General features: G+C 39.7%; 2 protein-coding genes across 6 annotated transcripts; both read left to right on the forward strand.

Annotated features, from left to right (window-relative positions):
• Window positions 1–27,439: 27,439 nt before the first annotated feature.
• On the forward strand, window positions 27,440–89,946 carry PROM1 (prominin 1). Of its 5 annotated transcripts, XM_059845127.1 has the most exons (28): window positions 27,461–27,580; window positions 28,696–28,827; window positions 34,160–34,573; window positions 50,645–50,703; window positions 53,598–53,624; window positions 55,139–55,344; window positions 61,847–61,967; window positions 64,661–64,724; window positions 67,031–67,120; window positions 68,447–68,664; window positions 69,074–69,148; window positions 70,331–70,394; window positions 72,137–72,296; window positions 74,270–74,422; window positions 75,249–75,372; window positions 75,794–75,897; window positions 76,334–76,418; window positions 77,438–77,584; window positions 77,853–77,924; window positions 80,215–80,307; window positions 81,372–81,425; window positions 82,826–82,906; window positions 82,995–83,063; window positions 83,597–83,689; window positions 84,861–84,976; window positions 86,063–86,131; window positions 88,218–88,258; window positions 88,485–89,946. In XM_059845127.1, the coding sequence occupies exons 3-27, from the start codon at window positions 34,354–34,356 to the stop codon at window positions 88,234–88,236; spliced, it is 2,583 nt and encodes an 860-aa protein (XP_059701110.1). In that variant the 5' UTR covers window positions 27,461–27,580; window positions 28,696–28,827; window positions 34,160–34,353; the 3' UTR covers window positions 88,237–88,258; window positions 88,485–89,946. The 5 variants fall into 5 exon arrangements, with proteins under 5 accessions (XP_059701109.1, XP_059701112.1, XP_059701111.1 ...); XM_059845126.1 differs by lacking the exon at window positions 28,696–28,827 and having other exon boundaries at window positions 27,440–27,580; XM_059845129.1 differs by lacking the exons at window positions 28,696–28,827; window positions 86,063–86,131 and having other exon boundaries at window positions 27,440–27,580.
• A 1,482-nt stretch (window positions 89,947–91,428) lies between these two features.
• Window positions 91,429–94,167, forward strand: FGFBP2 (fibroblast growth factor binding protein 2). Its single transcript, XM_059845132.1, has 2 exons — window positions 91,429–92,977; window positions 93,806–94,167. Exon 1 carries the CDS (start codon window positions 92,374–92,376, stop codon window positions 92,962–92,964), a length of 591 nt encoding a protein of 196 aa, XP_059701115.1. The 5' UTR covers window positions 91,429–92,373; the 3' UTR covers window positions 92,965–92,977; window positions 93,806–94,167.
• The last annotated feature ends 14,716 nt before the right edge of the window (window positions 94,168–108,883 follow it).

Here is a 108,883-nt window from a genome sequence, read left to right on the forward strand (position 1 = left end):
GTGAATAAATTAAGTTCTTCAATTGATAAATCCCTCCAAAAATAAAATCTAGGCAAGCAGTCATATTTCAGCTAAAGTCACAGTTGCCAAATTAATTCCAAAAGCACACATTGAGTACAGTGTGTATTCATAATTAGTATTATTCATTATGGGAGCATTAAGAAACAACTGGTTTTGACAGGATTATTTAATTAATCTTTTGAAGCCTTTCAGATGTTCATCGGCCAAGCAGAATTTCCCTTCCAGCATAGTAGTTTTACAATCATAACCATGCTGTTAATTTACTCTCCTCTTAATTTTAAGTGAGTTTGTGGAAACTTTTCAACTTTGTCTTAATTTTTTGTGGTGTAAAATTTTGTGTAGTCTACTAATTTATTTGTTCCAAAGTCTGTTTCTGTGACTCAGCATAATTGATGAGGTCACTGTTGTTTAAGCCAGCGTTTGCCCAGTGGTGGCTGCTGTGCCAGTTCAGCTGTTGGGCTGGAGATGTGAATCTTCTTGGTGGTGGTGAGCAAGGATGGATGCAACTTAATTATAGCACAAATGTAATCAGACTCTGTGAAGCTCCTGAAACATTTTGTCTTATAAACTGGGCTCCTCGATTGTGAGTAAACTAGGTGTTGTTCACCTCAGTCTTGGGGAGTCATAGCTTCAGAATGCTCTTCACAAATGTTAAACAAAATTTGCTTTTAAAACTTCTTCAGAATAAGTGCTCTTTCTTAGAAATTTGGACTGGCTTAATTTTGCTGACTGCAGGGAAGCAAATAGCTTTGTGTAAATACTGAGCAGCTGTCAGGGTGAGCTGCAGTTGGGACCACCTTTATCTCAAATTGTATATAATTACATAAAATGTTTAGACTGTGAAGGCTGTCAGAAAACAATGTGTAATTTCTGTAAGTCTTTTTCATAGTAACTTTTATCAACCATACCTACCAAGCCTGAGTCTAGTTAGGCTTTTTTTAGGACTTCAGTATACCCTGATTTAGTAAAACAATGCCAGCAGAGTTGTAAAAGATCATAAATATTTAACACCAAAGAATATTTATTAGTAAGCTCACAGTTCTAATAACAAAAAAACCCAAAATTGCCATAGGTTTTAAAAAAATTCTGAATTTTGACCAAAACACTTTTCATATTTGTGCTGAAATAAACTCAGATTTTCAAATGTGCCTGTGTTGTAACTCTGCTGCCCACCTGTGCCTCACAGCTGCAGCTTTAGGCTGTGTAGGCTGTCACTGCTTCCATTCATCACCACTGCCTAGGAGAGTGATGCTATCAAGCGGAGCTGAGGTTCATTCTCAGTTGGAAGCAGTTCTGTCTGACAGATGAACTGCAAGGAAGTATTGAGCACCGAGGGGAGAGGGAGACAGAGGAGTCAGTTTTTGTGAGTACGAAGATGTGGATTGCAGCATCTCCCTTGGGTTCTAGTTTTTTTAGGCTGACCTGAGCAGTTCTATTACAAGCTTTGCTAGATAAATCCTGTACTCTATAGGCAAACACGTTGCATGCGTTGTATGTTGGGTTTGCTGCTTCCATATTTTTATATCAGAAATTACTAATCTTGGAGTGGTGGTATGAGAGCTGTGTTACAAGTATATTTTTAATAGAGCAATTTTTGGTGTTCAAGGAAGTCTCAGGTTTTATGTTGGTTGTTCTTTCCATCCATGCTCAGCTTGTTGGACAAGAGCAATATTTATTGACAGTTTTATTTTTTATTGACAGTTTTCTGTATCAGCAGTATGTTCCTGTGATGCCCAGTCCTGACAGGTGCTTAGATCACAGAGTCACTGGGTTGGAAGAGACCTTAAACATCATCTCATTCCAACACCCCTGCCATGGGCAGGGACACCTTTCTCTAGACCAGGTTGCTCAGAGCCCGGTCCAGCCTGGCCTTGAACACTTCTGGGGACGGGGCATCCATAGCTTCTCTGGACAACCTGTGCCAGTGTCCCACCAGTCTCACAGTAAAGAATTTCTTCCCAATGTCTAATCTAAACCTTGTTTGAAGCCATTTCCCTTGGTCCTGTCACGACATACCCTTGTAAAAGTTTCTCCATCTTGTAGGCTCCCCGTCTGTTGTCCAAGAAAATACATTATCAAGGTAGCTCAGGAATCACTTGTTTGATATTGATAGTTTAAAATAAGTGAAATTGCAGATTCTTAGGAAGTGACGCATTTGATATACTCAGAGGTGTGAAAGGAAACTTAAAATCCAGCTCTGGACAGCATATTCTTAGGACTGATACGCCAAATTAACACAGGAAGGTGTGTGAGATGATGCTACCAAGTACAATCCTGGTACAGCTCTGAATGTCAGACCAAAATTTTCCTGCAGGTTTGATTTGAGCTTGGCACTCCTGTTAAAGGCAGCAATACAGCCACCAGCCACCTTTCTGTAGCCAAAGCAGCAGGAGCTGCTTGCTTTGTTCCCGGGCTCACTGCTGCACTCACTTGTTTTAGCCATTTTTTTTATCTTGTTAACCAAGCCTGTTACAGTAGCCTTCACAGTATCAGAAGCTGGCTAGAGCTTCTGATTCTAGCTCAGGTGTCCAATGCAGTGTCCAATCCTGATATTCCTTTCTCAATCTCAAATGACAATCTTCTTAAACAGTAAATATGTACACTGCAAATGCTGTTATTTCCTTCCCATGATCTGTTTTAAGTCTTCCTTACTGAAATTTAACCTTCCCTACTTTTTGTCCATCTGTGGCATGGAAAATAGATTTTGCCTCCCCCTCTCTTTTCTTCTTACATCCTTGGCAGCTGAGAGTGCTTTGTGTTTCCCTTCAGGCTCCTGCTGAACCCCCACAATGAGTTCAGCTTCTGTTGTCCCATGCTCATTCTGAGCACAGAGCTCCAGCTGATACCTTCCATCCCAGCTGAGCTGAACCTGAGGATTACATCAGCCAGTTTTTAGCTGCCATATCCTGGTATGGAAATTCCCTCTTAAAAACAGGATGCCACTTCTGACCCCGGAGAGTTTCAATGTGCTGCAGGAACTAGAGGCTTCCAATGGAGCTGCCTGATTATTCCCAAGCCTGCACTCGTGCTGTAGTATACTGCTGCCAAAATGTAAAATCCTGTATTAGAGCTGCTTCAGTTCAATTTTTTTACCATCTGTTTCTGTGGTTAGTCAAGTTTGTTTTGAACTCCTGTCAGGTAGTGTATCCACAGCCTCCACTTCACCTTTCTCTGGCACCTGCCCAATATTACTGATTAAAAACACTGAGCGGCAATGGAGCATGAAGAGACCCCTGCAAAATCCTACTGCTGTGTGAGGATGAAATGGTGATAAATATTCCCCAAGCCGGATTTCCCAAGAAGCTTTATCAGCTGCTCCAAGCAATTTTAATCTCTACTATGTTTCCTTACTTTGGAAAGATCACATGAACGAGTATCAAGCCTCATAAAAGTCAACATATGTGATTATCTGCTGCTTCTCACCTTATGGTGTGCTGTGTTGTGTAAGGGAAATGCACTGGTTTGAAATGATCTGACAAATTTATGCTGGCTTTCATTCATCATCACATTACTCTTCAAATGCTGAAAAGAACAAACTCAAATCTGATTATGTGCCCAGAAAAACTGTGGAAGACTGCAGTTGGTTTGATCTATCATTTCCTTTTTCCCTTTTCCAAAGATTGCTCTTTTAAATCACAAGAAATCTGCTACCAACTTTGTTAGCCACTTTTCAGAGTTTTCTGTTTTAGTGCCAAGGATAAGACCTAAGCTGAGTGAAAAATCTCACATCCCTCCATACTGATGTGTCAAGATCCCTATAAATTCCCATGAGATTGCTGGTGGTATATTTGGTAGGGAGAATGGTGGGTTTGTACTGCTGTGTTTTGTCTTAGTGTGAATAAAGTAAGAAGCTCTCATGGTGTACAAAGCCCTACTAATGTGCCTTTGATTACCTCTAAGGGTAAAGGAGAAAAGTGCTAAGCTGTCACCAGAACTGATGTTTACCAAAGGCCTTTCAGCAGGAGTAGAGAAGGTATGAGATAAATCTCTGAAGCATTTTGTGATGTCCTAAGTGCCCAGTGATGAGAAACAAGAAAGCAAAGTCAAAGTCAGCTACCATGACCCTCAAACACAGGGTAAGGGCTGTGGCTCTCCCTCTGTCCTGGTGCTTTGCTGTCTCAGGGAGATGGAGCGGTGTGCAGCTCAGGCAGTACCCACAAGCATATGAAATGTTCAGTGGAGGCATATTCCTACCTGTCTTTGCCTTGGATTTACAGCAATACCTGATTTTTTCTGGTCCTTTGGCTTTAGCTGGGATTGAACAGTTAATTACTGCTTACCAATGGGCTCCTGTTATTCTTTTCCTCCCAAATCTGACTGAAAGCCTCCCCATCCTGGAAAGTCAACAGACAAAGAAGCTTTCCTTGTCAGAGGGTTCTCATCTTCCTCAACAGCTCATGCAATGCCATCCTTTGGCTGAGGGTGACAAAGCCACCTTGGAAACATCACCTGTGTGCTTCCCTCCAGGAAGCTTTTGGCTTCACCTGACAGAAGGTTTAGGATTCACAAGTCTAGAGCAGCATCCCTACTGTTTTCTCTCCTGCTCTCTCCAAGTACCTTAGTTGATTGGGCAGGGTCCCTTCTTGTATCACTTGGCTATCTTTGTGCTGCTTGGGTGCAGAGAACACATCTCCTGGGCAGGAGCCCTTCCACCACACCCATCTGAACATTTCACTAGCCCCTGCTGTTTTTTCATTGCAGTGATGACTGTAATTTGGTTTTTTGGCAAGACATTTGTTCTTTTCTACAACAAAGAATGAATTCTTACTTGCTGGCAGGATACTGGAGCAGCATAACAAACCATCTTTTTTGTGGTGCTACCTGCCAGCAGTGGAAGCAGAGGAAGCCTGTGATACATTAATTTCACTTCTCCTTACCCTAGCAGGTGGAGTGAGCAACAAATCACTTTCTTCCAAATTACATTTTTAGTGGAGAACTGTTATAATAACTCTTCTTGCTCACCCCTATTCCTAGACTACAGTAGCTTTAAGTTCTTTCCTCTAGACTCTCCCCAATTTGTCTGCATTAGTCCCAAAACTGGAGGCCATCCTCCTGCCAAGGCTTCACAGAAACTTTCTGTTGGAACAAAACCAACAGTGTGATTCTTCCTTTCCATGTTATGCTCCTATTGAAGTACCTTATATTTGATAAAGCAAATTTATCATAAAGTTGTCTCTGTCAGCATAAAGTTTGGATGTTTCTTGCGCAGCAGCGTGGCCAAATTGCACCGAGTCTGGGCTGGACTTTAAAGAGATTTAGATATGAATTATTTTTATTTAAGCACCTGAATACCTTACTGAAACTGATCTCTTGCATATTCTGTTGAGACTGGCACTTCTTATTATTAAGGTGTATTAGCCATAAATATGGATTAATGGTTTGGCTTTGGGACCCTGACACCTTGATTACAGATAATCAAATGTCACTTTATTCCAAGACCTGAAGCAGGCAGCTGAGATGCAATATCAGCTCCACTTACAATGCCACTATCTTGACATGAACTCCTTGATGGAGGGCTGTGAAAGGGAGATGAAAGCTGCAAGCTTTGCCCAATTTCCTTTGCACTTCAACAATCTTTACATTTACACTTCCTGCGAGGTGTCAAAGATCTGGGTGTTATATTTTTGGATGAGAATTGAAATAAAACATTTCAGGCATGAAGTTAAGTCCTTGAACCTGAAATCTCAGTGAAATATCAGCAGACCACAAAGAATCAGAGACATACTTCACCCTGACAGGTTTTCTGTGCAAATAATGTATTTTTATACAGTGCTAATTTAGTGTAAAGACCCCAATCTTGTGAATAAAATAAAATAAAAAGATAAAATCTAACAAAAAAACCTAACAAATTCCACAAAAAGAAAAAAAAATTATAACAAAAAAGCAAACAAAATTCCATAAACAGCAAAAGCCAAAACAAATAAAAAGCTCCACAAAACCCATCTCACACTATTGCTATCAGGCAAATGGTACCAATTTCTAGGGCATTGCAATTTACAAAAATCTTCCAAATTATGTGGGGCAGCTCCTCAATTGTAGCTGACTTTTCCTAATTAAAACAAATTCAATTAGTAATTTCTGGGTTGTAAGTTGCAAGCACCACTATAGCTTTCCCTTCAACGCAGTAACATTTAAACATCCCTTTAATCTGAAGTAATTAGTTAGGAAATACACTACAGATCATCCTGGGACACTCCTCTAGCAAACAACTGGCACTGCTTAAAAGTTTGTGTCTGCTTGAAAGTGATGCACTTATGAAAAGCTACACCTCAAAGTCTATAAAAGCTTTCACCTAAGCCACAGTGCTTTCTGCTTTTAGAAATGTGCAATAAATCCCTGTGCAAATGTAACATCATGCTTTCACATTTCAGTCAATAATCTCAATACCAACAAATCTCAATCAAGCCTCATAGGAGCACGTTCTCCCACAGTGGGACATGGAAGACTATTTCTGCTTCAGAAATCCATGAAATGAAGAACAGGGAATCTAGCTCACTGACCCAAAATCTGTCTCAGAGTAAGGAACTTATAGTGCTGGTCCATCCAAAAGAACTTATAGTGCTGGTCCATCCTAAAGAACAGCACTTGCCTGAGGCAAAGAAACTTTCTGATTTACTTTAGATTTATTCCTTGTGTTAGGCTTCACCAAGGGAATGTGCAGGGCAATTTCAAGACCAGGTTTCAGGATTACCCTTTCTCTGGGGATAAACTTCAGGGCAGGTTCACCCCTGTCTGAAGCACCATGACTGATACATACTGTGAGATTTGAAAAACATAAAGGTTTGAATGCCACTTTCTTTTCTTGGACCTCCAGGACATCTTTTTTATTAGTGGTAATTACTTGAGGCTTTTGTCTATAACCCTAAGTGGAGACTTTTTCTCTACAATAAATATACAAATTGCAGATTGCTGTACAATCAGATGACTCCAGGAGTTCCAGCCTTAAGAAATACAGCGAGCACAAGTGTTGAGAGACTGCAGTGCAAAAACATCACTTGCCACCTTAACTGAACATTTTCTCCCAGGGTGAAATGCTCCCTTAGTGCAGAGAGCCCACAGATGAAATTTGGCATCATATTATCATATAATTATATGGGCTTACTAAGAGCAATCACAGTAAGAACTGAATAACTCCTAACTCCCAAGTCTGTAATGAGCAGGTTATGGAGTTGCCTGGGCTGTGCAGAGCTTTCTTTGAAGGCAGCAATTAGAGCAGACCTGACTGGGAGCAGGGTTGGCTGATATGTGGCTTGCAGAACAATCTGCTTTGACTGAACTGTTCTCACAAGTTGTTGAGTTTCCAGTCACATGCAATTCTCTAGAGCTAGTTATAATCTGATAACACAAAGAACATTTTTTCTCTTTCCTTCATTAATGCACATCTGAGAATTCAGAAACCTAAGTTTAAAGAATAATCTTCCTCTGTCCTGACCTTATGGTTTCTCTGTGTCTTTGAATGGTACGATTGGAAGTGAGAAGGCAGGTCTGCTTCAGGTCTGATGTGCAATTAGACCAAATTTAGTATGGCAATATTAAAATGATTGTGCCCCTTTGGTGAGGTAAAGAACACATTATTCACACCTACCAGTTAAGTTCTGTCTGGCAGCTGTGCTCTACTGCAGCTCCTCTGTTCATCTGGCAGGTGTCATTGGCTGTAGTAGAAAGCAAACAGTAAAATTCAGGTTGGGTAACTACTGAAAAAGCATCTTTTCCTCTATTTTCATTTCATTTGAGCAACATTCTCCAAAACACATCAATGTGTATGTCTGTGCCTTCCTAGAAATGGTTCTTTAGCATTAATGAAGTTCAGCACCAGTCACATGCTCAGGGGTGAGCACTGAAGGCATTTCCCTCTCTAGCAGGAGCATTTCTTATCTGGTGTCTCCAACTGTACTGAGCAGAGGTCAACCACTGTGCTACAGTTTTAGGGAACACTTAAGGACAGTAACTGATGATCTGAAAACTTGGCTTGGGTGAGTACCATTTGCTTCTAGCAATATTCACCTGCAGAAGTTGAATAGGACCATGAAAATATGACAGCACAGCAATTCTCTTGTGCTAAAGAAGGCAGTTTTTGTCTGCCAAGGTGTTTTAATAGACCAACTCTCTTCCATACACTCTAAGTAAATTGTAGTTCAAATTTATTTGTTTTCAAGAAAATCACAAAATGCAAATCAAATGCTTCTGTCTCAAAATCCAAACATAATACATCTCTAGGTTATAGGACTGATCAAAGATGTACTAACACTGTATGAAAAATGCTGGTTTCCACATATTCCTCAATGCAAACACTAAACATTCCCTTAATTTCAGAGAGCTTTATTAGGAGGCTTTCTTTCAAGAGTCAGAAAGAAATATAATGCTCATCTTTGTTTTCTTGTTCATGGTAACCCACGGACAAGCCCTAAAGCCATGCAGATTTAATTTGTAACTCAGGGAATTTCTTAACATCTTCACAGGTCTCACTCTGGATTGCTGCACTAGTGAACCAAGACAGTGAAAGATCAGAAAGGTGTTTCAGGCTGTTTTAACTGCAGGAGAAAACTGAACATGGATGCATTGTTAACAGGATGCTGGCAAAGACTGGCATTGTTCATCAGAGCCTGAAAAAGACCAAACAGGATGGTGTCCTTTCTAACATCTCAGCAGCCTTACACCCAGTACCTGAGTCCTGCCTTTGAAAACTGTCTTTTAGGGCTCTGCTATGTGTGCTTTTGCAGCTGTACCCACGGCAGTCCCACTGGCCCCTCTGAGTTCTCCTTTTTTCTCTTGTGCTCATACCTGCACCTACTTAAGCAATGCCCAAGAGAGCTTTGTGGCTAAGCCTTGTAGTTAATAAGATTCAAAGCTTTCCTCCTGAAGTCGGTACCACTCCTGCCAAGAGTGCCGTGGGTTAGGAACGTTAGTGTCCCTGGGTTAGTGACCTCCCTGAGACTCTGAGTGTCCCGGGGCAGATGGTGCTCCCTTCCCCCCTCATCAGGTGGGAGACTGAAGGCAGAGATTACAGGGCGAGAGAAGAACAATTTACTGCAAAGGACAATGAGATAAGAAAACCAAAGTGACAGCAACGATATTAATAACATAAGGTGCAAGACAGACTATTTACACAGAAAAAACACGACAAAGTATCAGCCAGCTCTTCCCACTACAGCATTTTTCCCTTCCCCGAAAGAGTGAGCGCGTGCCTTACTCCTGTACCTTTCAGTGATGGGAGATGGCACCGAATCGGCCACCGTAAAAAATTAACCCTTCCCTGGCCGAAACGGGGGCACACACCCACTTTACTATAGCCACTTTACTATAGCAGTCCTCTTCCCTTGCAGGGCAAGGTTTCAATGCTGGTAGCTGATGGAAAGAAATGAGTTTGAGTTGGACTGCCAATTCTTGCTGTGGGGTTTCACACACATTCTCCTCCCTAACCTGTGACCCTCTTTTTAACATCCAGCCCCTCCTCTCAGTTTGCTTATTTGCTGCTACTAGACCCTTCTAACACCTGAATAATCTCATTTAACCTAACGGGGACCTATTTAACCTGTGGGTTAACAGAAGAGCCCACGTGGAAGAGTGAGGCCATCAGAGACAAGGACAGAGCCCTGGCACACCAAAGAGCAGCTGCTTTTCCAAAGAGCACCCTGTTTCACCAGCAGCAGTGAAGAGATGGAGATAAAGGCAACAGTGAGCTAGTGTACAAACTGGGTTCTCAACATTTCCAGTCAGGACCACTTTTTCGAGAACATCTGGTATTGATACTAATCAGTTCTCCATCTCTGATTTTCCAATATTTTTTACTGTTTCACTACTATCTCTTGCACAATTAATGCAAGTTGTTTGTCCCCTTTCATGGCCACCATATGTTGAAAACCAGAGCTCTGAAGGCAGACTCAGTGCTGCACAAGCTGTTGCAGTGTTTGAGTGGGGCTGCTGGAGCTCTGCCAGGGGAGGTTCCTCTGGACCCATCCTGCTGCACTTGCTGCTGTCTGTTTCCCAGATTCAGTAATATTCCCAATAGCTCTAGTGATCAGGGAAAACACTTGCACAAACACAAGCAAGAGCAGTTCCTATAATCCCCACGGATTGTCTACAATTGAGAGACTGAGCTGGAATTTGATATCTGTAAAAGACTCCAGTGAGAAATTTTCCGGGTTTATGTGCTGCTCTGTCCAGCAGTTGTTTGATGTCCAACTCAGAAATAAAAACCACCATTGTCACCAGAAATTCTTTTGAGAAATATCTGAAAAATGCTTCTAGCAGGATCACTATTTCCTCTGATGTCTCTATTAAAAAAAAAAAAATCATTAAGGCAAGTTACTCAGAAAACAAATTAAACTTCTTGTATATTATTTTGACAAGAAGCCCAGTCAATTCCCAATTTTTATGTAAGTATTCTGTCCTGAAAAAAAATAGTCTTTGCATCTGGGAGATTTAATTTTCTTGCAGGAAACTTGTCTGTTTTCAAGTTACAGTACAGGAGATTTCCTGTACAGGTGATTTCAGTGTAACTCTGCACAGCCACAAGTGTCTGAATTAGAGTCTTGGATTCCTTCTGTAACAGGGACTGTAGTCCTGCACAAGTGAAGGCAGCACCAGCTCTGCCTGTCTTAGATGCTTGACAAAGACACAGGTGGAGCATTTGGCTTGCAATTTTTGGATATCAGACATCCCTTCTTCCTGTGGATCTTCTTTATGACGCCCACTGGCAACTATAGGGTAGCTCCTGCTTCATTCTTTTTTAGAGGTGTTCATACTTTGGCTTTGGCTATTGGCATCAGGAGGCTTGGAGTTCCTGTGCCATTGTATGAAAAAATACCATTATGTAGAACATAATTGTGTAAATATAAATGGTTGGTTTGATTTTGAGAGCATGGAGGAGATCTCCCTGATCAAGAGATGCCCAAGGGAGGGAATATTCCCCCAGTAGAGGCAATGGAGGGATGCTGAGTGATGAGGCCACAGCATCATATGGACTATGACATTGAGTGGAAATATCACATGAGTGCAAATAAAACTCAAATTTCCCTAGTCAGCCAAACTGAGGTAGTAAGAAAGTAGTGGTCATAAAAGATGAAACACCAAATAGTTGGTTTGTGGGTTTTTTTTAGTAGTGGCATAAATATAACCAGGTGCACCAAGAAAATACTGGGAAAAGGCTCCAGGCTGAACAAAAATATCTGTTTCTTTGCAGCTGGAAATTGAAATAACTGTTTTGTGGGGTTTGGTTTGCTTTTTTTTTTTTTTTTTTTAATGACTTTAGAGTTCCTGTTACTCCAAAACAGAGGAGGGAGGGGGTGTCATCTGCATTTAAGCTGGTTGCCCTGATGGTAAGCACAATGAACTCTGAAGAACAAGACTATTGCAGTATGAACAAGTTTTCAGCTTGAGGATGGACTTTTCCTTTTTTTAATCTTTCTCCAAACAGGTAACGGGAGAGGCTTCAGCATTGTAATTTTCTTGGGGAAGAAGTAATTCTTCCTGCTCAGTTCTTGAGGAACTGCATGAGTGACACTTATTATTTCCTTTTATTTTATTTTCTCTTTTAAACATTGTTATTTCTGTGTCTTTAAGCAGCTTTGCACTGTGGATCACATCTATTTTGAAACCCAGAGACTAAGTTTTGTATGAATACCAGTTAGAGAACCTGAATCCTTATCAGCAAGACTCAAATCCCACAAGTATTACATTTTGCATAAAATATTCAGAATGAATTACATATATTTGTAGGGCAAAGGAGCTGTAAATTAGTAAATAGGAAAAAAAAATGATGTAGGAAAGCATGGCCTGAAGTGTGTATCTGAGACTTGGGAAGTTATGCATAATGAATAGGTAAGTAGGCTGCTGAATTTGAAGAGTTTTTGCAGGTGGATGATGGAAATTGCACAGCACTGATGTGTAAATAATGCACAATCACTTAGTAACTCTGACCTGTTACTTATGAAACAGAGGAGAATGTGCCAGGAAGAGCCTGACAATAATGCTCAAAATCAGTGCTCAAAACCATGAACACGTACAGCTCCCAGCAGCCACTACAAAGGCAGAATGACAATTTGGGAATGGTATTTTGGTGAGTCCTTCATCTCTCCTGCCCTCACTCATCACAAGGGGTTTTTTGCAATTCCATGGATGAGGGCTTCCATTGCAGGATGTTCAAATACTGAACTTTTCAGTTGGTGGAGGGAAAATTCCCCTAAAATTCTTGTCCTCTCTACAGGCAACTGAAAACAAGTACATGCACAGTCTAATTTATTTATAAAATCTCAGAAATGGGCATGTGCTGCTGTAGATGAATCTAAAAGAACAGCTGGCTCAAGCTAGATGCTGTGGATTGAAATACTAATTAATGTTTTTCTAAAGGCTGTATCTCATACTGCAATTCACCCCAGGACTAGGGAAAAAAGACATTCACAGCAAGAGGCTGAGCACTGCCAGTGTTTATATGCTATTGAAACTTCACTCAAAAGCAGCACAAATTTACCCTGAGCTCTTCCTCTGCTTCCACATCCCTAAGTGGCTCTTTGCAATAAACCACAGTGTTTGTATTTGGAGCAAAACAATTGTAAATACAGAAGCCAGTAAGAAACTAATGTTTTCTATATGCTGACATTTTATCTACTGCCTCTCTGCTCTGGTCATTGCCTTGGTATTGGCAGTGCAGGGACCCCCAGGTAACTGCCCAGCAGGAGCATGAAAAATTGTGCTGTCTCCAAGAGGGGCCACATGCTGGGGAGTCCTCCTTCAGACTCTCTTGTTTTGGTAAGTAAAAGTAACCAGATCTTTTAAAATCTGGAGGAAATAAATCCTCTACATATTTTTTTCCAATTACTGAGGACAAGAAAACCCCTTTACCTTCTCTTTAGTTTCCACAAATTAACTGGAGATGACTAAGTTGGAGGCCTGGGTCTTTCTCCAGTTGGCAGCAGTGTTTTGGTCTTTATTTCAGCCCCTGGCCTCTGAGGCACCAGGACTCCTGCTGTCCTGGCAAGTTGCTCCAAAATAAAATAATGCTGTGGCTTTGGTAGCTTCCCATTAGGCTTTTTATCACCCCACTGTGAAGTATCTCTTCCTTGCTTGGGGAGCCCCAACAGCCTCCCTGTGTTTGTTAATAAGACCAAAGGAAGATCTTCCCACAGCACAGAACCCAGAACTTTGCCCCTGTCTGACATGCTGTCTAAAAAATCAATCAAGGAATGAAATCTTTCTGGAAACATCTTAAATATTTGTGATACTTGTGCTTGAAGGTGATGTATGTTTGTCTCTGAATATGGAAAACTAACTCCCGTCCAGCGCAGTCAGAATGGATAAACAACGTGTTGTGCATAATTTTAATGGTGGAAGTAACTTTCCATGGGTGACAGAATGAGGATAAATGCATTTAATATGAAATCCTTGTTTGTATATGGACATATAGGCTATATTTCTCATACATGGTGATGTATTTTCTAAAGTGTTTTTAAGGATTTTATAGCTCCAGTTCTGCTCAAAAGAGAATCCACCAGACCACGTGGAAATTCTCCCCTTCCTTTAAGAAGTTTAATACATGGGCAAAAGAAGCAGCTGCTGAAGGCAGAAGCCTGACAGGTTCAGCAAAAGCCCCCACATGAGGCAGCCATTGCATCCTTTGCCTACAAGAAGAGGAATTGCTGCTGGTGGTGAGGGGCTTGGGGGGGTTGGCTGTGTGGGGCAGGGCTGCTCTGGTGGGGGGCAGAGGCAGCTCTGCCCCATTCTTCAGTGGGAGCTGTATCAGGAGATGTTCACTGCAAGAAAACAGAAGTTCAGCTCTTTCTGTTCTGTCAAGAAGACTTGCTCCAGTCTTGTTCTGTCCTGACCCATGTAACACTGAAGCCCTGTGGAGGATGAGTCTGTGTTCTAATATGACACTCTGATCTCAGCTGAGCTTCTCTGGTGTGGTGGGGAAAGCAAATAAAAGCATGGAAAAGGGGCTAAAATATATTTGGAATCTTCTGCTCCGATGTCAGTGGCCATGATAGCTGCACAGTTGCCATGCTGAAGGCAGCCTTTCTCTCAGTCAAAACACAACAAAAGGGAACAATTCTCAATTGAGGATTGAGGCGCTGTAATTTCATTTCTAATGGCTTTCCTACTATCTGAAGTGAAAGGCCAGCACTGCCAGAGGGATCCTGAACGGTTTTGACTAATATAAACAAGTATTCAGATGTGATTCTTCCTTTGCAAGATGATCCCATCGTGTATTTACCTAAGCCATTCTCTTCTGGAGGTAGCTTGATGACACACTTCCAGCATAAGAATCACTAAACTAGATTTAGTCATGCATACTTGAGTCACAGTCTTGTGTTACTTAATTTAGTACAGGCCATTAAATATTTTTACCTCTGTATTAGGGTCAGGATAGGAGAACTAATCAAGAGAGATTCACAGAGGCTTTATGTGTCATACAAAGTACTCAAGCTAATCTTCCACACTCAAACTTACTCCTCACCACATCTGACTGAGAGAAAAATCCACAGAGGTCAGACATTTCATGTATATACACATGTATTTACGTGTGAGTTTGCTGAGACAAGTTTGCATGGGTGCAAGGGAAATATTAAACATTAAAACTATCTTCATTTCAAAGCAAAGCATTTCAAGGTGAGAATAAAGATGTTTAAGGTCAGCCAGAGCAGAGGCACAGACCCCCCAGCCTGGTCTGACCTGAAGATGTTGTGTTGATACACCATGGAGGTATTGCAGTGGCACAAAATACTGCTTAGTTCAGCATTGCTACCTTGGAGGAGGATGTGCTTGTTGGGGTTTCAAAGCACATGGTTTATTAATATATTAAGAGACAGTTACACTGGTGCAAACATCCTTGCTACACAGAGACCCAAAGTAAGAAGACACATTTGGCATAATCATTTTGGAAATCTTAATCTATTTATCCTCTTTAGTATTCATCTTGTTAAACATGTACAGCACTAGATAAATTGGTGCTACTTAAATATTTATCAAATGTCTCCCTGCATGTTTAAATAGCAAGCAGGCAGCCAGTCATAAACATCAACATTTTTTTTATCATTCGTCCAGGATCATCTACATTTCTTCTCTGCCCCTCAAAGGCTCAGCATCACAGTCAGCCCAGTGCCACAGAGCAGGGAGAAGGCAGGCAGGGTCTGACAGGCTGTGCCAGAGGGGTGGGAGCAGAGCCCAGAAGCCCCTCTGGGCTGAGCCCCGGGTCCCTGGCCCAGCAGTGCAGTCCCTGCGAGGGGCTGTAGGGCTGGAGCTGTGCTCAGCTCCTTGCACAGTTCCCTGCCCTCTGTGGGGCTGCAGGGCTGGAGCCGCGCTCAGCTCCTTGCACAGTTCCCTGCCCTCTGTGGGGCTGCAGGGCTGGAGCCGTGCTCAGCTCCTTGCACAGTTCCCTGCCCCTCTGTGGGGCACCAAGCAAGCCTTTCAGCACATTTTCATTCAGAACAAGTTTTGTTTACCCCCATGATTCCAAATCTCAAGCTGTTGTAATATCACAACCTTTTTCTGCAAATAAGCATTAAAATCCTGGTTTGCATCACTATCAGGAAGCTTAAAAGCAGAACGGGAAGAAGAGAACTATTTTAATATGAATTACAAAATCATAGCAACAACCGTGAAGACAATCTCATCCCACCCCTTATTTCACTGGTGACTGGTACATTTCAGCAGTGCTGAAGTTTGTGCCAGGTGCATGCAAGGAATTGCAATTAGAATTTGCTTCCAGCCACGTTTCACACAGCACCAGTGCCTGCCAAGCACAAACATGCATTCCACTGCTGGGTGCTAGAAGGAGAAATGGAAGCAAAGGGTCCTGGGCAGACCAAGGCATGGTACAGACCTGGCCTCTAACACCAACACTGGACGTCTTACAGGTTCCTTGGGTTCAGCACAGTTTGTTTCAGCTGCATGAGTGATGACAGGGCCAGAGCACAGCCAGGACATCCTGCACTGCAATAGCATCTCCCTCTGAGGAGCCATGCTCTTCACAAGCACCTTTGCTTCCCTTTTACAGACAAGGAAATCAGTGAAAAGAGGTTACAATAACTTTCTGCTATATGTATTAAAAGTTGGGGAACCAACAAAATCATACCTCTCTGACTCCTAGTTTTGTGCTATTCCCACAAAACCATGTTTAACCCTGCTCCATGTGCAGCCAAGAACACTGATGGTGCATTATTCTTTTCACTGTACACAACAGGACATTGAGTATCAATGGTTCAGTGACAATATCTGAAGTTGTTTCAAGTAGAGTTTTTGGGGGCCCAATTCTGTACCTTCCAAAACTTTCCTTGATGATACAGATAAAGGAGTGGAGGGTGTCCTTATAAAACATGCAACTGATGCCAATTTGAGAGACTACAGCAAGCATTTTGGAGACAGAATTATTCAAATTAGTCCTTCGAAACTGGGAAAGTTCTAAATCAAATATATGAAATCAAAGAAGGCAAAGTGAAAAGGCGGAAAAAAATCAAACACACACCCAAAAAACCCCCAACCCTGAAAATACATGCCTGACCAGCAGTATTGCATAAGAGATTCTGGATATTGCAGGAACCAACCACACACTGAGTAAGTGCCTACAAGAAGGCAGATTCATCAGTGCACAAAGAAGAGGCTCTTTATGATGTGGGATGTTGTTAGGTTGCTTTCCTCAGGAAAGGAGCTCTCAGCTGGAGTAGCATGTTTACACAGGAGAGCTATATGTTTTAAAGGACATATGCAAATTGGAGAGAGGTCACAAGACAGAAATGACAACATGACTCTTAGGATAGCTTTGAAGAACTGGGCTTTGATCCAGAAACCAGAAGACCAGAGAAAGGACATGCTAACATGTTCCACTGCATGTTTCAGTATTCCAAACACCGTTACAAAAAGGGCATTCAATTATTCCCCATATCCACTGAGGGAAGGATGAGCAGAAATTAACCTAATTTTCAGCAAAGAATATTTAGGTTAAATATTGGGCAAATTTTCTTATTATGAGCATAATTAAGTGTTGGACGAGTGTGCCTGAGGGACATGGTGTGAGGCACTGCCTTCAATGGAAGTGCTAGAGTGCAAGTTGGACAAGTGCCTCAGGATGTTCTGGGAAGAATCTGCAGCTGGGTGGGGGAACTGGGGACCCTTCCCACTCTATTTCTCTACACATGTGGTATTTCTCCTCTTGTGAGCTCCACTGACCCAATGAAATGTAATATTCTTGACACTACTCTCTGTCTTAATAGTCATCTGGTCTTCATAGCAGCTTCTGGAGCAAAAGAGAGAGGCTACAAGTTTGCTCCAACTGATTAAACAACTCAGTTAATAAGGCTGAATAAAAGTACTCCAAATAAATTATTTTGGTCACAAATAAGTTCAAAATGACTTCATACTATGATCAAAGCACTGCTAAATCTGTGCTAAACCTCTTCCTGCCCACCAAAAAGAACTGACATTTTGCAGATTTGAAATACAGCAACTGAGGCAGCCTGGATACAAAGGTTAACCTAGACAGATTAATATGAGCTTGTATAAAGCTCTTAATGCTATTCTAAATGCTAATAGTGACTGACATTATAGGGTTTCCTGGAACTGATTTAGAAAGACAAGAATTGTTTGCAATAAAAGTCTGTTTATCTTTCAAGAAGAGCAAGAATTCCTTAACTACCCTGCAATTTAACCAATTATGGTCTCATTTAACAGAAAATTCATTTCTAAACATGGCATTTATCTGTCTGATTTCCCAAGACACTCTACCATACACTGCTCTTCAAACAGGGCTCCAGAAGCATAGCTGAAATATATGTTGGCAAAAAGCTGTGGAAAAAGACAAGTTTTATTTTAACCATTTTGCCAGTCAGTAAAGTGAATTGTTTCCTCGAGGTGAGAATGAGTGGGACAGACATTCCCAGTGAGGGGCTTCACATTCTCATTGTCCATCCCCATGTCTGTTGTTCCACACCCTGGGATGGACAGCTCCTGGTTAAGCAGTAAATGATCCTCAGTGCTCTTCAGCACACAGGTGCTCTGTGGAGTCGCTTTTGAAGCTTTTCAGCCATGCACATTTTTCCTTTTTATTTCAGCCGAACACATAATTTTCCCTTCTCTTTTTTTTTTTCTTTTTAGTGAAATAACAAATGCAAGACTATTGTGAATCTGGCAAAGGCATAAGAGGAATTTTGAGGACCTCAGGGAGCTGAGCCATTTCACTGAGAATAATCTTAGCTCACAAATAGAACAGCAGTCCCTGGTAGTATTGCAAATCCTGCTTCAGCAGCAAAAATATCTTTGATTTTTTTTTTCCCTCTTAAAGAAAGAGAGAAAAGAATATATTTTAAATCTTTAAGTGTCTCTGCCAAGAACTTTAGACCAGATGATCCTTGAGGTTCCTTCCAATCTGGTATTCTACGATTCTGTGATTTAGGCTTTCAGTTATGAAATACTATCTCCCCTCCTTCATCACAGAACCTCAATGTTAAAAACAAGAAATTTAACTTCTCAGAAAAAATCAAAATACAAGGTACTTACAGAAAATAAATATCAAAATGGTTATAATACAAACTAACCTAGGCTAGAAATTCAACTGGGAGAATTTTTTAAGTGTATGTGGTATTCTGTGCCATTAAGTACAAACTAAAAACATTTGGTATATACCAGAATTCAAATTTGGCCAACAGCTGAACACACATTTATCTCTTCTTGTTGAGTTCAGTGTAAACTGTATTCATTCCCATCCAAGGGAATGTTTCCTAGAATTTTTTTGGAATTTTCATTGATTCACATAGGCAGGAAATATTTTTGATGTGATCCCTCTGCTCTTTGGCAACTCTTGGGCAGAATTACTATGCACACTTTTTTATAACATTTTGCTGGGTTTTGCTCTGTGTATTGAGATATTCTGCAAACTACTTATATCCAATTACAAAACCACTGCACTGTGCATGTTTCATAATATGAAACAGCTGCTAAGGAAAGCTCAAAATACATCTCATGTGCACTTTTTAATTACATGCCTTTACTGTACCAACTCTCAGCTCATACAGAATATATAAACTAATACATTTTACTGCAGTGAATTGTGGATTACTTTTTATAGGATGACTGCTTCTACAACTACAGCACAAATTGGGAATTTATTTATTTCCATACTACAAATAGCAGGGGGTAACAGCTACAAATCTGAAAAAGCAAACATTCAAGCCTGTACAGAGGCAAATGCTAGGATGAGCAAGGTGCAGCGGAAACAGAGAAAGCTCAACCAAAACATGGTGAAAATTGCTACTATTTGGACTATGCCTCTAATTCCCTTGTAAGGCCTTTCTGTGGTTGCCTCATCAAATGGTGAGAATGAAATGCAGAGGAATTTAATGAAGTGTCCTTGTAGCAAGAGAAATGGGAGCAGGAGTTTGGAATCTAAGCTCTAAGCTATTAGACCCAAGTAGCTGTAATTCAATGCACAGGGAATTAAAGAGCAGAAGGACTGCCCCAATATCAGTGACGTTCAGATTTATAGATAAAGCATTAGAATAATAAATAATGGCTTCCAGATTTGTCAAAAGGCCTTTTCAACCTTAGCAGCTGTGGAGGATTTGCAGGCTTCATAGGCTGAAGGGAATACTACTGCTTTCTACTTGAAATTGGAACCAAAATCCTAATCTTTTACCTGTCATGTCCGCTTTAGACCACTGACTGTCCCAAGAACAGACCCTCTTTTTAAAAACTTGTTTCATTATTTAACATGTTTTTTCCTACTACATTATTAAGAAAAAAAAAGAGAAAAACATAGAAGATGTTGATTCAAGAAGATTCAAGAATGGTGCTACACTATCATAATATCTTCAGTTTGTCAAAGGACAAGACTAAAATAATCTCATAAAGGTCAAATGGCACCAAACAGTGTTGGGCCAAGATGTAGAGGTCAGACTTGAAGACTTACTATCACCACTGAGTGGTGCCACACCTAATTCTTTGGTACTGCTTGGTGCTGTGGACCCTCTACACTGGTCATCACTATTGTGAGGCTGTTCAAAAGGGTGAAAAAGAAACAGGAAAATTAAATTAGACTACTGAGGTGAAGGCTAAAATTTTAGTCTTTAATGATGAGAGAAGATGTCTGTTCAGACATTTTACAGTACACCACAGTCTACTCTCATCTGACACCCAGGTACCTTCCCAAGAGTCTGCCATACCTGCTAGCTTAGTATTGAAACTAGTAGAAATCTTCATGGATTTGTGCATGTTGTACATATGAACCACATGCAAGGTAATCAGGACAGTCCTGTCTGGCTTAAAGGAAAAAAAATATAAATCAAGGAGCTAATGAAACAGCACCTGACCATTCCTTTCTTCACAAGATGCAGCACAGACCAAAGAGTGCAGGACTTGCTGCAGTCCCTTTTATGAGAGCAGCTGATGAGCAAACTCGATGAAAGTCAGTCTCTGTTTTGCTCAGGTTATGGATTAGGTGTGCAATGTCTGTTTTCTGTGTATTTGTGGGCCTCTATTCCCAGGCCAAAGGGTGCAGACTGCAGGGTGTACTCAGGTGAACGACCTGCACCCCCAGATTCACTATTCCTTGAACTGTGCCAGCCTGGAGACTCATGTGGGCTTATGGAGCCAGAGAGCAGACACCTGAGCACAGATCAAACAAGATAACAGTGTGGATGCACCCCTGCTGCACTCACCAGCCCCACTGTGAACTCAAGCAGGGTGGGAGCTGCAGCCTGCAGCAGGGCAGAACCAAGAGGCACTCTGTGGCTCTAGGAGGCTGATTCTTGCTCTGCTGCCTGCACAAATACAGCTGTGTGCTACCTCAACTCAGGCCACATTTTAAGATTACAGATTAAAGGAACAAACCTCAGGTGTCCTCCAAGATACACGTTCTCTGTTCTCAAAGGTTTAGTGTTGCCATGAAATACTTACAAAATGAAAATCATTTGATGTTCTGACATGCAAAAAGGTAAAGAAACAGGGCTAAAGGTCAGCTTTCCTTTTTCATATCTGACATGCCTTAACAGCAGAAATACTTCACAATTTCTTGGTCTCTTTTAGGTTAGCAGCAGGAAGACAGAATACAGGAAATAATAAATTAATGAGAACATTAGGGAAAGAAAAAGCCGATCTTCACAAAATTCTGAAAATACCTTCCTAGGGAAAAAAGTTCACTAATTTATCAGAAAAAATGTCATTTTGCTTGGGTCATGTTATCATCAGGGCAGCAGTCTTTTTCTCAGCCATACTGAATGGTTTTGTATCAAACTTGAGAAGACCAAGGAGGGAGATGGAGCTGTGAGGTGGCAGAGGGGAGAGGTTGCACTCTCTTTTCTGTGATAACAGCTTGTGGGTAGTGGGCTGTTATTATAGCTGTTCTGTGGAAATTGGGAGCTTGGGATGGGGATAGAAATGTTGGGGGAGTTTTTAAGTGTGGAGCTGAACACAAGGAGAGGGAGGGAAAAGTATATCACCTAGACCATAAAACCTGGACAATGATAAAAATTGCTCTCTGCTCACACTGGAAGAACCTTAGGGATCAGGTGCTCAGCACAGCTCTGTGAAGGGCTTTTAAAACCCAGGCCTTTACTATCCTGGTAATAAATTTACAGCTGAGGTATAGTCTGTATTAGATAAATCGTTATACCTCATATAGTTCATTTGAGGAGACTTGCAGTAGGTGTAAAGTTAATAATAGAAACTGGAGCGAAGGGGCCCTGTCAGGTTAATCCTGCGACGTGTGTTGTTTATGAGCTCCCTACAACATGTTGTAGGTAGTGGTGTCATTCTCTCTGCAAACAATAAATGGATGACTTCCTTTCTTGTGTTTTGTTGTGCTACAGATGATTTAATACTGACATTAAAAATAACCTTCTTCCAATCTTCTTTACTCACGTCAGACAGCATTTACTACAGAGCAAGCAGACAAAAGAAGGTCACTGCAGCAGCTAAGCTCCTGAGGTAGGATTACATTTTGTGGAAAGCATGGGATAGTCACCCTGTGCTGAGGGGACTTCTGCTTGTCAGAGAGTCACAAATAGAGAGGAAAATTGACTATCCAGATCAATGACTTTGCTTCTATGATAACATTCACGTATGTACTCGGTTTAGCTGGTTAAATATTTTTGTACTGTTCTGTTCTTACTGATATACAGATACTTTTATTGGATTCATATGTATTACATATTCATATGTATTACAGCCTCTCTGGCCTCTGCCCAAGCAGTCCATCTCAGATCCTGGGTTTCAGAAGAAATTTATAAATGCATTCATTAAAAAATCCCAAAATAAGTAAGCCATAAGAGAGAAGAAGAATCTCTCAGTTCTAATCTCCAGGTGTCCAGGACAGTAGCCTGAGGTGAGGCCACTGGCTAGGCTCGTGCTGTCCCACATACAGCTGCTGGCCACTTGCATCATCTGCACAAATGAATTTGCTAGCCAGGACTGAGCTTTGTGACTGTGCCTGTGGGACCCAGCCCAGCTGAAGCCTGTATATCCCCCACAAGATTCAAGTGCAGTTCATCACAAGAAAAAACTGTACTTGTATCAGTGCTTAACTGGTCACAAGCAAGGAATTACCAGTATGGAGAACAGACAATCCTATGTCCCATGGCAGTACCCTGACTTCTGAAGGGGAAGGCACCAAACTTGTGTGTTCAAATTTGGTAAACAAGAGCATCCTCATTTAAAACCTCTTTCTCTTTCAGGTGAAATTACACATGGGCAGGAGGCTTTCAGGACTTCATCTGAAAGCATTCATCCAAAGCCATAATTTGCTGTCTAACAAACTGAAATGCCCTTGCTGATACAGCCATGTTGTCCTTTATCAGAGAGCTCATTACATCCAGCTCCCACAGAAAGAACCTTGGAGATGCAGACCAGGAGCTTTTTGACACTTGAGAAGTATAAGGTGCTGGAGCTGGAACCAAAACCTGCAGTTGCAGTTGGCCATTTCATCCCAACCTGTTACCAAACAGCATCAGAACAGAGTCAGGAACTTGAAAAGAATATGAAGATGCAGAGGAGAAGAACATGGAATGAAGCTGCAGAAAATATTGATTTGCTGGAGACAAAGACATTTTAGTTTACTTTTGGGTTACTAATTTTGCTCTAGTGTCAAAAAGACATGTGCCTTTCCCATTATTTGTTTCAAGCATTCCTGACTCTGTAGTTTATCAGGATGCCAAGAGGCAAAGCTTGCAAGCAGAAATAAAACATAGCAATGATGGAAAAACAGAGTGAGTCTGTATGGGGGGGTAAGGGAGCTCATGAAAGAAGATACAAGCTCCAAGTACATGCTTCATGTAATCCTTGTCATTTTGTATCTTTGTTTAGCTGTGAAATCTGTTATACCAACTACTACTGGTTTGTTTCCTCAGATGAAAAACAACGAATATAATTTTTAAGTTCCCTGACGAGTTGACGTGCAGATTTATCACAGTCACAAGAAAGGGGCACAACAGACCGTAATGGCAAGACGTGTAGCTGACAAAACATCAACTCTCTGAAGGCATCCTAAAGTGATATAAATCTTCCATTCAAATGAAGGCAATCCTTACTGAAATCATACCCTAAACTGGCATGAATCAAAGGTCTACAATGAAACATCACAATGTTTTCAAAGCTTGAGAATTAATGTAACATTGTCCATTTCAGTTTTTTATTTTTCCTTGGGAGTAAGAAATTAAGCAAATACATGGCAGAGTATAGCACACAGCAATTGTAGTGTTTCCCACCATTTTTATGGATTCCAATAATTCTTTCAAAATTTGCATGCTTTGTGTCTAATACAGCAAGATGTTCCTCCTGCTTGCTCTAACTCCATTTCTCTTCTCTCACAGAGCCTGCAGAGCCTGGGTGAGGCTGGCTGCAGCCTGGAAGAGTTCACAGCTTGGAGTTCGGGTTGTGAACTCACACAGCCTGTAATCCTTTAAGCCTTGCATCCCACAGAAGAATTAAGGATGAGGAAGGCTGCAGCTGTGGATGTCGGAGAGGGGAGAAAGGGTGAATGTGGGGAGCTGAGCAGGAGGCCATGGGCCATGCAGGTAGCTGGTGAGTGCTGCTGGGCAGCATTTGCTAATTGGGAGGGCTGGCAGAATCTAAAGGGCTAAGCCAGGCCAGAAGGGAAGCGTGGTATTGAGTGGGATGAGGAAGGGCAGAGCTAGGCAGGGCGCACAGTGGCAGAGGACAGGGAAGGACTCAAGGGTTGTAACCCACAGAAAGCAGGGCAAAGTGGGCAGGCATTGGCCTAAAGGGTAGAGCTGGTTCAATTTTGGGATGCTGGCAGAATGCTGGATGCTGTCAGTCTGACAAGTTCTTGGCAAAGGGTGTATGTAAATCACTTTTCTCCACAGCCCTGGTGCAGAGAAAGCATGCTGCTCCTCTCCCACACTTCCATGCACCCTTCTCTCCCTAAACAAACATCCAGATGAAGACTCAACACAATATAAGAGGACCTTATACCTTGTAATTTGTCCTTTTTCTTTTTTGAGAGGTGGAAAGTTATGATTTAAGTCTCTTCAGAGAATACTATACCTAGCTGGACTCCAACTAATGAAAAGGGCTATTTATCTAATAGACCTTTAATCACAAGCTGTACTTAAAAATCAATTACATGATACAACCATTACAGTTAAGCTCTAAATCTCACGTATCTTCCTGTTATCTGAGGATTTTCCTCTGAGATACCAGAGATGATTGATACACAGCCAGATTTTCAAATGCTCACCACAGAGTATGGGTCAGGTTTTGTTCTTCCAGCTGTTACTGTTTTGGATGCTTACACAGGAGGTTTTCAGAGGCCTTATCACCTACTGTGCTGTGGTTTGAAAGACTGCTTCCTCATTTATGTGAGCAATTAGGGTTCAGCTGCCTCGGGAACCTGACCACAGCTTTAAGTGCTGACATAATTTAAAAGTTTTGGCCACAAAGAACAGAGCTAGAAGGAATTCTGATTAAATTTGACCCAATCACACTAAAAAGGCACTAAGGACCACAGATAGAAGATGATGCATTCCCTCAAGGACAAGTTTTCTTGATGTCTCTGAGCTTGCCAAGACTCCATCCTGTTTTCACACATTGTGCCTCCTGAATGTGACTGTGTTCCACATGCAGGCAGTGCACAGACCAGCACGCCCTTCGTCGTGCCCACAGGAGGCTGCAGCTCAGCTAGCCCAGGCACAGCTGGCATTTGGATGGCAGGGACACAAGAGGGAAAGGGCTGCAAACTGCTGCAGTATTTCCCACTTTATAGCTGTCTGCCTCTACCTGACATGCAGTTAGCAGAGAAGAAACATCAAGGAAAGGTCACCAGCTGCTCAGAGCAGTTTCAGGTCAGACACATGCTCGGGGTTGCCAGCAATGTAACGGGAGGCAGCTGAAGAGGTCATGCTTCCATTTACCATCTCACAGTGACAAGCTCTGACATCCTAACTAGGTGCTACTCAGACAATACATTTTCAGTACCCAATATGATATAAATAACCTTAACTCAATCACTTCCAGGCACCTTAGACAAGTCATTTATTTCAGGCTAGATCCCAATAGTACAGAGAAACTCAGAAACGACTGGAAAGCTTTCTTATATTGATAGCAACATCTATGAAAATAAACAGGAGATCTGTCATACATAGATAATACTAATCATAAAATAGGTGTTGGCTTAGTCTGCTGAAGAAATGCCTCCATTAGTAGTGTTGGCTTGATTCAGGTTCAATTTTTGTCTGAAAGACAGTATCTTTTCCCCGTTACTTCAGTTTCATGTCCTTGTTTATGCACATAGACATTTCTCATCCAGTAGTACTGTGGTAGTCTACCATAAATGGTAGAAATCACTTTTATCATTTGTATCCCATCACTTGTATAAATTAGTAACCCAGGAGAAAAATCTAAATATCTTTGGCTCCAGCAAGTGAAGATTTTTTAGAGCTTCATTCCACGCTCTTCTCATCTGCATTTTCACATTCTCTTTGAGCTCCTACAGACTATTCCATCCTTGCAGATATCTATCACTATAGCCATATGCCTTCACTCTGCATTTTAAAATCAGTCAGTGAGTCAGTGCGGTCAGTAGGACTTGGCCTTTCTGGTTTAACTCTGAATGGAAGCAAGGGAATCAAACTCACCATATTGTCTCATTAATAGTATTGGGCACTCACAGCCCATTATCTGGAAGGAATATCTTCTTCTATTTAGAGCAAGGTTCATGCAAAGCTTAAGACAGGCACTGTAATTCTCCTTGTCAGACTCACTAATTTAACACATTCGTCTATTGGTCAAGGTGCTCTGTTTTCCCCAAGCCTCTTCTTGTTCCTCTTTGATACCTGGCTTAGGGTGCCTATGACAACTACAACAAGAACTTGGAAAAGAGCCTTTCTCTGAGCTCTGTACCACTCCATTTTGGGCTGTGCCTTTACATATCCTCTCACTGAACAAGCTAAGATTAGCTCTGTTCAGGATAACTGTTCTGTGTGCAGCCAGTGTAGCAACTTGTTCTTTGATGTGCATTGCTAGCAAATGCCCTGAGCTGAAATGCAGGTAGATTTCAGCAACACCGAATACTGCCTGTGGGAAAACTGTTCGATGTTTGGCCAGGCTTCAATTAGCAATGCAGAGTGGTGCCATAGCTATAGCCTTGATTTGTTTCTGCCTGCAAAAAGGAGACTAACTGCCTTCTCCATCAGTTTTTTTTTACGGATTTCCAAGGAACCAGCATAACCTTGGATGTCCAGTAAAAATTCTTGCTTTGTCTTGCAATGCATTTGTGATGCTGAATAACAGAGGGTGTAGTAACAGAGGCAATAATCATGTTCGTATTTTACTGTTGCAATAGAGGAACCACATTAATACACCAAAGTTGCAAATAAAAATTAAAAGCACAAACAGATCTGCACAAGGCAGAAGGAAAGCACAGCCTTTGAAAGCGTATGCTACTGTATTGCAACCTGTAAGAAAAACACTTCTCATTTTACCAGTAAATCACTGGCCTTTGGGAACAGAGAACACTTAGGAACATAGATAACAACCCTAAAGGAAATGCTAAACCCATCAGGAAATAAGGACACCTCTCGAGAGGAGCAAAACAAGATTTATTTTTTTTTCAAAAGCAAACCCGCCTGATCTCGAACCAACCCCAGAGGCAATGGCCAAGGGGAGATGGCACGGCCATGCCCGAGGCGGCGAGGCGGGATGTGCCTCGGCGGAGCCGGCCACGGGTCCCGGCGTGGCGGAGCACCTTGGGGGCCGGGAACAGGGCGGGAGCCTGCCCGGGCTGCAACAGGTCACCGACCGCTGCGCACTCGCAGGCTGCGGGCTCAGCCTGACCCGCTCGGCTCCGCGACAGCAGCACGCAACCTATCACTCGCTCCAGCTCCACTCGCCCAGCACATCCCGCCGGGGTTAAACCCCTCACGCTCCTCCTCTTCCTCCCCCCACCATCCCGGCCTCTCGGGGTGGTCCTGCAGCCCCGGCCCGGGGCAGAGCCCGCCCTCCATAATCCATGCGCGGGCGGCTCCGCCACCACGGATGCCGCGGCGCTCTGAGGCGGAGCGGGCTGGGCTGTGCTGCGCTGGCCGTGCTCCGCCGTCTCCGGCTTGCTGTCCCCTTTCGACCGGTGAGTGCTGCCGGCGGGGGCGTACGTGCGGAGGGGTCCCGGGCAGCTCCGGCGGGGCCGTGCGGGGCAGCAGGCGGGGATGAGGCTCCTCCGCCTTCTCCTACTGCGGGCGGGAGGTCGTGGCCGGGAGAGCGCGGTTCCTTCCCTCGCGGGAGAGCGGCGGCGGACGGGGAAGCTCCGTGAGCCGAGTGAGGGGGGGGCGGGTGGCCGTCGAGCGAGGCGGGTTCCCGAGGGAATGGGGCTGCCGGCGGGTAGGGATCCCAGGGGGCTCAGCAGAGGCTGGGAGAGCGACCTGTGGGAGCGGCAGGATGCAGGCGCCCTTAGGGTGAGGTGGGCGCAGAGGAGCGGCCGGCGGGCAGGTCGGTGCTGCGGGGGGCTGGGGAGCGGGATGGCGGGAGAGACGGGTTTGGCCGCGAGGAGGGGGCTGCGGCACGGCGGGGGGATGCGGCCGGTCCGCGGGGAGCCAGGGCGGGTCCGCTCGCCGAGCAGAGCGGGGCGGCGGGCATGGGGTGCCCATTCGCTCCCGGGTCTTGTGTGGCGGCGGCGGCTGGGGACAAGTCGGGGACAGCTGTGAGCCACCGGCAGATGAACGGAGGAGAGTGGCGGGAGCTGGGCGGGGAGAGCCACGGAGGTCTCCGGGAACAGGGGAAGCCGCTCCACGGGAAGAAGGAGGAGGAGGAGGAGGAAAAGGGCGGCCGCTGAGGGCACCTGCCCGGGGCGAGGCGGGCGGTGGGGGTTGTCTGAGCCGCCTCGGGGTGGCGGACGGGGCTGTGCTGTCCTCGAAGTCGGCTTGTCAGGGGCGGGGGGTTGGGGGGCAGGGAGGCGACCCCCAGCCTTGGCTCTGCGGTGGATGTGAGCGGGGAGAGGGCCCGTGCGCTCCTGCGGGCTCGGCACGGCGGCGCTGCGGCGGATGCCGCCCGCCTCGGAGGAGTTCCCTGAGGCGGTGCTGCCGCCGGCTGCTCGCTGTGTACCTGGGCAGATCGCGTCTGCCCACCCCGGCTGGCCAAGCGTCTCCTCAGCAGAGGTGAGCTCTGCAGTGAGCCGGGAACCTCATCCGAGAGCTCGAGAGAAGGGGCAGTGTGGTAGTAAACATGGGCTGTGTCTTCTGCACACAGATGCAGAGGAGCCGGTAAAGAAACTACCACATCGGTCGGTATTCCAGCAGAGGCAGAGCTGCGGTACCCGCGCTCCTCTGCAGTTTGCAGATAAGGACGAGGCAGCCTGTTAGAGGAAGAGGTCTCTACTGTGTAAGTAATTGGAAAGAACGTGAAGGAAAGGTTTGGTCTCAGCTGCTAGTGAGAAACGTGCGTCGTGTTGCAGTACCTTGCAATCGGGACGCGTACACAGCGCTTATCAGTTCACACTTCCCAAAAACTGCCTGTTTATGGGCTGGACTTACCGTGTTTTACAATTTTCTATGTGATGCTGGAAAGTAATTTAACAAAGAATGATCTATGAATACTGGGGTAAACGCACCACTTAGAATCAAGTTAAATAAATTATTTGGTTAGTGAAATTGTACTTTAAATATTTAAGCAGTCAGCTGAAAATCAGACCTGCTTATACTTGGGGGAAGGTATCTCACCTGGAATTTTTACAGGTGTGCTTCTGCTTGCAAATGGTTTTGACTTGTAAAACAGAAGAATTTTTTGATGTTGCTTTTTTTGTTCAAAGCAAACTGGATTCTGAATATTCAGTTTTTCCTGATTCAGTCCAATGTTTCACTTACTTACTCGATTTGAACATATAGCAGGCAAGTCAGATGGGTACCAAGGCTGCCTTGTGTGGAAGATGCTATTTGTTCAGTTTTTCTCAGTGCTGCCAAGCTCTATTCTGCAGTCCCTGGTGTTTATTATGTTTATTTGCTTCTCAGTCCTCCTATGGCAACAGGTTGTAATTGTTAGTAGGCCTAGGCAGATTTTGTAACAGAAAACTATACCTTTTTAACCTGCCAGTGTCTAACTTGGCTTGCTTGTGGATCTCTTGAATGGGAAGGTGGTGGTGTGGGTTTGGTTGTGGTTTATTTATTTATTTATTTATTTTTCTTCCCTGTACTTAGGAGTTTCAGTCTGCCTGCAACTCTTTTGTGCCTGTTTTCATTTCACTTCTGGTGGTTGTTGGCATGGTGGACAGGGGTTATGGACTTGGATTTTCAAATGTGTGATTGAAAAAATGTAACAAATGTACTCAGAACCTCTGTGTGGGCTTCATACGGACAACTGCATCTACCACCATCCCAGCCCATCCCGGTTCACTGCCAGCAGGCACCCCCATTGAGCTTTAGCAGTCTAGCCCCTGGCTGATTGAATTTCAGTTCACGGGGTTAATCATGGTTGCATCAGTGCACTGCAGTGCTGTATTTGCATGGATTGGGGTGTTAAACAGAAGGAGGCCAGTCCCATTGGAACAAAGAGCTGCACATCATGCTGCCTCTGAGCTCTGTTATTCACAGTTGGTGTATCATGGAAGTTGCTGAACTAAAGCATCTAGCTCTGTCTCCTCTTCCCTTGTTAAACTTAAAGCAGAGGTTGGTTTTGGAAAATACTTTTAGTAAGAGGATAGGTTATATCTGAGATGATAATGCCACTGCATGTTTGAGTGATGGTGTTCTCCACAGGTAGTGTTTAAAATCAGGAGTTATGCTTAGTAGCATGTACATATAGAATATTAGTGTCAGCCATAGAATAAAATGCAAAAGCTTGAGTCTCTTCCAAATGGACATTTGCAAGGCACACATAACAATGAAAAGCTTTGATTTAATTTAACTTGTTAAGTGCTTCACAGGATGTGTAGTAATGAAATTGGTAGCTTATTTGATAATTACTGTAAGCATTTCAAAGTTTCACACAGCTTCTTGTCATTCACTGTTTACTTGAACTTGGAGAGAGTTGTACTGGCAGTTCCTGTAACTCATTGACTGCAGTGATGCCACACTGTGTCTGAGGAAATGAGATGCCCACATGCTGCAATGAAGATTAGCATAAACTTCTCTTCAGTTCTCTTTATTTGTGTCACTCCTGTGTATGTTATTTTTGAAGTTTTAAGTATTACAGATTTCAGGGGTAGATTTTTCCTCTTTAATGCTGTTTGTCTGGCATATTTAACTACTAATAAGCTCCCAGCTAAGTTTCTTTTAGATATCAAGAAAAGGAGAATTGCTGGGAGCTTTTTACATCTGAGTTATTTTTAGGTAGGTTGAATACAATTAGATGCTCAGAGGCATCTTAAGTTACAGGTTTAATAGTGTTTCTGCAAGTTCCTGATTATTATTATTAATGCAATCTTGAACATATGAGTGTTTTATGTAGTATAGAGAAGAACTGGTGTCAGTCTGGAGGAGTTGCCCAGTATAGATTGTATATACCCTGTTTGCTGTGATATATGTGCCAGCAAAGGGAGAGGAAGAGAACATGGTCATAATTCTGAATATTTGTTGATTTGCAGGAAACTCACTTGAATTTAATAAAAGCTTGACTGAAGACTGTGTAGAATTGGAAACTTAGTTTTTTCCACTAAAAATTGTTAGTTTTTGCAGTACAGGGAGTGTCCTTGCAATTTCAGTAGTATTCTTGTCTTAAAAATGCCCACTTGGTTAATTAATACATGACTACTTCTAGAAGGTGTAGGGATTGTTTTCCTATATTGGGAGAACATTTAAACTGTATTATTTGCCTGTTTGTGTAATTAGATAGACTTTAAATTGTCTTTAATCTAACATCTTGCAAAAAAAAAAAGTTGTGTGTGTACTTTAGCTTCTTCTGCCCTCTCTCTAATTTAACAGGGCACTACAGAGGGCTTTGCCTTAAGACACCAGTTAGAGAAGTCATCATTTTCTCAATTTCATCTTTCTCAGCCATACCTAACATTTCACTGAAATGGATGCTTTTGCATCTGTTTCCTTAACTTTTGGAGTCAAGGCTCAGTTACCATGTGTGAGCTTTTTCTCCTGGCTCACTGAAGTGTTGCAACTTCAGTACTTCAGAAATCTCCAGAAAACTAAACCTGACTTAGAAAAATTATTGAAATCTCTTTTTAAGGAAAAAAATTGAACTGTTGCCTTTGAGCACCTAAAATCAAGATCCAAACAAGGTTAAGGTGATAAAAAGTCGTTACCATTTAATGAAGGTTCCTCCAGGTGCACAGCACACTGACATGCATGCTGAAATTGCGTTGAAAATGTATATGTGATATATAGGGCTTTTACACTTTTATAAGGTTAGCAAATTAACATAATTGAGAAGAATCCCCAAATAGAAGTACAGTTAATGAAGTAATTCCCCTCTTGGTTTGACCCCCTCTGAAGCCCCCCCTCCTTGCTACTAGCTCTGCCTTGTTTATGTCTAAAACATGAGAAATTGTCTTGAGAGGGTGGCTCGGCCTTGATTCCCAGAAGAAGCAAGATTAGAACCCACCTTCAGGAATTTGACTAATAGGAAAACTACTGGAGTTAGCTAGGAAACTGTATAGCTATACAATAATAGTCCACAGAGCTATGAATATATATATGAGGAATGCATGTAAAAACAAAGGTAATTTTAGCATCAGAACAGTAGTGTATCAGTCTTGCACAATTTTCACTGTTCTGCCATAAAGGCAAAATGATTTTTTTTCATCTGGTTGTGGTCTTGTGATATTTTGTCCTGTAGGTTTCTCAAGATTTGATAATAAACTGCAGTCTAAGCAGTTTTCACTTTTTAATCATCTTTGTATTCAGCCTTATAGCAAGATGTATATATGATAAAACTTCACTAAAAAGTATCTTCTAGGCTGAAGAAAACTAGTCTTAGTAAAACTTTAAAGGAGAAAAATTAATATTTTGGATTTGAACTTTTTGTTTTCTTTCATTAATCTTTAACAGAATATTCTTTTCCATGGTATTATGTGTTCTAAATTACTGTGTGCTTGTGTTGAGCATATTTCAGAGGAGTTGCTAACATCACATTTTTGAATAAAGGTTGGATAAGTGTGCTAATCGTAGCATTATTACGCTTCATTCTTCTTGGTTTTCATAAGCCGTAAGAAAGAAAGCTAGGTTTGAGTGTTCCCTCCTAACTCATTCGAGCAGTGTAGAAACAAAACTGTCTCTAGGTCTTTGATCTGATCTTGTATTTCTTTGTTCCTTGTTTTTCTTGACCTATCCTTTGAGTGCAGCACTGACTACTAAACAAGCTTGCAATATGTTTTTGACTTCTTGCAAGGTCTGGCTTTCAGAAAGGTAGCTGGTGTTTAACCAGAGACTGTAAAGCATGGGAGAGATTAAAGTCTCACCTTACTGCAGGTTTTAAGTCTCTGTCTTCAGCATCTCTTGGAAGTACCTTGGAAGTCAAGGTGTTGGTGTAGCATTGGGCTGACTGAAGCCATGAGGTCTTTGTGTTATTTTGCTGTCATTCTCGCTGGTGAATGGTCTGAATACCAAGGTGGAGATTGAAAGCTTTTCTCTTGGGCAGTGCTGCTGAAAAGGGCAGCAGAGGCCCAACTGTGCTTGGGGAAGGCAGTTGGTGCTCTCTGGGTAGAAGTGATGTCTTGTCATGAGCAGTGTGCTCCCACATGGCCCTGCCAGTGGCACTCTGGGGGATCAACAAAGGTGTCCCAAAGAGAAGCAGGGCTGATGGGTGGGAAGGTCAGTGCGGTGCTCACTGGCACACTCATCAGGTATGTGCAGCTTCCAGAACCAGAGAATGGCAACAGCTTCTCTGTCGCCTTTTATTTGGTTAGTTTTGGTCTGTTTCCTCAGAGACTGCTGTTGCATGCTGAAGTGGAGTCATCTCACCTGGCTTCTTGTAGATCAAGACATGGTCACTTAATTTGTTAGAAGGCCAGGGGTGTTTCTGTTTACGTTTCTTAAGTAGTGGTAGATTAAGCTGCTGTGATTTTGTAGATTCAGAATATTCTTAAACATTTTTAACCATCCAAAGTCACTCAGCTTTAGCAAGCTGTAAATAAAAATTGTCGACTTCTCCAGTTCCCAAGGAAAGCTTTGAGATAGCTTGAATTAATAGAAAGTAATTGCTGACACCCTTTGTCATCTGTGAGGAGGGTGATGTCTTGTTGGTTTTGGATTTTTTTTTTTGTTTGTTTGTTTTGGTAACTTTTCAGTGATGTGTAATTTTTTTCTTCAATCTTGGAAAACAGTTAAGAGTATCTAGGATTGAAGGTTTTGCTAAAAGGTGTAAATTATAGAAATACAGGGCATGACTTGTGTCATCAACTACAGAACCATCAGGTGGTAATTAAATGCACTGTGTAATTGTTGTGACATGACATATTGTACTTAGTCAGAAGCGCAATTCATGCAATGCTCCTTTAGTTTTGTTTCCCTTGGAGCTGTATAGACGTTCTCTTTGTTTTCAAAAACTCACTGACCTGGAACTGTGCATAATTCTTTTTCCACCTCTTTCAAGTACAATGTATGTAGTATAACATATTATTCGCAAGCCTCAAAATGTTTTTCTTCCCTGTCCTGTCAGGCTCACTTTTGCAGCTGTTGATATGTTCAATTTCCACAGAAGATTGCAGGTTGTCTTGCACTTTCCTATTTGCTTGCACATGTGTTAATGAGCTGTTTATTCTTTTTGCCAGTGATGGTGTGCTGATTCATTTTCATGAGAGACTGCTGTTTCACTCTGAAGTAAAAATACATTTAAGAATTGAAGGTGTGAGAGTGCACCAGCATTGTCCTGGCTAGAAAGCTGCTCCTCAAGTGAATGTATTGAAGATTTCTAGACTTGGTTGGACAAATACCTCTACCTCCAATTTTATGAATACTGCTCGCTATGGCTGTGGAACTCTGTTTGCTGCTGCTGCTGTTTTGTGGAAGTACAATTTCAGAGGTACAGCCTATATACAAACCACCTCCTGGAACTTTGGATTTTGGATTTGTACCAGCCAAGACCTATGATACAGGTGCATACCACGAACCTGGGGCAATAGGAATTTTGTTTAAAATAGTACATGCATTCCTGTACTTGGTGCAGCCAAATACCTTTCCCCAAGGTAAGCAGATAAACTACTTCTGTTTAAAATACAGATTTGTTATTGATGTTGTTATATTGATTTGTTACATTGATACACCCTATCATAGATACCAAGGCCATAATCAGGACGTGAAATATGTGAACGGCTTTGTAAGTAGCATGTGCTACAACTTGGAAATCTGTACAGTTGTGTATAAGAGAATATTTTTCTGCTAAGCATAATGGGGGTTGTTAATGAAAATGAAATGTTGGTGACCTTTCACAGAACTTTGCTTACATATCTCAGAGCTGTCACTGATGGATTTGAGGCTTGTTTTCTTAACTGAAGCAGCATGAGATAGAAGTAGAGGATAAGCTGCTTTGTATTTACCATTAAATCCATAAGAGACAGCTGAGTTTTTCACGTTGTGATAAGCAGTCAGTGGTTATAACATTATAAGATTTAGCCCAGGAAAAAAATTTTAAATAAATTTAATTTGTTTTCATATATGTTCATCCATGGTCAGGTTTTATGTAAGAGTAGTTCCATTACACAGCCATGTGTAGTTTCTTGTTCCTTTGAAAGCTGTCAGGTTAAAACTTGAAATTGCGCATGTTTTAATGAGACTTTTTTTTTCCCTTTGTTTCTTACTAAACTGTCACTTCTAAAGGAAGGGAGAAGTGTTTGCAACCTTATTGAGGTTGCATTGATTAACAGGTGCTTTTGGAAATTGTGGATTTGTTAGTCTTATCAACTTTTCAACATGCTTTTTGTTTCACTTAGCTCTTAAAAGTGCTAATGCTTCTGTGTAATACTGGCATTTAAAATTGTATCAAGGTGAACCTTTAATTAGCTGTAAGAATGGCTTTGGTTTGAAACTGAGTCCTTCTGGTGATTTAGCTGCAACTGTGTATAAAAGATGTTTATATTATTTTGTAAAACAGCTTTCAATTTATAAATTTAAACTTTTTGTAATATAGAGCCTTAAATTCATTAGACTAATGGATCACATATGTGTATGATATCTGCTGTTTGCATGGATTTTTTTACATTTATTCATGCATCTCTGACATAACTTTAGAAGAATGAGCTCAGGTGAACTTGAATGAATGAATTCTATTTCGGCAAGTGCTGAGAATCCCAGGGGTTAACCAACAGAATAATTACTCTGCAATGGGCCAGAAAAAATGGACTTTCTGAAAACAGGCCAGAAAAATGGCCTGTTTTCCTGCAGGATGTGTCTTTTGAGCAGATCTTGCACAAGGTGTAATGAGGGCAGTTGCATGAAGGTGACAGTAATCTCACTTTTAGGAGGCACTGTTTCCAGATACTTCTTCTTTTGCCTCTTTCCTTCTGTTAAATGAACAGGTGAACTATTTGTGTCTCTGTGAGACCTGATGGTGGGGATTGCCATCTGCATACAACTCCTAGAAGCAGGCCTCCACTCTGCCAGAAGCTCTGCTTGAATATTTTGTTCTCTTATGCTTGTGGAAACTTAATTTCACTAAGACATTTAGTGTGTTTTTATATTACCAAGAATTTGGTCTGTAGTCTTGTATGTCAAAATTAATATCTTATGTCCTAAGCATGTGAATAATTAGTGAGTATAGACTTTATGGTCAAGGGTATTTTCTGGGGGTACTGCTCGTAATAAGTTCTACATCAAGTTGGTATTATGAACTCCAGCATTAAAGAAGTAAAGAATTTTTTCTTAGCTTGTAAGCTTTGAACATCTCATACTTCTCTTTACTTTCTTGAAGTCTCCTTACTTTTTGCCAAATCAGGTATTTTTAGAACTTTGCCTTTGTTATTTGCATTAAGTGAAGTCATGTTCCCATGGCCCCGCATACTTCACTGCGAAACACAGATTTGGCGGATCATGTTGGTTTGAGTCATACCATTTAATTGGCTAATCCCCATAATCTCTTTTGCCATATGTTCTATTTTCATAATACATTCAGTGTATTAATGGTGCAGTTACATATTTAAAATGGTTGTTTTGTTTTGTGTGGGTTTTTTAAATTGAAATAGATTTAACTCTGATTCAGAGATGAAAATAAACATGATGACAAATGGGCACAGAAATCGAGCCTTTTGATGTTTCTATTTCAGACTTCATGGTTTTGATGGGACTGGTGCTTTAGAACAGTTAGCTTCAGGTTGATGCCCCAAAGCATTGCATATAACCACAACATAGAGAAGTATCATTTTTGTATAAGCGTTAGCAGCAATCACTTAGACCTTTGATCTTAGTAGTCTTATATTTTTTCCTAATACTTGGAAGTACTCAATGTTTGGTTTTCCAAGGTATTAGTACTCTTACCTGGGAGGAGGAGAAGTGATAGGATTGTCTAATTGCATGTAGATACTCCTGCCTTTGTAAGTCAACTTCTGATAGTGCTCTGATGGATAATATTCATACTGCTTCAGTCCAAAGTATGCCTTTATACTTAATACTTTTGTGCTTTATACTGTATAAATATATACTATATATTTATACATATACTATATGCTTTATGCTTTATTATTATGCTATGATAAAAAAAGATATTAAGTACGTGAGAGTCTTTGGGAAGCGTTAATTGCATGCTGCTAAGACTCGACAGCTTAAAGGGATCACTTAAAGAAAAAATCAGTCAAGAAATATTTTGTGAGATGGTTTTCTTCCAGTTACATCTAGATAAGTAATTATTTATTCCCTTCTAAATTTGTTCATGCCGTCAAGTTTATGGAAATATAACTTTAATCTAAGTTTAGATTTAATAAGTAAATTATTAATCAGATTAAATATAGCTCTCATGTAAAATACAGTAGTAGAACCAGGGCAAGGGACTGTAATGCCTTTAAGATTGTTTTAAATTGCTGAATCTTTAAGACCAGCACTGTGCTCTTTGGATATGGCAAGAAACTAGCTCAGAAGAGGTGAATTAGGATATCTGATTGCAGTGCTTCAGTGAGTCTAAATGGATTCTGCTTTGAATTCCACCAGTCAAATATTTTAATACTCATTACCAGGTGATGTACTGCTGTAAATGGGAATGAGTTAGCCCTTATTCAGGGAAGCAGCCTCCACTTTGAGTTAATGATTCACTGGAGTGGAAAAGGCTGGTCACTGGTTTGCTACCTGAGGCTCAGTCGGTGACTTTAATCTCAGCGTGCCTTTGTTCCTCCGTGATAATGATTGTGCTGCTGCTTCTTTTGTTGAGGACTGTTTAAGATTTAGGCATCATTTTCATTCTTGTTAATAACACCACTTAAAGAGATGATAATAAGAAAATTACAAGTTCCTCTATCACTTAGCTAAGAAGGAGGATGTCTAACAAAACGAATAATCAGTTTTTCTTACATAAAAATTCTCCTTAACTGTACCATTGATTTATTGATAAAGTTGTCACTTCATGGTTGTGAGATGGTGCATGTCATCTCTTGTGTTGGAAACCATCAGAAATGAACTTGGTATGGACAGGGTATGGCCAGTATGATGCTGTGGTTGCTGTGAATTATCATAGTTTTGTCTTTGTTCCCATGGAAACAGTTGTTAGTTGCAATAAGAGAATGTTAATCTTAGTTTCCAGTTTCCAGCAGGCTGTGCCCAACAAATCTTTGGCTTCATGACTTGTGTCTTGTAACAAAAAAATGAAGCCTTTAAAAAGGAAAGAAGCTGGGAATGAAGCTCCTACTCCTATTTTTAGGAGAAATACGACAAAAACTTAGAAGCCTGTTTACCTTGCCCCACTGTAGCTGAACATACTGCAGAACAATTTTACCAGTTAAGTTACAACTGCTTTTCTCCAGCTTCTGACTTTTACTCTAGGTAAGCATTTCTGCTGAAGTGAGAGTTCAGCTTTAACATAAAAGTCAACTGTTGAATGCAGGTACATTCTGGGCAAAAGATAGTGTGAAGAGTTAAATGTACTGTTTGCTGTGGGGAACAAAAAAAGATGATTTTTAGACCTGGAATAAACCTCTCAGTTCTTTCTGACTGCAAAATCTTGCTTGCTGAACAGTTTTATCAGACTGAGGATCAGAACTTGAATATTTTAATCTCAGGTCTTGTGTCTAACCCCTTTTGGTCTTTTTCTCCTCATCTAGTCAGCCTTTAAAGCAGCTGTAGATTGTGAAGTTCAGCAGGTTAGTCTTTTGTTATCTCAGTAATAAATCACATGAGTGTATTCAGCAATTAAATTATTTCCAGATATTTTAAAGAAGACACCTGTAACTTGATGTGAAAATAAACTGTATCTGTAGCTAGTATAGCTGCAATAGAAAATGCATATGCAAAACCCTTTTGTTTTGGGTAGGTTTGATGAGCTCCTAGGATACTGACTTTTTAAATCTATTGTCTGTGTTGAGGCTCTAAAGCAAGTAGTCAAAACACTTCATCACCCCTTCACTTAAACTTAGTAAGGCAGAATTACTTTGTGTGTGTGTGTGTGTCAAATGCGCTTCTCTGCCTTCTGTAACTAATTCTTCAGTGCTCATTTTTACTTCATTTGTTTCCTCTTAATAATTAGTCTTCCACAGCTCCCCTACAAAGACAGATGCGTATGCCTGGACGTTGGAGCTAAGCTCAGTTATTTGTAGTTCGTAGTCCCTTTTACTTTTAAACTTAAGATTTTTCTCAGGAATGTTGAGCATGTCTGCACAAGGTGAGAGAAATTTGAGAGAGGGTTGTGAGATTGTGAGAGAGGATTGTGCTCTGGCTCTGACTCTGCAGGTGCTACAATCCAGCACCATAAAATTTTGCACAAGTACCTGTAGCCATTATAACGTTTCATAAAAACATAATTTAGGATATCATTTTTTCCAGTTGTGTGAAGTTTCAGTTTTAGTTTGGATGTGATATACTACTTTTTTGAGCTAGTGTTTGATAGCAACCCCCTTGTGCAGGGGGGTTTGTTTTTTCAAAGCTGACATCCTGGAGCTGGGTTGGGAGCACAGGTGGAGCTGATGCAGGAACTGAGAAGCGGGGAAGAGCATTAGAAAGTTAGCTGTTAGATTGGCTCAGTTCTGTTGTCAAGTGACAGTCAGTGCCTTCCCTCCATCCCTCTGGTGTTTTTCCACAGCTGTGAGTAGAGCTGTGGTGTGGATTTAGAATAGTGGCTTAAATGTGTTATTAAAAATGCAGGTGTGACAGGTGTTATATACCGTGGTGGTGGGGATTTGGGATAACAGTGCTCCTTTATTTGGAAATACAGCATATACATTGAAAGAAATTTCTTGTACACAATGTTGGAAATACTGGGGAAGATGGAGCAGCAGGATGATATGAGATAATTTAGCCTCTTCTTTTCTCTGCCCACTCATATACATTTAAGGAAATAGTGTTAAAAAAAAATCACTGCTCATTTTGTGTTGGGAAGTTAAGAGCTGCTCTGCTTGGTGACATGCCCATGTAAGCAAGGAGCAGTCTGAGAACATTTCTGAAGCAGATTTAAGGCTGGCTTTTTAGTTTTCTTAGGCATCAGAAGAGTAATTCTTTTTCCCCTGGTTTATTCAGAATGGCAGAGTAGCAGATTGCTTGTCAAAAGGACTTTCTGTGGGCAGGGAGGAGACAGGGGTTTTAGGGAGGGGAGGCTTATATAGATGATCTGCTGGAGGTTACCACAGAAAACTGCAGTTGTAAAGGTTAAGGCTTTTCTGATGCCTTCCTGCCCACTTCTTTTGGATTATGTAAACAAGGAACCTCTTTTGTAGGCAGGCATTTTAGGGAAAATATGGAAGTAATTTTTTAAATCAGTGTAGCATAGTTGATAATCTGAAATTCTTGCTCTTTATGCCCAGCTGGAATTCTTTCTCTACAGTATCCTCAGTGCTTGCCCTGATCTGGTGTAATTCTGCCTGCCAGCTCTGCCTAGGAGAAAAAACATGCTTTGACAGCAATTGGAAAACAACAGTTCAACTTTACAATTTTAACACTTAGGACAGAAGGGAGAAACTAGAAAAAGCAAACCTCAGGTAGGGCTTGAGGGCATTGGGTTACTTTCCATGGGAAGGGTACTTGAAAGTGTCATTAGCACAGATGGTTGTGGTAATTCCTGCAGGGTACCTCAAACAGCCATGCCTCTTGGAGTCTAATAATAATCATAAATTGAAGAGGCTTATTATGTGGTATTCAGCTCCTATTTCTCCAGTCTAAACTACCTTCTCCCCATTCCACATGAGATAGCTACATGATTTCTGTCAGTGGGAGCATCTCTGTCCAGTGGGTTGGGCATGTTCTGTGTGTAATACTGAGAACTCAGGAAACCTTCTGATAGTTATAGCATGGACAGTCCTTAAAACTGTCCTGACCCTGTTCTGTTTGTCTGTGGATGTTAGTGGGAGACACAAGGTATAGCCAGAGGGCTGACCAGCAGCATTCCCTGCTTCAGTGTACAGTGGATAAGTTCTGGATGCAACTAAATCCAGGGGTGCTGACTACAAGGAAGAGAGGGGTGTGAGTACAGGATGGTACTGTGAGTGGACATGGCCTTGTTTGTTTGTCATACTAGAATCTTCATTGGTGGGGTTTGCATATTTTTTTTTAAAAAAGCTGAGGTACTATGTTCTGGAAATGCATATATTTAGATAATTAGCACTACTGTACTTTTACTACCACTAAAAGCATGATAGCTTGTGTGAGACTTGCAGAGCGTACCTGCAGCACCTCCTGTAGTGAGAATTGGGACAGAACAGGTTTTGAATCAGCCGCAGTGTCTGCCACCATGGATGAACCTCTTGGAAAATTACCAGTGGCTGCAGACATCTTTTGGGTTTTCAGGCAGCTCTGCTGAGGCACCATTGATTTTCCCAGCTTAGCAGTGGCTACTACTGGGCTGTTCATCCTGCCCCTTCATTTAATTTTTACAGGCTTAGCTATCCACATAGTGCTGAACCTCACAATCATTTCTAGTTTACAGCTCTGGAACTGATGGGGAGAGAAGGGCAGGGGGGCAGGGGGGGAAATATCACTGAATTTATTGGAATTATGTTTGCACAAGCTTCCAAGGGACTTCTCAGTTCTTTCATCATCTTGGCTGCTATGAAGCATTTTGAGTTAATCATATGAAATACTGTACAGAGACTGCCTGTTACTGGAAAGACAGTCATTTGAGCCTCTCTTTTCTTTGTTACAGACCATTGTAATAAGATAGCACAGCCTAGCACTATTATATTTGTCAGGGGATTTGCTTAGGTGGTTGTTCACAGAAAAATAAACCCCTAAGTCTTGTTCAGTGATGACTTTTTCTTGAATGATGTCAGCTGAAGTAAGGACAGCTTGATGGATCTTTGCAAGGAATCTTTCCACAGTCCTGCCAGTCAATTTTCATTACATTGAAAATGACAATCAGTACTTTTTCCTCTCCCTTTTTCTCACTATTGTTTTTGCTTCTCAAGATGGTCTGTGTAACTTTCAGATTGTAACCAAAGTGATGTCTTTTCCAAGTGAATACACAATATTCAAAAGTTGCTGAAGCAAAATAAATGCGTAAATGTTAATTATACTTTTAACAGTTTTAAAATTTTCCATATATGTATTAAAGCTTTTGAGTATTTTTCTTCCTTTTTCCAAAAGTGAGTTATCTTCATGTTAGAAACCAGGTGCCACAAATGTCAGTGTAGTTTAAGCTGACTAATCTATCAGTATATACATTTTAGTGTAAGCCTGCCAGTCATAAAAAAGCCACACAAACCTACTTTGACACCTTTTTCAATAAACACATAAATTTCTTACCTAAAAACATTTGTGTGATTAAATTATGACTTGTATTGCATCATAACATATAGTCAGATCTTTCTTTTGACAGAAAATACACAAAATTTTTTTAATTTGGTGAACTTCAAAACGTGATTACAGTTGCGAATGTGAATATTGCTACTACTGGCTGTTTATTTCAGCTGAAAGATGCCTGCACCTGTACCGAATAAATCCAAGCATCAGGCCTAATGAGCTCTCTTCAGAGTAGCAATCTTTACTTTTGCTTTGATTTTTGAGTGAAGTAGTGGTCTCTGTAGTACTTTGAAGCAATATGTATGTCCCAGTTATCAAACATATGTGGAAAGTTGTGGCTCTTGCAAAAATGGGGAACTGGAGGAAGGGAATTCTGAGTAGTCTCAGGGAAGCTGCCAGAATGCCAGTCACTGAGGTAATCTGGTCAGCAGGTCTCCAGCATGTCATTCTCAATTAATTATCTGTGTTCATATTTCCAATAATCCAAGTTATGCAAGAGAGGATTTTCTGTGCTTTCCTCAGTTTACAGCAACTCCTGAGGAGATAAAGGAAGAGGAAAAAATGTTGTTCGTACAGTCCAAATATTTACTACTTTGATCAATGTTACAGGTCCATTATGTCCACAACCCAGCCTATCAAGAAGTTGCTCAGCCTGTGCAGCGTGTTAAACCAGAGTGACATACAGTGCACCAAGTAAATCTTTGCCTGTAATCTGTTGTAAATCCTTACCAGATGGTGGCCTAGGGAGAACTTGAGGTAGCTACTGCAAGCAAAGCAAGCCGCAAAAATAGCTGTCATGGCACAAACAATGTGCTACAGAAGTTTTGTTGCCTTCAGAAAAAGAGAGAATGTACTTTCTGTGTGGAGTACTTCTTCAAAGCTTTCAGCTTCATTTTGTGTCTGCGTGATGCATGCAAATTCATTGCAGCCTCCTAAGGAAGGATTTTTCTAAAGGTTTCTCTCTCTTTTTTCTTCTTCCAAAACTTCAGCAAGAACAGAACTTTCTTTGTAGCAAGGAACAACTAGAAAGCCCCTGCAAAGGTTGTTTTCAAAGCAGAAATCTTTCATTCCATGCATCCTGTAACGGTCGATATTGTGACTGTTTCTTTTTTCTTCAAATCTTTTCCTTGGCCAGGCTCTTTAGCATTGTCTGTGCGTGTCAGTGGAAAGCAGAATGTGCCTAAGGAGAAAATGTGACTGTGCTGAAGAGTAACCTCAATTTAATAGCCTCAAGTTTGGGGCAGCTGTGTGGTGTGAGGATTTCCTATGGTGGTCTTAAAGTACTGGTTTGGTCCTCCTAACTACTAACTTGATTTTTGGGAATTGGGGACCTTTTTTGTGTGCGTGAACTAAGTTCATTGACTGTAACTTTTACCTGATCCACTGCTGTATAATTTCAGTAGACCAACATTGTTTTCTGTTAGGAAGGGTGTAAAGGGTGTCTCCTTAATTTCACATTGCAGTAATCTTGGAAGCTGTGGCTGCCATGCAGTTCCCTGTCTTCAGCAGTTTCACCATGCTTACTCCTACCTGTGCTCTGACTAAGGCTCTCCCTGTTAGGCCATTTCTAAGGTTTCAACCCTGCTCATAGCTTTTCATCTCCTCTTTACCTACTTCATATTGGATCTCTGCTCCCTGCTGTCTCCCACGTTGCCCTGCACTGCGTGCAGTTTAATTTAAGGTGCGCTTCTAGGTCTGGTAGCTTGTCTTTTCAGTTATGAATAAAGCAGCATATCCTTTACAAATCTGCCAAGACCTTAAAAATGCATTTATTGTGTTTTTGCTTGTGTCATATTGTGTGTTGTTGAATTTTGTGACAGCCAGAGTGCTGTAGGATAACAATATGTAATTAAAGAATGCAGTCAGAGAATGGGAATGGACAGTGATCATGTTGAGGAGAGGAAACTGCATGCTGAAGGCATGAAGAGGGTGACAAGTCAGATTGCCATAGCAGATGAGAGGCTAAAATACTTAAACAATTTCACATGTACTTGTTGCATTTTGACCTCCATTCAAACAAGTTTTTCTGGGCATTGTGTAATAACAGGTTCTAGGGCTTTATTTTGCACATTAGTGATGAAGTGCAGCAGTGAAGTTCCTTTCTTAATTGTCTTTTTCTCTTGTCCAAAAGGCATGGTGATTTTTTGCTCATTATTTCTTTAATGCACGTGAATAGGTGGTTGAACAGAGAATTTCCTTTCACCACCTCTGTAATGGAAATGGGTGATGTTGTGTGTGGGCTACTGAAGCAAGGGAAGATCTGTGTGTTGTTCAGGAGTTGTGCTCAGAGGGAAGAGGGTCAGAGTTGCCTCTTGAAACAAACAAGAGGGTAGAAGCTGAATCAACCTGATGTTCCCAGTAACTCAATGGAACAAAAAAAAGTCAATTGTATATAGAGAGACTTTGCCTAAAAAGAGGGGGGAGAAATTGTCTAAGGTGGCTGGGGTTTTTTTCTTAGTTCTCTTCTAAGGACAAGGGCTATGTCCCAGGTCTGTCTAAGGAAAATATTGTGAAGAGGGGACTGAAGCGTTTCAATCTGAAGTTGGAAAGGAATAGTCTGGACTATATGAGTGAATGCCTGGATTAGATTCCTTATCTGTGCACCACAGTGATCTCTTACTGTGTGGGAATTTGGAAGATCTCCTTGTCTATGAGACTTCCCACTTGTCCTACACAGTGAGTTTTCTTCCTGCTGTGCACAGAGAGGACAGAGCACATGGGGTGAGCAGAGTGTGTCAGGGCCCTCCCTCTCTGCAGTCACCAGCCAGGCATGATGGATTCTGCACAGCCATTAGCATTCCTGAGCTCTCACCTTGCTCTGTGGTGGAACCAGAGGGAAGTGATGCTGTGGGATTAGGGACAGCAAAGAGTGAGCAGAGCCCTCATGGAGGCAGGGACAGTAAAGGGGACCAAAGGTAACCTTGGGTTACCTTATAAAGGAGACCTCTTAAGTGGGAGCCAAATCTGGCCATGGTAGAGGCTATGGCTTGAGGCTTTGGGGGAACAACCAAAGCCCCATTCAAGTCAAAGCAGGTATTTTAAAATGTCAGTAAACTGAACTTGTTGTAAAACTTACTTTAAGATACCTAGAAGGTTTTTGTCTCTGATAAGTCTGAAAGGCTTGCCTGGTTTTCTTGGCTTTGGAGGAGATATTCATTAGTGACTCATAATTAGGAAAAAAACCCTCAAGTTTGAAGTAATTTTAATTTTTAATGTCAGACTAATTGACCTATATTCAGAGAGGTTCTGAACTGTTCAATGTGTATGTAGTCCATTGACTCTATCTATTATAGATAGACAGGAATGGACTGAAATATTGTTTTATACAAGAGAATGAGATAGGAATAAAGTAGTTACTAATTGATCATTTGTATTATCTACGCAATTCTCCCCTGTGGTTTGGAAAAAATCTTCTTTTAGTGCAATATGAATGCTTCAGTCATAGTTTTCTTATTGGCTTGTTTCAAGACCTTTCAGAATAGAAACCTAATATATTATGTATAATTCCCTAATATATTTATGCATAAAATGACATTAATATCTGGCATAATTTGATTAATGCTGGAGTTGTACTACAGCTGAACTGGCTCAGTGGAATTTTTTGAGTGAAGTGAAAGCATAGCATTCCCAAAGGTTTTACTCCAGCTATTTTCCTGTCACCCAGATTTGAAAAGCTTCCTTGGCAAAAGATTTTATAATTAATTTATGTTAGTATTTAATTGCCAGACAGATTATTTTTAAATCTCTATGATTTTTGCTATCCCTTTCTGTAGAGCAGTTCTAAGAAGTATACTTAGTTATAACCTCGTTTTCCTGCCACAGTAATGAGATATTTGGTCTATAGACACAGTACTCTTGCAATGCAGGAGTTAGTGATTATGTTTTCTTAACTGGAGATCCTCAGAGGTACTTAATATTTCTTCACAAATTGCATTGGTAAATTAAGAGTTCATCTGGCTAGTTAGATTTACTAGGGCAGATGGCATTTTGCATGTGTGATGAGAGCAGGAAGGATTCAGCAAAGCAATAATGTAATTAGCTGTGTAAATGAGCCTCACAAGGTAAATCTCTTTAACCCCAATGATAAAATGTGTTTTGTGCTAAAGCTGTGGATTACTGGTCCTGTGAAACAATGTGTACAGCCAGTCAAGCCAAGATTTCAGGAGTAATCCAGTTAATTTGGAAATACAGGACACCACTTGTTATCATACCTTCCTAACACTTTTATGTTTGAAACAGAAATAGACCTCACGATGGTGCTTTGCCATAATACAAGAGAGAGTTGTGTGGAGTTACCTGAATTGAGTTGTAAATAAAAGCTTTTTATAATGCTAGAGATGAGATGTTCTAGCTCGGGAGGAAAGATGCTTCATAAAAGCAGACCAAAATCCCAGGCTGAATAAAATGTGAGTTGAGCTGTCTTTTCACTGTGCTGCAATGAGCAGTGTAGCCATATGTAGCTTCTTTTTACACAGAAGGTTCCCCCATTTTACGCTTAAGCTCTGCAGTAGTACCTGTGATTATCATCAATGTGCAATAAAACCTGTAGAATCACAATGGTTTGGGTTGCAAGGGACCTTTAAAGATCATCGGAGCAGGGAGGATTTTGGTGCTGTGAATTCACAGCTTGTTGTGCCTACAGGTATGTGAGTAGCTGTTTGTGCCTACAGGTATGTGAGTAGCTGCAGGTAATCTCTCATTCATTCTAACCAAAAATATTTTTATGGGAATATAAATTCCACTTTTCATTTGAAATTAATCAAACGGGGATATGTCTAACCATGTTGATATTGAAAGCTATTGAAACAATAAATTCATGGTAAAGACTGGTCAATCACCGTGTGCTGCCTGGTTAGAAAAACACCCTAGAGTGTCAAGTTACTTCTGAAAAATCATTGCAAAGTAATCTAAGTAGTGAATCTTTATTCAGCAGGGCAGTCTCACATTCTGTAAAATTAAGGGCAAAAAATAGTCTGTGTAGCAGGTTCTTGGGTTGTACATGAAACCTGTACTGTTCTTATTATTAAATTTATTCAAACCATGTGGGAGCCTTTTGTACCAATTTTCAGGCTTTCTTGTTTATTAACCTAAAGATGTTTTACTTTCTGATGAATAAGCTTTAGAGCCTCTAAATTTCAAAAAAAGGTACGAAGTGCTATTTTCTGCATGAGTTTGTTATAATGTATTCAGGTTAACTTTTGTCTTTTTTTTTTTTTTTTTTTGCTCACAGGCTATAAAATACAGAAACAGTATAAATAAAACTGTGAATTAGGAACACTGAGCAATTTAGGCATATCACAAGAAATCAGAGCAAGTTTTGGGTTGTTTTGGTTTGATTTTTTTAAGTATTGTCTCTTCTGCGTGGAGATACTGAAAACCTGATTGGACATGGCCCTGGGTAACCTGTCGGGGGTCACTCTGGCCTGAGCTGGGAGGTTGGACTGGATGATCTGAGAGGTCCCCTCAGTTTCTCTTGAGTAGTTACTTTCATATGCATAATGTGTACCAGCAAAGGTCCATAAATTTGTGTGGGTGTGTGTTTATACAAGTATGTAAAACTTCATGTAACACGTTTGAGGGTTTGGTTTTTTTTAATGTTTAACTTTTTATGGGGACAGACACTCAACTAGGAGAATGGGTAAATGCCTTGAATTTTTATTTAACAGGAAAAGCTAATATATTTTAAAGATTTTCTTGTACCAATTCTCAATAGTAGGAAATGTATCAAAGGACATTTTTGTCAATAATAAAATCTTGCTTTCTTTCATGCTTCCTGGCAGTGTTTTCACTACTGCACTAAATAATTTATAATGGAAAGTCATTATGGAAAGTCAAGGATAACTTTGGAATAATTCACACTGGAGGGGCCCTTGAGATGCAATCAAGTTCAACTGTTTTACAAAGCAAGATGAACCTCAAAGTTAAGAGTAGCCTGGAAATGAGAGCAGGTTGCTGGGGGCTCTTCTGGTTGCCTTCAGAGCAGCATCAAGGAGAGTGATGCCACAGAATCTTGGGCACTTGGCTCCTGCAGCTGGTCACCTGCACGCAGTCTGTGCTGCTTCATTCATGGAAAATCACAAAAGCTTTTCCTTTTTATTCCTTCCTATCACATTCTAATTGAAGTTGGTCAGTTTCTCATTAGTGGTTTTCACACAATGCTAAATAGTTGAATCAATATGTTAACAAGAGAGTTGTTTTACCCCTTTTCCTGTATGCTGAAAGCCATCTAGCTGAAAAAAAAATTATTGCATTTATTATTTCATGCAGCCATATTTCTTAAATTTATTTATGTGGCATAGAAATCAGCAGGAAGAAAGAAATGTTACCTCTGCTGAAGAAAAAAAATGTTTAACAACCAGTGTGAATTACATCTTTGGGGTTTGTGAAGTTTTGCCTCACTTAGATTTGTGTCTCCTTTTTACTGAAACTTTCAGAGAAGCACAGATGCTGCCTGGGATGGTCTCCATGCAGGGAGGACTCTGCTGGTCCCAGTGTGAGAGATGTTCCAGAGTTGCAGCAGTGATCAGTTTTCTGTTGCCCATGCAGTGGTGTGTGCCTTTTCTTTAGCAGTCTCATGACTCCCAAGATCCAGTGTGAAAGGAATTGCAGGGATCATAACTCTTTTGTGCTTCCCAGGTGCTTATTCTATGTATGTTTTAGTTTCATTTCTCTTATTGTGGGATTCAGCCTTATCCTGTACTTCATGTATGATCTTTCCAAAATGAGGTTGCCTCAGAACACAGAGTCCTTGCTTACATACCTTACTGGCACTCTGAGTGTTTTGGAATCTGCTCCCTATGCAGGGAGTGATTTGTGGCTTGGCACTTCACTGATGCATTAACAGATTTTTATTTTTTAATTTATAGTCTTGTTGGCTGCAGCTCCCTTGCAGGGACTACCTGCCTTAAAGCAGGAGTTGGTGCTTTGCTGTAGTGTGTTCTCATTCCATGGACAGTTTTCTGTGAGGAAGTCTTCAGGATCTCTTCAATCAGTCGAGTCCATGTTCCTACTGTGGGGTGTTGAGGAGGGAGAGCTAGAGACACTGCTTGCTTAGGGATTTGTTTTCCTGAGCCATGTGTGGGGTGAGAGAGGAGTGAGATCACAACCCCTGTGAACTCCCTGAACATACTTTACGAGTTCTACAATAAATTCTGAGAGGCCTTGTATTTTTGGGAGGTGAACAGTCAGCTTTACATCTTCAGGTCCTTTATGGATCCCCAGGTTAGGTAACTTACTGGAGGTTTTTATCCTCCAGCTGGAGGTTGTTTATTAACTAGGTTAATTTGCACATGAGGAGACCAAAAACAAGGCAATAGTAGGATGAAGTCCAGCTCTGTATGAGCATAGGGTGTAGAGTTCTTCCTTGAGCTGTTTGAGGGGTAGTGTTTGCCTTCCTGACATGCTTCCTCCTCATCAGAGACCAGAAGCTTAGTCAATTATTTCTCCTGAATGTGCAAACACTGTTGCTTTTACACTGCATAGCATGGAGCACTCCCAGGGCCACTGGTGCTTCTCTGAGGCAGAGGGTCTGCAGAGCTGGTGGTGCCCTCTCCTTCGAGTGCAGGGTGACACAGAAGTGGCTGGGAGCCACAGTTCCCAACTTAGTTTCCATAGGGTTGTCAAAACCTTGGTAACAGTAGGCTGGTGATGTCCCAAAAAGGGGATCCACTTGTTGCAGCTTGCAGGGTTTACTGAAGGTGGCACTAGTTGTGTTAAATTCCTGCCTTCTTTTGTGATTGCTGTAATTTTATATATTGTAAGTTAGAGTGAGTGTTGGATTGATGCACAGTAAATGCACATGTTAGGCTTTCTGATTTGTTTTGGTGGTATTACATACTCCCTGTTGATCCAGAGATCAAAAAATAAAATACAGAAATAAAAAGTGGGAAAAGGATTGGGATAATGTCGGCAAGATAAGGATCTTCTTTGTACCCTTCAGTCAAGAAGTCATCATTAGCATGTTTGTTTTGCACATTATGTATCTAATTCTGTGTATAGCATATGCTGTATGTATATTTATGCATGTATGTACTTGGCATAAACATGAAGCAAAACTGATACCCAAAACATTGTCCAAGTAATTGATACATATGTGATAAACTTTTGATTTTATGATACAGAGGAAGACCTCGGACAAACCTTCACTGTATTTTAGTAGCAACTGATTAATAGATAGAGAACCTGGCTATATTCCTGTGAGCTCATAAAACACACAGTTGATTAGAAATATCGTTACTATACAGATTTATGGGGACACTTACATGCTTGCCTATGCTGTTGATTGTTCTTCCTAATTTCATCTTGCCATCCTAACAGTAGAATTCATATTATTCTCTTTCCTTCGCTTTTATAAATTATGTCGTTTAAAACTGTGGAATATTCTTGCTTATTTTCAGATCTCATCAGAAAACTAGCACAGCAGCAGTTTGGAAATACACAGGGCGATTATCAAAAGGTAAATTGTCTGTGTGTATCTGCATAAAATAATGAAAATTATGACTTTGAAATTCAGGTTTTTTTCTAAACCAGAAGTTAGTTTTTTAAAAGTATATGAACGGAATACAAATATGGATGTTTTTTAATAATAGTATGATGTTTTCCTGAAAAATGTGAGACCAGTTATAAAGAAAATTCCACAAGCCACTGTAAAGAAACTACTCGTAGTTAAAGATGACTTACAAATTCCAGCTGTAATGGGATTGTTGCACAAAGATTGATGGCTCTTTGTATTGAAAAATCAGTTTTTATTTCAAAAACCTTAGGGAGAACCATTACTGCTTAGCTCTCCTGTAAGCTTCACCTGTTGTTTTCAAAAAGCTGAATTTGTATTATAAATATACTATTTATCTATTGGCAAGAAGATGGAATGGAATGTGCATCTAAGTTTTGGGCTGTTCTGGAGCAGTGTTCCACTTCTGAATCAGGAGTTGAGTTTCTGCAGTAGGAATTGGACTGTGCCCAGGCAATGGACAAGTTACTTCATATGAGTGACTTGCTGCTGGTGCCCAAAGTACAGTGTGCCCGGCAGGAGGGTGGGCGTGGTGCTTGCACACAGACACTGAGCTGTTGCTGTGACCAGCATGGCCTTACTGGTGACTTCCCAACAGCAAGCCTGTTTCTCCAGTAGCTTGATAAGCTCTGCATGACATCCTGGTGTGTGGGTTTTGTTGTTATGCTGCAGCACGTGACTCTTTCTGATCCCACCTGCTTGCTTGGTGGGACTCTAGAGAGTGGTACAGCACAGACTGTTCCTGCATCCCCAGGGAAGAATATAAAGGTAGGGCTTGGACGGGAGAGTCTCGGGACAAGACTGTTAGACCATAGTTGGTATCCCTGACCACAAGCAGAGTATTTAGTAACCAGCATGTAAGTCATGAGAAACCTTAGACTAGTCCTGTGTAGGGGATGAGATTCAAGAGTGGCAGTTAAAATATAGGAGTGCTTAAGAAGCAGAACAGATGCGGGACATTCATCAGTCCAAATTCTGATCTGAATACAGTGCAAAACCTTGAAACAAATTTGGTAAATGAAAATATATCAGGACAAGTAAGAGTGTGCTTCAGAAGACAGAAGCGTCAGTGAGAATCAGCTATGAAGATGCCAGCATGGGCTGTAGATGTGCCCCTGGAAGAATTTCCAGTGGAGACAGGGAAGTGTGAATGTTGCTGAAGGTTGTGAATAAGTAGTTAGAAATGTTTGCCTGTGGTTCTGATCACTCAAATTCAGCAAGAATGAATTCAGACTAGGATGAGTTCAGGAAGTGTCTGTTAAGGTGATCTGGGAAACTTGTGGATCTTCAAGTGAAACTGGAAGAGTTTGCTTAGCTTAGGAAAAGAGTTGTTAAGGGATGTGTTGACTCTGTTGAAATACATATGGAGAGGAAGCATGAGGAAGAAAGTTCTGCTTCTTGGGCAAAATATAGGGCTAGCACTGAGGCATGGGGGCCAAAATGGGTGTGTGAGGAGAAGACGTGCTCACCAAGAACTGAGAACAGCCCTTCAATAGCAGGGACCGGAAATCTGCTCCTCCTATTTATCCTGTTAAATTTCTGCTGTTGTTCCTTTGAATCATTTTTTTAAACCTATTTATAGAATGTGTTAGTGACCCAGGAGACCCTTCCCACTTCTGTGCTGTGTCCTAGGGTTCCCAGTTGGACTCTAACCATGAGCACCTCCCCATGCCCTGCCAGGGGCAGCAGTCTGCCAGGTCAGCCCAGCAGCTGAGCCGTGCCTGCCCAGGGGAGCCAGCTCACTGCTGCTGCCATTGCTTTGCTTCTGCTGGGAGCTGCATGCTTGAGATGTTCAAAATCATACTTGCTACCAGATTAATAAGGGAGCAAGATTAATAAGGGAAGCACTAGTCATCCTTCCATTGATACAGGAGAAAATATGTTAATGTGTTAAAAATATGATTTTGAACATTTTAAGTAGTGCTGTACAGTAGAGGTTTCAAAAGGATGTGTGTGATGCTGATTAAAAAATTGCTAAAACTTTAACATTTCTGATTCTCGCACATCAGACTTTGGGCTGAGGGGTCTTGCATCTCTAGCTTGTCTGCCTTTCTTCTGGTTAGGAGAAAGGGGAAAGCACTGTCAGCTGTGAATTTGGCAGGCAGAGATGTAGGGGAAAATAAAAGAAATTAATTTTCCATTGTGGAGACAAAGGGGAAATTGAGTTCTTCTGAAATTGTGTCATTGAATATTTAGTTTTCAGTGTTTTTCTGGTTCTACGGATTAGAAAATAGGTAAGCACTGTTAAATAGTTCAGTTATTCTTGAATGCCTTTTCTTTTTTTCTTTTGAATAATTTAAATTGAACCTCTACATGGTTAATTGAAAGTGAGAATGAATTTTGTGTGTAATGTGTTAGGATCCCAAACTCCTACTGGAGCTACTATAATAAAATAAGCACTGAGAAGAAAAAGTTAGTCAAGAATGTCATATCAGTTATGACAGGTGGAATTCATGAAGAAATCACCAAACCACAAAATAATGTGATCTCTGGCTATCTGCGAGATATATTGGGAATTATATGAAATAGATGCCCAGTGTACAAGTAACTGGTCTGTCATTGTTTTAAGATGAAATATTTGTTGGACACATCCTAGATTCCTTTCATTCACCAAGGAAACCAGAAAAAAGATGCAATGTATTTTATTATAAATATTTTTCCATAATTATTTAATGATGCTTCTGTGCATTATTTTACTTTAGTGGCTTATTTGTTATTGTTTCTGTGTTGTTAACTGTTATGATCTAGTCATGGTTATTTATTCATTATTCATGGGATTTGTTTTTTGTGCATGCTGCCTGTGTGTTATACACATTCTCCATTTGTTTTGACTTCCACAGCCAGAAAATGTTGTCCTGACTCTTCAGGTAACGTCTTATGGTAGATGAACAGCTTTGAAAAGAAACTAACCTTGTCTGCACTGCTGTTAAAACATCCATAGCCATTTTTAATGTTACTTTAAATACTGTTTTTCCATCTAACCTATCTTAAAATAACATGCTGTCATTTAACTTTTGAAGTGTTCAACTACATAGAAAACAGTGATTCTTTTGCAAAATCCAGTCAAATTCTTCTTTCAAACATGCAGTTCATAGTCTTCAGAAAGAAGCACAGGTTTTAACAAGCAGTTAATAATAATTAAAAGAGAAGTTTTCATCCTACACTTGGTAATTAGGGCAGAAATTTGCAACTCTGCTTATGGTGGTAATTGCTGTATTTGGCTCAGTTGGTAATTAGGGATTGTGAGGAAGGGCATCAGCAAAGCTGGAACTAGAGCATGATTGATATCTTGTGAGAAAATGTAACTTCTTTTACAGGGCAGTTATGCAGCCTCAATTTCATCCTTTTGCTGCCAAGTTGCCCTTGTGCTGGTGGATCTGTAAAACAGCAAAGGACTCAAATGTACTAGTGTGAGAATTAGTTCCCCTAAGATTGGGAAAGGAAAGGAGAAGACAGATTTATCAGGGAAGAAGGATTGCTGGGGTGTGCCCACACTGTGCTATCTCTGTGCACATACACCTCCCTGACCTGGTTTTGGCTGGGTTGTGTTTTCAGCAGAGGGAAGCAGCATGGCCAGCTCAGAGTGTGTCCCCTGGGAGCCACATTGCCTCGTGCAGGGCCCGGCCAGGGCTGCCTGGCCCAGCTCCTTAGTCCCAGGGCTCTTGCAGTGTGAAATCAAGCCAGGGTATTGCATTGCATCATTCCCTTTCACTCCTACCAGCTTTTGAAAGCATCCTTTTAGTTGCTGCTGCTTTGCTGTTTGGCAGCAGAATAAATGTCTTTGCCTGAGAGATCTTAAAATCTGTCTGCTTCTTCATGTTTTCCAGTCCCTAAGAAGGTTTAAACTCAGCCCTTTGGAGTAGCCCCTGCCATTGCAATCGATCATCCAGTGAAATACTTCCCTTTGGGATTCAGATGAATTTTTCTACTCTTAATGAAATGGAGAAAAAGTGAAGCCTCCTTTTCCCCCTGATGAGGTGTTGCTCTAGTTAGCCTTGCTGACATTTGTGGAGCCTTTTTGGAAACAGATGTGAGAAACAGTAAATTTGTGGTCTGGGAATTAAGATGTGTTCATTTTTAACCTGTTTCCATTGCACTGATTCACATTTATTTTTTGTGAGCCTGCTTCTCTCTTAGCACTCACTCTTGTAGTTTGCCTAGCTAATACTCTAGGAAAATAATTATTAGCTATCAGTATCTACAATGTTACGTATCTTTTTGTTAGAAAAGTTGTCAATTATTGACAAAATATATCAATTCCATAACCTCAGTAACTCAGTAGATGGTTTAGTCTGTAGTTTGATTTTTAATTATTTGCTCTATATTGATTGCAGTTACTGTGTGATACCTGCTGTTACCACTATTTTTGTCTGAATTTCAGGCCATCTACTATGAAATCGGTTTTATAGTCTCCGCAGCCTTGGGATTGCTATTTATTTTGTTACTGCCTCTTGTGGGACTTTGCTTCTGTATGTGTCGTTGCTGTGACAACTGTGGTGGGGAAATGCATCAAAGACAGAAGAAAAATGCTGACTGTCAGAGGAGCTGTTTTGCAACATTTCTTTTTGTTGCTTCTTTAATAATAAGGCAAGTGTGATAAAGAGAACAACAATATATATGCCTTGGTATAGGACTTATTTTGCAGTGTCATATGACAAATGATATTACTGTATTAGCCTACAGGTGCAGAAATTATTGCTTATTAAAGAAAATGTATAACTGCATTATAAAAAATGCTGCCACTGTTGCTATCCACAGGTACTTAATTGAGCAGAATATAGGTGTGAAACAAACAAAAAAAAATATGTTTGTATTGGGCAAATGACATTTTTGCCAGTTTCAAAACAGCAGTTGCAGAATGTTGCATTACACTTTTGAACACTGTAGAGACTGTGTCCTGTGTTCAGCCCCCATCCCCTGAAGAACCTGAGATATCACATACTGCCTTGTTCTTGGTAGTGCTGTGGTAGTGAAAAAAGCAACTGACTTCTTTCAGTTATTTGCTGTACTCGAGATATTTATACTAGTTCAAAACAATGGGTTTTCTTCTGGGTCCTGTGTTGTTTAAACCATGCATGCACTCCCTGTAAATCCTGGAGTTTGGAGACATTTTTGCACTGTTGGTGTTAGGACTATACTCCTGTGCTGGGTGTGTAATGGGTGACGAGGAACTACAATCAAGATTTCTTCCTGCTTTCAAAATACATCGTTTGCTTTCAGGCTTTCTGTTCTCCTTTAACTTCTTCATGTTTTCACCTGCCTACTATCCTTATTTTGTGATTATATTAAAGAAGAAAAAAAGTTTTTTGATCTATACAATGACTGTTCAGTCATATGGGATGTTCTTTGTCACTCTGCTGTAATCTAAATTGTTTTTTTTTTTCTATTACTGTGTGTCATGACAAATGGTGACCTTGCTTACGCTCATATAGGGGTCAGGCTGATATCAGATATGGGAACATGCTCTTTTCTCCCAAACATCACTAACAAGCATGACCCTCAAGAATTCAAAAACTCGAAAACTGAATGGTGTAGGGTGATAAATGCATCCCTGCCATGATGACAGGACAAAAGTTCTTTATGGTTCAAGTGTGCCTTGAAGACAGTAAGTTATTGAATTACCACTCAACATGTTGAAACTGGAGGTAGGTCACAGAGCTTGCCAGCTGTCTTTCTACCACATTGCAGGACTCTGTGTTGCAGCATGCTATAATGACTGGGAAATGTTGCCTATTAGTAGAAAAATTGAGATTGTCCCCTGGGAAATGACTTTCTGGCTATAATGACGGGGGAATGTTGCCTATTAGTAGAAAAATTAAGATTGTCCCCATTGTTGGTCTCTTTACCCTGTGCTTTTGCTGCCAGCTGTCCTTGTGGGATTAAGCACAGCCAGCACAGGCAAGTGATTCTCCCCAGGTCATGACTAGCAGATCAGTGATCCCCAGTAATATTCTTTCCAGAACTAAGGAAATTCCCTCTTTAATGTCTCCTTCCCCACCCCACCCCTCCCTTTTTTATGAGACATCATGATGTATCAGATGCTTACCCTAAGTGGGGGGTGTTGCCTGAAATCAGTCTGAAGGTTGAGTAGAGATAATCTTATATGAGGACTCCCTGGTCAAGTCTATAATGCTGTGAGTGATGTGCAAGGCAAGATAGAACTTTATAAGGCTAATATTACTGATCCCAGACTGACTGAGGGCTCAAGTCTCCAGTATGCCTGTGTACCAAGAGAGGTTCTCCTGCCCTTCCTGGATCTTCTTTAACAAGTGACAAGATGCCATGCCTGTATCTATTTAAAGCCCATGTCAGCTTGCTTACTGCTGTGCTGTAATGCAAAAGGACAGTCTTACTGGTAGCCATTGCCCCAACAAAAAATACTGGAGGAAGCCTGAGGTTTACTTAGAACTGTTTCTACATGTCTTGTACTGTACTCAGAAAGGATCCTTGTGGTGATTTTTTTGTGGAAACTTTATTACCTGGTTTTCCCCGAGGTTTCTATGCAATTTCAGCTTAGGTGGAGGGTTTACCTGTAATTCTTCCCAAAATCACGCTTCTCAAGGACTGTGCCAGAGCTGAATACGTAATAATAACCAGGTAATAATGTAATAATAACAATAACCAGAAGAGTTTAGTCCTGTGTGAGTAAAATGCTTATGGATACTTGCAGACAGAGGCAAAAGAATGAAAACTTCAATGATCTTTATCAATACAGGGTTACATTGAGATGTGCAATGAAATTACTACGGCAGACCCTGTCATTGTTCGGGTATAATTTCAAGTTCATGAAGCGTGGGAGGCCTTCTTTGGGAGTAGGTCTCCCAAACCCCTGCCAAGAGATTGGAATGCTACAGACTCCTTTACCCTGAGCTGTGCTGCTTCAGAAGATGCATTTGGCAAGGCTGGCATCCCACAAAGTACCCTGAACACAAACCTCTGCCAGTGGAGCTTTGCTTTAAAGGCACTCCTGTGGAACCTTCACGTAGACAGCTGCTGGAGGGCCTGGAAAGGATTTCTAGGGGATGGAGTTCTTCAGGATTACCATCTAAGTGTATGTTCTCCATCTTCTCCCTCTCTCCTATAGTGCCAGACATTCTGGGATTCTCTCACTGAGCCATTTTCTCCTTTTTCTTTTCCAGTCCTTGATATGGAAAAATAGTTTCAAATTGTCTTTCATTGACTGGGAAAGACAGGTTAAATGCACAGTGAAGAGTATTGGTAGGGGAAGGACTCTGATAGTGGAGCTTTCAGTGGACTGTGTATCTAGGCAAAAGCTCTAGAAAACTCTAGTAGTGTGGGGATGGGTTTTCTTCTGTGTCAGTATGCAATTTCACACTGACATATATGTGCTGTTAATGCAGATTTTAGAATATCTCAGCCAGTAGATTTTAATCACAATGAACATTTCTTCTCACTTTTCCACTGATGTAGTGCTCTGGTAATTACAATGAGATTTTAGACTCAGCTTACTGGAGTGGTGTGTACAGGAAGTCTAAGTTTGAGGTTTTTTTCTTTCAATTAAAAAAAAGGCTTCAACTAGATCTGCTTTCTGCAGGTGGGGCTTAAGTGAGAAGTACACTTTCCTCAAGAAGGGGTATAAGAAAGAAGTTGGAAAATCTGTGATTATGTATGCAGTTGTTTATCTTAATAGGCCATTAGGGTGTCATTTTCCAGTACATACACTTTCTGTTTGAAATATTTCTGTATAGATTGAGTCAAAAATACATGCAGTGTTTTGGTAGTTCACAGCTTTTATACATGAGTGTTTCCCTACAAAGTAGGATTCTATTGCTAAAGAGCAGAGGATGTAGAAATACTCTATCAAATACATAGCTAAGCTGATTTGATATTCCAGACTTATGCAAACAATTACATTATTTTCTTCAAATGTGAACTGAAAGTTTAGAGACAGAGACCTGCTATTAGATCTTACTCACTAGTCATCTGCAAGCTTAGGCAAGCATGTTTTCTCTGGGAAAGAAATGTTTAATTCATTAGTTCTTGTACAGTATAAAGGCAAGGGAGGAACATTTGATTTTTAAGAAAGCATATATTGCAATACCAGATTTGCTGGTGATACAAAATATTTTGGTTATTGCATAGGAAAACACATAGTCAGTTTTCTGTGCCTCCAAGAGAGTTTGTGTTATAACCTTTTTTTGACATAATGGATGTTCAGGAAAGTCAAGTCTGGAGGATGGAAATGGTGTTTGGCATCTTGTCAAGTACTTCATCAGGCTTCACATTTGTTCTCTTGGCTTTGTAGGATTGGTAATACACATTGTTCAGAACCTGCAAATCAATAGTATCTGAAAGAATTGGTGGAAAAGTTGATGCAGAAATCTCTATTCCATAATTTTTAAAAATTATTTATCTCGTAGTGAGGAAGGGGCTATTCTTCCAATATGTAAATGAGCTCAAGGTTTCTATTTTGTGACTTGAAATTTTTTGCAAGGTCAGCTAAAGGAAAAGCGTGGGTTCTCCCCTGCAACTGGTTTAGTAACATTTCTATGCATCTGTGAAACCTGGCAAGAAACTTGAGAGTGGAATATGGGACTCCTGAAGAATTGTTAAAACTATTTTCTTAACCTGTTACAGAAGTGACATGTCCTTCTTATTCCTGCTTTATGACTTTCTCCTCATAGCTTCTTATTGAATGTTGACTCAAGGCTCAGTTACATAATAAATAGATTTTCCTCTCATGTTGTGTGTTTAGTTACATTCAGAGTGTAGTCACACTTGTTCTGAGTACCTTGGCTGCTTGAAATATCTCCACTAGCTTGTTTCTTCCCACTCCTTCCGTTTAGGAAGCTGAAGAGAAAGATGTTGTGCTGAGATCTTACAAACTACTGTTTTGTTAACTCCAATTGACCTTTCTGATCTCTGAGCATAGAATTGAAAGGGTAAAAATGCTTTCTGTCTAAAGATTGAGGACATGGTCATAAACTCTTGAGTCTCAGAGGCAATATACATGTTTGCTTTTCCTGGTAGCTTGAAGATAGTTTGTCTTCTGATTAACAAAGAAAAGCTAAAAATATTTTGATAGCAATTTCTATCACAGTAGAGTGAAAAGAAATAATATATTGCCTGTATTCAAAATTAAACTGTTTACTATGCTTGTCATAGAATTATAGAATGGTTTGGATTAAAAGTTATTCAATTCCTTGGTATTTAGGCATTTTGAGTTCTCATTCCTTGGGTGGTAGGTGATAATAGTGTCTGCTTGAGTGTTAGTCATAGTGGCAATAAAACTATGCCATTTGCTGTAGGTTAAGTAGGAGGATATATGTGTGTGTCCCTTTGTTCCTTAGTGACTTCTGGGAGGTTAATTAACAGCTAGTTTTGAAGACATAACTTTGAAATTTTGGGTAGAGAAGCAACCACTTTATGTCAATCTCTGTCATCCTCTCATGAATATTTTGGGTATTGAGAAAAATGTTAGTAAAGGAATCCTAGTAGATATGACCTGTAGCATGTAGTCTTTCCATTTCCCCTTGTGAGCTGCTTTGAAATTGAAATTAGAATTTTCTAATTGAAATTAGAATTTTCCTTCAGCAAGTATTTTTCAGAACAACAAGTTCTTGAACATGTGACCAGTCTTATAAGGAGAACAATCCTTTACATTGTTTGGAAAAGCTAAAATAGGAAAAGCAAAATAAAGATGAACATTTGGTATTGATTTACTGAAGGAGATGAGCATTATAAATCAGGGTGTTTGCTCCTGTCTTGCCAGGATACACAGGTCATGTTATTTTAGGTACCTGTTAGCTCTCCATCATTTCATTTATCTGGCTATATTATGGCTGCCTTTGAATGCATATTCTTTGGAGCAAGAGTTACACTACCATGTATCTTTTTCCCCATAGAGAGCCTGGATTAGGTTTTCTGTAAGTCTGATTTAAAAATACTAGTGTCTAAGTCTTCTTGACACCCCATCTTAGGATGTTTGACAGTTGGGCAGGAGTACAGTACCATTTGTGTTAGGGATTCCCTTCCCCTGTGTTTGGGTGTCCATAGTGGCCTTTAAGGGTACTGTGTCTCTAGTATTGAGCTGCAATACAAAGTAAGAGACTTATCAAATGTGCCAACCAGGAATTGCCTGTAACACACCTGACTGTGGCCTCAAGGCAGTGCCTGCCCTTTGGGGATAAATCCTGCCTGTGGAGAGTGCATCTCAGATTTCTGCTGGTTAAATCTCAGAGTTAGTGCTTAGCCCATCAGATGGGTTTGTAGGCAGCCCAGTTTTGAGGCTGTTACCACTCTGGTGGTTACTCTTGACTTTTCTGGTACTTGTCTGCAAGTTGTGAATGTCAGATGTCTAAAAGTCATCCTTCTCTTTAAGTCTGTTTTACACCTAAGCTAAACAAAAAACTAAGGTTCATGTATGATAAGGGATCTTTAAAGTCCCTCTTGGGACCTTTAATTGCCTTTTAACTTACTGTTTCTGCAGATCTGCCATGCCATAATGAGAACTTTACAATGAAGAGTGATCAAATATAAAATAATCATCAGCAGTGCTGACAAGAAGTCTAGCTTACTTTCCACATTTTTTTTCAGTATCAGGAAATGCATATTATTTTAGCATTAATATGGACTATTTGTGTGCTTTTGAATGATCCATGCAATTATGTAAATAAATTGTGTTATCATGAATAAACCTTGATGAAGTTATCAAATGAAAAATACTGCTTTTCACAGTTAACTGGCAAGCATTTGCTTGTAGCTGTGTCAAGGTTAATGCTACTTGTAACAGAACCTAATCTTTCTAAATCTCATACAATTTACTTAGGCTATATAGACATTTTCTGACAGTACCCATGCAAATGGATTAGTAGTTGTACACTAATAACTTCAGGAGACTTTGGGGTAACATCACTTTTCCTTTCTTTTTTTTGAATTGGTAATACAGTATTGGCCCTTTTGGCTCAGTCTTAGTTTGCCTCATGTTGTATGTGAGAACCTGTAGTAATTTGTGGAGACCTTCCTTTCTTTTGATAATATTGACTTTTTTTGGGCTATAATTTTTTGGTTGTCTTATGTTAGAATATGCACTTACACTAACAATATCTGTTATCTGTATTTTTTGTAGTGTTGGAGTGCTCTGTGCATATGCTGCCAACCAGCATTTAACTAACCAAGTCCGAGGAGCAAGGAAACTGGTTAACAGTAATTTTAAAGATCTGAAAATTTTCCTTAACGACACTCCAGCGGTAAAGAACTTTTTCTTTATGGGGAATGAGGGTGGGAGGGAAGACGGATAAATAAGAAATACTGCAGAAAATAATTCTTTCTTTCTGTATACCTGCAGTATTTTCTTTATTTTTTGTATGTCAGTCTCACTAAGTAGAATAAACGGTGCAAGGTAAGATGTTTTCACACAGCAGTAAGTGCTTGGGAGTTACCCTGATGGATCAGCATTCCTTGAACAACTTCTGAGTTGTACTTTGGCAGTTAGCTGCTGTGCTGCTTGTAGGCTCTTTTCCTCCTACTGAACTAGTGTAGATCACGAGCAGAAGATAAAGAATTTGGAAAAAAAAAGGTTTTAAAAGGAAAGCATTAAAAAAAAAGTATGATATGAAAACTTGGATTCCTTGTTGCTCTTTCTTGTTTCCTTGTAATTTGGGTGTACTTCTATGGGCTTTGGGACAGAGCCACAATAATTTCTTTTCCAGGAGTATTTTGGACTGTTTTTTCTGTAAACCAAAGTCACACTGTATCGTACTAAAGAGGAAAGATTCTTTTCTTTCAGATTTTCCTTGGAGTTCCATAAGCAGTCCTCTGCATATATTGTTTTGTGTTGAAAAAAAAAAAAAAGCTAGATAGGAAGACTTGGAGACAGTGTGCAATTTCAATTCTAAGTGAATTTATACAGGGCAGAAAAGTCTGACGTTTCTGTTACCTTGGCTTTCATTAGTTTTAATTATTTGAATTCAGTTTTATTAACCTGTTTTACTTCCATGTGACTTATAAATTAGAAATAGGTGGAATTCATGCAGTTATGTGGAATCCACAAGTGTGGTAGCATCCCAGTCACAGTAATTCTGGGCTGCTTTTCTGCTGACCAGGGCTATGTGAGAACAGGAGACATCTTGGGAGAGGCCTCAGATGTTTTCCTATCTGGAGTGTTCTCCAAACTTTGTGTGTGGTGTTGTAACAGATGGGTGCTGGAGGTATATGGCAAGAAGTGGAGGTCATGCCAATAATCCCTCTTGAAACAGAGTGATTTTGGTCAGTCTAGAGCTGATGCTGGGCACAGAAGGATCAATATAGTCACATCAGAAACCACCAGGGTCTCCTTGACAGTGTTCTGCCAATCAGGAACTTCAGAGCAGGAAATCTGTTATGTAGAAGTAACTACTGGAACAGAGGAAAAAAAAATAGACACTAGCTAAAAGGCTAATAAAAACACTTAATTATTAAATTTAAAAGTGTCAGGACTTGAACACTTCTGCCAGAGGTTAGTCAAAGTCTCAGTAGTTTTTTAGTTTCAGTGTGGTATTACTACCTTTTCTTTTTTAGACTTGGTGTTAATGCAGTCATCAGTTGTATCTCATGAGTCATTTTGTCAGACCAGGTGCATGAGTATCATGTATACACACACATTTGTAAGAACTTCTTGAGAAAAGGAGAAGAGCTACAGTTTTTTGAAAAAGTTCTAGTATCCAACTAATTGTCTGTAAAGCTCTGAAAGTCGAACTGATGTCCTTGACTCATCAGTATGAGGTGTGTACAGCATATAAGAGGATTTGAAAAAGAAGTCCTGTGTTAAGAGTTCATGTCACAGGAGATTTGCAGACTGTGAGTATTGAGCAATAACACTATTAGTCATACAGAATTGCCTTTTTCTGGGACATTGCTGGAGACAATGCAAAACCTTTGAGACCTGTAGCCCTGAAAAATTTTAGTCCTTTGGTTAAGCTAGGTAGACGAAAATAATTAAATAAGCAAAAATATACCTACAGCCTTCTCAGTAAGAAACTCTCATTATTTTTTCTCCTGGGTTAGAAGAAGGAGGTCCATTCCTTACTTTGTCATTTAATTAGATTCACTGATCAATAGGTTGTTTCGAGGGTGGATTTTTTTGTCTTTTTTTATTTCACAGAAAGTTTGAGACTGCAAGCCAGATATACTTTTGTAGACATTTGAATCATTCTTAAAATTGGAAATCCATTTCTCAAGTGTTTTAACCATTACACCACTTAAGCTTGATTGGGGTAGAATTCATTATTTTAAGCATGCAGAAATCAATAATGTCTTTTCAAAGTTAGTGTAATTTTTCCACTTGGGATGGTTCTTTATTAGCCTTTTCTCCAAACCTAGGATTTAGTGGTAACTGAGTTGCTGGTCTACATTTATATGGTGTTTTGGTAGAGCTCAAGTTGAGACTGGGCCAAATCCACCAGGGGGTAAGGAAAACTACTTGTGTTAAGACAGAGCAGCCTACTCCTTTCCACAAGAGAAGCTCTGAGAGGCTGCCCAAATACAAATCTGCTGGCTTGGTGAATTGTTTCAAAATTGCCGCCGCAGTAATGCCACGCCTTTCCATGAAGTAGGAACTCATGCCAGACAAAACCAAGTAACAGAGTTGAAGACCTGAAAAAAAGACCTTATTGGCCTGGCTGACTTGAAACCTCCCTAAGGCCACAGTGCCTGCTAGTTAATATTTTTGAGCTGAATCATTGACCACAGAGCTGTTCCAATTAAGTAGATATCCCAATCTAACACTTTATGTGCAGATCTGTTAAGCAAATAAAATACTTGGTTAGTTGAAAATAGTAGAAGGGCAATGTTTGGAGGGGTTTGCACACATATTTTGATTGCTTCAGAGTGATTATTTGACACATTCAAAAGGATTACTTTTTTCAGTTCTGTTAATAGTTTTTTTTAATCATTTTCTTCTCAGCAAATTGACTACTTGGTGAACCAGTACAACACAACTAAGGATAAAGCACTGTCAGACCTAAATAGTAAGTATTTTTATTCAAAGAGGGTTAGCATGTATAGTTAAAAGCTTCAATAAGATGATGTAATTAGCTCATAGTGCTAAGTGAAATTTCATTTATAAGAATATGGTTTTCAAATAGAAGTGCTGTTCTCAGTGGTAAGTGAGACTAAAATCCTTCTCACATACAGTGTTTCAGAGCTGGTATAATGTGGAGTATTTCCTGAAATAAAAGTATTTTCTTAAATTATTATTCAATAAGTCAGGCTAATATTTTATTTTCATTTTCAGTTTTGTAATATTTTGGAATATTTGTCCTCAGGTCTTAGAATTGGAGCCAAATATCAAGGAACAGAGCTACTAGCAGTTGTGATAGTTCCAGTGAGAGAGAACTCTGTTTATTTTTCTTGTTCTACCTTTGTCCTCTCTTCAGCTAGGAGTTGAGTTATAAGCTTATCTTCTTTCTAAAGCTGCTTAATGTATTTGCCATTTCAGACAAGCAGTTGAAGAGCAGTAGATAAAATTTGAATTAGAACTGCTGCACTTTCCCCTTCAGCACAGTTACAGTATGAGGAATCATATTCAAAGATCTCAGTAAACAAAAACAACCAGAAAACTGACCTTTTTTTTTTTTTTTTTTTTTTTTTTTTTTTAAATTTAAGATTCACTTTCCAAAATTCCTGATAGAAAGGGCTGACCATAATCAGGACACACAATGATTCAAGGTGCATTGTGTGCCAGGTGTTTATAAATTCATACAGGTTTCATTGTTGGATTGAGGGATTGTTGCTGGGGTCAAACTGTGCAGCTGTGGCATTGTGCCACTTATAATAAATTGATTCTCACGTCCAGAATCTCTGCTTCTGTGTAGGTTTAAAATGTATATTAAAAGTAGTTTTCAATTGAGCCAACTTGGCATACCCTGAGGTTAATGTGCCTTGTCTATGTAAGGCTTTATTGCACATTGAATATGCCTGTGAAAGTAGTAGTAGCAGTAGTTAAGTAGTCTTCCTACTTCATTCTCAGCAGGAGCACTCTGGTCTAAAAAATAGATGTAATCTTAAAGTCTATGATAATAATAACAGTAATAATAAAAAAATTGATGTTTGTATTTCAGGTATTAGCTTGAAGCTTCCCAGCCACTCCAAACTGAAATTTCAAATTAAATGTTTAGTTGTTCTCAAGACAAATTTATAATGTTAGTTACCTGTGATGAGAGAATCATCAAATAAAGACTGCTTTTATTTTCTTGAAATACCAGAATTAGTTATGTTGACATCTGGGTACAGAAGGATTTTTTCCTAGGGGAATCAACAGTAGTAGGAATCTCTAGAGAACTGTAGATTAGTTCAGTTTGCCTACCTTAAAGAAATGTGGAAAAGTGTTTAATACTTGGTAGAAGTTCTCAACTCAAGCCAGAAGTGATAGTGCTGACAGTAAGGGATGCTTCTGTACCAGGCAGTATTCCCATCTCATCAAAAGGAAAACAACTGAAGAATCAGTTTACTGTGATCTGAAAATGGAGAGGACCTGGTGATTACTTAAAGGATGTGTCACATCAGAATGTTTCACCCAGCTCTGCTCAGCATTTCTCTGTTGCTTTGCTGAACCAAGGTTCATTTGTTTGTGGGCAGGGAGACTGGAGGGTTTGGAGGTGGGGGGAGCTGGGGCTGTGGTGTCCGTGCTGGATGTTCTGCATGAGGGTACAGGGCCTTAATGAGCTTAAGGGATTTCAGCAGGGCTGGCTTGTGGGTGACCTTGGTGTTGCTGGACGCGTGAGGAACAGGAGAAGGGAAAAGAATCCACTTCTTAGTTTGTCTTGCAATATGAAAACATAGTGTGTAGTGAAAGACTATGCCACAAAATTCCTGTTCAGATGCTGGACCACTTAAAGATAAATTGTGGAAAAAGTCCTGTTCCCAAAAAAGTAGTAAATGCAATGAAATACATATTGTGGAGTTTGTTGAAATTCTTGTGTGTCTTTACCCATGTGGTCAAGTGTTAATGAATATTTTCCACCATATTTTGATTTACTTCTTTCATTTATAAACCTATAGCTAGCTAAAGCAGAGCTATGTCTCTGCATTGCCTTCTGTCACTTAAGTTCTGACTGTCAGGCCTTAAAAAATTTTCAATAATTTATGTATATTTATTCATATGTATATGTATGTATGAATGAAATTGTACATATATGTAAGCATACATATATATATGTATATCCATAATATATGTATTTGTTAAGTAAAGAGTCTGGTAGCAGGTAGTTTAAGAGACAGTTTAAATTGAGCTAGTGTATAATGTGTTGGTTATTTTTATCTCTCCATATTACAGATGTTGGACCTGTGCTTGGAGCCAGAGTTCAAGAACAGCTGGGAAAAGAAGTGCGTCCTGCACTTGATGCAGCTCTGACAATGGCAGGAGGTAAAGATGTACATGTTGTATAATATTCTGTTACCATGGTAAAACAGGCACAGCATGGGATAGCTTTGTGTAATACAATGAGTCAACTTACCATTTTTCTTCATGCCTGGATGTTTCTTTTAAATAGCGGATTTCACACATCTTAAGATTGATAAATACATTTAAAACCTAAATCAAAATTTACGTGCTATTGTTGATACTTAGTTTTGGGAGTCAGTGAATAGGGATGAAATCTGAATTTCCTGTTCCAAGTTGGTGTCCCATTCTATTGAATATAAAGGAAACTGGGAAAACTGTCCTTTTAGAGTTGCAAAATTATTATAGCCATAATTATTTTCAGATTAGTCAGGGATTTTGTCCTCTACACTGCCGAGATTATTATGAGCGTGTTAGCCAGCATTTCTTCATTATATCTTTGAGTTTGGCATTGCTCCTTCTTAGTTCTTTCTCTTTTTAGAGAAAATATTCCTTTATTATTTTTCCATTTAAGGCTTCTTTTTTCACGAATCAGATACAGCTTACAGAGCAAAGGGAAGGCATCCATGAACTTGAGTCACTTTGGTTTGGTTTTTTTTTTTTTTTTAGCCATGAATTCTCTTTCATTCACTTGTCATCATTCTCCTTTTTTTTTTTTTCTTTGCTTTATTTCTCTTATTTTTCTTGAAGTCAAAGTGGAAAGGGCTATCAAAGGTAAAAACCACAATAAGACCTTGTGTGGTGTGAAGTGCACTTTGTTTTTGTAACTTTGTGTATTCTTAGTTGTGTCTGTGTGGTTGTTTACTGAACACCTGCTCAGTGCTTGGGATTCCTCTCATTTCTTTTGTTTGGTGTGATTGGGATGGAATCTAAAGCCCAGGCAGTGTGGAACACTCACTAATGCTTGGCTGATGCAACATAATCTCCTTACCTTTCATCTTGCGGCTGTATGATTTGTGAGTTGGATTATGAGGAAAATACTGAAAACACAATTTGATGGATATGAGCTTTTAGTTTCTAATGACCAAGTGTTAAAGTTCTTTACTGAAACCACTGGGAAAGGAGAGGAAAGGAAACAGTAGAAAAGAGGGAAGTGGATGAAATACCAATAAAAGTAACCTGAGCACATTACTTTCTCTGTAGAAAAGCGTAAGAGGTATATTTTTATATGCAATAAGTACATGTTCTTTGCTAGAATTTCCTGTGCTAAGGTTTTTCTGGGAATGAGACAGTAATTAAATCTGTATTTTTAAGATCATATGATTTATACATGTACACTTTCTCTTCCTGTCTGTGCCTATTGGCTGCTTTCTAACAAAAGGTTTTTTTAAAAAATTCACGTCTTTGCAGCCATCAGAGAAACAAAGGAAGCACTAGAAAATGTGAGTGTCTCTGTAGAGGTTTTGCAGGAGGGAACAGAGAGACTTCATGCAAACTTGACAGATGTTAAAATGCACCTGAGCAACACCCTCAATGACTCTGCATGCAATGCAGCTCAGGCTGCCTCAACTTGCAACATCATCAGGAATTCATTAGTTCAACTGAACATCAATGCCAATTTTAGTGGGGTAAGATCTTTTAACAATATTTTTCAGACACTCAAAGTGAGAATAAGCCCAGTAGTATGTCTGCCATTCAGTGGTTAGGTGTGTGCTGTCACTTGTGAGATAAGTGACCTTCCCTTTTTCTGTGTTTCCAGGTAATTCCAGTCACTCTTTTCATCTTCTATGTAGAAAAGGATAAAATGTGTGTCAAGCAGCTGGTTTAAAGTGCTGCTCTGGGCAGTGGAATAATCTGCCCTCCCAAAGATGCTGAGGGTTAAGCTTTGCTTTTGTACAGCAAAGGTTTCACAAGTGTTTAGGAAGATTCTCCTAAAGATGACTTTAGTTTCTTTACCCTCTCTCCTAACTTTGAAATATTTACTGAATTAGCAAAACTGCTACTTCGATGTGACTCAGGTGTGTTTTTCCTTCCCAGTTGCCAGGTGTGAACTTGCAGCTTGCAAAGATCAATGAAGTCCTTAAAATAGACCTTTCTAGTCTGGTTCAAAAGGTATGTCTCTTGACAGATTTTTAAACTCTTCATGGATAAACTGGGATATGTGTATCACTTGACTCCCCTTGGTTTCTCAAGCAGAATATTTTTGTTGCCACCTCAACCTGCTTCGTGGTTGAATATCCCTCATTGTTTGGCCAGGATTTAACACTTGAAAGTATGAATACAGTGCTTTGTATCTCCAGGATAATACAAGTCTAAAATGTTTCACAAGTTGTCTGCTTGAAAGAACAGTCCTTAAAAAATGAAAAGGCAGAAACACAGATCCCGTAGCATGCTCTCTACTTTTTGGTTCAAACTAAAAAAATTAAATATTCCATGGTCTCCTAATTAGTTTTATTGTATTCCAGCTATCTTGAAATATTTATTTCAAATTCTTTATGTGCATATTCAACATCTGGTGCAATGGACCAAGTGTAATGACTATTAGTGTTTTTAGCAAGACTTTACACAAAAACCCTATGATTTTCACCTAGGAAAAGAATGGCTTGGTTTGAGAGGTTGAAAAATCTAGGAATCTGAAAACATGTGCTAGAATTAGAAGGCACTTTCTCAAACCAAAGGCTGTGTGTAGGGGTTGAAACCCCTTCCTGCTTCTGCAGTGATCAGGCTTACAGGGAGTAAGGCTTCAAGAATCCACTGCAATGGTTTGTCCTTTCTGTCCAAATGAGCTACTGAGCTTGGTCCCTGTAGTGTGGGGACCTTCTTTCCCCTTCTCACGGAAGAAAGCATTGCAATGTCTTTAGAGGCAATTGGATTTCATTGTTTGCAATATGGATTTCATGTTTGGAAGGCACAGACTTGGAAGCAGGAAGTGTTAGACTGGTACAGAGTAACTCACTTTGTGAATCTTCATCTGTGTGTTTCTGGCTTTTAGATGAGCTATAAGATCTGACAGGCAGCAAAGTTTGAGATCTGTGACTGATTCATGTCTATTTAAATATAAATTTTTTTTTTCTCCCCCAAGGAATATTCTGGAGACCAAGCTATATCTGAAATATATTTGGAGTTTTGCTTTTACCTTTTCTAATATGCAGTGGTAAAACCATATTTTTCTTAGTGTTGCCATATACATTTTAGTATGTGTGTACTTTTGATCCTTAATTAAAAGGAAAAAAAAAACTGCAAACAATTTGACAAGGAGAAACATGCCATAGTTTTTTCACCTGTTTTTCTTAGGGTTATGCAGCATTTAATGATACTCCAGACTTGGTAGTGAATCAAACCAGGAACATTTTATCAGGTGAGGACAAATTATCTTTTCACTTTGTTTAATGTGTTTGTTTTCTTTTATTGGTAATATATTTTTTGGGCTAAATATCATTAAAAATGGAAATGTGAAGCTTAACTATTTTTTTAAAATTTGGTGCCAGAGGAAAAAAAACACAGAAAGCAACTGTGTCTTGATGAGGACTCTAAATTAAATCTAAAAATAGACCATGTGGTATTTTATTGAGGAGTTTTATCTGTTAGGCTTTTTACTGCTCAAGTAATGAGAAATCTAGTGATCCTCACTTCACACTGATGCTTTATTTGGTTGAAAAACTAATTTTCTTTGACCAATGTGTTTGTGACATATTCAGGAGTGTGATGTTAGGAAAGCTGACCCCCTCCTGCTGCTGAATTAAAATGTGGTAGATGGTGAAGTGAAAGTCAAATACGCCTTAAGGAGAACTGAAATGTTGTCTCAGGTGTTTTGTTACTTAGGCTTTACACTTTTTGCTCTTTGCCTGTACCTGCATGGTAGTACAGCATATATATACTAATCTGTTCTAATTTTTATTCTTGCTTTGTGGACCTGTTCTGCATTATATATAAACAGCTGTTCCTTGTAAGTTTTTCTCGTTTGTTTTTTTTCTTCCCCTCCTGGGCAAAATATAGCACAGTATAGATATATGCAGAGTGTACTGTGTGAACTTGCCTGTAATGAGCCAGTTTTCTAAAACTGATACTATACTTTTTGATATGAAATCTAGGGCAGACTTACTCATTTTCCATATCTGAGATGTGTAAACACAGACAAAACATAATAATTTAGCTATTTATAAATTGTTGGGGCTTTGTTTGTATAAAAACTGAATTTGAGTTACAAAAGCAAATAAAATAAATAGAAAAAAAATTGCATTTATCTGTAAACTTCTCAAACAACTGTGATTTATTACATGGTTGAATTTGAGGAGTAATCATCAAAACAGACAAAGGCTTGTCCAGTTGTGTGTTTAGAAAGAAGGAAGTATTGCCTACCACAAAATTGCAACCTGTAGTTACACATCTTGCTTTTTCAAGTATGTTTCCAGTTGAAGGAAGGGAAGAGTATAGAGAAACTGCATTTTACACAGAGACAATATGTATTATAAGTGAATTAATCTTATCTTTGTGTATCTAAATAGTGTCTATCTAAACTGTAAGCAGAGGGTAGCATCTTTGGTAGCATCTGAGGGGAAAATGGCTTAATGGATTGTTACCTCAGGAGTGTTACTAACTAATTAGAATGAGTTCATTTAAGTAATCTCTTTTAATAAGATTGAAAATAACTAGTATAGATTCTCAATATAGGCAGTCCAATTTCTGTCACAGTGTTGTATTCCCAAGACATGGAGTTTAATAGATTCTGTTCTTCTCCTTTGTAAACTTGGTGGCTAATTGTCTTGCTCAGTGTTGATATTTGCAATATTGCATGAAAAGCAAGATTTAGGTTGGCTAGATAAAAAGTGACTCATTCATTAAAATGAGAGGAAGGAGGAAGATCTCTGGCTCAATGTCTGCATCTTGAATCATTAAACTGAATGAAATGTGTGCATTTTTAAATGCTGTTGTGCTACTTCAAAGCTTGATGCTTTTGTTGCCTGCTTATGTTTTCCTCACACTTGTCTTCATGGCTTGCTTGTTTCATGTGGCAAATGGCTTAATAGCATTTTATAATGCATACATGGAATGTAAATTTCCTCTAAGGATCTGTAACAGTGAAATATGTTTGCTTTTTAGACATCAAAAGTGTGCTGGAATCCATTGGTTCAAATATTACTACCTTCACAAGAGCACTCCCTGTTCAGAAGATTTTGGCAGATTTGATGGTGCATCTTACACAGAGTGAGGCATATGTTCAAGATTATTTTCCACTAGTGGAGCAGTATGATTTCTACAGGTATGTACAAGTAAGGCAGGACTGAAGTGCTACCTGTTGTTAATACTTTGTATTATTTTAATGTTCTGTAAAGGCAAGTAAACGTTAATGATGAACACAGTGAAAGAAAAATGTATAAAGCAGTTGTTTGGTACTGGCATTTTGATAAAAGCAAAAAGCACAGCTAATCAATAACTGGATTGTATAATCCATAGCTGGATCAATAACCACCTCTTGTTTCACCACAGAGCACGAGGTGGTTTCTACTCTGTACACCTTCAGGTCAGATAGATACAGGTGGATGTCAAAGATGTAACACCCAAAGGAGCAGCTTATTTCATAATGCCAGCGTGACCTTTTATCTAGGTCTTGTTTCCATTGAGTTGCAGGTGAATTGTGAGGGCAGAGGACCAGAGAGGTATGGGAGCCAATCCATTGTTACTGCATCTGTTGTAGTGCAGAGCAGGAGTAGGAGGGATTCTGCTTCACACCTTGTAAATCTTCATGCACCCATGCTTGTCTTTGTCGTTGATTCTACCTTGAGAAAAACATACTTCTTGAGACTTTTGTGTTTCTTACAGTTGAGTAACCTCATATTTTGACTTGTGAAACTTTTCATTTCATGCCATCTGTCTTTGTCCAGATTTAGTCATTTCTGTTCACAAGCTTATTAAATTCTCCCTGCATTTTGTTTGATACTTTTGTTGACTTTATAATCAATATTTGTTTCTGTGTTTTTGCCATAATTGGTTTCACTGCTAATGAATGTGTGTTTCTGGCTTTAATACATTGATAAATAAAAGTGAACAGAAAACTGAACTTTTAGGACCTTGCTTAGAATCTTACCTTTAGCCCATTTCTTATCTGACAGCTTTTGTGGTGAGCCTTAATTTGACAGATTTCGTGGTATTTTCATTGAATCTCATATTTCGTTTAATCAAATAAATATATCATTTATTATATCATTTTATTCTGCTCCAGGAGAATATATCTCATCTGTGTGGCACTTAAATACCTGATTTGTCAAACCTAACCTAACAGTACTTCAAGTACAAATGAAACCAATAAGCCTGTAGCTGCCCAAATTACTTTCTATCTATTCCTTTCTTAATTACAGGTGCATTATTTGTAGTTCTTAATAGGTATTCTTTTATAAATATACCTGTCAGCATTCATATTTTTCTTTTTATTGGCTGTGCATGTTCATTGCAATAATTCTTTAACAGATTTTTCTCTACAGAAGTACAGGGTAGAGAAAAGAGAACTTAAAAGCTGAAGAAGTGACAACAGAAGGGAGAAAGAAGTGCATAGGGCATTGGGAGAGGATAAAAGGATAGATATGTAATGTGTGAATAAATGGATATGCTCCAAATACCTGGACACATAGAACTGTTACATGATGTAATTTATAAAAATGAAAGTTCAATTCCTATCCAAGATTTTTCTCCTGATCAAGTTCCATTAACTGTTCCATATGGTGAAAGCAGTCCAGCACAGACACATAAAGCCTAGGTTTTTACAGCCTTAAATATAGTTATTTACAATTACAAGCCTAGCACAGTGTGCAGAATTGTTAGTAGGCCTCACAGGAAGAGCAACTATTTACTTCACGACCAGTGGCCAGTCCACATTTATAAATTGCTCCATTTATTCATGAATAAATTGCTGTTTGAACATCTGCTTTGAGTAATTGTTTGCTCCACTTGGAGCACTTTGACAATTCAGTACAGTTCACGTGCATTACCTGGGGAACACCTTGTTCCTGTGGTGTGTGTTCCCCAGTCCTTCAGTAGCAGCTGACTGCAATCCAGTGACTGTGTGCTGGCCCAAAATACATGCTAGTGTAGCATATATGTGTATCTTTGCTGACACTGGTTGCTCAAACAAAACCATGAGTGGAACATTTGGGAATATAGTACTGCATGATGTCTCCTGAAGGTCTCAGTGTGTTCTTCATGTGAAAATAACCAAGAACTTTATCTTTTATTCCTTAGGTGGCTGGGTTGTCTCATTCTGTGCTGCATGTTGGTCCTGATTCTGGTCTTTTACTACCTTGGATTGCTATGTGGCACCTGTGGGTATGATAAACATGCTTCTCCAACAACCAGAGGCTGTATCTCCAACACTGGGGGAAACTTTCTTATGGCGTAAGTTTCACTTACCAGGGAAAAAGAAAATAAGGGTAGAAAGTTGGGTTGGTTGAGTTTTTGAAGGATGTAGATATTAAAAGAATTTGGTTTGTTACCTAGGTGTATTCTCTGCTGAGAATAGAAATAAATATTGATCTCACACACTTACATTGAGGGACTTGGGGATTTGGAGTTTTTCTTTCATTGAGGATCACAGCTGAAGGATAAAACCTGAATTAACCATTATAAGGCGAGTGCTGTGGTTAATGAATTTCTGTGCAAGTCCCTTTGGAAAATGCAAAAACTGAGAAAATTCATAACTTTCTAGTAGGCTTGGAACATTTGTTCAAAGTTTCAAAAAAAGCCATGCAAGGAGACAAGAAACACTTGACCTTCTGAGAGTGCTTCTGGATGTTTGTGCTGAAAAGTGCCTAGGAGTGGTTTAATGTCGTTTCTGCTGGGTGTAGGAGATGATTGCATCTGAAAGTCTGAAGCTTTTTTGAAAGCACAAGGGAGTTGAATTTAAAAAAGAAAATTGTGTGGTATTTTGTCCCTTAAATGTAATTCTTAAAACAGTCTGCATGCCCAGTGCTAATGTGAGGTTTCAAATGCATTTTAGCTAAAGACTTTGCAGGGCTGAAACATTTAGGGTATTTCAGAGGGCAAGAACATATTTGGAAAACAGAACTATTTCAACCATCAATCAGTTTTCTTATTTCTGTTATAGCTGCTGTTAGCTTCACTGTTGCCCCAAGTATGTGTGTGTATATATATATATATATATATAGATATGTATACACATTGTGTTCTTATAAAGCAAAAACTTACTCAACTTCTTTTTCAGTGGTGTTGGATTCAGTTTTCTTTTCTCCTGGGTGCTGATGATTGTAGTGGTGCTCACTTTTGTCACGGGTGGAAATGTAGAAAAATTGGTCTGTGAGCCCTTTGAAGATAAAAATTTATTCAAGGTGAGGTTATTCATGTTATTAAACAATTAATAGAATCCCCACGAGTCCCAAAGGTCTTGTCCTTGTTCTGTAGGGCATATCAGTTTGATAGAATGCTTCAAGTGAATTTAGTTATGGTTTTACTTCCTCGTTACAAACCAAATAAAAACATTCATCCTTTCTTGGTTTAATTTGCTTTCCAATGTTAATACTGCATGCTTGTCTTCCTTTGGAGACAGATTTTTCTGATTCAGTCGTTCCTTGGTAATGGGGAGCTTTAATATGCACTTTATGCTCCAGAGAGTTTGAATTCACTGGTTTTGCTTGTATTTTCCTTAGTGGGTGATAAGCTTAGATGTGGTTATGTGTCAAAAGACTACATATGAATAAATACATACTGAAAATTGGAATTATAGTAACATTACTGAATTTTGTCTTCTAGGTTTTGGATACACCTTACTTACTAAATAAGCACTGGAAAAACTATCTTGCTGGCATCATCTTTAAAAATCCAAATGTTAACTTGACTTTTGAAAAAGTGTACAGGTATTAAAGTTATGATTAGTTAAATATGAACTGAATTAAATATTATTTTTTATTTAATTCAATTTATACATACTGGTTTTGTGGTATCTTCTATGCTTCCTATTTCAGGCACATCAAAATATTGCACATGTTCCAGAAGAAATTTTGATTCTAGTGATTCTCAAGCAAAACCCATTTGTTCCATATATCTGAGTTACTAGAGATAGTCAGCATACTACTGTATGACAATATTAGTCAAGCTAATTGATAAAATACTTTGCACCTGTCAGAAATTGTTAATCAGTTCTCTTATTGACTGAGCTTCAAAAAATATAATCAGTGTTTTGTTTTCTAAAGGACTGATTTTCTTAGAGTAAGAAAACATTGTTAATCTTTCTGTTAATACTTGGTCCTCAAGGTGGTTTTTAGGCTGATCTGTGTATTTGTATTCTTGCAGTGATTGCAAGGAAAACAAAGGAATTTATACTTCCCTTCACCTAGAACATCTGTTTAATATCAATGAGCTTTTAAATATTAGTATGGTAAGTAAAGAAACTATGAATGAGTGCATGATTCTGAAGGATGTTGCTTTTTTTATGTGCTGATTATAATGTTTGTTTTAACTTGGAAACTTGTGTGGAAGGTTGAGTCTATCTTCCAAAGACTGCTTATGGTATTCAGTGACAGTTTTCTTTTAATATAAACACCTGTGTGGGTGTGTTATTCTCTGATTCCAGTCAGATTAATGTTGATCTAGGATATTATACACCTTGGTTCTAGGAATTATTCTGGTATGGTTGGAAGTAGTTGGGGTAAAATGGTCTTTTCAGTTAAGCTGTAATGATATATGACTGCACTGTCATTACAGGACTATACTAATTTTGGGGTTGCCTGTAATAGCTGCCTTCATTACAGCAACCCCTTGGGCTTACCTGTTCCATTCTGCCAGGTACTCTACCCACCTAATAGATACAGTCCCGCCCCAAATGGTAGACAATGAAAATGAACAAGGCAGATTCACTAAGAGGGAAAATTATTTTGACTTTCCACTATGGACTAATGGAGGAGGCTGCAAAAGTAGTCAGATTTTCAGATTCCCCAACTATAGCTCTGCAGCCACTTCAGGTAACATGGTTTGGGTGCAGTGCAGAAAGGTTCAGGTAACAATAACCAATCACCTTTAATCACCACTAAAGAGATTTAGTGGAGTCTCATGCAGTCCTGTGGCAAAGAGTGTCTGTCCTGGCCACAGCTGAGATGCTGACTTCTCTAGGTTTCCTTACTGAGGGCCAGGGTAGAACTTAACATTCTTAAGGATAACATTTCCTGGAGGGATGTTAGTTAGAATGGAAGGCAAGTAATCCATTGGTATGAAAGAGACAAAGGCAGGTTAGAACATGGTCTGGTGAATTCTGTTCAACTTCATTGAGTTAAACTGATGTGAGCAAAAATCAATGTGTGCTTCTTCATGGAAATGAGGAGTTGGCAAAAGCAGGATGCTTTGGGCAGGGGCTATAGCAGAATACGTGCTGGTTACAAACTATTTTTGTTTCTCTCTCAGTATACAGAAGATGTAGCACTTAAAATTGAACACATTCAGATAAACCTCAGCAAAATCATTCTGCTGGATGAAATTGGGAAGGAGAATCTTCTGAATTTCAGCTCTTCAGGAATAGATGGGATAGACTTTTCAGCATATTTGACCGAGGTGAGACTGTAGTCAACTACAGACATGACTGGGACAAAACATACAATAAAATGTTTATTTACCAATGGGCAAAACAGCAAAATCTGCTTATGTGTGAGACACCATGATTTGGGAGTTCATACACGTTGGGGAAAAAAGCACTTAGGAAGTTTAAGTTAATAAATAAAAAAATAGAGAGTAGCCAGAGTAGGGGATATAGTTAAGTGGAAACTGTGTGTAAATAAAATAACAACATACTCCTTTTCTTACTGCACATATCTTGTTTCAGATCAATAAAAGTGTTACCAAGGTTGATCTTCTCTCATTTGCTAATGATTTAGAAGCAAGAGCAGACCAGCTGGTAAGTCCAATTCAGCAATATAATATAATAATACATAAAATATATCATTTATATACCATATAAGTATAAACACATAGCAAGGTAGATTTTATATGGGAGAATTTTTGTACTTCAGACATTTACTCACATGCTGCAATGTCATGTAAGGAAAAATATTGAAGAACAGTGTTGCATGTGAGCTGTATTTTAAATTGCTAATTATTGATTTTTGTGTATTCTTTTATGCTTTGAAAATGTATTTTCTTAAATTCCACTCTTTGCTTGAGCAGTGAGGGGAATGCTCCATTTCAGTATTTCCTATTACATTTTAGGGTCCCAGTGGGAAGGAAAATTGGTTAGATGCAAAATTAATACTGTGGCAGCTTATAAGGACTGTGATGAGAACTGGAGCTCCATTGTGGAGGGAAAATGCACAAAAGAAACTGTCCTATCTGAAGGGCTTTTTGAATGCAGGACAGTGGTCAGAGGGTATTGCTACAACATTGCCCACAAATGAATCTGCAAGTGGCACAGATCCGTGTTGACAGTGACTGTTCAGTTGATCTGTTTGTTATGCATGTCCAGGTCAGGTCATACTCACTGTTCAGGTTGAGGGTCATGGTTTGGATAAGCCCAAGACAGATTTCCTGCGCTGCAGTGCAGGAAGAAGAGTTATGTTGCACATGTGCAATTGCTTGGATCACTGAGGGACACAGCAGAGTGAGACCACCTTGTTTGGAATATATCAGATATCCATCCCTCCTCAAGAAGGAGGGCACTAGGGGAGGCTCCTGGTGTGTTTGCTCTATGTCTTGCATCATTCAGTCATACTTGTTCTGGGTATTTTGTTGGGTGAAGGGTTTTCCCTGCCACAGGTGCACTCATGTCAAGGTTAGACAGCTCTGCGTTTAAGTGAGAGCTGGGGTTCTTCGAACATAGTTCCATTAAGGAAAGTGCATTGTGCTGGTAGGTTGCTTTCACTGTTTTTTGTAGAGGACTCTTAAGGAAGCATCAGAATTAAGAATAGATCAGACAGAGTAATTTCTTCATATAAAAGAAAGAATTATGTAAATAATGTGTTCACTGTTACAGTGTATGTTTTTATTTCTTCCTTTAGCTGCTACCTCATGTAATCTGTGAGTTGTCTTTTAAAAAGAGGCCAAAACCTCAATAATACAATGTATTATAAAAGTTAGATTATTCTAAAAAATGGTACTGCTTTCCAATGATATTTTATTATCTTAGTTTTTTACTCGTAATAGCTCTTTAAACCAATCAGAAAACCCCTAAAAACTTATGGCATTAATTCATTCTGAGTGTCTAGTTTGCATCTTTTGGCACCTGACACAAAACTGAACATAGCTTTTTAGACTGAAAGTAGCAAATGGAATAAAACCAGGATCAAGTCAAGAGGTCAGGGTATGGAGGAGGAAGCAATACAACCAACACGTGGTGTTAGGTAAATGAATTCACTCAGTACAAGAGATGAAGCATCCTGAAACTGCTCAGTGACCCAGCTGAGTGCGCACATGAACACTTCACAGGAGGCAAACACGTCTCTGAGCACTGAGGTCTGCCATTGTTACACATCCAAAATGGAGTTAGCAGTGTGTATTCAGTGTGTATGCAGGGAACCAAATGGTTTTGCCACCAAAAGGAAATGGAAAATAAATTTATATCCGAGAGTAAATCCAAATTTTATGGTATTTGGCAATGGGCATGAGCTCCAGATAAGCATTTGAACTTGAAAATCAGAGCAGAAACTCACATCTTCTGGCTGAAAGGTGGGAGCCACAAAAATAGGAAATACCCTTCACAGGTGCCTTTCCAAGTGACTGGCTGAAAATACTTAAAATTCTGTGCCTCTCACAAAGCAAAGGGTGCCTCAGGGTGATGTCCACATTTCCAAAACAAAAGCAAGTACCCATGCCTGGGAGATGCTTGTCCCAGCTGGGGTGCAGTGCTGCAGGGTTCTTGCAGTCAAGTTTGTGGTGAGTGCAAGGGAGATGTGCTCACTCTTCTGTATTTAAAATGACTCAGTGCATCATGTGAAAATTCTCTTCAGTTAAATCTGTCCTGATAATGTTATAGCCAGATAAGCAAGGTAGTATATCTGGTTTGGTTGCTGAGGTTTGAATTATTAATACAGTGGGTTTTTTTTTTTCCCCTCCTTGTGTTGAGGAATTCAGTTTGTCATACCCCATTTTTAGCATGAGCTGTTCTGGAGTGGATGTGTAACTTTCATTGTTTTTTGCTTTGTTGGAAAGCTTTGAGGTTATTGAACAATAGTGCATAATTGCATTTTTTGCAGCCAAAAGGAGCCCTGGAAAACGCCTTAAAAGGACATGCAAACAACATTCGAATGATTCATAACCAGCAAGTTGTTCCACTGGAGCAAGCTATGGTAAAACATTAAAGCAATATTGAAACATACTTGTAGAAAATGCAAATCTCTAAATATCTTAAAGAGGTCAGAAAGCTGGACTTCTGTAAGCACAGGTTGTGTCAATGAGGAGTAATCTGGCTAAAGTACATGTTTAATAAGTTAGTGAGTTTTCTTACTTAAAATGCTGCTGGTTTATAATGCTGTCTAAAAGAATGGTCTTTTCCCCATTTTTTTCTTTAGCTATTTGTGATTATATATGAATAAAAGAAGCAGTGGAGAACCTTAAAAAATTCTTAACTCTAAAACCCCCATAAGCACTCATTTTCTTTTTTTGCTTGTCAGTGGTCTTCAGTAATAAAAGCCATTATAACTTTGACACTTTATTTCTTGGAGTTAGCTATCACCTAACAGTTTTGGAATTGGGAGCTCCTGGGAGTATGTAGAGCCAAAGTCTTCTTTATTGATGCTGTGAAAGATGCAAAAGAGCTGTTTCTGCCTGATTTTGACACAGTCTTGTGTAGTGTCAAGCTGTGACTCTCCTGCATGTTAGGTGTTGCTTTTTTTCCTCCACATATCATGAAGACTTCTAGTTTATCCTAGCATCTGATGTTGTGTGTCTGTACCACTTACAGAAAAATACTAGGTCTTCTGGTCCCCTCTGATTCTATGCTGTTCTTTCCTAATTAACTCCTAATTATTCTCATCTCTTTTTTCTTTTACAAAACTGACTGTCAAGAAATATGTTAAAGCTAGGGTAAGTGCTTTTTCCCTTCAGAAATTGCACAATATAGAATTCTCTGAACATTGGGGTCTGAGTTTAACTGTTCCATCTTCTTCCAATCTTAGTTTATTGCATCTAACTTTAATTAAATCAGTGCTGTTGGTGAAGTACTGATTCAATGATTAAACCCACAATGTGTTAATTTTGATGCAGCTGTTGTTACTATTGTGTACAATGTGATTTGTAATACTAATAACAAAATAATCTGTAGAATATCAAAGCATGAATATAAGCTTAAAACAGGTGGGCTCTTACCTGTAATAAGTACTTGAAGCCTTTTTTCTCTCCTCTTTTCCAATAGAGCACTTTAAATCAGAGCATTAGGTTACTGAAGAGGACATCATCTGAACTTATGGTAAGCTTTTCTTTCTGGCAACAGGAGCATATTTGTGTTTTAAATCCTTCTGCCACAAATGCAGGGCATATATTTTCAGCACAGTTTTCTTCTATTTCCAGCTGTTCCATTATTGCAAGAGATTGTAATGCATTGAGGAAGTAATAAGGATTTAGATCTCTCTTCTGCATAAAGGAAAATAAAAGAAAATTTGGGATGGTTTTGGGAGTATGAATTGTAAACTGAGCTGTCAGGTGATAAAGTAGGTATCAGTACCAGTCTATATAGTGTATTATTCATTTTCCTCAGAATGTAGGGGTTTCTTTTCTAGAGTCCTTGAAAGCAAAACCTGGGGGGAACAACCACAAGACACGATGCAAAAGTACAACTGACATAAGAGAGCTGTGTGATTCACATCCTTAACCAGCTTTTGTTCCATGCCCAGCTCCCACTGGGGTCTGTTTCTTTAGGTTTTACTCAGTACGTTCCTGCTTCTGCACCATCAGCCTTGCTCTGGGATTCTGGATCTGTAGAGAGGCTTTTCCAGGGCAGCCCACGTTTCCCCTCTAAGTAGTGCCTGCACCACAGTGAGACCAGCTGGCCTCACTCTGCCAGAGAGAGCAGCAGGATGATTGCTTTCCTGGAAGTAAAGCTTTCAGCCACCAGCCTGCCTTGGCTCTGGTAGCAAGAATACAGCCACACTAGTAGCATAGTCATAGTCTCAACAGCTTTATGGGCCATACCTACTTCAGTGCTTCTGATTACAGTTTTCCACAGCAGCAGAGCAGCCAGGTATCTCTTAGAATCTGTGATTTGAAACTGGGTGAGGAGGGAAGAAGCCATGATATAAAGTGTTTATAAGAAAGGGATGTTTGACTCTAAAAGTATATTTAAAAAACATCTCTACATTTTCAGGCTCTGTGTACACTGTCCTTTGTGTGTGTTCTGTGAGAGAATTTATGGGGGTGTGAAAAAATATCTCAGTCCTTCAGGTAGTTGATTAGAGGCATATTGTGGCTATACAGAATCCTACATCAGTCATCAAGAGTTGTTGTGTTGTATATGGCCCACTGTTTTCCTCCTGTGCACTTTGTGTGTCTGTAGTGTACATACAGACATCGATTTAAGGAAAGAGAGTGGAGATAAAACCTATCCTAGTATATAAATTAGTTATGTAGGTTCCAGGAAAAGATACCACATCATAACCACTGACTCATCCTTTTTTAGAATGAGACAATATTGAGATGATCATGAATCCTTAGGCAGGCTCATGTTCTGTCTGTAATTGTATTTTTTGTCAGGTTTTGACAAGACAGTGACCCTGGTTTATCAAGAGAGTAGGTTCCTGGCAGTGGCCATAGAGCCATTGCAACAGCCTGAAGGGGATTTGTTTATATTAAACACCATCTCTTCCTGTCCAGGTTAAGGTGAAAAATGTCATTAGTGCTGTTAATGCTGCCCAGGATCTCATAAATAACAATGCTTCCCAAGTTATTGTCCAGGTAAGCTCTATTTGATCAAAGTACATTAATTTATGATGTCACAGAGCTAGAGGTTAATTTGCTTTTGTTCTCTTTGATCTGGTCCTAGGAGACAAAAAAGTACATGGATACCATAATTGGCTACTTTGAGCAGTACACTGAGTGGGTCAAGGAGTCGGTAAGGTGCATTTACTTTATTGAGAGAGGCTGTGTTTAAAAATAAGGAAGCTAAACAGTATTAATAACAAAATCAATAATAATAATAATAATGTTAGTTTGATAGTGTGTTTTATCGTTTCAGGTTTTAATACATTTGTACTTACTGTGAGTGGGAAAATCAGTCTCCTACAGTTTTGTTGCATTTACAGAATGGAAATGATGAGTTGCATTGGTAGAAATGCAGTGCAAACTTACCAGTATCATTTTCAGGGCTAGCCTGAAATCTACCATTTGTGCCAGTGCTTCACTCAACCTGACCCTGCATAGTTCAAATTGATGTCGTTTGTATCTTGTTTTATTTTTCTCTCTTCAGCTGCAGCCTTTGAGAAAGTAAGCTGATAGGCTTTCAGTTGATAGCATATCCTACTGTTATTTATTTTTAATTTAGAAATATTTTTAAATAACAATTTAGTGAACTGTAACTTAAGAAAACTTAGAGATTCTTATTTTATTCTGTTAGATACATAAAACTGTAATTTAATTTTTTTTCAGATATCAATGGAAGTAGCGGCATGCAAGCCTATTGCCAATGTGATAGATACAGCAGTAGATATTTTTTTATGCAGCTATATAGCTGATTCTGTGGTAAGAAACATTTTTTTTCTCAGACTTGGGGCATCAAGGGGATAATTCTTTCAAGATACATCTGTGTTTAATTATTCTGGCTCGACTATTCTGAAGTAAGATAATAAAGTATCACATACAAAGTTATGCGAGGAGAATGTTCTGATCTGGATCAAGTCCAAAGACAAACCAATACTGGACTTTCTGGATTTTCAGTAAACTTAAGCTTCTATTTGCAAGAATTCTGTAAAATTAACTGATTCTGAAACATCTTGAAATGGAAAATGGAAAAGCATAAAGATCTGAAGCTTCATTTGTAACTGTTGCTAACTTACAAGGGTGAGGTGTGGGCAGGAAGCAAGTAGAAAATAGCGAGGAAAAACCTTTTCAGGTATCTTTCCTGAAATCTGGAAAACCTGAATAATTTTTTATTACTAGACTTCTAGCAGACAGAGCTTGATTAATTTCTGTATGTTGGAGACATTGAGCATGACTTGTAGCAGGATAGAAGGGAAATACTGGCTTTTTCATCTTGCCAAAAGGACTTGCAAAAAAGACAGCATGTATTAAAGTAAGACGCCATGTGCCTGGAAGGTACCTAAAAGGCCTCCTAAACTATTACTTAGCTTTATGGCTCTTTAATCAGATCCTAATCACACTACCCGTAATACATGCAATCATTCAAGCCAAAACACTCTGGCCTTGATAATGCTTAACCCTGAAATGTTTAGTTTTGGTGATGCTTAACCATGAAAACCTCCTAATCTATGTTGTACTCATGGATTAGCTCAGACATTACAGACCTGCTGTTCTCCTTTTTGGAGCCATTACCCCTCTGGTGAGAGATGGACCATGATTTCCCTGATGATAGAACTTAGCTGAGTCACTTGGAAGTCAAAATGCCTCCAGCCAATACAAATCAAATTTGAAAAATCATCATTTTAACACCAGGTGATAACTCAGTTCAACTGTATAATAATGAAATTAGTTACACAAACAGGGCTGCAGTTTGCAAGTTATGAAGTGCCTTAAGAAAGTGCTGGAAACTCATTTTTGACAAAAACTGCAGGAACTAATTTCTACTGTGTTCTTTTGGAGCCATGGTTAGAATATCAAGCAGGGGTTCAGTACTTTACTGGTTAGTTTTCTCCATGACCTTTTTTCCTTGATTTTTCTATTGTTTTTATTTCAGAATACCTTCTGGTTTGGTTTGGGAGGCTCTTCAATGTTTCTAATTCCTGCCATAATTTTTGCTGTAAAACTCTCTAAATACTATCGTAGGATGGATACAGAGGATGTTTATGATGAGTAAGTATATATTCCAAAATAAACTAAATGGCAAATGGATTAAAATGTTTTTCCTAGTGTTTCACATGAAGGCTCTATTATTCTTAAACCTGTGCTGCCAGATTAGAACTGCATGTTCATGTGTAATGCTGCAGGTTTGGGTCAGTGCCTGCAAAGTGCTTCATGCAGGTGACCTTTGATAGCCTTGACTTGCCATGAGTACAGATAGTGCTGGCTCTGACTTTGAGAATCTTATGCCAGAATGAGGTCTTCAGAGCTTTGTGAGCAGCATTTACATAAATAAGTTCCAAATGTGCAAGTTATTAGCTTTGCTAAGTAACCTATTAAAGTGAATTGTGCCTGATTTGTAGTCTTCTTTAATTAATTTTTTGCTTTCTTGCTGTCTTAGTTATTTCTAACCAGTCTTTCCTTTTTCAATTGCAGTTCCTCTGTCTCAGGGACTTGGCATTTTACTTTATGATAACTATTCTTACGTATTTTCCTATCAGTTTTTTTACTGTTTTCTTTTCTGCTCCTTGTTTTGCTCATTGTTCAGTTAGCCTGTGCACTGCATTTCTCCCATTTCATAGTGATTGTTTTTCATTGCACATTCACAAGTCAGTAGAGCAGAAACAGGCATGTACAGCTGAAATTACTCACTTATTAGAGTCTAGTTAATTACTCCTCCTTTTCTGTGTTTTTTAGTTTTGAAAATATACCCATGGAAATGTAAAACTTTTGCTGATATTTATTGAAATTATTTTATTAATATGGGAGGGTTTATATTTTTAATGTAACTTGTTACTTCAAAAGAGGTAACATGTTCTCTTTCTCCAGACTTGTTAGATTATATTAGAGTCTCCAACTCAACAAGAATAGAAAAATAATTAATTGATTTTTGGAGAATATAAAAATACTATAAAATGTAAAGTTATAATTATACCATAACTCTTGAATGTTACAAAGGAAAAGTTCTATTCTATTGTACAGACACAGTTTATCTTTGCATATAATACCATCATCCATATACATGTCTTAGAAGCCATATTGTGCATAGTGCATCTTATAGTTAACATGGTCTTTCTTGGTGTATTTATTTTATTGCAGTACAGAAAATGGTAATAATGGTTATCATAAAGAGCATTTATATGGTATACACAATCCTGTTTTTACAAGGTAAACCAAGTCTGAAACTGCATGCCTTCATGTGTCCTTACTTCAGCTTCTCTTTTAATCACATTTCCAATTTTCTTCATGCTTTAAAGTGAATCTCTTAATTCTCTGGGGTTTTTTTTTGCATGATTATTCACTATAGCAAATGCTGTATAATGTATATTTCTCAAATATTCTTTACATAACACTAGGTATAGAAGTACTTTCCTGCAATTTAACAAAGTAATTGCTTAATTTGATCTTAAAATCCCCGTAATCAGGTATTTAGTCAGCACAGTGGTTGGTCCTAAATTGACAAACCTATTAAAATGCTCTGATAGCAGATGAAAGTGATAGGATGGAAATGCATCCTGAGTAGTTTTATTTTTTAAATGGTGAGAAGAGATCTCCTGTGTAAAAGGCAAGTGTTCCAGGTATGCAGGAAGCATGAACATAGAAAATGGGTGTTTGTGCATGGGTAGGACTAGAATGTAGAAGAAGCTCAGGTTATGTTCAAAAGAAGGAGGATGTTGGGTTTATTTTCTGCCTCTGCAGCTTCTATGCTGTAAAACATGAGCTAGTCGTAAGACTCAGTTTCCAGAGGGTTAATACTCTATATCCCACAACTTCCTCATTTGGTTTTGTAAAATTTGCAAGTTGCTTAAGAACAGTTTAAATTTGTGATTGAAATCTGTAGCTCACTGTGCCTTACTTTGCAACTTCATGACTGAACGGATAGATTGAGTATTTATAGAGAAGGTACCACAGTGCTTTAAATAACAGGTGAAAAGAGAGAGCTCAGAGTTTGGGTCTTGACAGAGTTCATGGTTACATCTGATGATGATGATTATGATAATGAGGATTGCTATTATTATTATTATTTAGGACTGTATTTTCCAATAATTAGTTACTGGCCAAATCTTCATTCCGTATCTCCTTCTGAAGGAAGTCTTTATAAAACAATATTTTTAGTGATATTTATGGTCACAATTGTTGTAGTGTGTTCTGCAACTTAAGGGTGCTTACTTCCCAAATTAACTGACAAGGAGTTTAAGTCCAAAAAACTCTCCACTGCCATATCTAAGGACTCTCAGTTTTAAGGGCTTCCAATATTTTATATAAGAGAAAATGAAGAATTTCCCAGGGCTTAGAACTCCTTTTCTGATCTCTGAATCTTTAATATGACTGTTAATGTTCTTGAGATTCATAGCATGTTTTCTTACAGTATCTCAGTCATTGATAAATAGTTTAATTCAGCATTGCTGAACAACCTAAAAATTACTAGCATAAAATAATCTTTTACACAAAGATCCACTAGTTCAGTTCTGACTTATTTTGATAAAATGCTAAATTCAGTTTGATGCAGTGCTGTCTTCTGATGTGCTAACGAAGGTAATTGAAAAACTGCTAATTATGGCATACATGCTTTGAATTTCTCAGTATGGCATTCCCATATGAATAAAATCAAATTTCAGCATACTTTTTGCTTTTATGCTATCCTTGATTTTTCTCATTTCCTACAAATTATTTTTGGATATACTTTGAGAGATATGACTTTGAATAGATCTCTGTACACCTATATTTTGCAGGTTTAAAGAATGCCATAGGATTGGACTTGGGGTTTTTTTATCCCTCAAAATCAGCTGGATAATTTTGCTGAAAAGAGATGCAAATATTTTTATAACACTAAGATATCTAAGTACAAGTAAGAGCTACATGAGGTGTATGTGTCTCATACAGGTATTTTTATATTCATGTTAAAGACACTAATAACCTCAAATGCAGCCACCATTTTTGTGAGAGCAAAAACATGAGGCTGGATTAAATTCACAAAAGAGGGGTGTTGAATAGGCAATCCAAGTATTTACTTCTACAATGAAACAAAAATAACCTGAAAGGTTGGTGGAGAAAAACATGAATCTATTTCCTCTTGTTTGAAAAATACTTGATTAAATGAGTAAAACATTGAGACTGTCTTAGGCCAGCTGAGCTTGTCTCAGCTAAGTTAGACACAGTATTTCTGTTGCATTTGTGGATAAAAGTAAATGATGGCTTTATTTTATGGTTTTTTATGGTTGTTTTTTTTTCTTTTCTTCTTTTTCTCATGTAGCTCTGTGGAACAGTGGTAACACATACTGGAAATGTTGAGGGGTAAGTAATAAACTTTAATCAATTCTAGACCTGTTACTATTTTACTGGTTTAGGAAGGCTGCTCTGATTGCTGCAACAGGAATATGCTGTGAGGTCTAAAACCAAGAAAAGTTATTCAGTCATACTGATGTTTGTATTAAAATCTGTCCCTTCATTCTGTTTAAATTACATAGAAATTCAGTCTTTGTAAACTTTTTCCTGAATTGTTTTTTGTTCTTATTTCCAGGCTATATAAATGAGGCTCAAGACTCTTCTGTGGGAGTTCATCATTGTTCTTCCAAGTGTATTGGCATTTCCATTCATCTGACAGATCCTGAGCCACTTGTTTATGTCAGCTGTACTGTAAATCCCAAATATACTATTGAACGTTATGCCATAAACTACTGTACAGAATATTTTGTGATCAGGGCACTGCCTCTCAAATACCACTGTTCAAGGCTTGGATTAAAATGTTTTTTTGGTTTTTTACTTTTTTACACTGGGCTTTGTACCTTACATCACAGTATATAAATTAATTAGATTAACAGCCTTTGCCTAGCAATTCTCTTAAAATTGTTCAAGTTCTTCTCTTAAATTGTTGATTTGTGTTAAATACAGTACATACACGTTTACATAAAAAGACATTTTGTATACCAGAGACTTTTGTATATACATTTTTCTTAAAACTTCTAAGTGTTTAGTTAAGATTTTAATATTGTATAATACTCTTCACAAATGAATTTACCAGCATGATCAGTGTTGCTATTTGGTGCTCCTGAATGACTACATTGGACTAAATTTGGATTGTAATGGGGTCCACAGTGTCTCTTTGTGTGTCTGAGAAGCTCAGTTGCAGTTTTGTTTTCTCCCCCCGCCTTTTTTTTTTTTCCCCTCTTTTCTTAATTATTTAATATTTGGTGGGTTTTGCTGTATAAGACCTGAAAGGGACTTTTTGGAGAAGTTTGTTTTTAAATTTTGGGTGGGAGGGTTGGGGGTGTGTGGGATGCATAATATAGTGAAAAAGCTAAGCTTTCTAGAGTTCAGTAGTACTCAAAAAGAGCATGAGGGATGTCCTATGTTGGCAATTTTTGGAATGCTTTACATTCTCTATCTTCCTATTCTTCTTTCACACCCACTTCTGTAATGTCCTTAATAGTATCACTGTGGCTCTTTTGGAGGCAGTGGTAGTATTTTTGGTAAATAATACTATACTGTGATTTACAATATTGAAATTCAAATCTGTTTAGCAATTGGAGTTAACATTTGTACTTTTGGAGTTATTTCACCAAATTTAGGCATATGGTTGAATTGCTGAATTAGTTAACAGTAGACTTTGTCAACAAGGCAAAAACTCCGTTACCAGTGTAAAACCTTCTGGTGAAGTAGTCAATATATTGATCTAAAATAGTACCTCTTCATCTATCAGTATTGTTAACTTTGTTTCAAACAGGGTTCATTGTCTTGAAGTAGAGATAATCCCGTACATCATTATTATAATTTTTAAAAAATGCTGAAAAATGATACCAGTCTTTAATCTGGAATAACCTTAAATTTTTCATTTTTATGTCATAAATGGAAACATTTCTAATTGACAGTATGTAGCATATGTGTATATGTAATGTTCAGAATTGCAGATTTTTAAAAGTTTCTATTTTTAATTTGAGAAAATATTCCCAGTTCATTTAAATAAAAAATATCTTGCTTAACTATCTTATGTTTGGTTCTCCCTTGTTTTGTTGTGGAGACATCTCTCCACAAGAAGAGCTGCACAGAGTTAAAATCTTGTGAGAGTGAATTTCTTTACCCTGATTAAAAATCTTTGCTACAGATGAGTTTTGCTTTTGCAACAGGAAGGACTGAAAGGGCTTTGACTCTGGGTGAGGGAGCTTCCAACTTCCACCAAGAATGTGAATTATGCTAAGATGGTAGGATTCAAGCTGTGAGCTGTGCAGGATACCTGTTTCTGTATGGCACTGGCAGCAGAATTAAACATTGGCTAGTTCTTCAGGTCCCACAGTTCACTGCTGGCATCCTAGCTTACCTTATAAAAGGACAGTTGTTTTCTACTGACAAACTATTTAATCTGAAACACAGGCAGACAGGACTAAAATGTCAGATTAGAATGAGCCAAACACTTGGTGGGAACATACTAGCTGTAACACAAATATATTTGAGTTCAAGCTTTGCCATTTCTCCTTATCCTTGTGGTTTATTTGTTCTCATGATTGTGCTTGAAAAACTTTGAGAACGAGAGATCTGAAACAGGTATAAATTAATTTTTGAATTGCTTTGGACTCTTCAGCAAATCTAAAAATTCTCGGTGCTGTTGTGCATAACAAAGTGCAAACAATACATTTTTTCCTCGAATATTAGGAGGTATTCAAGTGCTTGCAGTAGGGATTTGACGGGGGTAACAAGATTCCTCTGTCTGGCTGGCTGTAGGGTGAGAAGACTCCCCAGAAAACAATGGAAGAGTGAATGGTAAGTCTTAAGTAGGCTTATGCCATTGTTGTCCTAAGACTTGGCTGGAGCCACACCCGACTGAGCCTTGAAAGAGAGAAGAGGAACTAATGGAAAGGAGCTAGAGATGAGGTTTCTGCTAAAAATGTTAAGATAGCCATGGAGAGGGAAGAGAAAACAAGGTTGTTCTCTGTTAAATGGTATTTAGTCATGGGAACCTGATGGCACACTGACTGGAAGAACAAGGTTAGGATACCCAGAATGGCTGTTCAAGTGGCTGCTTCTTCAAGCAGGCAGCTTTCAGGTTACCTGGGCTGCCACAGCAGCAAAGGACTCTTGTCCCTCTGCTATTAATGAAGCTTTTGTTGTTGATGATGTTCTGCTTTCCCATCTGTGTTAAAAGGAATGGTTTTGCCTTGGTATTTTGTTTAGCACTACCTAGTGAGTGACTAAATACACAAACTGCTGTTCTGTTCCATTGTGTATGGCCAGTCTTAAACCCAGGGTTTCCAGCACCCCACAGTTACTGCAGCATACCTAAACAATCCAAAAGCCCTTTCCAGGAGCTGGTCAGGTCAGGCTGGCTGTGGCAGGTATGCCTGCCTAGTGGGGGTCTCACTACCCAGAAAAGTACTGTGGATTGCCACAGCAGGGGAGGGATTTATCCTCATGACCTGAATGCTAAGGGAGTTACAGTGATTTTTCCTTAGCTCTGTTTTTAGTTAGTGCAGCAGAAACTGCTAGGACAGGATCAGCACTACAATATTTCTGTTCTCCTGCCTTTGTTTTACGGCATTTTTACAGCTCACTTGTTACAAAGAGGAAAATATCTATTAAAAAAAAGAAAGTGATGAAGTGCAAATACCTGTCTGACATGCTCTGTGCTCTGTTCCCTGCTGCTGAGAACTGTGATAAGTTAGTTCTGCTGCCTTGCTCTGTTGGCTGAAAATGACTGGTGATGTGAAAATGATGATAAAGCTTCCAGATGTTTGGTATTTTTTTAGACCGGTAATACCTTATTTTGCTTAAGCTTTATTTCTTTTCTATGTGTACATACATGGCTCAAAGAATGTGCACTTGATCCTTCCATGCATCCCCAGTGCATGTCGTGTGTGGACAACAGGAAGAGCTAAAGTTGCATCCTTACTGTGAAAATCCACAGAAAGCCCATTCCACAAATCAGCTTTTTTACCAGGACACTTACACTACCAGGACATTGATAATCATCCAGATGCAGAGATTGCTTTGGTACTTCTTTTTTTACTTTGATATCATCTTACAAGCTCTAGCATGAAGATAGCTATAAAGCAGCTGGAGAATGGAAAATATCTGTTAAAAATCAAATATGACATGTTCATCATGGATAGGAATGTCCTTCTCAGTTATACAACTGCTGTTCTGTATTTTAACTGCATTTACAAGACTTGTCTTGTTACCTTCTTGGGAGTTCACACTCCCAAGGTTATTTGACACTCCCTCAGGCTATAAATTATGGGCATTTGCCTACTGAAGTGTGATTTATTATTTTTATAAAAATGCCCAGCCCTTACATCCTGTGTTTAGCTGGAAAGTAGCTTCTTTGTGCACCAAGACTTTAAATTGTGAGCAGCCATTTACTTACTGCTTTTACTTCTTTGGATCGTGTTGTTCAAGGGTCTCGGTTCACTCCTCTCACCATGAAGAGTTTTGTTCTCCTTTTCCTCGTTGTGATCTGTGGCATGGGAGGACTGGGACAGAAGCTGAAGCCAAAGAAAAGAAGCAATGGTGAAGAAATCAAATTTCGGACTAAAACCAAAGATGTTTGCACAATAACCACGAGTGGTGATGACGAGGAGATGGAACTTAGAATTGAATGCAAAAGCCAAGGCATGTCCTACTGGTGTGAATTCACTGGCAAGCCATCAGTCTGTCGTGCTTTCAGAAATAATCCAAAGATTTACTGGAATCAGATCGCTGCAGAACTCAGAAAGGTCCCGCACGCTTGCGAATCCATGGAAGTGTTGAAGACCACCATGTGCCAAAAGGCTCCCCCAGAGGCTCTCATGAGGCAAATAGCTGCTGGTATGGAGCCAGAAGATCTAGCAAACCAGGAAAAATCAGTCCAGAAAGCTTCCATTCCTATGAGAGAAGCAGGGCAAAACTCTGACCTAGCTCTACATGGTCAAGGGTCTGAAAATGAAACAGAAGCAATGAAACTGGCACGGGAACACTGCTGGGAATCTCTGCATGGTGTCTGCTCCTACATCATTGGCATCCTTAGGGGTTAAGGATTTGCTTCAGGTAAAACTAATCTGGAAGCACAGCAGAATATACCTAAGAGTAATTCTGTTCTACAATTTTATTTTGGGGGTCTCCAGGACGTAGACAGGGAAGTGCTAAGCTCTCTTGCTAAAATCTAATGTTACAAGGCTTTTGAGGGGCTGGACTGCTTAAATTTCCAGTGATCCATATTGGTTCAGGACTCCTGTACAGCCTCCTGTGAGGTTTTCAGTAGGTGCTAAGATGTTTGCCCTATCTGTTGTTAATCCTATGGTACTTCAGTTCTAACTGTTTGAATTGGGCTAATTTTTGCCTTCGTCACTCCTTTCCTCTTGTGCTGCCTTCTGGATTTATGCCAGAAAAGTACAATAAATACCAAATGCATCATATCCAGCCAAATGCATCAGTTAGAACAAACTACATTCAGAGACTGAGGGAATAAAGCTTATTCATCAAAACTGCTGGTTAATAATAAAATATTTTAATCTAAAAAATTAGTTCATAAATCCCTTGCAGAAAACCCAAGTGGACTGTCTTGGTTTGCGAGTCTGTTACTGTAGGGGATCACATGTAGGCACTTGTTTGGTAAGTCTCAGGTTTTCAGCCAGCATTTAAAAAGGCAAAGCCCTTTATTGCAGAAGTGATTGGTTTTATATCCACTTCTGTTCCAGCTCAGAGAGAAAGCCAGGAGCTGATAAGTGGACCTGGCAAACTTGAAAGAAATGGGAGTATATGCAGTGTGAGCTGGCAAGTGTTTAGGCTGCTAATGATAATTTATGCCTAATACAGCAAAGTGACTAATTTTCTTTTTTTTTTTTTTTTTTTGTTTTGTTTTGTTTTGTTTTGCAGAGCAGTGGTATTACAGCTGAAGAAGGGTCCTTGCTGCATTGTAATAATTTAGACATAAGAATTTTGGTTAAAAATCAGTAATTTCTATAATTTTTTTAGCTGTTTCCTTTTTAAAGAAAATAGAAACTTTTTAACACCTCTGAAAAATTCACAAAACTGGAGTGACTGTGCTCAAAGTATTAGGATGAACTAACTGCCCTTAGGCTTGTTACACACCCAGGTGTACTGCATTTATGTAACCTTGGATCTGCTTGACCTTGCATAGGTTTTTGTGTGTATTGACTTGCTTCAGTTTGTTAGAGATGAAAGCTGTTAATGATGATACAGTTAGTGCAAACAATAAAAATATGATTTTTTGAAAAGGGATGGTGTGCTTTCTTGAAATTTTAACTGGTGCTGTTTGTGTAAAATCACAGTATTTGACACTTTATTTCTTAAGAGATTGTTGGTAGAATGTGTAAGAGAACTCAGAGGTCTGAGTCACTGCTTTCCCACTGTGAACAAGTTTGCATGAATATTAATACTTTCAATGTTATGAGGTTTATATTGCAATAATGAGTTTCAGCCAGCAGGAAAAAAAATACTGTAGAAATAAGAGAGTAATGTAATAATATATTTCTGAGCATAGCCAATGAAAAGTGTTCACCAGCGATGGATTTGCAGAGTTCAGTGCTACCAGGACCTGTTAGTGGTACTATTAATGTTTGGTTTCAGTAGATATTCTGAAAAGTAACTTGGCAATTTGGGCACTTGCCTAAATCTCCTCAAAAAACAAGATCTAATGGCCTGTTGTCATATTACAACACAGTCAGGTTCAGATTATTATTTTACAACGATCCTTTTTGTTCCTAAGTGAGTTTCACAGCAGGGATGTAACTGGAAATTCTTCATACTGTAGAATTTAATAGTGCTCTGTGTTTGCCTTGCAACGTTTCTGCAAGGTATTGTTGACTCAAGTACTTCAGCTTTACTCACAGATTTGTAATTTTCACTACACAATTCCAGACCATGATTGTCCAATCATTAAATTTTATGCCTTGTACCAAAAAACTTGAAATCAATTTCTTTCACCTAACCTCTTGATATATATGGAAAAGAATAGCAAGTGATGACCACAGGATCAGAGCAGAAGGTTGCATGTACAAGGCAGAAATATCATTTGAATGCAGATAAAATGTGTAAGCTGTATTTTTCTCTGTCATTAATCCAATGTGGTTAATTTTCACTTGTGATCTCAGTTATCATTGCCAGGCTCTTGTGCTGTGAATAAAAAATGTAGTACACCTACTCACTTAATTCTGTCATAGAAATTCATATAATTGTCTGATTTGCAAACATGCACAATGCATCAAAGTGATATTAGGGAACTGTTTGCAATGTTAAGGGGAGGTTGTGGGTTTTCTTAAGGTGTGCTTTTAAATGTTTTTAAACTCCTGTTACATATGATGCAAAACCCATTCTGCAGAGTGAGTATTTTGCAGTAGTATCCACAGCACTAATGACCTCCCAAATGAGACAGTGACTTGCATTGGGAGAAATCTGGGACAATTGGTCACCCACCATACTGTTGGTGGGAGAAAAGAAGAGGTTTAATCTGTTCACCAAAAGAACATTTTCCCCTTCATGCCATCTTCTCTTTGTGTACCCTGAGCTCTGGAGGCAGCAGAGTTGTCTGTCACTTTGAAGAACTGCTGATACAGTCTAAAATGTGTGGCCATCACTAATTGTGCTCAGCAGAGGACAAATGTCACACATCAGCACACTGTTTCCCAGGGAGCTTGTGTCTCATTTCAGTAGAGCAGGGCTCTGCTGGAAAGGGCTCCCTGCACTGTGCTGCCTGGAATGACCACCTGAAGTTTCACTGTTGAAAGCAGAAATCCAAGTCTTGCACCAAAGGCCTCCCCCTTGACAAAATGCTTTTTGTAACATACTCGGGACCATAGTTAAGCACCACATTTTAGAAAGAGGTGAAGGTGAAGCATGCCATGGATTGCATTTCATTGACAATGCTGTGCAACCCTCAGCAAGTCACTTGAGTATAATCTTGCTTTCAAAATGTTTAGAAATTGGGTGTTAACTGAAATGCCCCACTTCAGTGTAGCAGCACAGTGACTGTATTGGCTACATCACCACTTTAATTGTGTTTAGCACCAGACAGTCATGACATTTCAGTTTCCTTCTGAGTATGAAAGTGCTATTCATTGATGAAAGGATGAATTGAGAGGTGTTTGTGGTGAGTTCAGTGCAATCTTTGGGTACCTCATGAATGCATGAAACTTGCTGTTTCATTCCTTTTTGGTGAACTAGTTAGTCCTGTACATGTAAGTACCTCAGGAAATCCATCCAAGTGGAGGTTGAATTTGTCTTTATTTTCCTGACAGAGGAGCAGCAGACAAAAAAGCTTGTCTGGATTCCTGCAGGTGGGGAGACCATTGATACCCAGGCCTGCTACTTCTGCTGATAATTCAGTGCAGTGTGAGGTATCCACCTGCTTCAGAATCCTCATGTTTAGGTTTCCAGGGAAGCACTGGAAGTACTTCCTATTCCCAAGTACTTGCTATTTTGATAATGGAAGCCTCCAAAAAAAAAAAGCAAAATCTAGCATTTGGAGAACCTGTGTATGCAAGGATGTGTATTTGACACACTTAGTTAAGATCCAAAAAAGGCTGGAGCGAGTCTAATGGAGAGCTGTCAAGATGGTCAGGACTGGAGCACCCTCCTGTGAGAAAAGGCCAAAGGAATGGGTTTTGTTCAGCCTGAAGACTTGGGGAAGAACTTAACAGCCAACCCTCAATCCACATGAGAAAGCTCTAGAGACCACAGAGCCAGGTTCTTCACTGATGTGTGTGATAGGAGAAGAGATGCTGGTCAAAAATTCATAGAGGTGAGGCTCTGATTGAGTGAAAGGGACAACATAAAGAGGATAAATTCAGGAATGGATTCCTCAGAGCTGCTCTGGAATCTCCATTTGTGGAGCTTTTTCAAGACCCACTGGACAAAGTTTAAAGCAACATACTCTGTGCTGATGACGCTACGCAGTAGTGCACTCTGGTGTTTTCTGAGAGAATTGTTTAGGTGTGTTCTCTGGTCATTCTTGCATTGTATGCAGCATTGGGCTCTGCATTCTTGATTTTTCAGTAGATATCATAGTTGATATGGCATGGATTTAAGGGAAAGATACCTCTCACAAAAGGAAAAAGGAAAGACTAAAATTTCCCCAGTTTCCCACTGCTGTTCCTACTTCTGTAGAAGCTTTATTGTTGTCTCTTCTTTTCTGTTTCTCTTGCTGTTGCCTTTCCCAGTCTCTGCTTTCTTCTTGAAAGAGGAGTCAGTCACACCACAGGAGATTTTTTTGGAGTTCCCTGCTTTTCCCCTTACAAATAAGAATTGTTCTAATCAGACTTGACAGATCATTTTACAGTGACAAAAAGTATGTGGTACATACATAGAAGTGGGACATACAAGAACAGGAGTAGGAACTCAGAGTGGAGGAGGTGCAGTCAGTAGAGGACAGGACATTGATGTTATCTCACAGACATGCTGTTTACTTTCCCATCTTGAATACAAATTAAACTGCTTGAATGACAGGCAGGAGGCCAGGTCTGGCTTTCCAGAGCAGCTATGCTGCTATATGTGCAGAGCAAGAATAAAATTAAGCAGATGTGTGATGTGGAGGGGAAGTTGGTGTTCCCCTCCCTGCCCTCCTCAGCAGGTAATGGAACTGTTTGTGTAACAACTGCTCACCTCAGGCCTCCCTCCCAGGGTGGCTCCTGCTGCCTCAGGGCTCACAATGCTTGTAGTCAGGAAGGGAAACAGAGGTGTCCTTTCAGATTCTGCTGGCTGCAGATGTAAAAAACCCTGCATTGCTCTGTCACTGCTGTTGTGGCCCGTAAAAATTAATGTGCTGGTGGTCGCCCTTTATTTGTCTTACTGGTGTGACATGAGGGCACTCCAACAAATGCAGCTGTAATGAAGTGCCTACGGACTAGGCTAGAAGCTCCACTAGGAAGGAAATGGTGAGCAAAATTCAGGCTCTGACCTCTCCATTTCCTCTGCCAAACAACCCAGCAGGAGGGCAGGAGTGCTGCCCCATCCTCCCCTCTGACCCCACTCAGAGGTACGAGCAGACAACATGGGTGCTCTCAGAGAGGTACTGAGATGACCCCTTGCTTCTTATACTCCAGGAATTTACCATGGGTTTAATATAAATCTCCCATCTGAATGCAGCAGTGTTTCTCTGGTTTAGTTAAGTTTATACTTAATTAAAACCATTACTCTTCACTTCTCTCTGTTCATCACCTTAAATACAATGATTTGGAGAAGGGACAAAAAGCTGATAAGGAGAGGAACAAAAATAATATTTAAAACCTAGTGCTTTTATATTTTAAAAAAGCTTTGTACGAATACTAAGCAGCTAGTCTGGAGTAGCTGGCTCAACAGAGAACACATTGATGGGTTAACAGGAAAGGGCTTTTGATTATGCCAAGGTTTCACTGATTATTCCAAAACTAAAATTTACAAGTGTCTATATGACAAGAAGACAGCAATGAATAAAGTGGCTTTTGCCCTTTATGTAATGCTTAAATAAATTACGGTTTAAATTATTTTGTGAGATAATTTCATGAAGTTTTGTTGACCTTCAAAAATCTCTTTTTGTCTTTTCAGAAGCTGTCCAAATGTTACAGTTTTTATTCTTGATCCCGTCTGGTGTACCCCATCTCACCACAGTATAGTGGTTCAGCCATTGAGCCCTTTTCTGGTGTAGACCACACAGAACACTTCAGTCCTAGTTCGGAGCAGTTTTAGACTTTTGGTGGTGCTGAGATGAGGCAGGTCTAAGGGTACTTTGCTGAGCTCAATTAGACTGTAAAATACCATTGTCAAAAGCAATTGGGTAGCTCCATTTATTTTCAGATCTGGGGTTAAATCCTGACCTAGCACCACTGTGTTCACCTCTAAACCATATCCCCAAGTGCCACATCCACATGGCTTTTGAACACTTCCAGGGATGAGGATTCCACCACTTCCCTGGGCAGTCTGTACCTGACCTGTACCTGTACCTGACCAACCTTTCAGTGAAGAAATTTTTCCTAATACCCCATCTAAACCTCTGGCAGAACTTGTGGCTGTGACCTCCTGTTCTGTCACTTGTGACCTGGAAGCAGAGGCCACCCCCACCACCGGCTACCACCTCCTTTCAGGTAGGTCTAAAGAGTGATAAGATCCCCCCTGAGCCTCCTTTCCTCCAGACTAAACACCCTCACCTTCCTCAGCTGCTCCTCATGGAACTTCTGCTCCAGACCCTTCCCCAGCTCTGTTGCCCTTCTCTGGCAGGCTCCAGCACCTCAAGGTCTTCTTTGCAGTGATGGGCCCAAGTCTGAGCACAGGATTTGAGGTGTGCTCTCACCTGTGCCCAGCTCAGGAGGACAATCCCTGCCCTGGTCCTGCTGGCCACACTGGTGCTGGTACAGGCCAGGTGCCTTTGGCCTTCTTGGCCCCCTGGGCACAGCTGGCTCAGTGTGGCTTGTTCAGTCACTGTCAAACAGCACTCCCAGGTCCTTTTCCACCGGGCTGCTTTCCAGCCACTCTGCCCCAGCCTGTAGCACTGCCTGGGGTTGTTGTGAGCCAAGGGCAGGACCTGGCACTTGGCCTTGTTGAACCTCACAAAATTGGGCTCAGCCCCCTGGTCCAGCCTGTCCAGATCCCTCTGCAGAACCTGAAGTCATTTGGACTGCATCATCAATAGCACACATATTATACTCACTATCTAGTAATTAAAGATGGTTTTAAATAGTCTAGGACTCAGATTCTGAAGGCTGTGGGTGGGCAAAATGGGAAGGGGATGGGAAGGCTGTTCTTTAACAGATGCAGCTTTCAGCCCTGTTCCCAACCAGCAGGTTTGTTAACAAGGACTTAGGACCTCTTTACCCACGTACAGGAGAAAAGTCCCTGAATTCCCTGCTGGCATGGAGTAGGACATAGATTGAGATTCCTCTACAGGCACAGAAGAACAAATAGAATTAAGAATGAGGAAAAGGTTATTTGATGCATTCATGTGATATCAGAGGGGAAAGTGGTAATTTAAACTGGAATTGGAATTGTAATGCTGCACCTTCAGCAGTGGTATTCTGATGCACTGCTTTTCACCCATTTTCAAAAAAGTTCTGACTGAAAAGGACTAAATTATTCTAAAAAAATTTCTAAATATTTAGAATATTTCTAGCTCTCTGCAAAACCATTAAAAAGTATTAATACCTAATGTTTATGATTATTAATTTCTTGTCTGCTGATGGTCTCCACATGGAGGAGCTGTAGAGTTAGAAATGACCCAAGAAAAAACACTTCAGAGATGTCGTGTCTTCTCCAAGTTAACTGAGCAGCCCCCAAATCTATCATAAATGTTGAGGTGTGTGCATCCTTTCAGCTTTTGCTGACCCTAACAAGTTGCACTAGAACTTGGAAAGATGGATTGGGAAACTTTTTTACTTTTTTACTTTGGCTTCTATTCACCACATACCTGAATCTGTTGAGATCACTAAAATGAGAATGGCAAATAAGATTTATCCATTTCCTTTGTGCTTTCTCTGTGCCTTCAGAGGGTTGTGTTGGATGTGGAAGTGCTGAGAGCTGCCAGCCCACACAGCAGCTGTGAAATGCAGACCTCTGTGGTCTTTATTCTGCCTTGCTGAGCTTTCAGCAGGAGTTTTCAGAGCCCCTTCCAGGTGTGAGCTCTTACAGCTCATACTGTGCTTCAAGGATAACCCAAGGATCATGGAGGGTAAACTTCATGGCTGATCCTGCCAGTGGACAGGTCACATTTTGGGGCTGACATGCCTTGTGGAGGCATAGCTTGTGTTAGCCCAAGGCCACTTTTGCTCTGTAGCTGAAGTAGCTTCTTCAAAAGAAGAAGGAATAATCTAATTCAGTGAAATTGTTGTCACAACTGTGACTGCACCTTCCTGCTGTCTTTGCTGGGATAATGCTGTGGTTTAGGAGCCAAGGCAGTGTCAATGCAGCTTGGACAGCTGTATTTTTAGTGACAGGAAAGTTCCAGGAGTGAACCCTGTGTTGGTTCCTTTTCACCTGGAATCCACTGAAATAAAAACTCCTGTTAGTTATTTGCAGGATTTAGGTCTCTGTGATGGCTGACCCCAGGCATCAGTGAAGCCTCCCACAGCCACTCACTCTCCTTCTCCAGTGGGATGGGGAGAGAACTGGGAGAGAAACAGAGAGGAAGGAATGGGGGTAGAGATAAATCATTATAATAAGTGAAGGGAAAAGGGGAGAAACAACAGCAAGTGATGCAAAGACATTTTCTTTACACCTCCCCCAGGCAGGCTGTGCCCACTAATTCTCCAAGCTGGGTTACTCTAGAAGGACAAGCCCCAGTTTTGCTGCTGTGGGCAGCATCACACAGCATGGAATATCCCTGGGGTCAGCTCTCCTGGCCCTGTTCCTCCCCTGTCTCTGGCACACCCCCAGCCTCCTTACTGGAAGGGGGCACAGTGAGAAAAAGAGAAGGCCTTTGTGCTGTTCAGTGCCAGCTGAAACATGGGCATGTTGTTAGCACTGCTCCAGTCACTAATTTAATCACAGCACCATGTGGGCTGCTATAAAAAGCTACATCCATCCCAGCCAGACCCAGAACAGTCTCCTACACCATAAAGTCCCTGGTTTCCTTTCCTCTTTCCTGGTTTCTTTTTCCTGGAACAGTTTCTTGGTTCCTCTTTCCATTTTCCCACTGTACTTAAAAAGTGTGAATGAAATGAATGTTTATTCCATAGCAAGTGCTAGAAACATCTTGCTGTGCTTGGAACCAGTCCTAAAATTATAGGGCAGTGATGAACTCAAGAGAGTTTATGCAGTATAGTTTCTTAGTCAAGGTGGAACTATCCATTCCTCTCTCTCCACACAGAATATGCACCTGTCTTTTCAACAAATATACAAATAAAACCACTAATATTAATGACTATAACAGAAGGAAAGAAATGATTCAATGCATATATATTATGTTGTGTTGTTATGTTATTTTACATTATATTACATTACATTACATTATAGTATAAATATAATATAATATAATATAATATAATATAATATAATATAATATAATATAATATAATATAATATAATATAATATAATATAATATAATATAATATAATATAATATAATATAATATAATATAATATAATATAATGTAATATAATATATGTTGTATATATATGCACATATATATTTATTGATACAGCTTAATTTATTTACAGACTTAAGCTTTATAGGAAGGGCCATGAGAGTAGATGAAGACCAGAGTTATCACTTTTAGAACTACCAGACTTTTGAAAGTCCATGTATTCTGACCAGGACTGCATTAGAGGAAAACTAGAAAGGAAATCCAAGTGTCTTTGATTTCTGAAAGTAAAAGGTTCAGATCATACATGGTTTACAGATCAGACACAACCTCAGAAGAAGCTGTCAGCAGCCAGGGAAGAATGTCTCTATTATACCACACCTTGGCCTGTGCACACTCTGTCTTCAACTCCATTTATGTTGGTCCTTGTGTCACTTTGCAACAACTTCACAGTGTGGAAGAATTTCACCACTGATCTAGTGCTGAAATTCCATACTTCCTTTTTTGATCTTGGTTCCCCTCACCTAGGCAGGATCAATTTGTATTCCTGCTGTGTCTACACAAAGTAATTCAGTACTGACCGGTGCATACATCAGAAAAAAACCTAAAACAAATACCTAAGTAATTTAAAATTCCCACTAAGAAGAATAGATCTTACCTTTTTGAGAAGCTGGATTATAACTAGAAGAGGGCTAAATCTCATTTCTTACCTTCATCCTCCTGAAGTAACTCTGCAAGTATTGCCTTCATGCAAAAATGTTTTTCTGCTTTGCAGCTGGAAGCGTGTGGGTACCTTTTCACTGCAGTGCTTTAAAGGGAGCTCAGGCACTCATGACAGCTGAGAGAAGTTGCAGCAGCACCAGGCTCAGGGCTTATGGCAAGCAGGACAATGCCTTGTGTTCTAGTGATACTGTCTGATGATTTCATGCCTTGTGTCCATTTCTGCCTTCTCATAGTTACACGATTTGCAATTACCCTGAGGGGACTAAAGGCAGTCAGTAATTTACAATGGCATCTTTTTGTCATTTTACTCACTTTATCTCTCTGTAAGAGACCCATCCTTTGTCTGATTGTATTTCTGAAGCTTTTCTGGTCAGAGAGGCTCTTGCATTGCTCTAAGCTGTGGAAGTCTTAGCAGACCAAGACAGCAATCAGTCAATAGTTTTTTCCCCTGGCTGCCAAACCAACTTGAGCATGCCCTGAATACCATGAATCTGTGCGAACATATCTAGTAGCTAACCTGCTCAAATAAAACCACAGGACTTTGTAATGACTGTTCCTGGAGAATCTTTTGCTGTGCTTAAGGTAGAGAAGTGATTAACTTGTATTAGAGCCAAAAGCAAATGAAAATATACAAATTCAGGTTTTGAGGCTAAATTCTTCCAGATATTGGAAAGGTCACTATGAATCACATTTCAGTCTAGTAGCCTTTTATTTCATGTTACTTTTATTCTGAGGTTTTTTTCTTTCTATATAAAATGTATCCCAGGTGTTCTGTGAAAGATAAATCCTGCAGAAGAAGCAAAAACAGTTGTGGGGTTTTTATCTATCAAATACAATCTCTTATTTGGTGATCCTGCAGCATTATCAGAAACAAATTCTTAGGGTCTGCCTAGATTTGGATATATTTAGTGCCAACTCTTGTGTCTTGTATACCAACAATCATTCTTATCATGGCACCAGCATTTAATGTCCTGTATAGAAGAGGATAATCATGTTTATTTAATGGCAAATATTTATACCTCTTTGAATTGTTTCAACGTCAAGGCAAACTTTCTTTAAGGTCAGCCTGACATACTTCCACAATAAAATTAAGGGAGAGGAGACATCTCAAATTTCCCTTGTTTGAATTCAGAAGGCCTCCTCCTGCCAAGGCAAAGCTCTTTGTAAACTCCATTTAGCATCAAAATTTTGGGTCTTCTGTTTAATGTTCAGGATTTTTTCTCTGTATTATCTCATTAAACAGGAGGAATTTCCTCACTATTTCAGGAACACTCCTAATGACCATACTCCATCACGGGCTTGGATCTGCTTGAATTAGCCAAAACCAGTTGTATTTTTGTGGAAACCCTGCTGTCCTTGCCTACAGAGACAGAGCAGTGCTCTGCAGGTCTGGAAGGGAGCTCTGCCTGCTCCAGCTGCCCCTGACAGCGTGGGCAGTGAGCAGGTCAGTGGCAGATGAACAACTGCTGACTGCCCCACCTGAGCTGGGAGCCAAGAGGGCTGCACCTCTGCTGAGCAGAGCCTTGGTGGCAATCAGTGTCAGGATCTTTTAATCAGAATGTTGCCCACATAATGCATCGTGTAAATAAAGAAACACTACAAGTAAAAACTGCTGACTTCATGATGAAGAAGGTAACAGTAATACCAGACTTAAAAATTATGGATAAAATTATTAAGCTGTTAGTTTATCACTTAGAGATAACCACTATATGAAGCAGCAGTTTTCACTCAATTTACTAATGTTTGGGGAATTTAGTTCTTAAATGCAAATGTGAACCTCTGCATGAACTGGAGTTTGCTATAAAATAACCTTGCTATTAATCTTGTATATTGCTCTTTTTTTATTAGCTTAAAACATAAAGCAGTCATTTGATTTCTGTTGTTCTGTGATTAACTTACAGTTAACAGTTGTTTGAATTAACTAGTGTTTGTTTCTTTTTATTTGGGTTTCATGATATTAATTTTCATTTGGATGCTCTTCTGCCAAATTCAGTTGTCAGTTTTGGCCAGCTTGTGAAATAATAGTGTTAAAGTCTCATTGAAGAGAGGCATCTCAATGATGTCTTTTTTTCATATTTATTTAACTAATATGAATTTAATCCCAGGTCAGAAGTAACTGAAAATTGTTCACTGATGAGTTTGCTTCCACTTCTTTCAAATAATTGTGCCTCCATGTAGAATAAGTAATTAGCAGAGCTCAGTGCACTGAAACCATCACTACATTTTAAATTAAACAGCCACTTCCAGAGAAAGGAAGCCTATTCCAGTAGGCCATGGAATAATTTTCTGAAGTGTTGGGCTCAGGCAGCGAGATGCAGAAGAGCTGGTGAAGGTGTCACTGCCTGTGTGAGCAGTTGTGTAAAAGGGCTGCAGCACTCAGGGCTGTTAGCTTCCTGCCTTTTGTTACTCCTCAACTCACACAATCAAGCAGGAAATCAAGTTACAGTTCCTTGCCTGGAGCTTGTTGACCTAGGGGTGGGAATGATCACAGTCACTGTAAAGGTGACTGCACTGGGAGGTAGAGGTGGGGCTGCCACATCTGTCCATTAGCACACCCGGTCCTTCAGCAGGTATTCCTAGGGAAATGATGTTCACCTACAGCCTGGGCCTCGTGGTATTTGGTTGGTGAACAGCCCAAGAACAGGCTGCTTGGTTTGAATTACAGTGAGAATTCCATATTGATGATGTGTGTGCCTATACACCACCAATTGCTGCAGGACAGTACTGGTGGACCTTAATTTGAAATGTAAGTAGCTCTTCACATCCCTGATCCTGGGTCTGTTTTAATTCACTTTGCCTGAGCATTTGCACAGAGAAAAACATCTTGTTGCCACACTTATGACTGACAAATAGCTGATATTCTATGGAACCTCATTTTTAGGTGGTCAAAGGAGTTCAATCAACCATTTACTATTCATAAATTAAATTAAAGTTTTACTGTTTATAAAGTTTTGCTGTATATAAAATTAATTTTTATTCTGTGAGGAAAAGCTATGAATGAACAGGAGCCTCTTGATGTCACAGGGATGACACCACAAGAAACTGCAGTTTGCAAATAATGTGCCACTGCAACTAATAGTATAAATGCTAATAATTCCCTCTATAAAAATACCTATATGTGGATAATATTTAAGCAGCAATAAGAACTAACTGAGAAAATACTATGCTTCTTCCACACCAATGAATCATAGCTAGGGATAAGGAAAAAACCTCTTCTTCTCTTTGCTTAAACAGCAGAATTTATTTATTGATTTAATTATAACAGTTCTGATGAAAAACTAAAGAGGCTAATTACCTGTCTGAAGTTTCAGTCAAAAGACACAGGAGTATCTCTGGTCTGAGATTTTCCATACAGAATTTACACTGGGATTTGGATATCCATTTTTTTAATTCTTGATGACTATCTTTATTTGCTAGTGTTGCCAATTTTTTCCTGTGCCTTTTTGTTTTAATAACTAAAAAGCTCTCCATAAGTTTTACCTTGTCAAATTAGCTGTTCAGGTTTGCCATTTGTTGCATAGATCAAATTGTCTTCTGATGAATTGCCTGCATTGTTTGTTCTGGGGCAAAACTGTGCATGCAGTTTACAAGCAAACAGCATTTCAGCTCAGCAAAGGGCACAACTAAGGTGTATTTTAAAATGTGCATGACAGAAAGCAAAAAATGCTTTTTTTTGAAATCATATTATAAGCAGCTTTTTGCATCAACTTTTTTGTTGGCAATTAGGTGCTAATTAAGCATGTAAGAAATTGAGCTCATACTTTAATTTTGTGTGCTTTGTTTTAAAGATGAAAATTAAAGGAAGTGGCTGTTCTGATCACCTGATAGCACAGCTCCCAGAAGGATTTCTGAGGTACAGGATGAATATGTACTATATGCCCAGGCAGGGAGGAGACATCCACAAAACATCAGTTCAAATCTAATAATAACCAAACAAACCAAAAAGATATTCTGAGGACATAGAGGTAAAACTCCCTGATGTCCAGACCAACCTCCATAGGCTGAGGCTGTTCTTTATGCACCTAAATGTGTAAATCCTGGTTTACTGAGATTTTGAAATCATCTAAGCAGGTCAGGCAAGAGCTCCAGCTGGCTCCAGACAGATTATCTCAAAGATGATCGTGCCCATGTCAACAAACACTTGACTGCAGAGCTCTACAGAAGATTCTGCACACTACAGACAGGAAGAGCTGACATGTCCAGCTTGCCAGAACCTCGGGGAGGGAGCACCAAAGGAGCAGAGAGCAGATTGGCACCTTCGCAGCCTTTGCTCTGCCTGTCCTCCCCCATTTTTGTGAAGCAGGCTCATATGTCCTATTGACAATGGGGCAGCTGAACTGACATTGACATTGAAACTTGTTTTGCTTGTCAAAGCCAACAAAACAGGGAATTTTGGAAGTGATGAATGGTGGAGTGCTTAAATATTTTCAATACCCTGTGGCTAGTTTCACCAATAAATGGCATTTTGTAAACACAGAGAAAAAAATTGTTGCAACATCATCTACAAGAAAATTCCCTTTCCAGGTGAAGAACATCTGGCATCTCCTAGTGAATATCTCAGAGAAAGTGTGTGACAGAGCTGGAACAGGAACCCATAGCTCCTTCCTGTAAATCATGTGCTGGGCCACATTTCCCATGGTTCTTTAATACTTGTAACCTTCCTCTCTTACCTGTCTGGACACACAGTTCAGCTGCAGTAGGAAGGTGGTTTGGTGAGGTTTTTGGCATGGTGAGGTTTTTGGCTTTGGCAGTTCCTTGCCAAAAGAGCAGCTTGCTCAAAGCTCTTATAGCTGAACCTATCCCCTCATCTGTCAAAATATTTCAATTTACAGTATGCTTTCCCAAGCAATCAAGCATGTTAAAACTGTACCTAAATTAGTGCCAGAACATGAGGTTAGCATGGCCCTTTCATTTTATGCTGTCCCCAGGGTAATTAGCCCTGATGAGAGGCTCATTAGCTACAGCACACAGCCACACAAATGCAGCTGCAGAGTTTTGAGGGTCCCAGCTAAATACTAAACGCTCCAGATGGTACTGTACCTACTATGTGGTATTAGTTCAGGATTCCTGGGCATGACAATGCCTTACTTACCTCTTGCATTGTCCTACTACTCTGATTCCATTCCACCACACGTTATTATTTATTTTCTGATCCCTGAGTCATCCCTGCCCCTAATTCACCATCCCTTGCCAGTGTTAAATACAAATCTTTCACATTTAGTGGACTCTTGCAAATAGTTTTATACATACTCATGCCAATCAAAAGTGCACAGGGCACATCTGATGGCTGAACTCAATCAAAAAGCAGACATATCTTGGGAGATAGTCCTGATATACAGATCAAACCCTTTGGATTTCAAGCAAATGCATCCCATTCTCTGCAATTCTGTCCTGCATGTGTTGCAGAATTGCACTTTTATTTCCTAATTTTTGTTTGTGATTTTTTAAAAGAGAGTTAACAGTCTCCTCATTGCCAAACCAGTCTAGACAATGCCTTGCCTATAGCTCTGTCTCTTTATATAATTCCATTTACACTGGATGGGAAAGAACCGAAGGGGAATACCAGTCTATATCTTACACCAGTTTCTGCTTTTCTCTCTTCTGGAATCCTTCTTTTATTCTGATATTCCCCAAGCAAGTACAACAAATGCCTCACATTTCTTCAGTAAAACCATCTGAAGCAACGAAGCTTCAAAGAGTGTATCCCAGCTCTGAATGTGTTTTTAGATTTATCTAATGCTTTTTCTTTCAATCTGGTCCCATAATGATGTAACCCACATCTTTACACACACAAAAGTTGGCAGAGAGGGGGAACATAGATCATTGCTGTGCAGCTGAACCTTAGACCTCTGTGTCACTAATTCTGCAGGAGCTTGAATTTGTTTCTGAGTTTCACGCTTATGAACACTGTCCTGAATGCAGTCATACAATCAGAGAAGCCTAGAATGGTTTGGATTGGAAGGGACCTTTAAATACCATCCAGCTCCAACCCCCTGCCATGGACAGGGAACCTTCCACTAGGCCAGTTTGCTCAGAGCCCCATCCAGCCTGACCTTGAACATTTCCAGGAATGGGAAGTCCACACCCTCTCAGGTTAACCTATCCAGTGTCTTGCCACCCTTATCATAAAAGAACTTCCTTCCTCATATTTTATCTAACCCTAACCTCTTTCAGTTTAAAGCCATCACCCCTTCTCCTATTATTACATGCTTTGTACAAAGTCCCT

The sequence above is a fragment of the Haemorhous mexicanus genome, chromosome 4 (genome assembly GCF_027477595.1).
Source record: "Haemorhous mexicanus isolate bHaeMex1 chromosome 4, bHaeMex1.pri, whole genome shotgun sequence".
NCBI classification, from domain to species: Eukaryota; Metazoa; Chordata; class Aves; order Passeriformes; family Fringillidae; genus Haemorhous; species Haemorhous mexicanus.

What these genes read in the sequence shown, in the direction of transcription:
- PROM1 (XM_059845126.1), top strand. Translation starts at nt 34,354, where the DNA reads ATGGCTGTGGAACTCTGTTTGCTGCTGCTGCTGTTTTGTGGAAGTACA. An exon ending in AGCTTTTAAATATTAGTATG is followed by an intron (nt 76,419 to 77,437) that starts GTAAGTAAAGAA and finishes TTTCTCTCTCAG; the next exon opens with TATACAGAAGATGTAGCACT. An exon ending in AAGCAAGAGCAGACCAGCTG is followed by an intron (nt 77,925 to 80,214) that starts GTAAGTCCAATT and finishes CATTTTTTGCAG; the next exon opens with CCAAAAGGAGCCCTGGAAAA.
- FGFBP2 (XM_059845132.1), top strand. Translation starts at nt 92,374, where the DNA reads ATGAAGAGTTTTGTTCTCCTTTTCCTCGTTGTGATCTGTGGCATGGGA.